This window comes from Dasypus novemcinctus, chromosome 1 (genome assembly GCF_030445035.2).
Source record: "Dasypus novemcinctus isolate mDasNov1 chromosome 1, mDasNov1.1.hap2, whole genome shotgun sequence".
NCBI classification, from domain to species: Eukaryota; Metazoa; Chordata; class Mammalia; order Cingulata; family Dasypodidae; genus Dasypus; species Dasypus novemcinctus.
The window spans coordinates 9,469,193-9,613,371 of NC_080673.1; positions in this window are offsets into that span (position 1 = coordinate 9,469,193).

Below are 144,179 nucleotides of genomic sequence, written 5' to 3' on the forward strand. Positions count from 1 at the left end.
CAAAAGTTGTAAACTTCAAATCAATTAAAACTTACATTCAATTATCATTTACTTTGGCATCTAAATATCCAGAGTCTTACTTTTTATTTAAAGGTCAATATAAAAGAATCATGGAATACAATTTTTTTATTATTATTTCTGGCACTATGTTGTGTTAGAATCCCTGTGTTAGAACCTCCTACTGAGAACAACCAAATATGCTGAATAAATTTAAAAAACAAAACAAAATCATTTTTTAAAAAATGTGTTGTATAGATGGAATGACTCCTTGCTAGTGTCCCACCCATGTCCCCTCAGCCTTCACTATTCCAGCCACTGCCTTTGGTCAAGGTAAACTGCAAGTTGTGAACCTCTGCTTTCACTTAAGTAGGCAGACTGGGCATGCCAGAAATAAAACATCCCCGGGAGCAGCCCTGGACCAATGACAGCTGATGGCCGACTGTTGGAGGCTGAATAACTCAGTTTCCTTGTCCCTCAAGAAGCTGGCCAACTTGGAGACATATTTTCACTGCTTCCTAGAATTCATTAGGAAGATTGGGCCTCAGCTGCCCAAAGTGGAAATTTGCTTGTTGTTTCCACAACATCCTTTCTTGTTTTCTTTCTCTTCCTTAACTCACTTTCCTACAGGTGTTTCCTGTAATCCAAGTAAACTCTACGAACTAAACCTTTGCCTCTGTGTCATTTTTTGGGAAAACCAAACAAACATCTGGCCAAATACTAAGCGGTTAGTCCAATCCACTGGGCAACACCCACAGCCGTTCTGTGCCCAGCTTTGAGGTAGGGGAGGGGAGCTGCACTCTTCCTGCCAGGAACAGATATTCCACGGGGGAGGAGGAGATGGATGTCACAAAACATGTTCACTTGCCTTCGGTGAATGACTACATGTACTTGATATGATAGAGAAAGAAATGTACTGGCAGGCCTCCATCTGCTAGATGATGAGTTTAATTTCACCAGGCCGACCCATCTGGTACTGAGCACAGGATTTGTGGATCACAGGGAAATGTAGCTGGCTGCACTGAGGCCATCTCCTACCATACTTAAAATGTAATATAAATGGATATATCCTTTTCATTGAAATGAATGTGAGATGCAGACTTAAATGGGGAATAACTATTTTTCTAACAGTATTCTACTCCCCTCGCACCAAAAACCATGATGTAAACTATATTCAATGGTGAGTCCAACACTTCAATGTGTTCATCAATCATAACAAATGTACCACACTAATGAAAGAGTTGTGTGTGGGGGCGAGAGGGTGGGCATATGGGAATCCCCTATATTTTTGAAATCTAAAGCTTCTTTAAAAATAAAAGTTAAGAAAAAACATTAAAAAAAAAAGAGTACAAGGGATTCAACATTGATTTGCTCATCTGGCTATTTGCCTTCTCTTCCTCATTCACCAACTGCTTTCTCATTCTGTCTCTGCTAAGTGATATTAACTGGACCACGCAGCTTCTTTTCTGGCCATCTTTGAATCCATCCCCTACACTCTACACTTAACCCACAGTGCCCTCTGGAAACAATAACCTGGCTCATAGCCTCCCCTGATTTAAATTCCTTAAGAACTTTGCATGACACAGACACAAATCCGAACCCCACGTGGGAAAGGTAAAGAAACCCCTTGTTCATCACTCAGAACTCATTTTCACCCTCTCTTCTGGTTGGCTGTCATCCACTGACATTCTGTCCTTCTGAAGAGCCAAACCTATTTTTCTTTAGGTCAGTATACTTCCTGATAAATCTGTTTGGAAAAACATTCACCTCATGTTTTGGTATTTGCTCCTTCTGTCCATCCAGTGCTCACCTCAACTACCATTTTATCCAGCTAGTTTACCCACCCATTCCAATGTTACATTACTTATTTTATTTCCTTCATAGGATTTAAAATATTTGAAATTGTCTTATTTAGGTGTATGTTTTCTTCGTCATATCTGTGTCTCTGACCAGGACTATAAGATCTATGAGATCAAATCACCTAGATGGATGCTGGTACAAAGCAGGTGTTCATAACTATCTTTTGCATAAGTGAACTGGGAAGCTCTGGAATTTAAAATCACAGTCTTGAATTTAATTAGCTAAATAGATGAGCTAATTCAGTATCCATCTTAATGATGAAAGTAAAAGTATTTGTTTACGTAGATTTTAAAGTCAAAACTTGTTTACATTAAGAATTTCACAAAAGAGGAGAATGAAAATCAGGCTTTGTACAATTGATGTAAAAACATCACGGATGGAACTTATGCAGGAGGTTTCCTGGCAATAACAAGCAGAAAACAACTGCCATCACAGCAATGAACTCTTCCCATTTCTGGGGTGCATCTTCTACATTAAGCATTTCATGTGTACTTTCTATAATTTCTCACAACCTAAGATGGTAAGAGTTATTCACTTCATTATTACTGCTATTATAGAGTTTCTTAGATTGAAGTCTGGGTGTTTAGAATAGCTTTCAAAGGAACCAGCAAAAATAAGTTAAAACTTACAGAATCTAATTTTCTAGAGAAATCTAGATACTAAAAGCAAGACAGACAATCTCAGGAATTCAGCAACCTGTCACTGGGTCTTACCTTGGAATATATGTCCCCAGTATAACAGAGTTGGACTTATTTATAATAATTTCCCTATACATGGCTCTTCCAACCCTTTTATTTGAACCTATAATTAGCGCTACATTCATTAAACTTATGTCCCAGAGACTTAAATCTTCGGTCTGTTCATAAGCTGGTTAAGCCACAAATCTCAGTGTATTGTAACACCTACTCTCCAGTTCACTAGACTTGCCCAGGACAACTGAAAGAATGATGATGGTGGACAATGCCCATCCCACAAAACAGAGTATCAACAACTACAAGCAAGACAGTTCCATCCATCTACCCAATGAGATCTCAGCTCCCTCTCAATGAGAAACAGAGTGGGCATGATCATTCTAAAATCTTCAAGACTGAGGAATGAACAACACATAAGGGTAGAATGCAACTATGGACTAAAGTAGACATTACTATTCTAGCAATGGAAGAACTTGTAACATTGATATAATGGCAGTGGTCACCAGAGGTTCTGAGAGAGGGAGAGGGAAGAATAGGTGTAACATGGGGCATTTTGGGGACGGTGGAATTGTTCTGAATGACACTGCAATCATGGATACAGGCCATTATACATTTTGTGAAAACCTATAAAATATGTGCAGGGCAAGTATAAACTATAATATAAACTGTTGACCATGGTTAGTAACAATGCTTCAGTATGTGTTCATCAATTGTAGCAAATGTACCACACTAATGAAAGACGCGGTTAATGGGAAAAGTGGGGGATGTGCTCCATGGGAATCCCTCTATATTTTTGACATATCATTTATGTAATCTAAAGTTTCTTTAATAATAATAATAATAAAAAAGAAATGATGGGAAAAAAAGCCTTAATCGCAGAACTGTCTGATTCAGTTAGTTGCCTCTTTCTCCTGCAAGTACCCTATGTCATTTCTGCTATGAAGTCACACCTCTGCTCAGTATCTTCTCCAAACTCAAACTGAGAATAAATTAGCTCTTATTTATTAATAATTAAAAAATAATGGCTGTAAATAATTGTAGCTTTTCTTGAGTCTATTCTTATAATCTTCTTGTCAAAAGAAAGGCAATATGGCAAGGATGGCATATCAGTCACTTCCTTTTCTTTATCATTAACTCTGGCAGGGCAGGGGAGAATGAAGAAGGGATTGTTGCTCCTCTTCAGCTTCTTCTTTAAATTTGGCTTTTAGGAACAACAAATTGTCATTATGTTTTAGGAACATAGCAATTTACATCTGTTCTTGCTGAAATAGTAAGAGAATTTTAAACAGTAACAGGAAAACAAACTTAACCATCCACTGACAGAAACTATTTTACCTCTTTCTGAATCTAAACAAATAAGCACACATTCTCAAAATATCAAATAACATAGCATTGTCCAGATAATTACTGTCCACTCATGAACTAGTTAATGAGTCGCAGTTCATTTATTGGGTTAAATTCTTTGCTTCTTTTAATATGCTTAGTGTTGTCACTATTGGCATTAGTATCAGTTTGGGGACTATGTAATAAATTTTATATTGCTTGTTATGGGATCTCAAAGACTTGATTGTGAAAAATATTGGTTTACTCTGTAGTAGAAGGATGCCAAGGAATGGTTAGTGATAAATATATATTCTCCAGAGATTTTCTTTGGATCCTACTTCCTTTGGTCATTGGTGTTTGGTTTCTTGTCCAACATCTGGGCTGCAGCATTGGAATTTTTTTGAAAACAAGTGGTTTCTCTCAAGCAAAATTGTTGGATTTGAGGCAGCCTCAGTGATCTCTGTTCACATGGAAAGCTACCTCAGGTTTCTTTCTTTCCTTCCTGCTATGATGAAAGTGAGCTGAAATGAAAGAAAAAATGCCTCTCATGATTACTATGTAATTTTTCTCCAAGAAGCTATCAAGAACCTGTTTTAGCATTTTTATTTGTAATTGTCACAATTGTATGTATCCATTTCCTTTCCTGGAAGCAGAACTCAAGGGAACAAATGATATATAAGAATAAATATATAACAGATGGCTATTGCCATCAGCATTCCACCTGTGGACACATCCTTGAGGGCTGCACCTGTTGGACTCGCTCACTGCCCACAGGAGTTCCCAGTTTGCCTGTGGCTTTTTCTTTATGATTTTATTACTACTTTAATGTTTCTCTCAAGTCATGAGAATTCTTCATTCCTCTAACCTGAAATTATTCCCCTCTATATGATTTATGTCACCAGAGTGATTTTTTATGACTTTTGAACAATTGATGTCATTAATCTTACTATGAGACATAGAGGTACTTAAATTAATAATCAATTTCTTGATTTAGTAACTATTTTTAGCAAAAGTGAAAAAAATTCCTTCAAAATCCAGAAGTTATTGTGTAGGGTGACATAAAACAGTATTTAGCATTAATTTTTATGATTATAGATATTTTTTAAAATCTAAAAGGCCTATTTCTAATGTGTTTAGTGGAAACAATTTCAGTGTGAATTGAAAATGGGTTGATGCATGTCTCTCACCATAGCATCACAGATAATTGGGGTATCATAAAATTATGAGAAAAATTAGGAAAACACACTAGGATGGAAGTAGCTGGAGTAAAGAGAATAAAACTACACCATGATCCTTCAATAGATCCTTGATGTTTAGAAATAAGCTAGTATATATTAATAAACATGAGTATGTATGTGTGTGTGTATATGTCTATGTGTATGTAGGTCATTTCAATAAACAGTTAAGTTTTAGAAAAAAAGCATATTAGTTGATTGAATTTTTATTTATTTTTCACTTATCACTGATTGTAATGAAGATAGAATCCAAATGACTACTCTATCAACAATTTGAAGCAATATGATCTATCTGATGATAGCTACTGGTGTTTCAGGGATAAGATTTGCAGGAGGCTAACGCCATTATATTCTAGCCATATGTTGATTCTGGCATATAGTGAAGAAGTTTATAATAATCATAACTGATATATCCAAATGCAAAATAACACCTCTACAAACATAATGTTTCTGGTGCATGCTAGCACAACTTTTCTGTATTTAATAATAAATCTACAAAGGCTAAAAACATGTTAAGCTATATATGAGTTTGAGCATTCACTGCTGTTTTTCTCTTAGTAAATATGTATTTTTAAATTAATAGCTCTAATTATTTCTCATTTTCAACAACCTAAACATTTTTACAACTCTCCCATTCACACTTTTTCACCTTTTCCAAAATATACACACTAGATATTTTTGCCACTTACATGTATACAATATACACTCACAATTCAAAATACTGGAAGTAAACTATGTCTTTTTCTATTTTCTAGGTCTTCTATAAATTTTCTTCTTGTTAATTTAGTATTTAAAATGTAACCTTAATACCAATATAAATACTATTTATGAGTCAATATTTATCTAGGATGCTTAGAAATATATGACTTTTTTCTTTCCTTATTGGAAGGAGAAAACTTGACTCATACCATATCCATACTTGACAAAATTTATTTGATCTCTAGTAAAATTATTTTCATTTAACTATGGTTAAGCAAGATGTAGCATTAGGACTTTGGGATGAATTAAAGCATGCTATAATAGATGACTTCTAAATTCTGTCTTAAAATGGTGATATGCTAGGCATGCATATTATGCCTCTTCCAAATATTCGGCTAAATATGCATAAAAATGCACAACATTACCTAACCAGAAGCTACTAATAATAGCAAACATTAGTTGTCAATACTCTGCTAAGTACTTAGATGCATTTTCTAGTGTATTGACTTAGAACAATCTTATGAGAGAAAAAGAGTAAATTGAAGATGAGAATGGTTAGGTATTGACTAAAAGTCATATAGAAAATATGCTCAGAGTCCAGTCTAGAACCCAAGTGTGTTCAGTTCTAAATCTTGTTCTCTTTCCTACAACAAAGTGCTTTCCTGAAGAGGAGAGCAAACCCTCCAGATGATATTTCATTTTAATTCATGGGGATTGATTTAGTAGCACATTCTTGAATTCTATATCCATGTCGTTAGTTTTTCTACTTTACCAAGGAAAGAAGGAAGTATATATTTATTGATTCTCATCTTCCAAACCTAATTCTAAGAAAAAATCCATTATGGACAAGAAAACTCAGTAGCTATGATCCAAACATAATGCTGTTTGAATGCAATCTTTAGTAAGAAACATAGAAAAACATTGTATTTTATTTATCACCTTCCTAATCCCCAACCTTAAAGAAGAAAGCAAAGACAGGATGCACGGTGAACAACATGCCTTTCTTTCTTTCTTTTCTTTTTTTTTTTTTTTTGGTGTGTGTGGACAGTGGTTCACACTTAAAACTAGCCTATTTAAAGAAAAACAGCATTTGGTTAAATCAGAGAAACTGGAAAAGGAGGAAAACATACAAAATTCCCCAGAAAACTTGTATTGCATAAAAACGTGTTAGATGCCAAATTTAAAGTAATTGTAGTCCTGTCCAGCTGACTTTGTGGTTTTGTTCTGAGTAGGACAGGATCAATGAGAACAGTGAGCAACATTAAGTGCTTTAGGCCACCATAAAAATGCAGAGAGAGAGAGGGAACTGAAAAATAGAGAACAAAGTTGCACTAAATTAAAATTGTTCACAAAATTTTAGGCAGAATTAATGAAAAGTACCCATATTTTGAAATTGCAGGATGTGTATAAATTCGAAGATCAAGGAAAAGATAGAAGTCTGTCATTACTCTGACATTACTAAAGTAAGTTAGGTCTCCATTATACTTTCTAGAGTGGAAAAAAAGGTTAAAGTTACAGTTAGTCTCTCTGGAAATTGTCATTTTCTGCAGAAAATCTTTTCCCAGTGGAACAAACATTACTCTAGTTAAGAGACTAATCAAAATTCATAACTCAAAAGGAAGTTTCAAAGTAGTAAAGAAGTATAATACCTGCTATGATTATGATTTTAAAATGAATTACGGAAGACAAGAAAGATTTTTGGAAAAAAGTGCATTTTTAAATTTTATAATATTAAACTAATTCCATAAAACCAGGCTACAGTTTTAAAGTACAAGATGGGGCAGGTTGAAGATTATCAATGAACTAAGATTTGACATTTTTCTTCCTGCTGCAAAGTTCAAAAATTTATAAAACGATCAGAATTTATTTAATTCTTGGCAATGGTAAACAATTTAGATTTCATTAATAATTTGATCAACCTAAAGCAACCACTCAAGAAGAATGCATAATTGCATTAGAGAAAAAGAAATAAAAAAAGAAATATTGGAAAATAATAGCATTGAAGTAAAAAAATACCAATTATTCCTATGAATTTAGATAGGCTAATTTCCCCAACTAGATGACACAATTCTAAAAGTTAGTTAAGAAAGTCAAGCCATCATGGGAGACAGAAATCAACAAACAAATGACATTAAAATACGAGCATGGTGACATAGCAAAGAAAGAATAGAGAAAAAGGATTATTTTTTTGTTCATGTAGGGAAACATCTCTGATAAAGATCATAAAATAAGATCTTTTTATGTTTATATACATATATATAATTTACAATATTCTGGTATGCATTCAAACAAAATTTAAAGAAATAAATCTAACCAGGAATTTTATGTGTATTCTTGTTATTTTTATAACATGCATTATCATTTCCAATATTGAAAAATTTTAAAGCAGATATACAATACCCCAAAATCCTCAGAACATATGTGGCATGAAAATGTTTAGATTCATCTTCATAGCATTCTGAGAATTAAAAAGTGTAAATTACAAAGTAAGACCTCATTTCTTCACCTACCATTCCTAGCAAAAAATAACCACTAAATATGTTGAATATGCAGCTTATTATATTAAGATATGAAGATTTTGACATTTATTTATGTAAGCATGCATTTATTTACTTTAATACTTTTTACGGGGGGTCACTGTTGTGACTACACTTTTGAGCCTATGCACCTGCAATAAGAACAAGGCCTAGAGTAGCATTGTGCCTGGGGGTTTCCTCCTGACAGCCTTCATGTTACTCAAATGTGGCCACTCTCACAGCCAAACTCAGCATGTAGATGTGATGCATTCCCCCCAGCGTGGGACACGACACCCGGGGATGAGCCTCCCTGGCACCGAGGGATCACTACCACATACCAGCTGAAGAAGCAACTAGAAAATGACCTTGAATTAAAGATTCAATGCGGAACAGCAGAATATACCTGTCTACATATAATAACATGACTTCGGGAAGCGGTTTGACCTAATGTAAGGGGGAAATGGAAAGGAGAAATGAGATTATAAGGCTGTGAGTCTCTAAAAAAGAGTCTGGAGGTTGTCAGAAGGAATCCCCTTGTGCACAACTGAGCAGAGTCCAAGAGACAGATAAGGTAGATACAACCCCAGGTATTGGTTCTTTTGAGGGATAAAGAGACCCACGGGTTCTATGGTCATGGCAGAAGGGGTTCACTGCCATGACAGATGGCCCTTCTTTGGAGCTGGTTTTTCTGCGTGATGGAAATGGACTCAGAGGGGATCTCTTTTCACAAGACTTGCATGCTACTTTATTGGAATTGTAGTTGGTGCTGGGTTTAAGATATATTTAGGGGATTTGAATCTCTGGACTGATAATATGACACCCAGGCTCAGAGCCTCAACAGACTTCAGCTCCTACACTTTGACTTATTGGACTTACTCCACTCAGCTAACATGGAGTTGAAGAAGGTCAACCACCACAACATGGAGCCTAGAGTGTCTACAACTTGAAGCGGGAAGAGTGCATCCAGTACCCATGTGGAATCTAAGCCCTCACTTGACATAGGTGTGCAATGGACACAACCAATCTAATGTCCACAGAGAAAATGTGGAATGGGTGTGGGAACGGTAGCCATGGGGGCTGCTGGGTGTGGGGAACGGGAGGAAGAGATGAGATGTGGAGGCATTTTCGGGACGTAGAGTTGTCCTGGATAGTGCTTCACGGACAATTACGGGACACTGTAGATCCCCCCAGGGCCCACTGGATGGAACGTGAGAGAGTCTGGGCTATGATGTGGACCATTGACTATGGGGTGCAGTGATGCTCAGAGATGAACTTACCAGGTGCAATGGATGTATCACGATGATGGGAGAGAGTGTTGCTGTGGGGGGAGTGGGGGGGGGCGGTGGGGTTGAATGGGACCTCATATATATTTTTTAATGTAATTTAAAAAAAATAATAATAAATAAATATTTAAAAATTAAAAAAAAGTCCAAAGAGAATAACAAAAAAAAAAAAAAAACTTTTTAAATGTGTATCCCACAGAATAGGCTTTCAATCTGACTATTTTGTCTTTCAATTACTAGTAATTAAAATTCTTTCTAATTCATTAACTTTGTCCTTTGAAATAATTAGATTATGATTTTTTAGTTTGATGATCGGGAATTGCCCCCTTCCCTCGCCCTCCCCCTGAATATTCACTCTGAGTTCTCTCTCTTTACTTATTTATAATTTTCACTAAGTAGTCAAACTTTCTTTTACAGTTTCACTAAGGGACATGAACGTTTCTTCTTGGAGACACTATTCATATTCTACAATAATGAGTCCTGTGTATGTCTGATTGTAGAGAAGACTTTACCCAATTCTGTATTCCTTTGTTTTAACTAATAAGTTTTTTTTGAGTGTGTCTTCCAAACTCTTCATTTCCCGAGGGAGGTAAAAATTTCAATTCGGGAACTGTTATAGCATATGTCATTGTGTCAGTCTGAGATTACTTTGTAAACCAGCAAACCGACTAACAAAAGGATGTAGACTCAGTAAGGTATTGAAATGTTCCTTCACACAGTACAGCAGCCAGTGATACAAACTGAGCTTCACCCATGGAACTGAAAAGTAGCTACTCTCAAAAAGTTGGATTTTAGCATTAGAAGATGGTGGTTGTCATAGTAGTTACAATATGGAGACCCTCTTAGCACTTTGCTTTTGCATCATTAAGCTTTAAGAGTCTTCATCTGGATTCTCTCTCAAACACTTTAAGAAGTCACAGAATTATATGCAGCCAAAGATATCTTTGAGATTTACTGAAAGTACAAGAAGAGATGAAAGCTCTCTAAGAAGCATTAGACTCTCAGAGTAAATCTTTGTAATTAAAAATAGATCTGTTAATATGATGTTTTTCTAAAAAAATACTTGATAGGGTATATCATCTAGTTTGTGTGCTCTTTAACAGAGCTGGTTTGGATTATTTCTCTAGAGATTAAGGCTGAATAAGAAAATATATCCTTTAATAAATATTTTATCTCTAATGAATAGCTATTAATTCCAACCAAAGCATCTGGATAAATGCATGGCAAGAAAATGGGGGGTGGGGGGGCGGGGAGGGAAATGCAAACAAAAAGTAAAAAGAGATTAGCCTAAGGGAATATTGAAAGCTGTTGAGGGAGGACTTTTAATAAATACCATGCACAAGCAAAATGTTTGAAAGTGATTTCTGATTCCTTCCCTTTGTTGACAGAAAATATACATATAATTTGCAGAGAGAATGAATTAATTTCGTTTTCTTTTTCTCTAATGATACAAATTTGCTTGGGAAATAGAGCATGGTAATTGATGTACGTTAAAATTCTTATTTTGTTCAAATGAATTCTCAATGTCCACATGGTAGACTCTTGTTTACCGATCTGCAAGCAATCACTAATACTTTTCCATTATAGCTAAAATACCAAGTTAACTTGGTATTTTGTTAACTTTGGAAGTTTGTTAACTTCAAGGAAATACCTAAAACAGAGGTTCCCAAACAGGCTAGTTCCATGGTATCCTGATGGTCTTTGTAATATTTAAAAGCATACCTAAACCAAAAATAAATGCCTAACTGTTCTATTTATTCACTACAAAGTCTTAAGAGTAGTAGTTTGTAGGATGTCCAACAAATGTTGATGTGTTTTCCTCAAAAATTAAAAATATCCCATATTGTTCCTTTAAAGTATTGTCCCATAATGTTCTTTTAATTCATTGCATCACTCCGGCATTCCAGTTTGAGATCAAAAGTATTTTTTGCTTGTAAATTTTTATATAGAATTTGTTTGAAAAAATATTAGGTTTTGAAATTTGTTACATCAACTTGTATTATTATTATTTTTGGAATAGTTCTTAAAGGCCACTTCTATGTACCAGAAGAAGGGCAAAGAATTAGAGTACATTTCCACTTCCCTTTAATTCTTACAGAATATCATATATCCAAATATACATTATCAAATTATTTACACATAGCTCTTACCATAATTATATCCCTACCCAACAGGGTATTTTTCCATATCTATCTTGTTTGGCCATGTAGAGTACAAATATACATTCCCTAGTTTAACTTTTATTGAAGAATAGAAACACTTGAGAAATCCGAAGAATTAAACAAAAGTTTGTTTGATTTTTTGTTTTTGGCAAAGAATCATTTCCGTGTTTAAGATACAGGAAATGGGAAATAAACAGCATATAGCATGCTTGGAATTGCAAAGCACTTGGGCTAACAATATTATATTTAATCTTCAAACTGTGTAAAAACCTCATCACCAATATTTAATTCATTTTAAAAATTCAGACCTACCTAAGCTCTATTCCATTGTCAAGATCATAGAATCCAACATATGAAGGTAGGTTGTGCAATATTCTAATGCCATCATTGCTTATGTAGTACCAATGTTTGTATCTGTACCTACTGCACATATTTCCTGTTATTGATCAAATGTGAAAATCCCAAATGGGAAAATGGATGAGTAAAGACATGTTCATATCCCAGTGAGACTATTGTTGAGAATGACTGAATTTCAAGGATTTCAAATCATAAATGAGTAAAATATTGGTAGAGATTTAGAGATACATAGAAAAGTAGAAAAATGGAAAAATTGTGATAGAGTATATTATATTTTGTATGACAAAATGAATGAAACAACTGTTTGAGAACAGGTTTTTTGTTTTTTGTTTTTCTTAAATGTTTGGTGGAATTCACCTCTGAAGCCATCTAGAAGGGATTTTTCTTTATGGGAAGATTTTTAGCTACAAATTCAATGCTTTAATAGATATCAGACTATTGATTTCTTCTTGGATAAAATTTGATAATTTTTACCTTTCAAGAACTTTGCCTATTTCAGCTAAGATATCAAATTTATAGGTCTAAAGTTGTTCATAATGTTCTCTTATTATCCTTCTTATAGTATCTATATTTATGCTCTCTGTCTCTCATTCCTGATATTTATGACTTGTGTTTATTCTAATTTTTCCCTATCAAGAGAGATAGAGGTTTATCCATTTTATTGATCCTTGCACAGAAAAAAATTGTAGGTTTCATTGATTCTATCACTTGATACTATTTTCTCTTTTACTGATTTCCACTTTGGATTATTTCCTTTCTTATATTTATTTTGTGTATAATTTACTCATTACGTATACTTATTTTGTGTGTAATTTACACAGTTACTTATTTCAATAAGGAATAAATTGAGATCCTTGATTTTAAACATTTCATTCTTTTCTATTACAGGTGTTCAAGATTTTAAATTTTCTTTTTAGTACTGTTTCAGCTATCACTGCACAGATTCTGGTATGTTGTTTTTCATTTTCATTAAATTCAGTATGTTTACTAATTCCAATTTTTATTTCTTCTTTTATCTACCCTTTATTTAGTTTCCATGTATTTTTGGGGTTTCCAGATATCATTCTATTATTAATTTCTAATTTAACTCCTTGTATTTAGAAAATAGATTTTGCATGTTGTGGACTCATTTTAAATTTATTGAGACTTGTTTTATGGCCCTCAGTATGATTTATTTTGGTCATTGCTCTAAGTGCAACTGAAAAGAATGTGCAATCTATAGTTGTTGGTTAGAGCATTCTACAACTGTCAACTAGATCAAATTAGGTAGTGCTGTTCAAGTCTATTATTACCTTGATGAGCTTCTGTTGTTCCATCAATTTAATTGAAAGTGAAATTGAAATATGCCACTATAACTCTGGATTTGTCTATTTCCCCTTGCGGTTCTAGCAGATTTTACTCAATGTATTTTGAAGCTCTGTTATTAGGTATATAAACATTTAGCATAGTAATGTTCTCTTGATGAATTAGCCAGTTTATTATTACGAAATGAGATTCTCCGGTCCTATAATCTTCTTTGCTCTAAAATGTGTATGTCTGTGTTGATAAATCAGTATTATTACAATGAAGAGACACAAGGGAGTTTTCCCTTGCTACTGCAGCAAACTTTCTTTCTCACCGAGAAAGTCTGGAAGTTTTGTGAAGCTGGGAAACAAAGTTACCTACACCCAGCACAGGCAACCTAAGAAACTATATGAGACTGTCAGACCGTGTCAGGGCTGCAGGGCTAAAAGTTACTGCAATATTGGGATTAGTTATAATCCTTAAATATGACTGCAGCATAAAGTATTACACATGAAAAAAATTTCTCTTTCATTATTAAATATTTTATTCGTTTATAAAAGAAGTTAAATGCTTTTTTCACTCTATTTGAAAGTTTGACCAGTCTGAAATTATACATGTAAGTGTTTTAGATGCAAAAATGAAAGAACTAAAAAACTTACCATTATTGTTTTCCCTCCCGTGGGCCTCTTACTTAATGTTCTCCTTTTAAAAAGCTTATTTGATATTAAATATATATGTGTGTGTCTATATATCTGTCAGTTTTACTCACATATTCCATATTTTGTTGTATCTATGTCTTTACTTGAAAATTAACCATATGCTTTCAAAAGTTCCTAAAATTTTCTTTCATTTTAATGTGATAGAGCCAATACAATTAAGAATGTCTAGTTTTAATTATTTCCTTGAAATCTGAAAGCTGTTGAGTCCTGTCTTGGATGCTAATACCTGCCCAAGCTTCCTTAAAATAAGGAGATTGGTGTAGGGATGAAGATATTTTCATTATAATTTTGTCTTATCTGATAACTAGACCATTACAATGTATTGTGGACAATCCACTCAACTTATCCAAGCAAGATCCTTCTAGTAGAAAAATAAGTATTGACCTAGGGGATTTTTAGGTTCTCCTTTCACTACACTTTCTATAGTTCCTGTTATTTTGACCCAAAATATTTTCTTAGATTATGGTGTACCTATAAAAGTTCAAACACATTAAATATGAGATAGGATTATAAATTGATTATTTAATTGTGACTCCTTAGAAAAACTACTTTGAAAAATATATTCTCCTCTTTTAAAAAACTAAGTTTAAGGTTCATCTTTTTTGTCAGTTTCATTGTGTTTTTAAGAGGTGAATAGTATTCCATTGTATGTATATACCATATTTTCTTTATTCATTCATCAGTTGATGGACACTTGGGCTTCTTTCATATTTAGCAACTGTGAATACTGCTGCTATGAACATCAATGTGCATATGTCAGTTTGCATCTTTGCTTTCAGTTCTTCTAAATATATTCCCAGCAATGGGATTGGTGGATCATACAGCAATTCTATATTCAGATTCTTGAGAAACCACCAAACTGCTTTCTACAAAGTCTGCACCATTCTATATTCCCACCAACAGTGAGGAAGTGTTCCTATTTCTCCACATTCTTGTAGTATTCTGTTTTTGTACTAATAGCCATTCTATAAGGTGTGAAATGATATCTCAGTGTAGTTTTGACCTACATTTCCATAATAGCTAATGATGTTGAACATTTTTTTCCTGTGTTTTTGGCCAGTTGTAGTTCCTCTCTGAAGAAATGTCTGTGTAGTCTTTGACCCATTTTTAAAATAGGTTGCTTGTCTTTTTTTATTGTTAGGTTGTCTGATCTCTTTATATAACATGGATATCAAACCTTTATGAAATATCTGGTTTCCAAATTTTTTCTCTCATTGAGTAGGATGCCTTTTGACCTTCTTGACAAAGTCCTTTGATGAACAAAGTTGTTTAGATTTGAGGAGGTCCCATTTATCTATTTTTTTCCTTCATTGCTCATGCTTTGGGTGTAAGATATTTTCCTACATTTTCTTCTAGAAGTTTTATGGAAGTAGCTTTTATATTTAAGGCTTTTGATCCATTTTGAACTAATTTTTGTATAGGTATGAGATAGGGTACTCCTTCTTTCTTTTTGATATAGATATCCAGTTCTCCCAGCACCATTTCTAAATAGACTGCTCTGGCCCAGCTGGGTGGGCTTGACTTTGCCATGAATTTTAGGATCTATTTCTAAACACTCAATTCTATTCCATTTTTCAACATATCTATCTTTATGCCAGTACCATGCTGTTTTTACTACTGCAGCTAAATAATATGCTTTAAAGTCAGGAAGTGAATACTAACACTGCTGATTTATAAATGTGATTGTGGCTTAAAGGAGTAGTCTGTGAATGTAATATTTCAATTGAAAGGAAGCTAGAGAACAATGTTGAGACTGTTTAACTTAGTGATTTCAGTATTGAATGAATATTATGGTTAATGGTGTAAGTATAAAATGTTCTTCTTTTACAAAGTGTTAAGAATATGATGTTACATAGGAAAATTACAATGAATGTAACTTATGGATTATAGTTAACAGTAATATTGTATTATTTTTACAGCAATGGCAAAAATAAAATATTATATTAATTCTAAGGGATAATAACAGGGATTATAAGGGGTATGGGATTTTTCCTTTTGGAACAATGAAAACATTCTTAAATAGTTTGAGGTGATAACAGCATAACCCTGTGATGAATATGAGAGTCAACTGAATGTACACTTTGACTGGATGGTAAAAATCATGGCACTTTATAACACAATGAATCCTGTGGTGGAAGATGGACCATGGTTAACAGAACAAATATGAGAACATCCTCTTATATTTGAACTATAACAAGTATATAATATTAATACAGGGTGCAAATAACCAGGTGGGTTGGGGGGGGGGGAATAATACACTAAATGTAAGATACTGACTATAATTAGTAGTAATGTTTTGATAATGTTATTTTATAGTTTGTAACAATTCTTTTACAACAATGTAAGATGTTGGTGGTAGGGAGATGTGTGGAAGCCTTGTATGATGATATGCATATTTGTTTTGTATGCTTACAATGTTTATTATACGCTTATTGTTTACTGATGTTTATGTATGATGATAAACTTCAATAACACAATTAAAAATGAAAAAAACATGAAAAAAAAGAACTAAGTTTAAGGAATACTTGACAAAGTACATCAGGACTTGTAACTAGATTTTGAGCTAAACGGACGTAACACTCTGTTCAATCTATAGCCCGTGAAAATGAGCTGTAAATGGATGTGCAATGTTGATGGGTATTGAGATTGCTATTGGCAATGAGTGAAGTCTTATCCAGTCAGTTGAAGGCCTTAAAAGGGGAAGTAATTTCAGCATTCAGAGAGAGAATTCCCAGCTCCACTTCAGACAGTCAATGTCTCCTGGGAAGTTGTCAAGGACATTCACTGGAGCCCATATTTTGCAGCCTGCCCTGAGGAATTTGCAGTTGTGCATCTCCATACTGGTATGAGATCAGGCTGTAGGGCGGGCTGGAAGTTGGGAACTCCAATGAAGACACTCAATGAATTCTCCAAGAGAAGTTGCCTGTCTGATGTAGGAGATGGTAGCTCTCTCTTCTGTTGAAATCATCACTTCTCCTTTTAAGGCCTTCAGCTGAGTAGATGAAATGTCTTTCATTGCTGATGACAATCTCCTCAGTTAATCCTATGAGCCATAGATATAACTAACTCATGATTGAAGCCCACAAAATGTCTTCACAGTAATAATTACTTCATGTAAAAATGGCCAATTGCTTCCTCGACCAAACAACTGGGCACCATTACCTGGCCAAGCTGGATACATGAGCCTAACCATCACAGTTACAGTCAAGTTTTTTTCAAAGTTGTACCTTATAGACAAACCACTAATATAGATGAAAATGCGCATATACATATTTCTTATGTGAAATGTTGATCTATATTTGAACACATAAATACATTTTAAAATCATGTTGCAGAAGTTAGCTTATCCTTGTATAATTTTTTAAAATCATGTATACAGCTTCATTTCATTTGTTTCAGGAATTTAGAGAACATATTATTGGGACATGATGTGGAGTTGCAATGTTTTGAATGTGCTCAAGTAGTCAGAGGTCACTACAAAGTATGTGAAGGAGCAGGTCTTCATCAGCAACTCAGTAGGTAGAAACGGTTGGACAAGAATTCTTTAGAAATGTAGTAAATGGGGGGAGAAATATTTTCTTTTTCTTCATGTTGATTAAAGATTTTATTTCTGGTAGGTTAAGCTGATTCAATCATTCCTACTGTCAAATGAAACATTCTGATCTTAGGAAGCATCCTCTATTTCTTATTTCCAAGTTGGTATCCAAAAGTGATCTTGAAATATTTACTTAGTTATAATTTGTTTCAGTTTTTCAGTGGAAAAAAATGTTAGTAATTCCTGTACAGGGATTTGTAGTTAGAGTAAATGAATTGAAGCATAAGGCTTGATAGTAATAGACACCTAGTCTCCTCTGGCTTCATGCCTTCTTAACCTGTTCTTTTCAGCATTCAATATCTACCTAGTATCCATAAATTTAGACTTATGTGAGTACCTTGCTGGGAACATGAGCTTGCTATTTCTTAATTTTTTAATTTTTTAAAAACTATTTTAATATACTTCTTTATTTTTACTTTTTTAAAAGAAATGTAGATTACATAAATGTTACACAAAAAATAGAGGGGATTCCCATATGCCCAGCTCCCTAGCCCTCCCACATTTTCCTACATCAACGACATTCTTCATTAGTGTGGTACATTTGCCCCAATTGATGAACACATCTTGGAGCATTGCCAGTAAGTGTGATTATAGTTTACATTACAGGTTATACTTTGTCACGCATATTTTTGCAAGTTATTACAAGATATACAGTGGCCTGTATCTATCATTGCAATGTATTCAGGATAATTCCCAAGTCCTGAAAATGCCCCCAAATCACACCTATTTTTCCTTCTTCCTCCCCTCAGAAACTCCAGTGGCCTCTGTCTCCCTATGTATGATAAAAGTTCATCCGTTGCTAGGATCACAACCAGTCTACAGAAGAACAACTGTAAGTCTACTCTAGTCCATCGTCCATTCCCCAATCCTGAGGCTCCTGTGAGGATGATGAAATCAGGAGGAAGGAAAATCCAAAGCACATGGGAGGTAACCTATCCCTTTTTGGAAGGATAGTCATCTTCCACCTTTGGGGTAGACTAGAAATTGACAACACTGGGATACTATGTTTCCTTTCAAATGATAGACAAACCTAATACTAGTAAAAGAAATATTTCAAAACCTTATGAAATTTTAGATTCATTGTCTTCGTGATTATTTAAATTTCTCTGCTATTTATAAAAATTTAGGAATGCATTTTTAAAAACATTTCAGAGATAACAAATAAGCATTATACAGTCTTTCAAGGTATTCCTGAGTAGAAAAATTAATTTGCCCTAAGGACACAAAACTAGATTTTTCATATTGGCTTAACAATTTTCTACATTTTTTACAGTTTTCAACATCACATTATTTTTGCATGGAAAGTGGATAAAAAAGGTTAAGTGTATTTTTATCTCTTGCTAACAAAATATAATCATGTTTATAATGTGCTAAATAAAAAAATGCATATTGAGCATTTTCTCACCAACTGTCAGAACAGTAATTGGTGAGTAAAATTCATTATTTTTACTACTCTCCTTTGAATTAACCTGTTAAAAAGAATTTTGCCTTATTTTGCATAACTTTAAAGAAATGATTAGATACCTATAGATGTAATTGTTTTATATTAATATCCAGTATACATGTATGTGCATTTAATTGCCCAATAATACATAAGCTATCTCTTTCAAATAACTCATGTCAACCCATATTACCAATGATATAGAAATTCTTATTTAACAATTTAAAATCTGTATAAATTTTAGTTTAATGCCAGAGAGTTTTCTTTTCTGTCTCCAGCTGAGGAATTTATAAAACATTAATTTATGCCATGCTAATAAAATGAGCTCACAATAAAATGTTTTATCATAATATACTACTGATTTAGAGTGACATAGGGTCAGTAAAATACTACATCTCAGTGACCAACTAAATTACTTTATTTCATTATTTTAAATGCTAACGGTATTAAAATATGGAAGTATTTTCTTTTAAATGTTGCATCATATTTCTAGTATTCATATTTATTTACTTCTGTGCAGTAATTATGAAGATACTTGCAGACCTTCTGTTTTCAGAGTTCAAAAGGCATCAAAATGCAGTGAGTTGCAACCTCAAATTAATCATTGCTATTTTTATAATCCAAAGGGACCTGTGTCAAATTCTATAACCTTGACCTTACAATCAGTGTTATATATCATCTTGCATAAAGTACCAGATGTTGTCAATTTGCAGTTTACATATTTAAATAATATACAAATCCAAAATACTACCTCATAAGAAAATGTGTTTCCTTAGCTTATCATGGTGAAATGATAAAAAGGAACTAACAAGTTATTGTAAAGATTATGAAAACATTTTTACTGAAATTGGCCATTATTGAAATAGTCCTAGACTTTATAGTTAAAATATGAAGGCCAGCATTTATATTTTGTACTAATTGCACAAACTTGAACTAAAGTAAGGCCCTGTAAGGTTGCTCTCCAAATTCCAAAATGACAAAGATGAAGCCTGCTGTAAGAAAAATAAAATATTTTCTAGGTTGCCAAACTGACGCTAAGATGACAGCACCCTTGTACACTTGTTAACATTGTTCCATTATTTTATTGTCTGTCCATATGGTTTCCTTTTGATGATGGATCTGTCAGCCTTCATTAATACCTCAATGAGCAGCAAGCTAGTAAGCAAGTTTGTTTGATTTTTTTGCAAACTAGGAGTAGAAGAAAGGTGTAATTGGGGAAATGAATGGGTACATTGATATAAGAGATGCTATCTTCAGCTAGGATGTGCCACTTTTTAACAATGACATGGATTTCTCTTTTGTAGTATAAATAATCATTACTTCCATGTTAACTTCAGATTGAACTACTGCTGAAAAGTAAAATAGAGAAAGTCAACAAATATTTTTCTTGTACTCTTTCCTACCCATGTATACATATATACACAAAAAATCATGGCCTTCCTCCAGCACACAAACACACACTCATGCATACATATATATGTGCATATACATTTACATGTCCACACAGAGACCGCTGTTAGGCTCTGCAGATCCCCCCAAAAGTGAAGGTCAATAGCTATGTTTCCTTAACCTGTTTTTTTTTTTTTTTTTTTTTTAAGCTTCTCAAAGCTACAGAATAGAATGGAATGTGTTATACATATCCCAGCCTTAGAACTGGCTTTCCTGAGAAGGGCTGGCCAGGTCGTTGACATAATCTCCTTGGACTGGGCCATCTAATCAGATCGGGTCTCCTTGAGTTCAGCCTCTTGGATGGCTGTGCTGAGAACTGTGTTACCTTGCCAGCCATTGCTCTGAAGATTGCTGGAGCAATTTAGAAAGGCTTGACGGGCACTTATGTCCATCCCTGAATGCATGGTAAGTAGGAAATCTGGAGTACCTGCATGTCACCACTAACGAAGAGTCAACTTTCCAGGGATAGCAAAATGATTTTCCCTGCCCTTTGTAACACTCTTTCCAGTTTTGCTTTCTAGACACTTCACCTTATAAAGCACTGTTAGGACATGATAGTCTGAAAGTGTTCCATTTCCCCAAGAATTCAGATTCATAAAATTTGAGCGGTGACAGACTCTGGTGGGGTGGAGATATGGACCTCAGAAAAACATGTTTTCAAGCTTAACCCATTCCTGTGGGTGTGAAACCTTGTAAAAAGGTTGCGTTGATGAGGTTGCCTCAGTGAAGGTGTGGCGCACAGGAATCAGGACTGGCCTTCAAATTATTCCTGGAGTTCTTCATAAGCAGAGTAAAATTCAGAGAGAAAGAGAAAGCCAGAGGGACCAGCCTTCAGAAGCTGGATGTGAGCAGAACCCAGAAGAGAAGGGAGGAGCCAGGACAGGCTGCCATGGGCACTGCGGTGTGACAGAGAAGCTGGGGGCCGGGGATCGCCACCGTTCAGCCTCAGGTGGCCACAGTTTTCTGGAAGAGAGCATCATCTGCAGGGCGCCTTGATGACACACTTCCCTTAGCTTCAAAATCATGAGCCAGGAAGCTTTAGCAAAGAGGAAACCAAAACACAGACCAGCTCAGTTTTGATAAGAAGTAACCTCACAAGATAACCCCCAGGCCTTTCTCTTTGAAGAGATCCAGGTTTCAAGTACTACTCTTTTATTTCTTAGTATCAAAATTGGTGTGGGGTTTGAGATTCTGAAGTATCACCCTCTCTTTGACTGCTGGGCTTGCTAATTTGTTGAAGCAAGTACCTAATGTCCTGCTTAGTTTTCTACAGTTTCTTCCTCTATATTTGAAACATTAAGTAATTGCCTTGTGGGGGATTCAGACAATTACCATAGACTGGCTATGCTGCTAAAGAGTTGTATTGTTGGAAAGCCAGAGTCATAGGAATATCTGTGTGTCTATAATCATTGGAAAAGAAGTCCACCAGTCTGAGGAAAATAATTTTACAGCCTATGGGGTAAAGAGAGAGATTTTCTATTTTAATGAAATTTTGAGTTCATAATAATAATTATATTAATGTAGCAAAATTTCAAACTTTTCTTTAGTAACTCTAAAATATTCTAGTTCTGCCGTCATATCACTACACTTACTTTTACCTTTTTTTGAGCTATGGTGTACTTATTAGCAGGTAAAAAAAATCTATTGCTCTGAGCTAAATGGGGATACCTTTATTTTAGAGATATGGAATAATTCATCCACAGCTATTGAAGAGTAAATTTAAAAGTAGTACTGTGCATGAAGAGCTATTTTCCTAAAAGAAGAAAAATGGAGGTAAGGAACTGAATCCAAAGAGAAAAAATACAAAATGCTGAATATTTTCCTTGAACATTGTCCCAAAATAGTGCTCTTAAAATGAATAGAGCAATGTGCATACAAATTAAATACATGGCAAACCTCAAACTAAGATTACTAGTGAAACTAGATCTGGGTTCATAAAAATATTTTTTAAAGTTGGGATCAAAAATAGAGATATTAAAGAGAATAAATACTTGAAAATTACTGAACTGGCCTTAAAGAGGAAGTTATGATTTATAGTTATTTTCTTTGTTCATTTGATAATTATTGCTCTATCCCTATGCTTCCTGCCTCTTGTACATTATTAGGATGGAGATTCATTTCTATTGAATTTATATCTACTACTATATTTCTAGCCAACTGTTAAGGCTCAGTGCTTTTGAGATTTTATATTTTTCTTGATGCTTAATTAATCCACATCTATAAGCCCCAGCACAGTTTTGCAATGCAGTTGTTTCATTGCTTGTTTGATTAAAAGAAAGAGAGGATTTAGAGTATATAAGCCTTTCTTCTAGCCTAGATTACTGGTAAAATATATTTGTATCCCTTGAGTATAATAATCTGATGTATTAAACTCTTTTTTTTTTTACTTTTTATTAACAATCAATGTTTGTTATGACTATATTATGCACAAGTATTTTTCCTTGGCACAGATTGGCAGATTTTAAATGATGTAAATTCCTTTCCCCATTTGAAAAACTGCAGGGAACAGCACCGTTTTGGTGAGGAGGCAGGAAAATGAAGCTCTAGGGAGTTGCTTTTTGCTAACTATTAATGCTGGCATCACAGATGACTGATCTGGGTCATGACTTGGCATAATTATTTAAAAATAAAAGCGATGATTGTATTGGTCAACATATATGTTTTTCCATGTATAAAACAATAAATGAGGTCTATGTAGCCTCTCCTCACACACCAAAATACACAAAAACCTACACCACAAAAACTCATGCATAATTTTAACTTTGCCCTAAGTATATCAGTAATCCATAGGATTTGCAGGCTTCATTTAACTTCTTTTAGCACTTTAAAAAAGTTGATGAACTCTTTTAGATGATAAAATAAAGTTGCATAAATGAAATAATAAACAAGTAACCAGTAACAAAAGAAAAGCAAACTTGTAATATGCTTACTAACCCCTTCTCTGCTTTGTTTTGCCCCAGTGCCTCTACCACCTCCTAAAAAACTATGCACTTTACTTCATATTTTATTACCTCTCCTTTTGAATTGGAAATTTTACTCCATGAAGTCAAAGAGGGTTTTGTCTGTTTTGTTCACTACTGTATCTTCAGTGCCTAAAACAGTGCTTGGGACACTGTAGAAATTTTGTACAAATTTAATGATTGTATGAATAAACAGATGATTTTGATCCTTTTTTTCCCCTCCAGCTAGATATTTGAGTAAGTGCTGTGACAACAGTCAATTAATGATATGGTAAATGAATCAATCAGTATTTAATTATTCAGTACTATCAGATGTTGTATGTGATTAAAAGTTGTGTAAAGAGGATTCCCTTTTCAAGGAAATTTAACATATTTAGTCAAGAAACCTCAGAATCACATGACAGGAAATGACATGTGCCAAATGTGGATTGTGGAAAATAATTTCAGAAAAGGAATTGAGAAGCTACAAAAAACTCCTTTGCAACAGAATGCAAATCCTTTCTAATATCTTTTTCTTCAAATAGATATTGTTCTTTTATAGGACTTTACATTGCCCAAGTGGAAAAATTCAAATTCTACATTTTTCCTATGTTGAATCATTCGTGCAAGAAATTATGCTGTGAGTCTCACTTATTCTCTTGCTCTGTGAAACACAGCTTTTTGTCCCAATCCCCTGTTACTTTCTCACTGACAAGTAAAGGTGGACGTGTATGTAATTCCTACATTGTTCTGTAGAAACACAGTCTGCATGTGCAAATTGCTGGAAACGCTCCTTCTTTTTGGGGTTCTTTTAATGAGTTTGAATCCTTTCATCCTATGGTGCTTGCTCATGGGTACAGCAGTGAAATTATATGGAGAATCATAGCGTTACCAAAACATAATTGAAAATAGAACACGTGAGACTCTAGTTTGGGGCCAGCTCGTGAGTATTTGTTGTATGCTGAGAACACTAAAAAGGAAATAATCTAATAGAATTAAAGTTACACTGGTGGGAGTAGGGCTTGATCAAGGGGGCCACTTCTCACTTTTCTTTCCTAATCTTCCCTATGCCTTGAGCTGGGTGGATTTTCTCTTCTTGACAAATAGGAGTATTTGGGCAGGGAAGGCAGGTTAAAACAAAACAAGACGCTGACCCCCTGCCCCCTCATTCCCTGCCCTCCCTTCAGTCTGGTAACAGGAAGAAACCATACCATCGACACTAACAAGTTTCCATACTCCTTTTATAACGAAAGGAACTGACTTTTTATATAACCAAATGTGGTGTTTTAGTGACTTTTGATAATGTACAGTTTTTTGTGAATTTAAATTTCTTTCTTTCTATATTTTTAGGACCAATCTCATTTTTAATAAGGTTTTTTTAAAAAAGGGAAAAAAAGTCTAGAGAAAAAAACTGTTTTTTTTGCCATGCGATGTCCCACAAGTGCAGCTATAGAAAAGTTCCTGTCAGTTGAATAAAAACCACATTTGACAGAGATTCAAAAAAAAAAAAAAGTTACACTGAGTACCAGATCACAGCAAATTGATATTCAATCCTATCTTGCCAGCATTATTCCTTTTTCTATTCATTTGTTAATATCTTAGAAGTGTTATATGCAACTGGGTAATACTATGCCTTTTCTTTGATCTTATAAATGTTTAAAATTTTATAAAATCTTTTAAAATACCAAGTTAAAGTTTCAGATTAAATGTTACCCTCTTTTTGTTCAGTTTGCCAACTAAATTAGCTCATTCAGCCAATTTACTGAGCAACAACATGCCAGGCACTGATTAGGTGCTGTATTCTGCCTGGATGGCATGAGACAGAAAAGATAAACCTAAAATAGTAACATGTGCCAATGTGAAAATAACAAACTGATGTGAGTTGGAACGACTGGAGAACTAGTCGAGATTTGGCTATCAGGTCAGAAAATGCCGTTTGTGTATTTGGGGGACTTATTTATGATGAGACCTGAAAGCAAGGACCAGTCAGCTTTCTAAGGACCTGGGAGAGGCTTTCCGGGCAGAGGGCACTAAGGCAGGAAAAGTGCTGAGAGCAGGGTGGTGCTGAGTGGGAGGGGTAGGAGCTGGTTTGGAGAGAGAATTGAGGTCAACATCGTGTAGAGTGTTGTGCTTTCAATATTTTCCCTTAAGTGTGAGGCTAAAGGGTGTTAAGTCTCTTCTTGATTTTGCTCTATGACATTGTGGCAACCGTTGGAGATTTTAGGATTAAGCTAATCTCAATGTCCCCTTCGTTTTGGGAAAGGAGTGGGCTTTGACTAATATATCTAGTATCAACATCCCTTGAGATCTCAACCTGAAAGAAGACTTTTTATTTCTGATCTATCCATGCCCACGCGATCACAAAATGAAACACCTAAAAATAATTAAACCCTCAATAGAGAATTATGTCAAACATCATGAGCTCAGGTAAGCATCACAGGTCTTTCCTGATAATACTCCAAAATTGCTGCCATGAGGCAAGCAGTTTAGAATATATAAATAAATGGCACCTTCATTGAGCTGGCCCCTGAAGCATCCCATGATCGTCTTCTAAGTCTCCTAAGAAGTCTCCTATGATGATGCCTGCTAGAAATCGTGGGCAGCAATTCTTACTACTATTATTCCTAATTCTACTGGGAGGACTGGAGTGGCTTGATCTCAATAAGATGATTTACCTAATCTCTAAAATGCCTAGTAGAATTAAACAAACAAACAAAGAAACAGTGAGAAAAGCCCAACTCTATTACATAGCAGGATGCTGCAATTCTACTCTGACTGGATCAGAGATCAGAGGCTTCAGGCTCTGGAAGGGACTTTGTTTCTGTGAATTTTGTTCAAAATTAAAACATTTAGTTCTCATTTTGTGCATCAGTCTGACCAAAATTGTTTCACTGTGAACTTATAACATATCCATTTTTTCCTAATCATTCTAGAATTCTCAAATATCCTTACGATAGCCTAAGTCCTATTTGCCATTTTGAAGCGAAGATGATAAATATAATAAAACTGACATGTTTTAGGGAGATTTCAGCTTAACAAGATAAAAGAACTAGATAGGTGAATAAAGAAAGTGGGAGAGAATTGCAGTGACCTGACACCAGGTTAAGTGAATGATATATGAAGGCTGACATGTTGGTCCAGATAATTTTGACTCAGAGCACCAAATTTCCAACAGCAGTGGAGTAAAATGATGCCTATAAAAAATATGAGTGTAGCAATTATCACAGAGTAAGATGTCGAAAACTGATGTTTATTAGGCTTTTCAGCATTCAGACCTTTATCATGCTTGAAGTGTAACGTGCTGGCACATTGCAATGTGAACTTCAATTAATAAATTACATAAAGGGAGATTACAAAGCATTTATGCTTAGCCATTTCCACATTGTTCACTGTTATCTATAATACAATGTTATGAGAATCTAAAGTCCTGCTTCAAGTAGTTTGTTTTTTATTTGTAATATGGATCTCTTCTGCATAATCTTGTTCTTGAAGTCCATATCGAAACTTGTGTGTGGTTATTAAATGTATATTACTTTAGGTATAAATTTACATATAAATGGAAACAAAAATAAAACTTCTCTGAAAGAGAAATTTCCAGCCATAATTTAATGTTTATCTTCCTGTATTTTCTTGAAGCCTAGACAAATTGAAACCAACAATTCTTTCTTAATAGTACATTATAAAACCTCTTAAAGGGATTCATGACAAGAGTTTAGCTAATCTAAATTCATTTGTATTTGACCAAATGAAACATACTCAGAATAGTTCTGTTCTGCTTTTTTTAAATTATGAGATCCAAACTTTTTATTCAAACATGAGTGTTTTCAGATATAAAATATATTTAGTAATCTAAATAGGATGATTCTGGTTCTCCTTTAAAGACAACTTGTTGAGTGAAAATTAATAATTTTAGATGCATTTTCTGTCTTTTTATTAGTTAACTCTTTTTTTTCCAAGGTGGGCAATCTAATCATTTTGATTTACATGTGATTTTACTGCAAGACAAGACACAAGTACCTTTCAAACTAAAGTACATACAACCCCTGACTCCTCTTTTGCTTTAGAAAAATGCAGCTGAAAGATTTTATATTTGTATGATTGACAGAAACTGGTAAATGAAAAGAGATTTAGTATAAGAGATATGATTAAGTATTCCTGAGAAATCTCTATATTTTCCACTGAGATTAGTTCTCCTTGGATAAATAATAACAAAGATTCTAGATCTGTAGATTGCATCAGGCTGTCTAGTTGAATGTGTTCCAGGCCTGATGGTTGAATTTCTACCTCCTTTATAGTTGAAAGATAAAACGTTTGTTTGCCATTTTCCTGTTTTTGTGCTTTGTTTTTTAACTTTCTGCTTTGTGATTTAAGCTAAATTAGTACTTCTTTTGAGCCTCAGTTTACTTACAAGTGACATGATAACACAAGATTTCAGCATACATGAAAGACTACAGGCCTTTCTAGCACATTCCCAAGTACAATAAAAGTTATTTTCTTTTTGATTCTTTTCTTTCCTTCTCTTTGTACAATCCCTAAGTCTCTTTTCTAACTCTTAGGGCCCCAATATCAGGATAATAATGGACCTACAATATTAAGTATTTTCCTTCTCGTTCCTGAACGTATTCTATTCTTGACTTTGAAATATAAAGCCACCATCCAACCGGTTGCCTAAGTAAGAACTAAAGGCCCTTTTTGATACCAATTTGGCTCTCTACCTCCACAAAACTTTCTTTTCTCCCTATCTTGAATCCTTCTGGTTAGATTTAAAATGCATATTTTGGAGGTGGGGCAAGATGGCGTCTGAGTGAGTGCACCTCATGGTCTCTCCTGCGAAGAGGCAGCCGAGTGGGGCTGGAGTCTTGCCGGAGCGGGCTGTCTTGGGGGCTTGCAGGGCGGAGGGTGTGTGGACATCGATTTGGAGAGAGAGTGGCGGAGGTGGTGCTTGCTAAAGGTAGAATTGCGGGTTACAAGGACAGAGGTCGGAAGCTGTGGGCTGGAAGGACCCTTCCCCCTGGGACTGGTGGCGTCAGTGTCTCCTGAGATCTGTCGGTTGTGCAGGGGCGTTCCGGCCCCCTGGTCCCTGGATGTGTGGTCCCCAAGTCACTGTCCCCTGAGCCGCCATAGCCTGTGTTCCACGGACCTACGTGCCTTGGGTCTGCAGAGTCCCGGACTTCCCTTTCCCAGGTCCAGCGCTCCTGGAGTTCCGGGATTGCCTTAATCCCCCGGTTTTGGACTGACTCCATGGGTGGGAGGGATTCGGTGGGGGTGCAGCAGGGGGGCCGGGCTAGTGTGGGTTCAATTTTCTGGTGTTTCCCCCACTCCCTCATTTTTTCTTTTCTTTTTTCCTTTTCTTGTGCTTGGAGGAGCATGGCTGGCTTGGGGAGAGTCTGGAAAGAGAGGAGTGGTGAATCTGCTGAGAAAGCCCGATTCACCTAAATACCCTGGGATAGGAAACATGGCCTGGGAGAATGTAGAGTCAGAAAATCAACAAACCCTCTCATAGCACACGGAAAGGAGAGGGAAAGTAGGAGCTGCTTTCCAAGCCTCCTATAGCATACTTGGGGTTTCTGGTGAGGTGTGGGTGCCCTCTCTCTGGAAATTAAGGGTCATTGTTTTCTTGTGGAGCTGGTTCAACAAGGACCCAGTTGAATCTCCTATTGGACCTCTCAGGCAGCTTTCCTGCTGCTTGGGAGAGAGGGAAGTGAGGAAGGGAGAAAAGTGGGAACGTCAGATCCCTAAGTGTTTTATTTAACTACAAACAGGATTCCTAGCTTGAAACTTTCCCTAGTATTTGGTAAGTTTTTCCTTCCTCTTTATCCTGCCAAGTTCCTTTTCTCTTTCTTTTTTCTTTCTTTCCCTTTTCCTTTTTCCTGCTTACTTCCCCACTCCCTTTTGTCCCTTTTTTTCTCTCTCTTTCTTTCTCTGCTTTCTTACTCTTCTTACATTAGGTGCTGCAGGGAGAGCTTCACATTTGCTGTATTTCCTCATCCTCCATTTACTCTTTTCTGTGTGTATTGATTTTGGCCACCAACACTATTCCCTTTCCTCTATATCTTTCTATCCTCCATCATTGATTGTTTCTGTTACATTACACATCTCTTTGTTAGCCCTCCTATTTTTATTTTACTTTTTATTACTAATACCTTTGTTCTGTTTTCTGCCTTATATTCATTCTTTATATAATTGTTCTCTATTTTCTCTTTCCCTCTCTCCTGAACACACAGGCCTTTTAATTCACACTGTATTCCTCCCCATATTCAGATTTTTATGTACTCTATTTTTCTTACTGTTATAATTCTACATACCTTACATGAGTCTAATATCTATTCTCCTATATCTCACATGGTTCCTCTGTTAATATTTAATATAAATACTACTATTATTCATTTTCTTTTCTTATTCTTTTTGCTTTCTCTGGCCCTAATAATTTCCTTCAAGTGAAGTTAACCAACAACAAGAAAACAGAATAAGAAGAACAAAGTGACAAAGAGAAGACTTAACATGCATGCAAAAACAACAACTAATTAAACTCCAAACTAGACGAAGAAGCTAAGCAACTGACTAAACCTGTCAAGATAAAATGATGACCAGACAGTAACAAAAAACTACAAACCAAACCAATAATCAGGAAAATATGCCCCAATCCAATGAACAAATTAAAAACCAGGAAGAGGAGCAGAACATCGAACAAGTAATTAAAGATCTCAATATATTAGGGACCAATTTGATGAGGTGAAGGAAGAGATTAAGAATATGAAGAAAACATTTGGAGAGAATGCAGAAGAAATTGCAATCATACACAAAAATATAACGGATATGACATTCTCAGCAAATAACAGCAGACTCGAAGAGGCAGAGGAGAGATTAAGTGATGTGGAAGACAGTACATCTGAAATCAAACAGATCATAGGACTGGTCAATAAAAAGATAGAAAAAATCCAGCAGGAGCTTAGGGACTGTATGACAATGCAAAACATGCAAACATATGTATTATAGGCATCCCAGAAGGAGAAGAGAAGGGAAAGGGGACAGAAGGGGTGTTGGAGGAAATAATGGCTGAAAACTTCCCAAACCTATTGAGGGAGGTGGATGTACATGTCCAAGAAGCACAATGCACCCCAAACACCATAAATCCCAACAGGCCTACCCCAAGACATATCCGTGTCAAGTTATCCAACTCTCAAGACAAAGTGAAAATATTAAAAGCAGCAAGAGAAAAGAGAATCATCACATACAAAGGAGGCTCCATAAGATTAAGTGCTGATATCTCATCTGAAACCATGGAGGCAAGAAGACAGTGGTATGACATAACCAAAACACTAAAAGAAAAAAATTTCCAACCAAGAATACTCTCTCCAACAAAGTTAGCATTCAAAAATGATGGAGAGTTCAAAATATTCACAGATAAATAGAATCTAAGAGAGTATGCAAACAAGAATCCTGCCCTTCAAGAAATACTGAAAGGAGTTCCGCAGGAAGAAAGAAATAAACAAGAGAGACAGAGTTGGAGGAGAGTGTAAGAGTAACTAAATAGACAAAAACAGAAAAAGAAAATCAAACAATATGACAAACACAAATCCAAAGAAAATATGGCTAATATAAGTAATTCCTTGGAAGTAATAACACTGAATGTCAATGGATTAAACTCTCCTGTCAAGAGACTCAAACTGGAAGATTGGATAAGGAAATATGACCCATCTATATGCTGTCTGCAAGAAACACATCTTAGACCAAGGGATTCAAGGAGGTTGAAAGTGAATGGCTGGAAAACAATCTTACAAACAAACAATAACCAAAAAAGGGCAGGAGTAGCTATATTAATATCAGACAAAATAGACTTTAAATGTAAAACAATTGTGAGAGACAAAGATGGACATTACTTATTAGTGAAAGGAATAATATTTCAAGAAGAAAGTACAACCATAAGCATTTATGCTCCTAACAAGGGTGCCTCCAAATACATGAGGCAAATACTGGAAAAACTAAGTGAGGTAATAGATGCCTCTACAATTATACTGGGGGACTTTAATACACCACTATCAACTTTGGACAGAACATCTCAATAGAGAATCAATAAAGAAACAAAGACTTCAAGCAGTATATTAGAAGGAGCTAGACCTAATAGACATATACAGAACATTATACCCAAATACAGCAGGATATACATTCTTCTCAAGTGCACATGGATGATTCTCCAAGATATGCCACATGCTAGGCCACAGAAAAAGTCTCAGTGAAAACAGAAAGATAAAAATCATACAAAATAATTTCTCTGACCACAGTGGAATGAAGGTGGAAATCTGCAAGGGCCAGAGACACAGATTTGGCACCAAGATTTGGAAGTTAAACAACACACACTTAGAAAAACAGTGGGTCAAGGAGGAAATCTCAAAAGAAATTAATAACTACCTTGAAGCAAATGGAAACGATAACACAACATATCCAAACTTATGGGATGCAGCAAAAGCACTGAGAGGGAAATTTATAGCCATAAATTCATACATCAAAAAAGAAGAAAGAGCTAAAGTTGAAGAACTAAATGCACACTTGGAGGAATTAGTTAAAAAACAACAAACTAACCCCAAAGGAAGAAGAAAGAAAGAAATAACAAAGATCAGAGCAGAACTAAATGAAATAGAAAAAAAGAAAGCACTTGAAAAAATAAACAAAACCAAGAGCAGGTTCTTTGAGAAAGTCAATCAAATTGATGAACTCTTAGCTAGATTAACAAAGAAAAAAAGAAAGAATATGCAAATACACAAAATAAGAAATGTGAAAGGAAATATCATCACTGATCCCACAGAAATAAAGACGATCATAAGAGGATACTTTGAAAAAGTATATTCCAACAAAAACAACAATTTAGAGGAAATAGACAAATTCCTAGAAACACATAAGCAGCCTACTTTGACAAAAGAAGAAGTTGACAATCTCAACAAACCAATCACAAGTATTGGTTTAATGACTGATAGAATCAGTCATAAAAACCTCCCAACTAAAAAGAACCCTGGGCCAGATGGCTTCACAGGTGAATTCTACAAAATATTCTGGAAAGAACTAACACCAATATTGCTTAAACTCTTCCAAAAAATTGAAACAGAAGGAACATTGCCTAACTCATTCTATGTTGCCAGTATTATTCTAGTACCAAAGCCAAACAAAGACACCTCAAGAAAGGAAAATAAGAGACCAATCTCTTCAATGAATCTTGATGCAAAAATCCTCAACAAAATACTTGCTAATCGTATTCAAAAATGCATTAAATAAATAATACACCATGACCAAGTGGGGTTCATTCCTGGTATGCAAGGATGGTTCAACATAAGAAAATCAATTAATGTAATACACTACATAAACAGATTGAAGGGAAAAAATCACATGATCATATCTATAGATGCAGAAAAAGCATTTGACAAAATACAGCATATTTTCTTGATAAAAATGCTGCAAAATATCAGAATAGAAGGAAACTTTCTGAACATGATAAAGAGTATATATGAAAAACCCACAGCTAACATCATTTACAATGGTGGAATCCTAAAATCTTTCCCTCTAAGTTCACAAACAAGACAAGGATGCCCTCTATCACCCCTCCTATTTAACATAGTCTTAGAAGTACTTGCTTGAGCACTGAGGCAAGAACTAGACATAAAAAGCATCCCAATTGGAAAAGAAGAAGTCAAAATTTCACTATTTGCAGATGATATGATTCTATACATAGAAAACCCTGAGAAGTCTACAACAAAGCTTCTAAAACTTAAATGAGTTCAGTAGTCACAGGTTACAAGATAAATGCCCAAAAATCAGTAGCATTTCTGTACACCAATAATGAGCAATCTCAGGAAGTCAGGAATCAAATACCATTCACAATAGTATTTGTGAATGCTAGGAATAAATTTAACTAAACAGGTAAAAGACTTATACACAGAAAACTACACAACACTGTTCAAGGAAATCAAAGAAGACCTAAATAAACGGAAGACTATTCCCTGTACATGGATAGGAAGACTAAATATTATTAAGATGTCTATCCTTCCAAAACTGATCTACAGATTCAATGCAATCCCAATAAAAATCAACACATCATTCTTTAATGAACTAGAGAAACTAACTATAAAATTTATTTGGAAAGGAAAGAGGCCCTGAATAGCCAAAGACATATTGAAAAAGAAAAATGAAATTGGAAGAATCACACTACCTGACTTCAAAACGTACTACAAAGCTACAGTAGTGAAAACAGCATGTTATTGGCACAAGGATAGACACACTGACCAATGGAACTGAATTGAGAGTTCTGATATGGATCCTCATATATACAGCCATACAGTATTTGACAAGGCCACCAAACCCTCTCAACTGGGAGAGAATAGCTTCTTCAACAAATGGTGCCTGGAGAACTGAATATCTATATGTAAAAGAATGAAAGAGGATTACCAACCCACACCTTATACAAAAATCAACTCAAGATGGATCAAAGACCTAAATATAAGACCTTGGAAAGCAAAGTCGGGAAGCATCTACAAGACCTTATAATAGGAAACAGCTTCATGAACTTCACACCAAAAGCACAAGCAGCAAAAGAACAATAGATAAAAGGGACTTCCTCAAAATTAAAGCCTTCTGCACCTCAAAGGAGTTTGTCAGGAAAGTGAAAAGAGCCTACACAATGGGAGAAAATATTTGGTAAACATATATCTGATAGGAGACTTATATCTTGCATATATAAAGAACTCCTATATCTTGAAAATAAAAAGGCAAACAGCCCATTTAACAAATGGGAAAAAGATTTGAGCACACTTCTCCAAAGATGATATACAAATAGCTAAAAAACACATGTAAAAATGCTCAAAATCCCTAGCTATTAGGGAAATGCAAATCAAAACAACAATGAAATACCATCTTACTCCCATAAGACTGGCAGCTATCAAAAAATAAGAAGACTACAATTGTTGGAGAGGATGTCGAGGAATGGGAACACTCATCCACTGCTGGTGGGAATCCCGAAGGATCAGCCATTCTGGAGGACAGTTTGGTGGTTTCTGAAAAAACCACCTATAGATTTTCCATATGACCCAGCAATTCCATTGCTGGGTATATACCCAGAAGATCTGAAAACAAGGACACAAACTGATATATGCACACCGATGTTCATAGCAGCACTATTCACTATTGCCAAAAGTTGGAATCAACGCAAATGCCCATCAACAGAGAAATGGATAAATAAACTGTGGTATATACATAGAATGAAATACTACTCAGCTATAAGAACAAATACAGTACAAACACATCTGATAATATGGATGACTCTTGAGAACCTTATGTTGAGTGAAGCAACCCAGGCATTGAAGGACAAATACTACATGACCTCTCTGATATGAAATAAGTAAACCAAGCTGTCTCAGAGAGCTAGGGACTGGATGATAAACTTTAAGGTAGTTGGAGGGTAGAGGAAGGTTGTGAGCTGACAGCTACTTGGGTGAAATCTATGATAAGCTGGAGGTAAGTATTTGTACAGGGAAGGGATAAAATGGGGGCTTAAAGATAACTTTGGGTGGGGCTGCATGGGCTTTAGGGGTGCTAGGGATGGGAAGACGGGTCAGATTGCCCAAGAAATCGGGGCGAGTGTGAGGGGAACATTTGATCATGGGAGATTGTCAGGTATGTGGTTGAAATTGTGGTGCAGAGAAAACTCTTTAGAGAATGTAATATGGAAGGTTGCATGTTTGGGATGCTCAAGGGGGGGGGGCATCTGACACAGGGCAAGCTTCTGGGGAGTGTGTGAGTGCTCATTTCGTCATAGTGGATTATATCATTGGGTGGAGACCCATACAATGAGAGTGAAGGTATACCCGCATCCTGGGGAGGACTGATGTTCTCAAACAGAGGGAATTGTATCTCTTGAGAGAAATGGTGGCTCCCAGTGGGTTACAGCAGTCAAGTATGTCAAGCCCTCAACATTTTTGCAAGTATCTCTGAATATGGTCCCTCAAGTAATGAAGATTAATTGTCATGGTGGGCCCTGAGGGGAGGGGGAAGAGGTGTTGAATACATGGAATCAGGGGCTAACTGTGGGGCAATGGAAGTTCTCCACAGGATCATGCCACGATGGATATAGGTCATGTTAAATAGCACCAAAAATATATAAAAGTCTGTAGGCTAAAATATGAACCATAATGTAAAGCATAAGATAACTAAAAATTTAGAAAATTGTGTAGTCTAAAATATAAACCATGATGTAAATCCAAATGAAACCATGTTTGAAAGCTATCATTTCAATATCTATACATTAGCTGCAGCAAATATAATGTGAACATGTAAAAAGATCACTGTTGGGGAAGGGACAAAGGGTTTGATGCTGGATATGTGGGAGTACCATATATTGTGACCTAAAACTTATGTCAAGAGAAACTTAATAATCAGGAGAAAAAAAAAGAAAGAAAGGTGGTAGACACTGAGGAAGAAATGGAAGAAATTGCCTTGCCACTGTACATACAGGGCAACACCTGTAGCAGTGATGAAAGGCAAAATGTCAAAAACAAAGTTTTTTCATTTTTTCATTTCTTTGATAGCCCAATTTATTTTTCCTTTATTTAATTTTTCTAAATTTCTATGTATTCTATATCTGACTTTTAAACCCATTACTATATTCCTTTTCTCTATTAATGGAACCTGGCAATATATTGGGTTTCCTTTTTGAAGAAGTTTTGGACTACAGAGAGGTTCAACTATGGTGGGGGTGGGGTGTCATTAGTAGGGGGCACACAGTTGGGAGGGAGTTCTCCAGGACATGTATACAGAGTACATAGAAAGGTTTGGATTTTTTCATAGTGGTTTCATTTGGAAACGACAGATGAGAGAGTGTTGAATTCCTGACCAGGGGAACTCTATCACATTCCCCAATGGAACTACAATCCCCCAAGTGCAATGGCAAAGACCAATAAAGATAGATGGTTCAACCATGAGCACTTGATACTGATAGCTCCAATTTTAAGCCAGTGTGCCTGAAATATGAATTAGACCTATAGCTGTGGGATGCCTAAGAGTTACCTCCTGAGAGCCTCCATGTTGCTCAAATGTGGCCATTCTCTAAGCCAAACTCAGCATGTAGATGCATTGCCTTCCCCCCAGCATGGGACATGACTCCTGGGGATGAGCCTCTCTGGCACCGAGGGATTACTACCAAGCACCAGCTGATGATGTAACTACAAAAAGACCATGAACAAAGAGGTCAACTCTGACCAGCAGAATATCTCAGCCTACATGTAGTATCAGGTGTTAATAACTGCATTTTGATCTTCAATAAAAGGGGGAAATGGAAAGGACAAATGAGTTTATATATCTATGAGTCTCCTAAAAAGAGGTGGGATATCATTAGGGGGTGATGCTTATGCATGCCTCAGCAGGGTACCAGAGACAGCCAAGGCAGATGGAAACCCAGGTGCTGGTTCTCCTGAGGGCTGCAGTGACCCACAGGTTCTATGGTCAAGGCAGATGGCTCTGAAGTTCAGGGCCATGTCAGTTGCCCCTACTTTGGAGTTTGTGTTCCTGAGTGTGATGGAGTTGGACTCAGATATAACCTTTCTACACATGCCTCTTCTGTTCCTTTTACCAGACCTGTAGTTGGCATTTAGGTTGGTGTATACTCAGGAGTCCTGAATCTCTGAACAGTCCATGTGACAGCCAGGCCCTGGGCCTCAGCAGACTTGCAGCTCCTACCCTCTGGTTTCTTGGACTTACCCTGGCCAGCTAACAGGGAGGTGAATAGGGTCAACCACCACACCGAGGAGCCAAGAGTGACTACAGCTGCAAGCAGGAGAATTGCATCCATCATCCATGTGGAATCTAAACCCCCTCCTGATGTAGAAGGTCTCAGGTCCACAAGATGGAGGAATAGAGTATGGATTAGAGTGGACTTACTGGTGTTCTTCTGGAACTATTGTGATTAGTAAGGGAAGAAATTGTAGTAGTGATGTGGAGAGGGTGCTCATGGTGGTTGCTGATGGTCGGGAGAGGGAAAAAGACATATGGTGTGGGGGCATTTTCAAGATTTGGAGTTGTCCTAGGTGGTGCTGCAGGGATGGATGCTGGACGTTGTGTGTCCTGCCGTGGCTCACTGCGTGGACTGGGGGAGAGTGTGGACTACAATGTGGATCACTGTCCATGTGCTGCAGCGGTTCTCCAGAATGTATTTGCTGGGTGCAGTGGATGTGCCTCAATGATGGAAGGGTTTGTTGATGTGGGAGGGGTGGCATGGGTGGGATGGGGGGTATATGGGGACCTCATATTTTTTTTAATGTAACATTTAAAAGAAAATAAAGAAAAAAAAGAATCAACAACAAAAAATAAATAAAATACATATTTTCCTCCCCTCCCTCCCTCCTTCTCTCTCTCCTCTTCATCCTTCCTTCCTTCCCTTTCCCTCCCTCCCGCCCTTCCTTCCTTCCCTTTGTCCTCCATATCCCCAATCTTGTCAATGTCATTTTTAATTTCTCCTCTGTCACAAGGTTTTTGAAAGCACAATATTTATTAACAGATGAAATCAAAATTTCCCTCACCAAACATTATACAGGCTAAGTTATTTAACTTGGAATGAAAAAAATGTTTTGGTTTAAATGCTGCTTATCACTCTAACATGAACTCCTTCAATTTTGCATTTTTAAATAATATGTCTATGATATAAGCAGTTTCCCAGTGTCATAATGCCCTCTCATGGCTCTTTCTTTTTTGAACTGTGATGCTCCTTTAACCAGGAATGCACCTCCTTGACCCTCTCCAACCTTACTCCTAAACCAGATAAACTCTCCCCTTGACTTATTTTTTAACTCTTTCGAGATTAAGTTCAGATACCAATACTCTCAAGAGGTGACTGTGCCTAAAGCTCCCCTTAACCTATCCCAAGCCTGAATTAGATGCCATTGACACAAGTCTATATTGTAAGCGTCAACCTTGTACTTATTTCCTAGTTTAACTTATATGCTTTTTTCATAAGTGTGATGTTGATTTCATTTTGTATTATTAGAATTTATAAGACTATAAAAGAGTACTTCAAAATGGTAGATTGGACTTAGATTATTATCTATCATAATATTTGAGAATTCTGGAAGAATTTGTAAAAAACACTTGATATGTTACAAATTCACAGAGAAAACTTTTTGTCAGACTGATGAACAAAATGAGAAATAAATATTTTCATTATGAACAAAATTCACAGAAGCCAAACCACTTCCAGGCAATAAACCTCTGATTTCTGATTTAGTCATAAGAAAATTGTTGCATTCTGGTATGTAATAGAGGTAGGGATTTATCGTTGTTGTTTGTTTTTCAAAATTCTACCAGGCCTTTCAGAATTTGGTTGAGTGGTCCTATAAGCTCAAGCTTCTTCAATCCCCCAGTAGTTTTAGGTGTAGTGGTAGTAGGAAATGCTGACCAAAATTCTCAAGGTAATATAGTTGAGAGAAACTAACACCGTAATACCATGATGTTGATGGAGGCTGTTTAATATACACATTGCCATTTCTTTGAAACTCTGAAATTGTATTTAAGATGGCAGTCAATTAATGGTGCATGTTTGCTATAGAAACAACATGTAATTGCAATAATCCTACTTTTGATGAATCATAATAGCATTGCCTGTTCTGATTTAACTTGCAAATAGCCTTTGTGCTGTATCTCTCCAGAGAGTGGGCAAAAAATTGGGAGATGGAGCATAACTTATAATACAAGATAGTTAAGAAAAATCTCTAGTCAGTATGATGTGTTAAACATAAGAAAGGTAAAAGGGAAGAGAACATATTTTGAGAGGTGGATAAGATCTTATCGATTATCAATTCCTCTCCCCATGCTTTATGGATCAGAATATTAAAGTTCAAATGACACAAGGTCTCTGTCTAAAGGAACATCAAATTTTAGCCACAGGCTGACGTTTTAGGCCCAGATTTTCAAACCTCCTGTCATTTGTTAAAAAATGCTGCTCTCCTGTCAACAGTTTTCACCATGAAGGATTAAGACAAATCATATTAGAACAAATATATTTTCAAGAAATAATCTCAACTGATGGATATTTTTCAGTATGTAAAACATAAAATGTTAGAACCTTTTCAAAACTCTTTGCTATTGGTAAAATTGTGTTTCCCTGAAAAAGATACGTTGAAGTCCTAACTCCTGTGAATGTGATGTTATTTGGAAGTAGGATCTTTCCAGATGTATTCAATTTAGGATGTGTCACCGTGGATTTGAGTGGGCTGTAACCCAATATGACTGGTGTCTTTATAAGAAGATGAGGTGGCAACACAATATGAGGTTGAGATCGAAGGGCTTTAGTCACAAGTCAAAGAACAGCAAGATTCTGCTAGGAAATCACCAGAACTAGGAAGAGGCAAGGAAGGATTTTTCCCTAGAGTCTTCAAAGGTAGCATGACCCTGCCAACATATTGATTTTGGACTTCAAGCCCCCTTAACTGTGAGACAATAAATTTCAGTTTGTTTAAATAATCAAGTCTGTGCACTTTGTTAAGGCAGTCCTAAATATTTCCTTGGGCACTTCTATTACTCAAGATCATCTCAAGAGGAAGAGTGAGTTAGGTGGATGCTTTGCAAACAGGTTTCTTCTCAGATATGCTATAGTGGTGTCCTTTCCCCTAAGTTATAAGTAAGAACTAATTGTCATTTTGATTACTATTCAACTAGAAGGAAATCTGCAAATGATTTTTAATATCAGCTTTATCATTATCTTAGGATATCATACATCTATTTAGTGCTGTTTTATTATCTATTTAGTTATAAATTAAAACAAAAATATATATAGTTGGTTCATATAACCTAGACAGGATCATTAGGTTTGTATGAAGAAAGACTTCGTTCTTGTTGGTACCTTAATTGAACTATAATGTTTCTTGAAAGTCTCACAATAGCCCCATAAAAAGATAATCACTGAAATTCACACTCTTTAATTGTAGAAAAATAAATCAAGTGAAAGAAAAGCTATGTGTGTTGATATATATTAAATCAATGTCTGAACTTCTAGACATTAACACAATTATAAGAAAATGGCAGTCATTTGTTTAACTCTCTCATTATCTCCTCCTTGGGTTAAATGTAGATGAGAAAAAATGTGCTACTTAATTAATAAAGACCTCATAAATGATATTATTAGTATGTCTTTTAATAATTAAAATTTTAATATGTTATCTAATATTTATTCATCTGCACATAGAATGTTATAAAACTGATAACAAATTTCAAATTTTAAAAAGAAATAATGTAAAATTTGTTTCATCCAACTCATCTTAATCATGATATGTTATTAAAGAATGAAACTTTGGGGAACTTGGACTCAGTTTTGGTCAAAGCGTAACATATGTGCTTGTTCCCAGAAGAATAAAGTATTAAAGATAGAGTAATAGTACATTTATAGTCTTTTTGGGCTGCACTGTGTAGTGGACAGTGAAGAGCCATCAAAATGTTGAGACAAGAAGAGAAAAAATAGCATTCATGGTGCAAGAAGATTCCCCTGGTCTTTCTGATGACTAAGGATTGGCAGAGGTGAATCTGGGTGTGGAAATTCTAATAGTAAAAGATTGCCATATTCCTGTATGAAGGGTCAATTGACTCAGGTTAAGAGTTGTAATAGCTGGATCAAAAATTATGATCATGTGAAAGGGAGATTGGAATAACAGTCATTTACATTTTTTACATATTCTCATTATTAATTTTAGCAACTTATAAGGCTTGTGAGTTTCAGGAGGTTATTTAACCTTCTGTATGTTAGTTTTCCCATCTGTAAAATGATGACAATAATAGCATCTACTTCATAAATTTATTATGAATATTAAATGAACTAAGGCATATAAAGTGATTTTAAATGCTTCTTAATATGTATTAAGTGCAAATATATACTAGAGATGATAAAAATGATGATCATAATAATAATGATGATGATGAAAAAGAATCATAGTCAGGGTTTGCAAACACTAAATAGAAATGGAAAGCATGGGAAAAAAGATTCAGATATGACTTTAAAGTTCAATGTATGTATGTACATATATAAATATGTAAAGAGAGAGGATGGAGAGAGAGAGGGAAAGAGAAGTAATTAAGGGAAATGATTTGTTTTTATGAATCTTTTGATACAGGAGCTGCAAATTCTCCTATGTATTTAAAATTACATGTGGAGATAGGATCAGCAGTAGTAGGTACTGTTTAAAAACGAATGGTACCACACTAATGAAAGAAGGTGATGTGGGAAAAGTGGGGGGTGTGGGGAGTGGGGTATATGGGAACCTCCTATACCTTTCAATCACACATTTTGCGTGATCTTTGTATCCTTTAAAAATAAATTAAAAATACTTTAAAAAATAATCAACACCACTTAATAACAATGAATTGCTAATTTTGGAGTTTGGTTTATGTTACATTCTTTTTTTTAAGTAAATTTTATTAATACATTTATTAATACATTTAATTAATACATTAATTCATCCAAAGTGTAAAAAAAAAAAAAATGAATAGCTGGAGATCAGATCAGTGGTTTGGGGTTGGAGATACAGATTTTAAAATCATGTAACATTTATTTGAGGGAAATAATGAGATTATGAGGAGAAATATAGTCACTGAAGTTTAATATATGGGTGGGGAAAAATGAACAATAACAAAATGTTAGGATATTTATAGTGGAGGGGAAAAGTGAAAGAAGGAAGTCCTCCAAAGGAAATGACAAAAGAACAATTCAAAGACAAGACTAGAGGGTCCTACGTTGGTAAAAATAATATGAAGACCAATGGAGTAAGAGTCTCAAAGCTTTAATCAGCCCTTTTCAGGATGCTAAAGGATGTGCATATTCAATGGAACTGTCCATATATATATATATATATATATATATATATATTTTACATCAAAATGTCTCCAAATGAGTTATTTTCATCTACATCCTTATATTCTATGGAAACTGAAGACACTGTTGGTAGACTAGCATTTGTATTTTCTGCTAGAGAGCTATGGTAGGTTGGATTACATACCCTAGGAGAAAAGGATATGTTCTTAATATTAATTCCATTCCTATGGGAGTGACCGCATGATAAATGAGACCTTTGGAAAATCTTATTTTTACTTAAGGTGCAGTCGGTTGAATCAGGGTGGACTTCATCCAGTTACTGGAGGCCTCATAAAGTCTGACTAATAAAGTCAGAGTCGTGAGAAAGAGCCGGAAGCGGCTGGGAAAGTCATAGACACACACAGTGGCCATCTCCTCGCACTTACTCATCCTGTTGTATACAGATGTCTCAGCATGTTTCCATTCTGCAAACTAAGGAAGGATTTAGGTCTAATTAAAAGCACTGACGATAGCTTAAATCTGAAACCCAGAAACAACAAGCCCAGCGGCTTGTCAGGGTGGGAACACTCAGTGGCAGCACCCCCTCCCCTGGGTTGTATAAATACCCCACCCTCAGGGGCACAGATTTGTCTCTCATCTCCTACGCAATGTGGGACATGTGGACACACCATTCACTGACCCTAACTGGAGTAGTTGGCCTCCTGGAAGACCCACCCCAATGGAATCTCTTTCCCTGCTCTTCTTTTTTTTAAATAAAATTTTATTGAAGTAAATCATTCATACCTGAACGTTCATAAATAATAACAGTATAGTAAAATTTGTGAATCTACAAAACACACATGCATATCATCAGGGCTCCCTTTGGACCGTTTGGGCATCATTTGCTGAACAATTCTGTTGTGCCTGAGCCTGTGTACCCATGATGGCAACTTGCTCCACACAAGCTGAAAGTCAAGAGAAGCCAGAAGAAAAAGGAAAAACCATGTGATAGGAAAGCCAGAGAACTCAAGGATTTCTGACTAGCCGGCACACTACCAAACCCAGTAGGAAGCAAACCTTCTAGTCTCTGAAACTGAGACAGAAAATTCCTGTTACTAAGCCAACCCATTTTATATTATTTCTCTTAGCAACCTGGAAATGAAGACAAAGTCTATTAGTGATTTTGGATTTTAATTGATTATCAGGTCCATGAGCAGAACATATTAACTAAAATTGCTAGTACTAGAAAACAAAATCAAAATAGCTTATTTTGCAATAATAAAACCCCAATTAATTTTATTGAGTCATATCATAGTTAAGTAGAGGGATGCATACCCCTTCAAGGCAGCTAGATTTCTATATGTTCACATAATCTCCATTTAACAACTCCAGCAGTAAAACACCTTCTTCCTTCAAATATCCATATATCAAATGTGATATAACAAATATCACAAAACACTGTGGCCTAAAACAACAGTAATTTATTATAATTACAATTTTGTAAGACATAAATTTGGACAGGGATTGCCTGGGCAACTCTTTTAATCCAGGTGGTTTTAGGGTTTATTTGATAATATTCAGGTGACTAATAGGTTGGTCTGGATGATCCAAGATCAGCTGCTTTTGTGAAAATGGTTAGACAACTCAGTTTAGATGGACATGTAAACTGGAGTGCTTATACATGGCATATTTATATTGTTTGGGCAGCCTTAAAAAGTGATAGCCTCAGGGTATTAGGCCTTACTGTATGCTGGCTCATATGTCCAGGAGGGCAATGGAAAAGCTGTTAGTCCTTTTAAGACTGGGTCTGAACTTTGCAAGGTTTCATCACTCCCATATTCTCTTGGCTAAGGAAGTCACTAAGACTAGCCCGGAATCAAGAGAAGGGAAATGAAGCTCCACTTTTCACCAGGAGAAGTAGCAAATTATTTACAACTATTTAATCTAATATATCTTAAAAAGATTCTGAATGACTCTGGTTCTGCCTCTATCATATCCCTCCAGGAAACACTAATAGATCCAAAAGACAGGGCAAAGAGAAGTGATTTATAGAAAAAAAATAAATAAATAAGCAAAACAGGTACCAACTATAAATAGACTACCTCAAATAATTTTCTAAAAATCAATCGTCTCCCTATATAATTTGGTAAGTATACATCACATTTTTTGTGTACTAATTTGTCAATACATAAATATGGTAACTTTTTTTCTTTTTTCCTTCTGACAATCCATTTAGTAATGTGATCTAAATTTGAAAGAAAATGAAATAAGGTTTACTCTCTACTTTAAATTAAAAGAACAATGTGATTAATTTTAAGTATAAATTTGTCCACTTTTTCACACACACACACAAAACCCCAAAACATTTCTAGCAACTTTTTGTAATAATGCTTTTAAATTAAAGGCAATACTGACATATTTGATTATGAGTTCATTGCTTTACTTGACTGACCAACCAATGAAAACTATTTCATAAGGACTAAGAATTAATGAGAAAGAAATGGAAATACAATAGTTATGAAGAAAATGTCACAGTGGAATTGACATTTATAATGGATTAGCTGTTAATATTTCCTCTTTGATATGTTCCTCTAATAAGAATTGTCAGACTACTGTACAATTCATCTTTCTTCACATTTCTCTTATGGATGATGTATAACTGCATATTACAAACCAAATTTTCAAATAAAATGAAGAAGAGATTTGATCCTGCAACAGATGTATGTGATGTAGTAACATCTGTATGATTATTACTGTGGCACCTCTAGCCTACTTTTCTTTAAAAAAATTTTTTTTTACAATCAGATTTACATTACCGGTTAAATTGCCTTTTTGTTGGTAATTCACATGTAAAACACAAAGTTTCTATTTTTTCTCTTCTTATTTTTTCCTTCTTTTTCTTTATGCCAAAACAGAATAGATCTTAACACAGTATCTTGTAAAGAGATAATAATAGATGTTTATTAAATCAGTGTCCATATAAGAGGCAGGCCAAGAAAGACAGAGTTCAGTGGACCTTCAGTTAAAGCCCAGATGGTCCAAACATATTCTAGAAATTCAGTTTTAAAACTTCAAGATTAACATGCATTTGGTCCTGACTAATGGATTATGATAGGTCCATTATTACCAGTTTATAACCCCACAATGATAATAACAAATATTAAAAACCTAGTGTTTAGCAATGCAACTGGGAAAAGACCTTAAACAAAAGTGGGAAAAGGTAAAGAAAAATGAGCTTATATGATCAAGAGACTTCAAAGTGAGTTGGGACGTCATTCCAGAGATTACACTTATGCATGTCTCAGCACGATTTCACTGGCTGCCAAACTGAATACTACTTCAAATAGTGGGGATCCTGAGGGCTCTGGAAACATCTGGACGCTATAATCGGGGCAGATAGCTCAGGAGTTTGGCACCCTGGTAGTGGGCCCTACTTTGGAACTTATGCTCCCCTATGTGACAGAATTGGACTCAGCTGTGGTTTCCCTATACACGGCTCTTCTGACCCTTCTATTTGAACTTATAATTAGTCTTAGGGTTGATAGGTATATGTCCAAGAGACAAAAATGTTTGGACTGTCCATGTACCAGCATCACCATCCCAGAATCCTCAGAATTGGGGAATGAACTATGGACTAAAGTAGACTTACAGCTATTCTACTATAGACTTATTGTGATTCTAGCAATGGAAGAAATTATATTATTGATGTGGAGGTAGTGGCCACTGGAGGTTCTGAGGGCAGGGAGAGGGAAAAACAGGTGAAATACGGGGGCATTTTCATGATTTGGGAATTGTCTTGAATGACATTACAAAGACAGAAACAGGCCATTACATATGTTACCATAACCTACAAAACTGTGCAGGAGAGAGTGTAAAGTACAACGTAAACTATAATCCATGCTTAGTGGCAATATTCCAAAATAATTTCTTCAATTTTAACAAATAGACCACGCTAATGAAGGATGTTGTTAATGTGAGAAAATGTGGGAGGTGTAGAGAGTGGGCCATATGGGAATCCCTACATTTTTACATAATATTTATGTAATCTAAATATCTTTTTTAAAAAAGATAAAAATATATTTTAAAAAAACCCTAGTGTTATCAACTTTTCATCCAAGATGTTAAAACAGTTTTCTTTAAATGACAAATTTCACTTTTTCACTAAATTTATATATAACTTAAGGGAACATACATTAAATAATAATAAATTTGTATGGGTCTACATAAATTAAAATGAAATAAGAGCTATGCCAATCTTTAAATTCAGTCCTCGTTACATAAAAATTATGTTTCTATGGTAGAAAATAGAAATCAGTTATTGCTCATGATTTATGAAATTTGTTTAGCACAGATAAGCATGGTTACCTATTTAGCAATTCACTTAGCATAATTATTAATTTTAAAATGCTCATAATCACTAGCTGTATAACATTTGGAAAACCTAAGTTTATAATACATTTAACATATTTTTTACCACATCTTCTTGCAGACAAATTTTAAGGATATTACATTCATTAAAATGAGATAAAATAGAATGGACAATATGTAGATGATGAAGTTAGGAAAAAAGACAAATGACTGTAAGAATAGTTAAAGGCTTTCCAAAATATTTGCTATTTATGAGGTTTGCTAAAGAAAAGGGAAGAGAGAGAGTGAGAGAACTAGAGAAAGAGAGTGACTGAGAAGAAATAGGAAGTCTTAGGGTGTCCATAATGGAAAGCAAACCTATCACTTAAAATAACTCATCCATTTTTGGTACTAAGGACAAAAAGTATTGCATTGAGTTGTTTTTAAAAAATACTTAAGTGGTTACAGAAAAGAAAGTAATCATGTTATTTATTACAATATCACCTCTATGTAGACCCAAAATTCACAATTTAGTAAGCACAATTCATACAGGAGATCAAATTCATTCATTTCAAATTTATGTCTCTCTATTTCAAGGCATGGTATAAATGAATTTAGAATATCATCTTTACATTTTGGAATATAAAACTAGATAAATGCTTTTCCCAGGAAAATTCACAGAAAGCAATTATGCAAAATTTTGCAAACACTTTTTCTTAGATTCCTTGAACCCTTGGTTGAATACTCATGATTAAGAGCAGTGGGTTGCCAATGATTATGATTAATTTAAAAATTGGAAGCACTTTTTAAAAAATACAGGGAACAGATGTGGCTCAAGTGGTTGAGCGCCCACCTCCCACATGGGAGGTTCCACATTCGGTTCCTGGTGCCTCCTGAAAAAATCAAAAACAAACAACAAGCAAGACAAACTTAAAAACCAACTCAGGGAAGCTGTATGACTCAGTGGTTGAGTGTCGACTTCTCATATACGAGGTCCCAGTTTCAATCCCTGACCCCGGTATCTCAAAAAACAAAAAACAGATTCTTTATCTGTTGCCCAAGACATATTGGACCAGAATATTGTTGAATAGTGTTTGGAGTGGAAGGGGAAGTGAGGAAGGAGAGAGAGAGGCTGAGAATTCTCAGATTTAAAAGTGCTATGTGAATATCTTTGTCAATCAGAGTTGAAAATTACTGAGAAGGAATGCTATTCTTCAAGCCATCCTCCATATAGAAATAGATTAGATCTAAAACAAAAGATCAAAACTAGAAGAAAAAATATAATATCAGTGAAACATTAATAAAGAAAACAATAGGTCTTTTTATTCAGCTGTTAATGTATGGTACATAGTGTACTATGCCTTAATATAAGCTAGCTCATTCATTTCTTACCTAAACATACACAACCAGTGCTATTATTGCCACCATCCTCCAATATATGAGAAAACTAAAGTTTAAAAATGTCACTTGTGGCGGCGGACTTGGCCCAGTGGTTAGGGCGTCCGTCTACCACATGGGAGGTCCACGGTTCAAACCCCGGGCCTCCTTGACCCGTGTGCAGCTGGCCCATGCGCAGTGCTGATGCGTGCAAGGAGTGCCCTGCCACGCAGGGGTGTCACCCACGTAGAGGAGCCCCACGTGCAAGGAGTGCACCCGTAAGGAGAGCCGCCCAGCGCAAAAGAAAGTGCAGTCTGCCAGGAATGGCACCGCACACACGGAGAGCTGACACAACAAGATGATGCAGCAAAAGGAAACACAGATTCCCCTGCCGCTGACAACAGAAGCGGACAAAGAAGATGACGCAAATAGACACAGAGAACAGACAACTGGGGTGGGGGCAGGGGAGAAGGGGAGAGAAATAAATAAATAAATAAATAAATAAAATATTTTTTAAAAAATGTCACTTGTTCACAATACCAAAGGAAGTAAAGGGGTGATATGAGTTGACCCTGGAGAGTCTAACTGTGGAACTTCTACTCTTTACCACTGAGTTGGGTGATGATATCTGCCAAGGTTGGTGTGATGTGGAAGAGAATTAAATGCTCGTGGTGTATCACATCTCTCTGGAATGGAAATCCCTGTTGGAACAAGGGTGTCCCTTGAAGACTTGGAGGATTGCTTCTCAGTGATAAGTTTACTGTTTAAGACACTTAGCTTTAAAGACAGGTCCCAGACATGTTTCTTGAAAAATACAGGCAGCTATATAAGGATTTATTGGTCTCTGACTCTCAAGAAATTTTCCTGGCAAAGGCTTACAATGTGCCCAGTTCTTTTCAAAAGCTCAAATAGCATGTAAGACTTCTGTTAGAGAATGAAAACTATGATTACATGTCAAAGCCAACTATGTTCTGAGGTTCTTTATCTTGCATCTCTGTTAGATAAAGAGATTTACATATACATTTATAGTGTTCTTAAGGTCACTAGATAGAAGATAAGCAGAACAGGAAATGCCAAAGATATCTTTTTGTAAGATTTTATAAAGGTCACCTGAATCAGAAATTTGTCAATTAATTTTCTGCAGGTATTCTTTGTATTCCTAAAATACTTAATATAGGATTACATCTCCAATCATAGTAGGTAAAATTGTCACAAGGCAGCTTTATATAACTGAGTAGAACTCCCTGATTGTCAGGGCAATGGAGAAGGTCTATATATGAATTATTCAAAGGCTTGTATAATCAGTACAGCATTCAAATTAAGCCTCTGAATGTGCAAATTAGGCAATTATTCATAAAAAATTATTAACATTTTAATTTTTCAGAGCTCAATGTGACATTTTGCATAGCTTTGCTTAAATATAGCATAGAACACTGCAATTAGAGTAGCAGTTCCATACATAAGCACTCTAAGTTTGGATGAGTGATTGTAACTCTATAAGAAATATTGTACAAATTTTAAAATGTAATAAGAAAAATTACTGATGATTCTGCAAATGTGAGCATGTGTCTGATTTGGAAACTTGTCATTCATAGTATCTTGAAACCTGAACTTATCACAAGTGAGGCTCTCAGCACAGGAAATATTTCCTTCTTTGAAGAATACAGAGACCCCAACAAGACACCATCCCATCTCCCATACACATGAGACACGCATACAATCATCCTTGTATATAGCATAAACTGGGCATTCAAACTTTTAGTGAGTGGTTTTATTCACTTTGAAAGCATCTTTATCTACTATTAACAGGAATTTAGTAGAGAAATAATGAGGGGCTAAATTAGCTAAATAGTAAAAATGGTGAGAAGGAGTTGTATTTGGATGCCAAAAATGACTAATTGGGTGTAATGTTCTGGAAGAGAGAATTCAGGCAATGAGTAAATTGGTTGTAGAAGTGTGGTCCTTTCAAGAGAAAATATGTTCAGTTTTGTACAAACAAAGCTCAAGATATCTGGGAATTTCTAGTGGAGGTGATGCCCTGAAGGGTGCTATATCTTAATTGGGCATAAATATCCAAAAGTTGTAGATGATTTGTGTGACTGGATGAAATAGTCCATATAAGAAGTAGGAAACAATTAGAAAACAATCATTAAAAAGTCCTCTCACATAGAGTGAATAAAGAAGAGCCTGTAATATAGAAGGAAAACAGTTTTTGAGGTTAGAAGAGAAAGACAAAAAAAGGTGCTATACTGACATTAAAAAAATGGAAGGATTAATGTTTTGGTCTTATGTGGCTATAACAAATTACTTGAGGCCTAAAAAACTCAAAATGATTATCTTACAGTTCTCTGGGTGCAAAGACCAAAATGAGTCTCACTGGGTGAAATTATGTTGTCGGCAGGTTGGTGTCCCTTTCTGCAGGTTTCTATGGAAAAATGTTGCCTTGCCTTTTCAAGCTTCTAGGATCTATCCACATTCCTTGGCTTCTTCCATCTTCAAATCCAGCAATATTGTATCTTCCTTAGCATCTCCCTCTGTCCACAACTGGGAAAGGTTCTTGATTTTAAGGACTCCTGTGATTAGACTGGGCTCACCTAGATATTCCAGGATAATCTCCCCTGTTCCATGTCCTTAATTTAATCAATCACATATACAAAATCTCTTCCGCCATTTAAGTTAGCTTATTCACTGAATCAGTTATTAGGACATTTTGCCTACCACAACAAGATTCAAGAAGTGTGTTCAGATATTCAAGTTTACAAGAGAGAGATATCATGGGCAGTATTATCAAATGTTGCATGGAAGTCTGATATTGAAATGTCTGTGATATTTTCCCATTTTTCAAAAATGCCATATGTGGCCATTTGAAGCTGCATGTACCCCAGATAAACATGCTCTTAAATCTAATTCATTCCTTTGTAACCTGATAAGGCCACTTCAGGTACTGTGGTCCCAGTTAAATTAGGATGGGTCTTCCTATAAATGGAGTCTTCTATAAGAGAATGAAATTCATTTGGAGAAAGTCACAAGGAGCATGACACTGAAAGGAAACTCAGAAGGGAAGGAAGAGACTAAAAGGTGCTGACGTGTGCCTTGCCATCTCACAGAGGAACAAGGATCACTGGCCGGAAGCCCCAGAATTCCACAGTCTTAGGGAGGAAGCATTGCCTTGTGGACATTTTAATTTGGACATTTTCCCAGCCTCAATACCATGAGCGAATAAATTCCCATTGCTTTATCCAACCCACTTCAGGATATATGCTAAAGCTTCCAAAGAAACTAAAACAGCATATTTTCCAGTTCTCCACCTCTTCCAATCATGAGGGAAATTCAATTAAATATGGAGTTTAGGATGTCTAAGTTGAATCAGGAGCCCTTAGCATAGTAAAGAGATACAAACTAGAAGAGGGTTTTCCAAAAATAGGTCCTGCCATCACGGTTAACGATAACTTTAAAAACCAAAGCTAATCAGTAAGGGGGGAAAAAAACAAAGCAAAACAAAACAAATTAAGTATTAAAAACAAAATTAAAAAGAAATATTTAAAATTATTCTTGAAACCCCAAATTCCACCAGCTGCTGCCACTCTGCCTTTACATTTCAGTGGACAGAGACTTCAAGCTCAGGGCTGCCTCAGTAGCAGAGCTCTGGCTGGGGAAACAGGCACAACTATCATAAAGGAAATGGACTAGACATTCTTGTGAATTGGTGGTCTCAAGCACCTACAAGTCGCTCAAAGTGCAAATGCCAATACTGAACAACATATGTCAATCACTGAACAGAATTTGATGGGAAGAGAATAATTGCTCTTTCAAGAACTAACATGACAAATACGTACAGTTAAACATTGGGAAACCAAACCTTCAAAATTATCTTCTTCAATTATGCTTTAAAAAACTCAATGTATTAACCATTCATTGTTGTCTTAAGGTTCCTTCTTTCTTTCTTTCTCTTTTTTTGTAAATGCTGCTGGAAGAATTTGTACATGAGGCTCCTTAAGCTTAAAGGTAGGGCACATTTCATTCTAGGATCCAGTTCAGCTTACAGAGACCATGAAAGACACCAAGTAGAAAAATGCCAGGAGATGGGGATAATGTTCAATCAGGACAATTTCAAATACTATACTATAGAGGAAAAGGATTACACTTTGATCCAAATAAGCCCAGAAATGAATCACTGATCATACATTATTTTTCCGTGTGATCTTAGCCAAGATAATAGATAAGTTTTAGTCTTTATTGCTCATTAATACGTGGATAGAATAGGAACAGTTTTGAAATAACAATGAGAAATTAGAGAAAATTAATGAACATACACATGACAGTGTCTGTTGCATAGCAGGCATTCCAAGACAGCAGGCAGTGGTAACAGCAGTAGAAGTAGAAACCTCCCAGAGTCTTCCATCGTGCACTCTGCCATTTTCTTCGTTTTTGGTTGAGGAAATATGCTTGTCATGTGTATGTCTATTGTGTATTCATTTAAACAATGAAATTGGATTTATTTAAAATGAGATGAGAAAATGGAATCAGTGTGGTTATAAAATAAAATCACTTTGGTTTATGAATCTTGTATATTAATTCATATTTTCTTTGGGATGTACATATGCCATATATAAGCATATATCATATGGGAAAGCCCTACTTTTAATTCTAATTATGTAGTCTCATAAAAATATTTAAAAGGGCTTTTTATTTAAAATTAAGATACTGCAATGGGTTAAATTATTGAAAGAACTTGCATAATAAAGGTTGATGATATCATTAATTTTCATGTAATATAAAAAGATAATTATATTTCATTTTCTTCAAAAGATTTAACTTGGCAGTGGAAAAGATTTCCCTGCTGAAATGTGAGATTAAAATAATTAAAACAGCCCATAAAATCTAATGATTTTTAAAGGCTTATTTTTAAAAGTATATGACTTAAACTATAATTTTACTTTAAAAGTCATTGTCATCATAACTAATTTGAAATGTCTGACAACATCCAACAGTTGGTAAGACATTTTTTTCAGGAAAGTTAAAAATATGAGTAAAATATAAATACAACTAAAATATACAGTATTCATAAATGACTGCATATTTAAAAATTTGTTGATGTATAAATGAATATGTCCTTTTCCGTAATCCCTGCCTAACCAAAATGTTTATATCCCAATCTAAGAAGAATTTAACACATGTAAGATGATATTCAATATAAAGGCAAGGCTGAATGTTTAATAATTAAAATGAGACTTAAATAAAATAAAATATTTGAGCAGCATACTGAAGAAGAAATGCTTGATTTTGGAATGGCAAGCAATAAGGGGCAATCGTAAGCGGACCCTAATTTACTGAGAGACTTGGAGCAAGGTAAACTTGCCAGTCTCAGTTTTTCTTAGTAGTAAAATAGATACTATAAAACTGCCTGCCATGATTTTTGAACTAAATTTTGTGAAAGTATTTTTTAGATACAATAGTGCAAAAGTACTTCTTATTCTTTTATGTTCAAGAGGTAAGAGGAGACATTGCATGAAAGAAATTATTTTAAACATATGCATTGTATTCAGACAGACCTGATTTAATCTATGATTTGCTACTTATTAGATGAGTGACCTTGGGCAAGTCTCTTAAACTCTTAGAATCTCATTTATCTTATTGTAGAATGAGTATAATCCTTTCTGCTTTACAAGGTTTTACAGGCATTTAATGGAATCTTTGTTTGTGAGACAGGAGTCCTAATGCCTTGTACAGGATAGACAACTCATAGACATTAGTTTTCATTCTCTCATTATATCTAATTTATGAAAGAAATGTGTTCTCTTTTCTGCATATTAACAGTCTTAATTATCAATAGTCATACAAGTTGAATAAGAAAAGTTATTGCTGAAGGAAAAGCAGGGCCAAATCAATGAATGTTTTCTCTCTCAAGGTGTTTTTGAAAATTCTTCCTCACTCTTTTTTTTTCTTCCCTGATTTCTTATTTCCTAAGAGAATGATGGCCAGAAGTGTGGCAATAAGAAGTGGCTAATTTTTTTGTGAGGACTTGTGTCAGAAAACAGGGCAGGGACAAGGGGAAAGATTAATTTCTCTCCCCTCCCACCCCCAGATGTTCTCCAAGGGAAGGAGAAAAGATAATCTACAATGATTTCTAAATGGAGTTTTAAGTTTTTCAACTATTATCTAAGTCCCAAGTTGTACATACATGCAACTGTCAATGTGTAATTTCAAAGTTAAATACAAGTCAGATATGTACACATATACAAGGTATCTATTATAGAATAGTCCTAATAATTCTCAATAACATCATGTCTTCTAATTAGTTCTGCAAAGCCCCTTTTTTTTTTACCAACTTAAAGTCCCTTGAACTTTGTTAAAAAGAGTTTTTATTGAATTTCCTTTCTTTTTGCAATCATGAGTGCTGTAGTGCCAGCCTCTTCTAACTACCACAGTCAAGTCATGCAATGTTCTCTTGTCAATAAACTTGTTTTTAAAAAATCTCAATATAGAACTGTAAATAACACTCCTAAACTTAATTTACAAAATTCTGTATTCATAATGAAACATGACCTAGATATGAGTGTATAAAAAAAGAACCCTAAGAGGCCATTTATGAAATCTCTATGAAACAAACTTGATGAAATAACTCAATATTTCATATTTATCACAAGTTAACCTATGACAGAAATGTCTCTACAAAACCTGCTCAATCAGTGCACCTGGATGCCCTAAGAATAGCTTGTCTTCTTAGGAGATGTGCTAAACTAGGTCAGTTGGGAGGGGTAACTTAGAGACAGTTAAGGCCGTCATTGGGCTAGGTTTGTTATCACGCGGTAACATCTCCGGCTCTCTTTGAAACACTAGGAGAGGCACTGCAATTTTCTCTGAAAAGAGTACAATGAGAAATCACTGTAACTGAGGGCCATGTCTTATTTTATATGGACAAAAGCACTTAGTCCCCTAACATTTAGACTATTTCTGAAGTTTGGGGCATTTCATATTTTCCTAGTAGAAAACACTGTAGTAAGTCTGTGACTGACATAATAATAGATTGAATGGGACACTACTATTCTGACTGTACTAAATAAAAATATGTGGTGAATAAATCAATAAGGTCATTGTAATGTCCTGCTTAGGCACCCATCTTCAGTTAGCATTCACAAAGTATTAGAACTGCTGTTGCAGTATTAGAAATCACAATAATCAAATGTTATTCCTTTGGATTTTTTTGTTTGTTTCTCTGAACAATCTACTATTGGAAGGACCATGCTACAAGTATAAGCAGCTAATATTATAAAGATCTTATCCCCTAATGGAAGGAGACATGATATAGAGAAGTTAAAGGCATTTTGAGGGGAAGGAGTGCCAAAATGAGAAATGACTTCGAAATAATACATGGAAAAGCCATTCATTTTTTAACCTAACAAACATTTATAGTTTGCTAGGTACAGAGGATGCTATATCAAGTTAATTGTGGTCCTTTCTGTGTAATTGAGAAAAAAGACAAATAATAAATCTCAAGAAAGTATGATGACTGCTATGATAATGAAATAGAGGGCATCATGAGAGCAAGGTCTTGAAAACCTGCATTTAGTAACAAAAGGCATTTCAGAAGCAGTGGCAACTAGAGCAACTAAACCAATGAATGAATAGGAGTCAAATAGGGGGAATTTGGATTTAGGGGAACTCTACAAGAACAGTGGTATTAGAAGAAGCACTATTGAAACAACTGAAATCCAAAGACTTTCAGCATGGTGGAGACAGAGAATAGAAGTGGAGAGTGGTGAAAAAAAGCCAGAGAGGAAGGTAGGTACTAGATCTTGAAAGATCCCATAAGCCAGGTCAGAAAAAGTTTATGCATTCATTGACACAGTAATAAGTCACTGTTATAAGCATGGGTATTTTCCAGTTTTAAGCATGAGTATGCCAAGTTAATCACTGTGTCATCAGAGTCCACAAGTACAGTTGTTTGGATCCACTTCTAAGGCATCAACTCCTTCAGGATTCTGGTGAGCCTCTTTTCCTTGGAGAAACTTCAAAATTGAAGCTTAGTGAGAAAAACTACAGCCACTGCTGCATCAGCCGATATTTAGATAACACCTAATATTCATCTTCCTTTTTATTACTCACTCCAGATTCTTCCATCCCTTCACTTCTAGCTTAGTGACATATGATAGTATGACCCAGATCCTCCAACATCTGAGATGCTGATCACCATGCCCTTCCTAGATCAGGGGTTCTGTTCCAAACTATTTACAATGAAAACTGGACAATGGAGTACCAGGAGCTATCCAAATGCATCATACAGTACCAAATATTCTTTCTTCCTTTAATTAGGCATTAGTGGTCCTATTCCCACAAAGATGAATTATTTCCTTGCCTGCTGGTACCTGGTCACAAGTGCCCAAGTGGAAGTCATGGCTTATAGCTTAATAGGATACTTCCTATCTTCCTTGGAGGAAGCATTCACCATTTTGGGACCACGGCATCTAATCCTGCAGAGCCCAACGTTGTATATATGGATGCACAAATTAAATTCCTTGGTGACTGATTGAGTAAGGTGATCTTCTGGTCTGATGCAATGTTATTTGCGATCATGTGCTAGTAGGTCAAATATTGTTGGGAACTGAGGCACAGTGGCCTCACAAGGAGAGACGTGCTGTCTCCATGGCTACACTTGCAACTTAAGGAATGCGGTAATTAAGAGTTTCCGGCAAATGGGATGAAGCTGTTAAAGGCTGAAAGAAAGGATGAGCTCATACCTTTTGTAGTGAATAGAACACTTAGACTTTGTACCTTGAGATAAGATTTTTTTTAAATTCCTTAGACTATGGGTAATGCTGCTTGTTGTCATGTAGGCTACATGTTCCTGCTTGTTGTCACGTACACTGGGGTATATAGAGAGCCCCTTGTAAACAATAAAGTTGTCTGAAGAGTTATTACTTCCAGACCCCTGGTCCCAGCTCTCTCGCTCGTTCTTGCTCTTTGTTTCCTTCCCCCTTTTCTCTTTCTTTCATTCCCGATACCCTTTGGGTCCAAATCTCCAACATCTGGTGCCCAACGTGGGGCCGGAAGAAGTAAATTAGTATCAGGAACCGCGGAAAAGACCTCGTTGAGGGTCGTGTGCCAACAAAATACATGGGGAATCTTCAGAGGGTGGTGTTAGCTAGGACTCCTAGAGAGTAAAGAAACCCCTCCCCAGCATGCGTATCTACTTCTATCAGAAGGAATGGCTGATCCTTCCAGGGTGGACTGAGCATAATATGGTCAAGTCACCACCAAGTGGCTGAATTGTCTGCCAGAGGTATGAAGCCAAATGAATGGCTCAATCTTGGCCTCTGTTTCTGGTGGGTTGGGCATTAAGGTTTTTGAAAGAAAGTCTCACCAAATGTAAAATTCTTGCTTGGCAGTTGTTTCCTCTCAGCACTTTAAGCATTTCAATCCAATGCCTTCTTGCCTCCATGGTTTCTGTTTTGCATATAGACTTTATTTTAAAAGAAATCTTAGGTTGCAGAAAAGTTACATGGAAAGTATAGGGGATTCTCTTGTAACCCCCCCCTTTCCATTTCCCCCTATTAATAATATCTTACATTAGTTATTATGGTACATTTGTTACAATTGATGATCAAATATTGAAGCATTACTACTAACCAAGGTCAATAATTTACATTATGATTTATACTTTGCACAGTACAATTTTATAAGTTTTGACAAAAAGTATAATGGCCTGTATCCATTATTGCAATACCATGCAGAACAATTCAAATGCCTTACAAATGCCCTGTGTTCCACCTATTCTTCCTTCTCCCACCACTCAGGACCTCTGATTTTACCACTCTCTTTAAATGAATGTTATAAGTTCTTCCATTATCACAAAGATAATAAGCCTACTTTTGTCCATGGTTTCAACCCCCCCCTTATGTTTTTTCACCCCTCAGTCTAGAGAATTTGGCAATGGTGATGCCCACTCTGCCTCATAATGATAGGAGGATTACATCTTATGGGGCAGATGGAAGTAACTGTTTGCTTGCAGTTGTAGATACTCTGCTTTTTGGGATGAGGGTTGCCATCATTTCTGATGAGAGAACAGCACTTACTTTTATTGAGACTCCCTGGTATGTAACACATGGCTTTTCTCATGCAGCTTTCAGAATCGTTGCTTTGTCCTTGGCATTTGACAATTTGACTGCTATGTATTTGAGTGTGGTTCTCTTCGTTTACCCTTTGTGGGGTTTGTTGAGCTTCTTGAATGTGAGTATCCATGTCTTTTATTAAATTTGGAAAGTTTGTTACCTTTATATCTATGAATATTCCTTCTTCCTCTTTCTTACCTTTTTCTCCTGGGATACATAATTCATATGCTTGATAGTGTCCCAACAATTCCTTGGGATTTATTTAATTTTTAAAATTCTTTTATTTCTTTCTGCTCCTCAACCTCAGCAATTTCAAGTGTCTTGTCTTTAAGTTCACTCATTCTTTCTTCTGTCAGATACAAACTGCTTTTGAAATCCTCTAGAGAAATTTTCATTTCAGTCATTGTGGTTTTCAACACCAGTATTTCTTTTTGGTTTCTTTATAAATATCCTTTACTGATATTCTCATATTGTTCCTTCATTGTTTTCCTAATATACTTTAGTTCTTTCTCCATGATTTCCCTATCTTCTGGAGCATGCTGAAAATCACTTCTTAACATCTTTCTTTGGTATATCTATGTTGGTTCCTTCATGGATGGTTTCTGGATTTTTATCTTGTTCCTTTATATAGGGCATCATTTCCTGTGTCTTTGCCTCATTTTATTTTGTTGAATATGGTATATTTGAATGTTTTAAAGTGTTGTATCTGATATTTATTCCCTGATCTGTTTGTTCCTTAAGTTTGTATTCAACTACTGATATGACAGAGATTTCTTTGAGTGCCATTGAGTTAACAAAAGCAAAGAAGCCAATGCAACAACACCTTTCACAGTCCTTGTGAGTTGGCTTTTTATTTCCTGGTGCCATTTATAATAGAGTTCATTCATAGAGAATATAGGGGACTCCCATATAGCTAACACCCTCCAGCTTTTCCACTCTCCCTTATTAATAACATTTTGCATGTGTATGGTACATTGTTTACAATTGATAAACAAATAATGAAGCATTGCTGCTAATCATGGTCAAAGGTTTACATTATAGTTTATATATTAGACCATATGCTTTTATAAGTTTTGATGAAATTTAAAATGGCCTGTATCTGCTATTGCAAGTTCATGCAGAACAATTCTAAGGCCCTAAAAATGCCCTATGCTCCATTTATTCTATTCTTTTCTTCCCCTTCCCTCAGAAACTATGGTAACCACTAACTTTCAATTTTTGAAGAGTAAGAGTCATAGTTGCTTGCATAATATTGAGAGCTTGACATATTGGTCTGTTTTCTTTTTATTAGGCAATTCATACATTTTCAAGGGATTCTTATCCCTTTAATTGAGAACACAACAGTACTCCCCAGGATGGAAGTTTAATATTTTCTTGTTTATTGTGTGGGTCTCCACCACTGAGAGAACACACTACGACAAGATAAACACTTATGTATTCCACAGAAGTCTGCCCAGGAGTGCTCTATCCCACATAACTCCCCACATCCAACACCCTGCACAAGTAACCATCCCCACCATATTTGCCAAAAGAACATTCCCAACATTGTAGTTTTAACCACAGATTTGTAGATCCCCAGAGTGACTTTTCTGTAAGCTAAAGCTTCTTTGAAGATAAAATAGAAAAAAAAAAATTACACTGGGGGAATAAATGGAAGAAAATGTCATTGTGCATACAAGACAACAGATTTTACATTGATGAAAGTCAATTTCTAAAAATTATTTTTTTATTATTTCAAAATTATTACTTATTTGTATTTTATTTGTTATTTTAAAAACTTATTATTTCATTACTTATGAATTTTATTTGGTTATTTTGTTGATTTCATTTTTGGAGAAATTTTGGATCACAGAAGGGTCACAACCACAGCAAGGGAAGATCATCACTGGTGCAGGGTGTCAGTGATGTGGAGATGTGTGGGGAGGGGTTCACCTGTGGCATATCTCTAAGGCACATGAATATGTTCAAGTGTTCATGGGGTGCTGTCTCAGTGGGTGGAGAGCGACATAATAACTGAAAAATATTGAATTCCCATTCTGGTGAATTCTGCTACATTCTCTGATAGAATGGCAAGAATCCACAGAGTACAAGGGCAGTACCTAGTGATGGAAGTTAGACCACTATGCCAGGCCCTTGATACTGATGATTATGTTTATGGACCTCTTGAAATTGAAACTTATCTTACTACAACATATTGTCTAAGAGTTATCTTCTGAAAACCCCCTTGTTGCTCCAATGTGGCCTTTCTTTTTTTTTTTTTTTTTTTTTTTTTTAATTTTTTTATTTTTTATTGACTTTGTAATAATATTACATTAAAAATATATATGTGAGGTCCCATTCAACCCCACCCCCCCACCCCCCCTCTCCCCCCCCCCAACAACACTCGTTCCCATCATCCTGACACATCCATTGGATTTGGTAAGTACATCTTTGGGCACCTCTGCACCTCATATACATTGGTTCACATCATGGCCCATACTCTCCTCTATTCCATCATGTAGGCCCTGTGAGGATTTACAATGTCCGGTGATTACCTCTGAAGCACCATCCAGGGCAGCTCCATGTCCCGAAGACGCCTCCACCTCTCATCTCTTCCTGCCTTTCCCCATACCCTTTGTCCATTATGTCCACTTTTCCCAATCCAATGCCACCTCTTCTATGTGGACACTGGATTGGTTGTGTCCATTGCACCTTTATGTCAAGAGGAGGCTCAGATTCCACCTGGATGCTGGATGCAATCCTCCCATTTTCAGTTGTAATCACTCTAGGCTCCATGGTGTGGTGGTTGTCCTTCTTCACCTCCATCTTAGCTGAGTGTGGTAAGTCCAATAAATCAGATTGTAGGTGCTGGAGTCTGTTGAGGCTCAGGATCTGGCTATCACATTGTCAGTCCAGAGATTCAAATCCCCTAAATATATCTTAAACCCCAACATTAACTGCACCTCCAGCACATTAGCATGAAAGTCTTATGAAGGGAGATCCCATCTGAGTCCAGATTCATCACACATAAACACCATTTCCAAAGAGGGGCCATCTGCCCTGGTAGTCCAACTAAGCCTATAAATGCACTACCTTCCTCCTGCATGGGACAAGACTCCCAGGATGAACCTCCCAGGCACCAAAAGATTATTACCAAACCCCAACTAACAATGCATCTGGAAAAAGACCTTGCCCAAAAGGCAGAAGTGGTAAATACAAATGGGTTTTTATGCCTAAGAGATTTCAAAGTGAGTCCAGCAGTCATTCCAGAGGTTACACTTATACACATCTCAGCAGGATCTCATTGACAGCCACAGTAAACAGTGCCTCAAATAGTGGGACTTCTGAAGGCTCTACAGACATCCAGACACTATAAGCAGGGCAGACAAACTCAGGAATTCAGAACCCAGTAAGTGGGCCTTACTTTGGAATTTATGCTCCCCAGGGTAACAGAGTTAGACTCATTTATACTTTCCCTACACATGTTTTTTCTGTCCCTCTTATTTGACCCTATCATTAGCACTATACTTGTTAAATATATGTTACAGAAACTAAAATATTTAGTCTGTCCATGTGCCAGTTGAGCCCTGAAACTCAGCAGAGTTGCAACACTTACTCTCCAGTTCATTAAACTCACCCAGAACAACTAAAAAGGAGATGATGATGGACAATGCCCATCCCAAAGAACAGAGAGTATCTACAACTGTGAGCAAGACAGTTCCATACATCTGCCCTATGAAATCAAAGCCCCCTCTCAACTGGGAACAGAATGAGCATCACCATTCTAAAATTCTCAAGGTTGGGAAAGGAACAATGGACTAAAGTAAAGTTACTATTATTCTACTGAAGACTTATTATTCTAGCAATGGAAGAACTTTTATCTTTGCTAGAAAGGCAGTGGCCACCAGAGGCTCTGAGGGGACGGAGACAGAAGAATATGGGGGCATTTTCAAGACATTGGAATTGTCCTACATGACAGTGCAATGAAGGATACAGGCCATTATATATTTTGTCATAACCTACAAAATTGTGCAGGACAGAGTGTAAACTATAAACTGTAGGCCATGGCTAGATACAATGCTTCAATGTGTGTCCATCAATTGTAACAAATATGCCACACTAATGAAGGATGTTGTTAATGTGGAAAAGTGTGGGAGGAGGAAGGGATGGAGCATATGGGAATCTCCTCTCTTTTTTATGTAACATGTATGAAATCAAAACTTTGTTAAATTTTTTTAAAAATTATAAAAATAGGAAAAAAGAGAAACAATAAAGGAAAAATAAGTCAATTCATCCAATCAAGATTAGCCTGATGGGAAAGTGGAGTTCTGGGTGCTCTCAACCCAATTTTTTCTGAGCCTGTGTTTAGTCCCAGGCTTAAGTTGGAATTACCCATTTTAAAGAAATTTGAATGTCCCTCAACCACATATGAAATAGAATCCAACTTCCCAGATACTACATTGCATATTTTAAAGCCAGTAATCATTTGCCACAGGCTGCTTTGACTGAATTGTTCCTTACACTGTTTTGACACTCCTCAGCCTGTTTCCACCTGCTTTGGAAGTTCTCAGATGGCAAGTCAGAGACAAGTTTCCTAGCTCATTCATTCAAGATGCACCCAGTAGACTGGCGCCAGTATATAGGAATCCCGTTATGCACATAGGATTTACTCGGCTTGCTCTCAGGGTCAAGGATCCACAATAAATGTAGAAGCTGCTCCACACTGTACAAGGCAATGGAAGGGCAGAGCTCAGCATGAATGCCATAAGCTTCTACCTTTTTAAAGCTGTGTTTTCTTGATTTGGCCCTTGCCCAATTACTGCAACCATTTAAATAGTTTCCAGAGTTTAGAGGAAAACGTCCCTGGCAATTTGTAATAGTTATTCAAATATTCTATGGGGAACCAGCCCCCTGGAATATCTTATACTACCAATTTGGTTGCCTAGGAGCCACTTCTCCACACAGCTGGTATTTTAACAGGAAATCCATGTATAGGATAACCATGGTTTTGTAAATGCAGGGCGTTCTCATTCAAGGACTCATTTTCTCTACATAGAAGAGGCAAGATTGTGAGCAAAAAGGAAGGATTCAGAGTTTGAAGAAAAGTGGAGGATGAGCTGAAACAGAATCTGCAGAGATTAAGAAATATAAAGCTAGAGGAAACAGCACCAAGGACTCAGTTGAGGCTAGCACACATGAATTCAATGTGGCTCCAGCTATCTGACTGTGTGATTATATGCGATAAGGCTCAGCATCCTGGAACCACCGCGCAGAGTTTGAATGGGATGACAGTACATTGAAGTAAGGGAGTTGAGGACACCACTAAGAGAATAATTAATTCATTTATTAGTAAATAGGTGTCTGTAAGAATTATTTCAATTGTTGGGATTTGAAGTAGTTACATTCAATTTGTAGGTAGTTAATATAATCTCTGATCATCTAACGTATGAAAATCCCATTTTTCTATAGCTTATTTTGCTTTCATATTGAAGTGAGGCTGATCTGTTTCAATTCACAGGTACTCCCACAGCCTGATGATCCTTGTTTGTCCCAGCATGCTGTAATTTGAATATTGAAAGGAGAATCAATGAACATTAACTGAGTGTCTTCAATATATGAAGCATATATGACTTTTCTTTCATCTTAAATATAAAGAGATATATAGTTAGTATCATATCTATATTGTGGGATATATATATATTTAGTAAAGCTTTAATTCTTCTGTTCACTTTTTACTGTTTATGATGAAACAGAAGTCTACTGATAAAAGATTATAGAATAAATAAAAACTTTCTTGTATAGCCCCCAGGTAGGATATGTACAGGGTGACTTTAGTAGATATTTTTATATTGGTTAGTTTTCTTTTTGGGTATATTCAGATTTACCAATAGAGATAAAACAGCTATTTTAAATACATGATTACTTCCTAAAACTTGAAAATCTCCCTCTTCAAAGAAATTTTCATTCTTTTTTAGATAAAAATTATATATATATACTCATTTGGCAAGACAAAACATATTTTTAAGATGGGTTTTTGAATATGTAGAGAAGGAATCAAATATATATATTGAAAAATTAAATGCAGGAAGTAACTGGCTAAGCACTAAGTATAGATAAATCCACTGATTATTTTATTCATTTAAAAATTATAATCACAAGAATAAGTTTGAAATTTAAAATAAATGTATTATAAATAAATAACTGAACAAAAATGAAAAAAGTATTGCAATTATTTTTATTGATTTCAAACAAGACTATGCAATAAAAATTAAATTTGAAAAGGCAGCGAAGCATGAGCCATAAGAGATCTATTGGTGATGTGCTTAGGCAATGGATTGCATAAAAACCATTTACAAAACACCTAATTACTGGAAAAAATGACTTATTCTAAATTTTAGAAATATTTTAAATACATACAAATATGTGTACTCCATAAGTTCATTTTCAAGTTATAGTTTATATTATTTTCATAAGCTTGCTTTTGTTATTTGTTTCAAAATACTTTTAAATCCTGCCTATTTACTTCTAGTTCTATAATCTCTACAAGAAGAAACATACCAGCTACAAAATTAGAAATTAGCTAATACAAAACTCCCTTATTTTGCAAAGCAATCATTTTATGACTGAAAATTAGAATATTACACACTTTGTGTTAGCTACTTTTTGGCCATTAGAGTATTTTAATAATTCTATATAGGAGAAGATTGCTTCATTTAAAGCAATAGAAATTTTACTACTGAATAAAGAAAGCAGGACAGGTATTCTGAAGGTACTAACATCTTCTAAAAGTTACTATTGATTCTCTGGATAACACTGGAACATATTTTAACTTCTTTCCCTGGTTGGATTATGAATTCTATAATTCATAGCAAGCACTATAAGAATCAGATTATATTTCCTAATGTAGCCCCCATGTCTGTTAGTGCACATGACATATGTAGGTGCAAAATAGAGTTGTTCAATGAAATAATAAGTGAATAGAAGTTATACTACTGGTAGTAATAAAATGAAAAGACATTCAAGCTAAGCTTGCAGCAGAAAACTTTGCAAGGAAGTGGGGTGGTTGGGATGTGTATTGAGATGATAAAGAGACTTTCTTGATAAGAAACTAATGGGTTCTATTAAAGGGAAAATGGGCAATTAACTTCATTCATTCATTTAGCCTAGGAGGACTTTGAGTCTTACAGAAATTAAACATTTTGCCCAAGGCCATGCTGCGATTAAGTGACAAAATAAGAATTGTCAGAGCTGTCAGACACCAGATTCTGAGCTCTGAACAAAATGGGTCACTGGGGAGATCACACGGATGTTATCAGGGAAACTGGTTTCTCTGCCTGATTCTTTCACTAATTACCTATGGCCTCAAGCAAGTTAGCTATTTCCTCCTGTCTCCATTTCTTCTTATCTCCCAAGGGGTTAAAAAGAGATGGGCCTTACCTCCTTCCCAGGATTGAGTGAGACCTAAGAGCCACAAAAGTTTAGAAAGATTGTGTTACACCTGTTGATATCATTGTAATTACTTTCAGTGCTAAAGCCCCTTACTAATAATAGTTTAGTGGCATCTTAAGTTCCTTGAGGATAATGCAACTACCAAGTCCTTGCTCTTCAGGATTGAATCTTGTCCCTCACAAAAGGCATGTTGGCGTTCCAACCCCAGGTCCTGCAGGTGTGAACAGGTTTCGAGGACCTTTGAAGACATTATTATTTAAGGTGTGCCCAAATGGAATGAGGGTGAACCTTAATCCAATGTGCCTGAAGCCTTTATAAGAAAGGGAAATGGGAGGAAAAGAAGCCACAGGGAGCAGTCAGAAGCTGGGAGTCTATAGTATCTGGAGGAGAAAGGAGAAGATGCCACCATGTTCATTGCCATGGGACAGAAAAGCCAAGGACGGGGAGCAGATGCAACTCAAGTGGTATGTAGCTCGCTTCTCATGTACAAGGTCCTGGGTTCAATCCCCAGCACCTCCTAAAAAAAAAGAAAGAAAAATAAACAAATGAAAAAACCAGCTCTCATTGGGGAACATATGTATCTCAGTGGTTGAGGACCTGCTTCCCTTGTTCACGGTCCCAGGTTCAATCTCTGGTACCACCTTAAAAAAAAAGAAAGCCAAGGAAACTGTATTAGTCAGCCAAAGGAGTGCTGATGCAAAATACCAGAAATTAGTTGGTTTTTATAAAGATTATTTATTTGGGGCAGGAGCTTACAGTAAACGGGCCATGAAACATAAGTTACTTCCCTCACCAAAGTCTATTTCCACAAGTTGGAGCAAGATGGCTGCCGACGTCTGTGTGGGTTCACGCTTCCTGGGTTCCTCTGGGCTCACCTATTCTGTTCTCTCCACAAGGTCAGCTGTAGACTATCAGGCGAATGGCTCTGTCTCTCTCTCCCAGGGGCTCCAGCTTAAGACCAGCATCAAACTCCAACATTAAGAGTCCTCTACTCTGTCCTTTGCCATGCCTTTTATCTGTGAGTCTCCACCCACCAAGGGGTGGGGACTCAACACTCTAATGACGTGGCCCAATCAAAACCCTAATCATAACTCAATCATGCCCAGGTACAGACCAGAATACAAACATAATACAATATCTATTTTTGGAATTCATGACCATATCAAACTGCTACAGAAACCTTAGATTACTGGCCAGTCAGAAAATACAATTCCAGGAGGAAGCAAGCCTGCTGGACTCTGAAACCCTGAGCCAATACATATCTATTGATAAACCAACCAATTATATGATATGTGTTTTGTTAGCCAGGAAATCAAAATACCTGCTGTTTTAGTTTCCTAGGCTGCTCAAAACAAATATCATGAAAAGCCTTGGCTTAAACAGTGGATATTCATTAGCTTACAGCTTGAGGCCAAGAAAATATCCAAATCAAATCATCATCAAGCCATTTCTTCCTGAAGACTGGCTGCCTGTGATCCTTGCCTCTTCTGCCCCATGGCAAGGCATGTGGTGGCATCTACTGGTTTCTCTTCTCTTCTGGATTTTGTTCCTTTCTTCTTTTGGCTTCTGTGTTTTCTCTCTCCCTCTTTCCCTCCCCTTCCCCCAGTATTTGTTCCATTTATAAAGGAATAAATGGACAGTGATAGGATTAAAACCCATTCTGCATGAAGTGGGTCACCCCTTAACTGAAGTTGCCTCATCACAAGGTCCTACCTACAATGGGTTCATAGCCATAGGAATGGATTAGATATAAGAACATGCTATTCTAGTGTACATACAGCTTCAAACACCAAATGGAGAACAATGAGAAGCACATAGTTTCAAAAATATCTAAATTAATATTTAAATTAAAAAACTGATCAAGATTTAACTTGCCAGATTGTAGCATATTCCTCTCCAGCCAAAAGCATACTTTTATGCCCCATTTATCACTGAGGCACAAGTTTTGAGCCTGTGGTGCCAGCGCTACCTTCCCACACCTTTATTTTGAATTCCATTTTGGAACAAATTAGAATATTTTCTTTCGAACTATGTTAATTTTAATTGATCTGGACAATTCTAATGCAATTACTAACTACTCTTTCAAATGAAAATGCCAGCATATATTTTCTTTTTTTTCCCCTGTGAGTCTCCTTGTCCTCAATGTGAATTTATCCATCTATTTTCCCAGGAAAAGACTCTATTATACAAAGGAATGTGAAAAGTCATATTTAATTCTAAGCTACAAACTCTCCTGTTGCAACATTTAACCAAACCAACGATAGCTTCCTAGTTATTTATCGTTTTTCTTTTCAGAAGCTCTAGAAGTGATTCAAATTCAGAGAAGGTGCTGATAACTTTAAATGTAAATTTCTTTCACTATTAAGAAATTATGCTACATTTATATACTATCATAATGGAAATATTTTATTTCTTATTGAATCATATTTGTTGCTCAGTAGCCATGTCTCTCTTCTTTTCTAGTTATAGCATCCCTGTCTCCTCTGGGGAAAACATTACTGTATCATTTGGAGTTCTGTGCAGGAAAAGAGAGCCAGGAAGGATATTTCAAGCAGAAGTGTGTTTTATAAAGGAAAATAAGTGCTTTTAAAATCGCTGGAAGGTCCCGAGAATCTGGAGTCAGGAGGACTTGACTACTACCCTCCAGAGTCCAAGAGTGTAAACCACTACGGCTGTGATCTAGGATCAAAACGTCACATCAGCAACAGCTGCCCCTCCAGGTGAGCTAATTGAGTGCTCTATAAAACCCCCACAGTTGCCGCTTGAAGTTCAGGAGTCTGTGGCTTGTTTCAGCAAAAACAAAAGCAGAAGCATGACTCCCATCTCTCTTCCACCCTATAAATCTCACTCAAGTGAATATTAATGGCAGGATTCAATTTGCCTTTGTAAATCTAGCTGGAAGGAGTCTGGGAATGTAGTTTTTACATTTCCTGCCACTTCTGAACACAAAGGATCAATTACAGGTGTAGGATAGATACTAAGTTCTTATCAAATTTATCTACCTCATACTTGGGAAACTCTTTTTTTTTGATCATTTATTGCCTCACACACATCCATTCATCTAAAGTTTTTGAAAAAATGAAAAAAAGAAATAATGAGAACAGCAGCAGAATATGCTTCACCCCTGCTGCAGAATAAAGCCTCAATAACATCCATCACTGCCTACATCTTTGGGTAATATTTATTCTTCTTTTGATTTAGTAACAACCTCACCTCAATTTGTTGTAGTACAAGGAATAAATTACAAAGATAATCACGACTAACATATTTATATAAAATATAAGGAACCAATAAGAACAAAATAAATACATGCATTACATTGCTAGAAACAAAATATGGTTATCTATTCCTTTAATTTTTCTTAATTAGGCAAAAGAATATGGTTAGCACTTAAGATTTCTTTCCCTACCACGTATCCCATTTTCCTTTTACTCTTAATGTCTAAATTGTTTTGGAATACATAACTAATGGGGTAACCATTCCTGTGTTCTGTAAGTCTCTGTTAAACATTCATATATAGAATTTCATATTCATATATTATAGCGGTAACCCCATTTCCCTTTATAACAGAGGTCAATGACTATATAGTAAGTATAAACTTGAGTATACCTTCAGGGGCATGAGGAGAACGTAATAAATTCCAGTGCAATTGAAGCATTATTAGTTATCCTGCTGGTAGCATTCATTTCATGGATACTAAGAACTCCAAACCAGCAACATACAAAACCATACAAGATGGAATAATACCATACAAGATGGAATAACACAATTTTGTTGGGGCATAATTAGCAATAATAGTGAAATGTGGCCCTCACACAACTGAACCTTGATTAGCAGCCGAATGTAGCGAAGAAAGAAACGATGTTATTATCTTCTGTATCTTATGGAAGGAAGCCTAAAGACTGCAAAGTTGCATGTTCCAGAAAGTGCCATAATTGAGTCTTTCAAAGTCCATTCCATTTTTTAGAAAGTCAGTTATGCTAGGATGTTTGGTTACAATGAAATACTTGTTAATATTGGATTTGCACAATGCCACTGCTTCAATTCTTTTATGTAGTCTGAGATCCTTGCTCAGATACAATGTTGTATGGGATATTGTGGAGGTAAATATGTAATTTTATTAGTTTTCAGGTCATGTTTCTGGCAGAAGAATGTAGGCAGGGAAGGAAAATTTGCATTTGAAATAAGTGACTATCTTAATGAGGACAAATTGCTCATTTGACACAATGAAAATGTGTTATTGAAATCAGATCTGTCTTTAGATTATTGATGAATAGCCCTGGTAAAATGGTCTTGTGTTTGGGGTCAGATTCAGTTCTGTTATTGGCATAGTGGGTTAAGGAGAAGGGGAAAGTAGATTAACCTTGGATTGAAAAGCCCAAATTGTCATATCATGTTTCACTTTCATTCCTGTCAGAGCAGCTACTGAGTTTATGAACCTCTTGACGAACACTGGGATTAGAGGAAAAGAAGGATGACTGGCATTAACAGCATGGGTCACTTTATCCTCTTGATTATCAAATCCTCTTTTTACCATGGGCAATTTGTTAAGAATGTACATGTAACATAATTATTCTCAGATTATGGCCCATTATAAAATGTTAGTCCACACAGAGTTTACTGATGTTTCCTTGTCACCATACTTTTAATCTTTTTATTCCAAATTTCTGATCATTTAGTCAAAGTTACATACTGACAATGAATCAAATGCACTTCTATGCCTCTGAGAATTTCTATTCTGATGAAAAGAGAACCATCAGATATTTGGTCCATATTTCTTCTAGAAAAAAATCTTCTCTTATAAGGGATTGTACTTTTAAGCCATCACATTTCCCCTAGCATTTGTATATTTTGGAAACCATTTGTAAGTCAGGTTAAACCTGTATCTTCCTTATTCAACTAGGCATAGGGAGCTTCCCAGGAGCTTACCCATATGGGTTTAAAAAAAAGAGTCAGTGTTACTGGAGAAGATATCTGATAGTGTCAGTCACATGCTTCTGTATCCTACTTGTTCCATCAGAGGTATCTCAAGCTCAATCTCTTCATTTCTGCAGTTATGTTTTGTACTTATTTGACTGGAGTATGTTGAGATCTTACTTTTTCTTGTTGGTAGACTGTGGAAAATTCATCACTTTGTGTTTCAATTTGGAGAAGAAATCATAGAGATCACTTTATCTCAAAATATTTCACCAGTGTTGCAGGACTCTGAAATGTTATAGTACATATTTCCCAGCCTTTAGAATATGTTTACTTAACAACTATCTATCTAACATCCTCTTTCCCCCCCTACCTGAAACATACTATTTATGGTTGATATTCCACCAGTATGCTGGAATGTGAAAAGTAGGCCAATATGAGATCAGGGCTCCTGCAAAAAAAAAAAGTATTTTAAGAGCCAGGAAATTGATTCAAGCCTGACATAACACATTGAACTTGCTCTGCAGTCCCTGCCAGGTGAAAGCTGTTTCTAGGATTCTTTGTTTATGTGGGTGTGTATTTGTAAATGGTAATTTCATGAAATAGATTTTTTAAAAATCTTTTTCCCCGTCCAAATAAATTGTTGCATATCAAATACCAAGATCAATGTTAATTTAATTCAACATCTGAAAATACATTTGCATTTGGAGTTATCATTCAATATATTTTGTCAATGTACCCTATCTTCTGATAGGTTCCAAGTGGCTTTTACACAGATAAGTGAGTTGTGTTTTTATGGATGTGATAATTATTACCACTCCTGTATTTTTCAGATACATTTATAACATTCTCCCCTGTGATTGGGAATAAGGCAGGGATGGTTTCTCTAATCAATCTTAGTCCACTCTCTCCCCTCCCCCCCAAAAGGAAGCAAAAACAAAACATACAAATTGGTAAGGAATATGCAAAAATGATGCCTTTGCTCTCAGATTACCTGCTTGTCTATGTGAAAAGTCCAATGAATCAAGTGTGCAGCAAAAAAAAAAAAAAATTGCTTTTTCTACATATAAGCAATAAAAATTGGAAAATGAAATTTAAAAGACTCCATATAATTTACAAATATCACCAAATATGATAAAGAAATCTAAGGTATATATAAACCAAATGATACACAGAACTTTATGCTGAAAACTACAAAACTCTGATGAACGAAATTAAAGCTCTAAATATAGAGATATTACATGTTCATGGATTGGAAATCTCAGTGTTTTAAGAATAATGGCCCCCTAAGAGCTCAGAATCTAATTCCTGGGATCTATGAATGTTACATTTTATGGATAAAGGGCTTTTGTTGATATGATTCAGTTACGAATCTTGAAATGAGGAGATTAACTTGGAGTATCTGGTAGGGTCTTAATGTAGTCACAAGTATCTTTGTAAGGGGAATATAAAAAGAGATTTGACTAAAGAGGAAAGAGATGAAGGCCATGTGGCAGAGCAGGGGGAAATAGAGTCAGAGAGAGGATGTTAGTCTGCAAGCTTTGAAATTGGAAGAAGGGCTCCTGAGGCTAGAAATGAAAAGAAAAGACAAGGAGAAAAATTATTTCCCAGAATATCCAGAGGGAGCATGACCCTGCCAAACTTTTATTTTAGCCCCATATTACTCTTTGCAGACTTCTTGCCTACAGAACTGTAAGATAATAAATTTCTGTTATTTTCAGCCACTAAATTTGTGGTAATTTGTTAAAGTATCCAAAGGAAACTCATACATTCAATATTGTTCTTAACAGCAATTCTTCCCAAACTGACCTAAATTTAGAAAACTCTCTCATAGATATCAACAAACTGACTCTAAAATTTATATGCAATGGAAAAAGACCTAGTAGAGTCAACACGATGCTGAAGAATTTAGAGGACTTATACTCCAATTTTAAGAATGTAGTATAAAGCTACAGTCATCAAGAAAGTGTGGTATTGGTGAAATAATGGACACAAAGATCAGTAGAAAACATTTAGTAACCCAGAAATAAACCCACATGCATAAAGTCAAATGATCTTTGACAAAGAAGAATAGGCAATTTAATGAAGAAAGGAATCTTTCAACTAATTGTGCTAGAAGAATTGGACTTCCATATTGAAAATAATTAATATTAGCACACACCTTGTACCTTACTCAAAAATTAACACAAAATATAAAACAAAACTATAAAACTCATATAAGAAAACAGAAGAAAATCTAAATGGTCTTAGTTTGGCAGGCAGTTATTGGACAAAACACCAAAAACAGTTCATGAAATAAAAGCAATAATTATAAGTGGATTATTATTAAAATATAAACTTCTACTCAGAAAAAAAATTGCTAAGAGAATGGAAAGAAAATGTATAAAGTGGAAGAAAATATTTATAAAGCACATATAGGATAAAGGATTTTATCCAAAACATAAAAAGTTCTAAAACCCAACCATAAGAAAACAGTGGGCAAATATATATAAACAGAGACCTTACCAAAGAAGATATATAGATGACAAGCACATAAAAAGATAGATGTTTAATATAATTAATTAATGCCATTAAATTAAGTAATAAAAAACCCAAATAATTAAACACCAGTACAAACCTATCAGAATGCCTAAAAACAAAGCAAAACAAAACAAGCTAACAAAAAACAATGGCTTTGCCAGCAAGAATGTGGCACAATAAGAACATTCCTTCATTGTTGGTAGGAATCCAAAAGGGTACCACCACTTTGCACAAAAGTTGGGCAGTTTCTTTCAAAGCTAGATTTAGGTTTATCAAGTCATCCAGCAATCACACTCAAAGAGATTGAAAAACTATGTCCACTGAAAAACCTACACAAAGAAGTCACCAAGATGCCTTTAATAAGTGAATGTTCCATGTGATGGAGCATTTTTCAGCCATAAAAAGAAATGTTTTCAAGGTACAAAGGACATGAGTGAATATCACATGCATATTATTAAAAGGAAATGGGTGAATATCAAATGCATCCAGTTTGAAAAGGATAAATACTGTGTGAGTCCAGTGATAAGATGTTCTGGAAAAAGCAAAATGATGGAGACAGTTAAAGATCAGCCATTATCAAGGATTTGGGTAGGAATGGTGAAAGAGATGAAAGAGGTGAAACACGAATTTTGGGTGCAGTAGAACTATTCTGAATGATACCATAATTCTGGATACTGACATTAAACATTTGTCCAATTCACTGAACTTTACAGCACAAAGGGTGAACCTTGACATACATATAAATTAGAAAAAACATTTAAGAGGTACCAGGAAGGAATGCAGATTGTGACCAAAAAAAAAAAAAAAATCTAAATGTATTTCAAAGATATGAAACAATGTTACTGAAGAGAGTCAGGACCAAAGTAACTATGGAGATGAGCACAATTTGTAAGTCTACAGGCAAAAGAAACTATCCACAAGCACTGTACTCTTGTTGATAAAATTGCATATCATGGGTGTGTGGATGAACAATATCGAGAATATGATAAATGTACACTGGAATGGAACAATTAAGTAAATGGATGGCAGATACTGGAAGCCAAGTTTCTCCCTGTTGGAGTGGAGTATTCAGGTAAGCAAAGGCAAGAGCCACGAATGAGCCACATGAGAGTGGATTAGAGTTGGAGGCATCAGTATGAACTCCTGTTTAGTATAATATACAGAAAGATGATTATTTAGAAATATTTACAGATATGTGTATATTTAGCGTTACTATGCATATATAAATGTTTTTGTGTCAGCTGACGGACTAGAAGCATCAACATCCCAGTAGGAACAGATGTATCTAGTACTCAGATAGTCATTTCTAATCCTGTTTTCCATCAGGGAAATGGAGGCTGCTTGGGGAAATATTGGATTCAAAGACAAATGAAAAGCAAAACGAAACAAAAAACAGAATCTTATGCACACTACCAATCGTCTCTTCAGAAATTCTGAACCAATTTACACTCTCACCAATAAAGCATTAAAGTAGCACTACTGAAAGAGTGGCCTACAGAACAGTGCCCATCTACAGACTGTGCATCGCTGGTCCACAATGAGAAAGACCCAGAAATTGGGAGTAAACATTTAGCAATTTTCATGGTAAGTGGATGATATAACTTAATGTCTTTTGAACATTTAAATAATAATAATAATAAACCTGAGGTTCTATTTTGCATTTTTTCATTATATTTTTCTGGTTACTTATTTTTATTATATTTTACTAGCATGTCAATCAAAAACAGATTGGGAGAGCAGATGAAGCTCAAGTGGTTGAGCACCTGCTTCCCATGTACGAGGTCCTGGGCTCAATCCTCAATACCTCCTAAAAACAACAAACGAAGAAACCAAATCTCACTGGGGAGCAGATGTAGCTCAGCTGTTAAGCTCTTGCTTTTCATTTACAAGGTCCTGGATTCAATCCCCAGTATATCCTAAAAAAAAAAAAAAAATAGATTGGAAAAAATAGTCCTTCACAAATTTGAGAAATATTATATTACAGTACTTGTTTGCACCCACCATCATCAGTACTAGTGATTTCCTGGTTTTTGTTTTGTTTGTCATCATTGATCATTTCATTTTCTAAGAAATAATATCCCACTGTTTGTTTGATTTGTGCTAGAAGGTTTGTACACCTTTTCATATGTTTGACCCCATATTCATTATTTTATGATTTACCTGTTAATATCTTTTCCATACAATTCTATTAAGAAGGCCAATCTATTTATTTGTGAGAGAGCTCTTTGGATGCTCATAAATTTTGAGAGACATCAGCCTTTGGATGATCATGTATTTTGCAAATATTTTTCTAGTTGAATGTCTTTCAAACAACTTTAGATGGTTTTTCACTACATCAAAATAAAGATTTGAAATATGAAAAACCTATAGTAAACAAACAAAAAAGATAAATACAAATGAACTTGAAGCATGTGTAGTGATGGAAATTAAAAAAATATCAAGATATAATAAAAACAAAAATCCATATTGGTGGGGACATGTCCTAGGAGTATAAAAGTTAAAATATTTTGGGCAACAAAATATAAAGTAGGCTTTTATTCAAGCCCAAAGTATAAAATAAATCTATAAGGCCATACTGATGTAAATAAATAATTGATTAAATAAATAAATGGGGAGAAGAGGCAAATTTTCTATGCAAAAGAATTCTAAATAATTTATGTAGCTGCTCAGCCCTCAATGAGATGGAGCAAAATCTCCCAGTTAGTAAATGTGGGCTGTGCATAGTAGGACATCTGTCCAAAGACTACAGTACAGAAAGAGGAAGAAAAAAAGTAACTTTACAGTGGAGAAAACTGACACCCCACTACCTTTTCCAGACTTCCACAACCTTAGAGAGTCTAAGGAGACGTGATGACTAAATGCAATGTCACTTCCTGTATGAAACCTTGAAACAAAAAAAAAAGACATTATGTAAAAACTGAGATCAGAACACAGTATGGACCTTATTAATAATACTGTATCACTATTATGTAATTAGTTGGAACAAATATAGCATAGCAATGTAAGGTGTTAATAGTAGGGGGAATTGACTGGAGTGAAAATGGGTACTTCCTGTACTCTCTGCAATTTTTTTTCTAATCTCAAACTTTTATAAAAAATAAAGTTTATTGAAATAGATATATAAATTGGTTAGAAAGTTTGGACATACTGAAATCAGCACACCAGCATCTGGTGGGAGCAGTGCCTCAGGGATCAGAAAGTCTGCAGCACCTAGCATCCGCCTGCTTCTTGAGGGCTAACAAGTACACATTGAAGCACTCAGTCCAGCCGCCCAGCCTCGACTTGGCACTCAGGTGTCCCTGCTCTTTATTCCTAGCAGGAAAAGCAGCAGAGAGATCACCTCTGTCTGACTTACTTTTAAGTTTCCCTCGAGTGCACATAATTGGCAACATATAATTTGCCTCTGGGAACATAGTAAGAGAGTGTGCGAAATATAGAATTTAATTTAAAAGCCTCCACAGAAGAGGAACATATTGGAAGATGGTGGATAATGAAGCTGTGTACAAACCAACTAAACCCAACACATCTTCCTTATATAGAATGGTTTGGGTTGAGTTTATTAGTCTCCTTATATTACCCAGGGCTTGAGTCCAGGACCTGTCTAATGAGGATATTTTATTTCTCTAAATAAAATAATTGACACTTACTGTGAAAGCCAGTCATGGGATTTTGGAGCATGGAGCCATCTCAAAGAAATCATAGGCACAAGATGAAGACAGATATGACTTTATGGTTCACATCTTCATTCCATTCTGTCTAAAGCTAGCATGGCCTTTACATGTAAGTAAATTACTTCATTCTCTTTTTGTTTAAATCTGTTTGAATCAGGTTTCATTAATTCTTTTACCTTTCACTTAAAAAGTTATTATTAATAGAAAAACTGGTTCCTAAAAAAAGTTGTGTTACCAATGAGAGACACTAAAATATGGAATTGAAACAGATTGGATCTAGCTACCCTTTGATGAGAAGTCTGCAGTCCTTCTTATGCAGTAGCAAAATAATAGGTTAACTTTTATCAGTGTTTGTAATCTTGAAATTAAACTTCACTAGGTTAAGACTTAACTGGGTTGGATCTATAGGATATTTGGTAGAATGATCTCAAGATATTCAAGTATGTTCATTATTCCTAGCAGCCTACCATAATTTATAAGAAAGAATTGTTCTGAGAAGCTTAGTCAATATGAAAGTTGCAAGAAAAAGATACTGTTGATAAAAGAGGCCATTTCTGCACAGGATCAACAGTAAAAGACTGCTAATATTGGATAATCTAAGCAAGTGAAAATCAGAACATAAGTAAGACCTTGGAATTATTTCTAAGGTTTTCATTAAAGAACCACCAAATTGCATTCAATCTAAAATAAGTGACAGTTTAAATCTGCCTTCAGGTCTCAAGCCAATGTTTTGAGTTAACCCTGAGTCAGATTCCAATATGGCCGCCATGGAATTGCAAACTAGGAAAATGATCAAATCACTGACATATTGCTAAATGATCAATAATTGGTTTAGTCTCTCTTGCATTGGTCACGATACTATGGACTTGCACAATTGCCAGTAAAAAGAAAGCCTAAAAGTTTTTTAAGGGAGATTCCTGCTGAAGAAACCTTAAACCTAGCAAACAAATCTTTAATTTCTCATTCACAAATGGAACTCATCAGGTCTGCAAATACACACTAAAATAATGTTATCTATTAAAATAATTCATGCTCAAACAGAAGGATATTCACCAGTGTCCACTGGGACAACACCACAGAGAATAATGGACAAGAACAATCCTCCAATTGAAAGGAACTGAGGAAAATTATACTGACTGTCCAAAGATATAAATCGACCTGCAAGACTCAAAGTTCTTATTTTTCTTTTCTTAAAAATTATTGCTTATGTAATAGAACCAATAATCACTGTATGCTATGTCTACTTAGTATTTCTTAAAACATGATATATTATTGTAATTATCCTTAAGCAGAATGTGGTTGGTGGTAGATAAATTTATCATTTGGCTACAGGTTTCTGATCCTTGAGGAGTTTTCTCTGGACCTGATGAAAATGAATGAATTTAATGTAGAAGTTTTTGACTTTTACAGTAATGGGATAAGACTTTGCATTAGAGACATTCAGTTATTCTGAGAATAGATGTGTGGTGTAAGTCACTGGTATTTTTAAAATGAAATATGGGATGCAGAGTGTATGTGTACATGTTGAACAGCTAAGGGAAAAACTCTAGTGTCAAATCAGTATCTTTGCCTCTGATTTCTTGTACTGACTCTCTAATTTCCTTTAAGGAAACCGACTTCCTTTGCTCTTTGTTCACATAAACTGGGTAAAATTGACTCACTGTCCCAGCTCCAGGCGTAAGCATATGCCCCAGTATTATGGCCACAATGATTGCTTCAAGAATTGACTCTCTGCCCATCTCTAGGCAAAGACTCATGTCCCAGGACTTTTTTTGTCGACTTCATGGCCACAGGGATTGTTTCAAGAATGAGCCTTTTGCTCAAATAAAGTTGGTTTTGATGTTCATCTGGAAATGTTGCTAACGTGGAAAATTCGTTCTGTAAGGGTTAGTAAGATTGGAAAACTCTAAGAGGTTAGTAAGTTAGATCATTTGGAGGCCAGCCTATGGATAAAATCTGTAAGAGACAAGTAGAACCAAAAAATGATGCTGGCCTTGGTTGATCCGCCTAGAGTCAGCCATGGCTTACTTTGACATTTCACAAGGTGTTCTTTAGTATGAAACAATGCAGCCATTATTGTTCTTATACTAGTTTGAATAAGCATTTATTTTCCTTCAATTGAAATAGTCCCAGTTGTCTAAATATATATGTTAGCCATAAGGTATGTTTTTTTAACAAAGGTGTACCACTATCTTAATATCTCAAATATTATGCTTGGTGTCAATAGTAATTGTATCATAAAGTAGTGAGAAATTATTTCATTAATATGTTTCTCATGGTAGTTTGGACCTAGTGGTCTTATTCTGAACAAGGTGCAATTGTCATTTTATACACAATTTATTCTCATATATGATTGTAAGATATATATATATATATAATAGAAATATTTAGGATGTTTAGAATCTTTATATAACTAGAGTAGCTAATTATTTCCTATGGAATAAATCAGTTTCAGGATAATTCAGTTTAAAACCAGTGACCAGTGGTGAAACCCAAGTAGAATACACTTATAGTCTTGTCTATCAAAATTTCAACCCTAATATTAATAGGGCTTCAGTAGATTGCACTAAAAGTTAATGATCGGAAGTGCTTGTATTTAATAACAATGAAAGTGATTGAAGTGTGGAGAAATGATGCCCAATTTTATTTTGGACTGGAACCTACTATGTTCTTCTGAAAGCAAGTAGAATAAAAGAATTTGTGAATAAAATGGCAAACTTCAAGTATCAACGTGCCTTTACTACAGAAACAACTATGTACATAACTACTTTAGAAATTCCAGGAATTTGTTAACCACGGAAAAAATTGGCAAGAGAGCATTGAAACTAATAACTACTATTAATTAATAGTTTAGTGAATGATATATCACCACATTTTTTATAGAATGTATAAACATGAAATAACTATTTGATAGAGAGGAAAAACATTCAAAGAAACACTTACTAATTAAAATGAACTCTTCTGCCATTAGTCTCATCAGATTTCTCACCATCTTATTTAACTAACCTAAAAATGTGTGGGTTCATGACAATCCGTTCTATTGAATGACATAAAACCCTCACTCCAAAAGAGATCACATATTTTAAAAGTATAAGGAAATACAAATAATACCTAATTACTAAAATATAATTTGTTTTCTCTCTGTTCACAAAATTGTTGCATTCAATTTTTAAACTTCATACTGTCTTCCCTTCTAGCTTTGTGCTCATAATAATTCTTCCTCGTATTATACACATACTAAGAGGTTTCCACAGCCTCAGTGTGACACCTATAAGTGCTGATTATGGCTATAAGATTCTACAGAGGAGGAAACAGATGACCTGTCTGAGGTAACCTCTGCAATTAGGAAATCTACAGAGATCAATTAAGGTCTGATTATAAATGATAAAAGAGGTACTCTCATATCTCTCTTTCTCTTTGCTGCCCAGAATTGAACTTGAGAGAGATTACTTTAGATAGGAACCAATGACCTGCAAAAATGTACTTGAGGCTAAAACCGCCTTGACTGGTCATAATAATCTTCTAAGCAATAAGCTCTTTAATTTAGCCTCCTATTGAGAATCTCAGTAACTCACATACCTGAAACACTGCTAGGAAAATGATGCAGTAAATTAAAAATTAATTCCTTTGGAAAAGAAAATAGGAAGAAAGGAAAAGTGACATGTAAAAACGTTGACATAATGGTGTTTTTAACTTTGTAAATGAAAAAGAAATGGGCTAGATAACTCTAAATTGAAATAATGATTTCTCATAGCTGCAGAAAACCATTTTTTTTTGCTTTTTTTCTTTATTTATGGAAATGAAATGCATTAAAGACAGTCTGTTAACAATTTTAGATATACACGTTTGTTATATCCAGGTTAAAACATAGCTCTCTAGTGGCACATGAGCTAATGTTGTATTCAAAAGTGAATTATTTACATCTTCAAAGTATCTTGACTCCTGGGGAGAATTTTATTTTTAATTAGGGAAAGTTTTCCTCTACAATGACTGCTATACTATTTTATTGGTTTTTTTTTTCTTTTAGTCCAATTTATTAAAAACTTGTAGTATTATAATCTGATCACCTTAATCCTGACATTTAAAGAAATTCAACTGATACCATGAATATCTTCCCTCAAAAAGGAATGCCTTGACCAAAAGGGGGAAATGGTAAAGACAAATGAGTTTTTATGGCTAAGAGATTTCAAGGTGAGTCAAGAAGTCATTCCAGATGCTATGTTTATGCATTTCTCAGCAGGATCTCATTGATTGTCACAATAAACAATGCCTCCAACTGTAGGGCTCCTGAGGGCTCTAGAGAGATCCAGAAACTATAAGCAGGGCAGACAGCTCAGGAATTCAGCACCCTGTTAGTGGGCTTTACTTTGGAAATTATGCTCCCCAGGGTAACAGAGTTAGACTCCTTCATAGGTTCTCTATACATGGTTCTTCTTTCCCTATAATTAGTACTGTACTTGATAAATATATACCCCAGAGACTTAAATCTTTGGTCCATTCATGTACCTGTTGAGCCTTAATTTTCAGCAGAGTTGCACACTTACTCTACAGTTCATTGGTTTCACCCAGGACAACTAACAAGGAGATGGTGGTGGATAACACTCTTCCCAAGGAACAGAGTGTGTGCAACTGCAAGCAAGATCGCTCCATCCATCTGCCCCCATGAGATCTAATCTCCCTCTCAATTAGAAGCAGAAAGGGCATCACCATCCCAAAATTCTCAAGATTGGGGAATGAATAATGGACTAAGGTAGACGTATTACTATTCTAGCAATGAAAAAACTCTTATCATTGATATAAAGGCAGTGGCCACAAGAGGTTCTGAGGGATGGGAGAGGGAAGAATAGGTGTGATACAGGGGCATATTCAGGACATTGAATTTGTCCTGCCTGACATTACAATGATGAATACAGGTCATTATATATTTTGTCATAACCTACAAAATTATGCAGAACAGACTGTAAACTATAATGTAAACTATAGTTTCAATATGGGTTCAAAGATTGTAACAAAAACACTATACTAATGAAAGATGTTAATATGGAAAATTGTAGGATGTGAGGGAGTGGGGCATATGGGAATCCCTTATATTTTTTAATGTAATATTTATATAATCTAAAGCTTCTTTAAAAATAAAAAATTAGAAGAAAATTTTAAAAAGGAATATTCAGGTATTTATATGTTCCAGAACTCTAACATTTCTTGAGATATATTTTCTAGGGTCATATAAAACATCCCCAGTTCATAATATTTACAATATTTACTCTAAGAAAGTTTTTTTTTGTTCTTTTTAAGTATTTTTTCTTTATTCGAGAAGTTGTTGATTTTACAGAACAAGATTATTTATGTCCTGCAACTCCAACAATGAAGTTAGTATTTTTTTCTATGAATAGTCAATAATTGACCGATACTTCCATGACTTCAGAAGCATGAAGTTGGAATAATCTCCTCTGGCCCACGAAAAAGAAGGAGGATATTTTTCATCAACTGTGCTTTGCAAATGCACTTCATACTGAATACAAAGGAGAAGACTATTCCACCTCTCAATCACTGTGGTGATAATTTGATGATTAGGTTATCTTGACCTACTATATTGGAATATACATATGGATGATCCATGCAATGGACAGGAAAATACATCAATCCATATTTTAAAACTCACTCACTTTAGACTCTTTCCTTTATTGACTTATATTTTACTCTACTGTCCACATATGTAACTTTCAGTGTGTTTAAATAATCACTTATTTTTTTAAAAAAGAAGCCTGCTGTATTTTTTTTTCCTATAATAACTGTTTATCTTTAGGATTTTAACTTGTCATCTGAAAAAAATCATCTGGTATAAGATTTGAATAGATACAGTCCAGTACACTATATCAACTGAATATGAGCAATTTACCCTTTGGAAATAAACTAAAATAGATGCTGGTTTTCTGGGAATAGAACATTTTTATTCCTTATGATACTGGAATAGTTGGTAATTATGTTGGAATATTTTAAAATGCATATCCTCCCACCTTAATTCTACCATGTATTCATTCCTTATCTCTCTTCTCCTTCCACAGTATTTCCTAGTAAAAATACTATTAGCTGCTTTAATTACCAAAACAAATGGATTGTTTTCCTCATAGAATACATTTTTAAATAAATCTTAGTTTTAAATATATGTGTTTCTACCTCTGTTATTCCCATGTCATGGTTAAAGACATAGGCCAGCCAGTGTCTGACACAGGGAAGAATATGGAAAAAAATTATTAGCTATATTTATTTTATATTTCTCTTCACAAAGGTATGACTTTCTGAAATGAAATGTATTTGTTTTCCCTCATGTTTTGGTAATTACTAACAGTCTATGCAGATAGATATTACTCTTTAACTTACTATCTACTATTAATTGCTTTAATCACAGTGAATAATTTTTTTTAAGTAAAGGATGTCCTAAAGCACAATTCATATATTAAATAACTTGCAAATAAAGTTCTTGCTTTGGATCTCAATCTTTGTATTTTATCTGAATATTTATATAAATACATTCAAACAACTCTTAGGACATTGAAACTTTTCCAAAAATTTAATTGATCAGACCTGATTTTTAAGTATATCATAATCATTATTATAACTATAGGAATAAGGTCAACTCAGATTTTATAATGTAATTTGTATCAGAGATATCAGAAAACATTTACTGAATTGAAAGGGAATTTTAAACCAAATTAAATATAAATTGAATATTATACTAAAATATAATTCAATTAGGTATACTGTCATCTAAATAGTTATTTTTATCAAAACCAATAGTGAGAGCAATATTTAGTGTTTTTTTAACAATCCAATTTTATTGATACATATTAACAAAGCATAAATTGATCCAAAATGTACAATAACAATAACATTTCTGTGCATTCATCACTTAAATCATTTCTAAAGTATTTCCATTATTCCAGTAAAAAAATAATAATAAAACCAACCACCTAAACAAATAAAAGTCATCACCTCTGTCTCTCTATGCCTCCCCTGCCATACATAGCTGTTAATGTTTACCTCTATCTAGTTTATTTGTATTTATATCTTGTAAAAACAGTCCTATATGCAATATACCTATTTTTATATTTTACATGTGGTTTTACTATACAGTACCATGTTACATTTTTAAATTTTCCTTTGTGTAATATGCATGTCCTTAGACTTTCCCTTCCAACCATTGTCATATCCATATAATAGCTCAATGGTGTCATATACTTCACAACTTCATTTCCTCTTACCACTGATAATATTCCATCCTGTGTATACATGACAATTGTTTATCCATTCATCAGTTGATGGACACATAGGTTGTTTCCAACCTTTGGCAACATCAGGGTGCAGATGTCTATTCATGTCACTGCCCTCAGTTCTTCTGGGTATACGTAGTAATGGCATTGCTGGGTCACAGGTCAAGTCTACATTCAACTTCTTTAGGAACTGCTAAACAGTCCTTTACAGTGGCTGTACCATTGTACATTTCCACCAACAATGAATAAGTGTTCCTATATCTCCACATTCTCTTCAACATTTACAGTTTTCAAGCTTTTGAATAGTGGCCAGTATAATAGGTGTGAAATGATATCTTACTGTAGTTTTGATTTGCATTTCCCTAATTGCTAGTGTGTTGAACATTTGTTCATGTTTCTTCACCATTTGTATTTCTTCTTTGGATAATTGTCTTTTCAAGTCTTTTGCCCATTTTTAAATCAGGTAGTTTGTCTTTTCATTGTGGACTTGGATGATCTCTTTATGTAACATTGATGTTAAAACCTTATCAGATATGTGATTGCCAAATATTTTCTCCCATTGAGTCAGGATAAAACTGACTTAATAGTGATGTATAATTCTTTTTTAATGGGCTTTTGAATTCTGTTTACCAGTATTTTCTTAAGGATTTTTGCTTTTATATTCGTTAGAGATATTGGTCTCTAATTTCCATTTTTCATGGTATCTTTTATTTTAGATCATTTTTGAAATCCATTCTGTCCGTCTTTGTCTTTTGATTGGGAAGTTCAAGCTATTAACACACAATATTTTTACTGTGAAGTCTTACATACTTCATCCATTTTGTTCTTTGGCTTTCTGTTCTCATACCTTACTATTGTCTATCTTTTTGCCCTTTACTTTACCCTTGTTAATAATCTTCATTTCTACTCTCTTCTCCAATTCTCTCATTCCTAGTGTTTCCTGTCAGGGTGTAACACTACTTTTAGTATCTCTTGTAATTCTGGGCTTTAGAAGCATATTTTATCCTTTTTTGTTTTTCTGTGAAGACTTTGAATTCGCTTCATTTTTGAGAGTCAGTTTTGCCAGATACAGAATTCCTGCCTGGCAGTTTTTGTCCTCAGTACTTTAAATACATCATACCACTTTCTTCTCACCTCCATGGTTTCTAATGAGAGGTTGGCACTTAATCTTTTCAAGGTTCCCTTGTACATGATGCTTTGCTTTTCCTTCGATGCTTTCAGAATCCTCTTTTTCTCTCTGGTATTTGTCATTCTGAATGAAAGGTGGCTCTGGGTAGGTCTATTAAGATTTATTCTGTTTGTGGTATGTTGTCCTTCTTGGGCACTGATACTGATATTTATGTCTTTCTTAAGGGTTGGGAAGTTTTTGGATCATTGTTGCTTCAAGTATTCTTTCTGCCCCTTTTCCATCCTCTTCTATTTCTGGGACAACAATAATGTGCATGTTCATTTGTTTCACATTTCATTCAATTCCTTGAGACATTGTTCCATTTTTCCCATTCTCTTCTCTTTCTGTTCTCCTGTCTTTTCCAGTTCTGATGCTCTGTCTTTGAAATCACTAATTCTGTCTTTGAGCAATTCAAATCTGCTCTGATGTGCCTTTAATGTATTTTATTCTCATCTATCATGACTTTCATCCCCATATGTTCTGTTACTTTTCCTTGCAGTTTCTTTTTAATATTACTCTTTATTCTTACCCAGTGTCTTCTTGATATCTCTTTAGGTATATTTTCTAAATTCTATGAAATGATTTAGGAAAATTGTGTGATTATCATTGATTAATTTTCTTACATTGCTATCTTTTTAGGATATTTGTTTTGTTTCTTTGTCTAGGCTATCACTTTCTATTTCCTATATGGTTTATAATATTTTTGTTGATATCTAGGTATCTGAATATGTTGATGAGTTTATGCTGATGGCCAATCTCTCCTCTTTGCTCATTTTTTTTTTCACAGCTTTTCTTTGACATTTGTTTCAACTTATTCTAAGTTTTTAAAATTGTCCTGCTTAAGTTATCAAAATCAGATCTGAGACTCTCTAAAGGGACACAGAATTTTTTCCTGGAACTTAAGATACAGAAAGAAACAAAAGCAGTTTTTGTCCATGTAATTTCCAGTCTGGCCAGCAGATGGAGTGTATCAGCATGACTTTCCTCAGATGTGTTTCAGTCTTCACTTTCCTATGTTTTGCTCTGGACAGAGATGCAAAGAGGGCTCTTCTGGCTGAATTCACTGAAGAAAAACTCCATAACTCCCACTCCCTTTTCCCTTGTAACAGTTGAGGGGGAGGAAGATGTCTCTTTCCCTCTCAGTCTGCTGCAGTGACCCAGGGTTTTACACCAACTTAATATCTTGGGAAATGGGGTAGGGGAGACCTTCCCGGCCATTGTGGATGGAGGGGGTTTTGGTAATTCGCATTAATTGTTTGGGTTCTTCAACTCTCTGTCCCTCACTCTCCTGGGAGTTGTGTATCTCTGTCCTGGTCTGCTGACCCCAGAACAGGTCCCTCAGACAGCTTTTGACTTTTTCTCCATTGTTGTTGTAGGAGAGTTGAGCCCTGCCTGCCTACTTTGATGCCATCTTCCCATGATTCCTATGTTTAGGATTTTGTTTTGTTATATGATCAAAATGTGAGTTGTGTTTCATGAGTACTGAAATATTAAAAAGTTTCCCTCTCTTTGCTAGTGAACAAATACATGTCATGATATTTTGTTACCCTTGTCGTCACTCGAAAATTTAAAGTACCCGTAATGGAATAACACTACTCTCCCAGTTAATACATTCCCTAAAAAATTGCAGAAAATATAAGGAAAGGCCAATTAAAATCAAACAAACACACAGCACTAATACTATTATTTCAGCTATAGAAAAGAGCTATGGAAGATCTCAAATCACAGGATTATTTTACATAATGAATCAGTAACATTGTTAGCCAAATGTCCACGTATTTAATATCTGTATCACTATTGATCTATTTGGTTGATCTAACTGGCTATATAAGAAAAAGTGTTAGGCATCCATTAATATATATTTTTCAAGTGCATGGAATGGGAAAGTTAAGGAAACAGTATTATAAAATAGATATTTTCAGATGTTTATATTATATCATATTTTTAGCTTTTAAAAGAGTGAGTAAAACCTGTCAAGATATCTCTTCCAAGAATTTTTAAAATTCAAATAATAAAAGTATATTTAAGCCATCTTAAGAAAATAAAACACTCACTGAATGTGTTTTATATGATCAGTGATCAAGAAGGACACTTTTAACTGAGGTGGAGATGCAAAATGGAGTAAATGTTGATGGCAAAAGACAAATATGCACTTTATAAATATGGTATCAGAATTAAAACCACGCCCTTTACCTTATCATCTATCACTGTCTATCATATATATTTTTAAAATTTATAGAAATGTGTACCTTTGGTACACTTAAATCTTTTTTCAGTTTATTATTTGGAAGAAAAAATTTGAAGAACTAGTACCACCCTAGAGAAGAGAATAGCCATTTATTGAATACTTATTTTGTATCAGCACTGCATTATTTCTTTTATGTATGGTATTTGAGGGGATCTAGTTAAGATGTTTATTAAGACAGGAATGGGGATTGAATCATGTCTCCCACAAAAGGCATGTTCAGGTCTCAATCCCTGGTCTTATGGGTGTGGACCCATTGGTAACTAGGACCTTGGAAGATGTTAATAGGGTTAAGGTATGCCCAAACTGAATAAAAGTGGGTCTCAACCCCATGTGGCTGAAGTTCTCCTAAGCAAGAATTTTGGACAAGGAGGAGCCACAGGGAAGAGCCAAACGCTGGAGGTCAACAAACCCAATCTAGAAGAGAAAGGGAAGGCATTGCTCTGTGACGGAAAAGTCAAGGAGCACCAAAGATTGCCAATCATCCAGAAGATAGGAGGAAGTTAGTCTGTTACACTATGAAAATGTGAGTCAATCAATTCCTGTTGTTAAGCCAGTCTATTGGATGGTCTTTGTTTTAGCAGCTGGAAAGATAAAACAGATGGTGTCAGTATACTATGTTTCAAGAAAGAAAACAGCTACACAAGTTGCAGAAAGAAAACAGCTACACAAGTTGCAGAAATTACTCAAGTTATTTAGTGCAAACTCAAATGTATCTTATGTATATCCTCTTTGATTGCATATAATTTCTGAGACATAGTAATTATATAAAATAATAACATATCAGTATTTCTTCACATCACTTCAGGTGATGAGTCTTGAACTTACAAGTGATCTTGTTTAATTCCTGCAAAATATCCTGTTAAGTCATTAGCATTTTTATAGAGTTAGTTCTAACAAGTGGCATTTATTGAGTGCTTATTGTGGTCAGGTACTGTTCTAATTTCCTCTGCACAAAACTTTTATGAAATCAATAATTGAATCTGGATTTTGACCTAAGCAATATACCATTCTCAGAGCAAAACTCGTGGCCAATGAAATGTGCTACAAAGAGCCTGGCATGAGAGTGTGCATAGCTATTATCTTCCAGCATGTAGAGCTATTGGGGGAGGTGCCCTCGCCTGCCACTTGCCTGCCATATGACAGCTGATATCCCAAACTTGTGTAGAGGCAGGTGGGTAGGCAGTGGCAGTAGAAGCAGATCTCTTCAAGCAAAGAACAAGGCCTGGGGAATCAGTCAGTTAGGGTGCAGGTGCATTATTGGGTTCAATTCAGCAATCATAGGAACTATGGATTTTATAATTAAAAAATAAATGTTGGATACAAAAAGAAAAGTGTTCTGCACACATACATACATAACATTTATCAAGAAATAAATAGCCATATTTTCATGCTGATTGACTCAATTTAATTAGAGTAAGAATTCAATAAAGAAACAGGTTTATTGATATATGTTACTGAAGGGAGAATTAGTGATCTGGAAGATATTATACTAAAATGAAGCTAGAAAACAATAAAATAGTATCATCACAAGACTGAAAGATGAGCAGAGGGTAAATGAAATTTAAATGTTCTAAGACTTCATTGTTTGGAACATCCTCATTTATTTTAGACTTTTAATAAGTCAAGAATTGTGTTATAATCTCTTGAGTAACCAATAAATTATATTTAAGTGTGCATTTAGCCAGCTAGTAAGGGGAAATAATGAGATAATTAATTAATTAATGAAAATATATAGGGAATGGATATTATAACAAGTAAGACATGCAGAAAGTAAATAGTAAAGTAGTAAATTACATGCCAAATATATTAAATAGCTTAATTACATATAGAGGAATAAAATCTTCCATTACAAGGCAAAGATGATCAGACTGAATATTAATCAAGCATCATATGCTACTTATAAGAAAGGTACCTCAAATGCAAGACTATAGAAAAGTTGAAGCAGAATAGACACATTTATCCTATAATTTTGTATGCTATTAGAAATTCAAATTTGTATACAAAAATTTTAACCATCAGTTTAGTGCAAACATTTCATGAATATTATTTTGGCAGCAAAACCTCACCTGAATAGACATTAGGCCATTAATAGTCTTTCTTTATGCCCCTAAAGGTGAGAATTCTCATTGTACTGAGGAGAAATTAATGTATTTTTTATCCAGTGCTGACCCTATCCTGAAAGGAAAGCATACATAATATACAAAATATAGTAAATTGCATTTTCATTTACAATTAATTATTCCACATTCCCCCTCTTAAGATAGTGTATTTCTCTACCTCATTGATGTTTGGACAATGAGATGTGAGAAATAGAGACACGCCTAATCTCATAACAGAAGCTTAAAATGAAAATATTAATTTGGATGCGTCTCTTTCTCTCTTCTTCACACTTCTACTCTAGACAAGAACAAAAGTTGGGCTAGAGTGGCTGTTTTTCCAGCATGGATCCTGAAATGCAAAGACATGGAAACGTCCCCATTGGCATACAAACTTCATGTGAAGTGAGTGAGAAATAAATGTTTGTTGCTGAAACTCTTTGAGTTCTTTGGGTTGTAATACAAATGTAGGCTAATAAAAAGTATATATATATATATATATATATATATATATATATATATATAGTGGTATATTTCTAAAATCCATAATATTCTCAGTATTGTAAAACACTAGCCCAGTTTTAGATAAGACCCTGGATTTATTCATTTCAATCAATTTAATCTTGGTACAAGTGTCTAAATAGAGGGACAAAACTTGGAAAAGGTCTTGGATTTGGATAGATAGATAGATAGATAGATAGATAGATAGATAGATAGATAGATATCTGTACGCACGTTTGAGTGTTTATATAGATGATGTGAAAAAATAAGAGACAGAAATATTGATGATCTATTCAATATAGAGGAGAAATTTCTTACCTACATTTTCATTTCTAGAAAGCGTCCTTGGCTTGTCTTTCTGTCTGTATTTTTCCTAGCTTTCTCTCCCAATACCAGGAAACAAAAGAAATAGCTTATCTAATTTGTCATAATCAGACATCAAATTTGCTGTTGGGTAGTAGGAGGGATCATTGCTTTAAAATGCATAAGCTCATGGTTTATTCTCTCTTCCTTTTCCTCCTCTTCTCTTAAGTTTTTTAATAAATTGACTTACAGTCTGGCATTTTAGAACAGGTCTAATCCAGGTCTCTCCTTTTTTGTTTTTAGAGCATTAATGCCTAAAAACGCTGGTCATTGTATTAGATTCCTATACAGAACAGAAGGTGATAAGATTCCAGCATTGATGTGTGTTGGGAGAAGGGAGTTCATTTAGGTCTTAAGTAGTAAGTTGATTTTTCCACTGGGTATAACATTACTGTTTCAAATGAGATACTTGGCACTCACACAGCTAATAAAACAGTGTTATTTATTTCCCAATTGTAGAATCCTGAAAAGAGAAAGATAATGACCAGGCATCATTCAGGCATTTCTCAATATCTGAGCATAATATTACTCAATATATTAAATCATTTTAACTCCATCCAAGCAAAAGAATCATTAAAATGATGCACCCCACAATATAATACTGAGGGAAATTTGGGCTCTAGTAGATTTGGAAAACAGGAAGGAATTGACAGATCATAATTTAACATGAGGTTTTAAAGAATAACTTACATGCATACATGCTTGAGTAGTCAGAAAGATAGAACATTTTGGTCAGATAGTGGTGTATTTTTTAGACATTTGCAGTGCTAGATCTTGACAGATACATGGTATGGCAAATGTGGTGAATGACTGAAATGACGAAAATATCAAAGGCATTATCCAAGGCACTAGAACTGAGGTCAGGAAAATGTAAAGCACTATTTATATCAAAATCAAAGTTCCTCAGTTTAAAAGCAGAAATTTGGATGGAGTGAAAAAGATTTTAGATTTACAAGAGTTTGGTAAATATGAAAAGAGATAACAAATCTTTTGATATGAGCTGTGGGGATTTAGAGAAAGCAACCACTGGTGGTATGGGAATACGATAGTGTGAGTGTCCTTCCTTTAAAGCTAAAGAAGTAGCAGGATTCTTAAGGAGAACTAAGTTTCAGTGAAGGAAAAGATTTAGATTGCAGGTTTAAAAAAGGGGTTGACAGTGTATATAAAATATAATTTGTTCCTAAGACTTAGGTGCAAGGGCTTAGGAGGTGATTTGACAATGGAAGAATAAGTTGAGGGTGAATTTAACTTGAATGACATTCTGTATATTCAGTTAGCTATTTAAAATATAAAAATCCAAAGATGACATATTAAACATATAGTTAAGCTACATTTCTTATACTGTATTTGAAATCACTACATATTAGCATCTTATCCAGAATCACTAACATGCACCTAGATGTATACTTTACATTAATTGCCTTCTAATTCATTAGAAAGACAAAATTTATTCGTTTTGGTGGAGCCAATTCTGTTTTCCAATATTCTTCAATGTTCTCTGATTGAACTCATCAATAGCATTTGCAAGTTCCCTTATTATCCTGTGATGTTCTTGTTTAATGAGGGAATTTGAACTCATTTAGAACATCTGGGTGTTCTTGAATAATCTCTCTGCTGATCTTGGGCTTCAATTATATCCTACATGTGTTTGTTCTAATTTTTCTTTTTCATTGATTCATCTCATTAAAGATGGAAAGCAAAGTAGGTGACAGTTGTCTCTCTTTTCTGTGTATTAGGCATTATACCCCAAACAGCTTTAAAAATATTTATTTAAAATTATTTTCGTTGAAACATTTAAAAGCTCTGACTTTGCCCTGGCTTCTGTCATTCTTTCTAAATACTATTAAGATTTGCATGCCATACTGTGTTCATCCTTTATTATGATTTGATTCTTTCATCTTTCCTGTATTTTTCTAGAGCCTTTAAAATACTGAGCTCATCAGGTTTTCCTTACTATATATTTTTCTTTTTGATAACACATTTCTCATTAGGATTATTTACACAAAGGATAAGATTCCTTCTCATCTTAAAAAAATTGAAATAGATTAATGCCTCCCAACATTCTAATATCTGACATCATTCTTCCTAATATCCTATGCATTATTGGTGTAATGCTTTATAATAGTATGTATTTTAGTGTGGTATTTCAGAATAAAGACTTTAGAGTCAGACTTTAATCCTTGGTACTGATTCCTGGTGTTTCCATTTAGTGAGAAAGTAGTAATTTTTATTAATTTCCAGAAACTATTTCCTTCTAGATAAAATGAGAATAACAATATATGCTCCATTGGAGTGTTGGGACAATTTTCTGAAATAATGATAAAGAACACTTAACTATAATATGCCTGGCTCATCATAGACACATAATTAAGTTTTGCTGTTATTTTTATTAATAAATGTTTTCTATTTTAGAAAACAAATGTGCAATATTTCTGATTAAATTATAAATTATATTAGTTCAGGTTATTTTATTTCATTTTTAAATATTCTCTCAGCAATTAATATGAATTTTGGAAAAAAAATTTTCCTTTTTTACCACCTATGGGATATAAATAGTTTAAGTTCCATTTTATTTCTGTTTATGTTTCTTAATTTATTCCCAGTTCCTCCCCACCCTTCTATTCTTCTTTCCTTCCTTGCTTCCTCCCTTACTTCCTAATCTTCTTTTTCCCTTTCAGTTGATGCTAATATTCTCATTTTTCTTATCACTCTGGCTTTTCTTTCAACAGGTATTTTCTTTTCTTCTTTTCACAGAATTCCATGGATAATTAAATTCTTGTTGCCCTAATATCATTGTTATTGATTTTGAGAATTTATTACTTATGGGGAAAATCTCCTGCGTAAGTCCATTTTCAAACTTAAAATTTATTCCAATTGCTCTTTTGATTGTTTTCTGTCATTCCTTGAATTAGATATGAATGTCAGAACATTTAAAATAGTGAATATATAACAACAAAATAAAAATTAAACTAATCATTCAAAATCATCTCTAATAATAATTTTTACAATTTCATTTCTAATTTTGTTTCTAAAATAGCTGTATATTGCTAATATTTCTTTTGAAATTTCATATAAAGATAATGGAGACATTTAATATGCTTATTTGCTTTGTGATAGTTTATTATGCAAATGTCAAGCAAATTTGAAAAGTTATTTATGAGGCAAAATGTATCCTAAACTTATTCCTGAATTATATCATAACTCAATTATAACAATTCATTAAAATAATAAAATGTGATATAAACATAATGAAAAATAATTTTTTTAAAAAGTATAATACATAAAACAATTATTTTAAAACATACCCTTCTCATATATAGGATACCTTCTTCTTTCAGTAAGTTAGCCCTTTAGTGTGTGATTATTTATCCTGTGTGTGACTATTTCTTTAACAAATTGCTTGTTACAGAATTATTAAATGAAAAGGTTTGCATTAGAAATGACAGAATAATGACCATTAGTTTTTCACTTTGTGATTCAAATGATTCTTTCATAGAAAAAGTTGAAAAGTCAGTAACTTAACCAGAGCCTTGACCCAGAACAAAATACAAGAGAGGGATACTTGTCTCATTTCAATAGTCTCTACATTTTCTACCTTATCTAAAGTGTTTCAGTGGAGCTTTGTACAGGAAGAAACATTTGTAAAGGTCACAGGTTACAGACGTCGACCACTAAAAAATGATTTAGAATTATTAGAAGATTATAGAATACTCCCTTTTCTACAGACATTACCACCACTCCAACAGGTTTGCAGTATAATAAGTGGAGCTACAAGAAACAGACTTTCTCTAAGGAAGATTACTTGGAAAAGACCAAAGTCAAGAGAGGAGTAAAAACAAGAGGACTGTCAGTATTTGAGCTTCTGGCACCTATAACAACAGAAAACATTAAGCAAATCCCATCTCCTAGTCAGATTATCATAAATTACATAGTAAAGTCCTACAGTTCAGTGCCTATCACAATGTCTCCCTCAAGAAAAAATTACAAGACATAGCAGAAAGCAAAGAAAAACTATTTGAAGACACAAAGCTAACATCAGAAACAATTTCAGATATGAGAGACATTTTGGGATCATCAGACATGATATTTAAATAAAGTATGATTAGTATGTTAAGGGCTCCAAAGGAAGAAGTAGAAAACCTGCAATAACAGATGGGTAATGTAAGTCAGAAAATGGAAATTCTAAGAAAAATCACCAGGAAATAATAGAAATCAAAAACACTGTAAAAGAAATGAAGAATGCCTTGGAAGGGCTCATAGGTAGATGTGACACTGCTGAAGAAAGTATAAGTGAGCTTGAAGCTACAATGACAGAAACTTTCTACACTGAAATGTCAAGAGAAAAAACAATGAAAAACCCAGAGCATTACATCTAAGAACTGTAGGATAATTTCTAAAGGTATAAGACATGTGGATTTAGAATAACAGAAGGAGAGGTGAGAATAGAGCAGAAATGTTTTAGTCAGCTCATCCTACAGGGCAGTTAGTAATCAGCCAGAGCTATCTAAATCACCCATTTGGGGACCAAGAGACCAGAAGAGTAAACTGCAACATCCGTGGAAGAAAGGAAAGAGAAAACTGCCCATCTGCAGTGAAGATTCATGAGTGGAGCACTCAGTGATGTGGAAGCCAGTGCCGATTCCCTACTGGCTGGGCAAGACACCTTGGGAGCTATTCCTTGGCTGGAGTTGGAAGCTCCATTTCCCAAAAATGGGGGAGGAAGAGATGGTCAGGCACCAACTTCAACTACTGATTAGAAAATTTGGCTAGTAAAGTTCAATCCCAAGTACAGCTAAAGATTGAACCCATCTTAGTCAGCAAAAGGCTGGTAGCCTCTTCCATTTTAACTCCACCCACAGCATGAGAAGAAGTGGGGAAGTGGGGCTGGTTGAAAATCACAGTGATAGAGACTTTACACCCAGGAAGAATTGCTGCCTAGCCTGGGCTCCAACCCTGCCTCTTGATGGGAGGAAGTTGGGGGAAAGCAAGCCTCTCTAGGCAGCTCTTGTCACTTTTGGCCTTCATGGACTAGATCGTTGGGTACCCATGTGGGTACATCCCTGCCCCTGATAGGACAGGAGGGACGTGGTGCTTCCTCAGTCTCTCTGCACAATTACAGCTGTTTTCAGCCCTCACAGACTAGATTGTTGGACACCCCCATGTCTCCTACCCCATTCCTGACAGGTAAGGAAGAAGGATCGTGTTTCCTCATTCTCTCTGGGCAAATGCATTCACTTTTGGCCAAGACAGACAAGATTCTCGTGCACACCTGTGGCTCCAGCCATTGTTTTATCAGTCTTTTTGGGCAACTGTGGTCAGCTTTGACCTTCATGACTTAGTTTTCTGTCCACACTTGTGCCTCCATCCCTGCACCAAGCAGTGGAAAAAGGGGTGTGGAGCTTCATTAGTCTCTCCAGGCAGCTACAGGTGATCTTAGCCTATGCTGCTTGGATTACTGCACATGTCAGAGGTTTGTCCCTTCCCCTGGCAAGGGAAAAAGGTTGGAGAAGCTTCATCAGTACCTGGGGCAATGTGAGCAGCTTTAGCTTCCCTGGCTTACAGTAGCAACTGCATACTTGGGTCCTACTCTACCACCGGTAAAGAAGAAGGGACAAGAAACAGTTGAAAAAGACCTGAAAAAACTCAGATTGGTCAAGCATGAGGCACTATAAAGTTCCAAAATAAGTTGAAACAAGTATCAAAGAGGGGCTGTAGCACAAAGTCAAGCAAATAGAAAGCTCTAGACTATGAAAGAAACCAAGCATAGAATAAATACATTAAGTAAATCAACCAGAGAAAACAAAGAAAAATATTTGTAAGTCATACAAAGAAACAGGAAGATATGTCTTAGTCCAAGGAGAAACTAAACCTCCAGATGAAATAAAGGAGTTGAGACAACTATTCACAGATGTTCAAACAAATCTCCTTAATAAATTCAATAAGATATCTAAAGAGATTTAAGATATTAAGAAGACATCAGGTAATCACAAAGAAAAATTTTAAAGCATACTTAGAAAAATAGCAAATCTTATGGGAATGAAAGTCACAATAAAGAAAATTAAAAATACTTTGGAAATATATAACAGCAGATTTGTTATATAACAAAAGAGGGAGAAGAAGGTATAAGTAAGTTCAATGACAGTTTTATAACAGAAGAGGGAGAAGAAGGTATAAGTAAATTCAATGACAGGGCCTCCAAAAGTGAACACACAAAAGAACAGATAAAGAAAAGGAAAAAAAAAACTAAACAGTGTCTCAGGGAACTAAATGATGGTAAGAGATATGCAAATATATGTGTGATGTGTGTCCAGAAAGAGAAGAGAAAGGAAAAGAGACAGGAAGACTATTTGAAGAAATAATGGTAGAAAATTTCCCAACTCTGTTGAAGGGCATCGATATCTGTGTTCAAGAAGCACAATGTACTCCCAACAAAATAAATCTGAATAGAACTTATCTGAGTTACATAAAAATCTGAACGTCAAATGTCAAAGATTTTGAATTCTGAAATCAGCAAGAATTTAGCAATTCATCACACAAAAGGGATGCTGATTTCTCATCAGAAACCATGGAGGTAAGAAGGCAGTGGAATGATATATTAAAGATAGTACAAGAGAAAAACTGGCAGCCAAGAATCTTATATCCAGCAAGATTGTTTTTAAAAAATTGAGCATGAGTTTAGAATATTCACAGAAAAACAGAAACTGAGAGAATTTTAACCAAGAGACTGGTTTTGCATAAATACTAAAGGGAGTAATACAGCCTGAAAAGAAATGATAGGAAAGAGAGACTTGGAAGTGAGTCCAGAAATGAAGATTATATAAGCAAAAGTAACTAAAAGTGTGAAAAGTGTGGTGAAAATAAGTTATAACAGTTAAAGCTCAAAGCTCAAAATGGGTGAATTATGTCCTATGTTTACAATAATAACATTGAATGTTATTGAACGTTAATAGATTAAACCCCCCAATCAAAAGGCAGACTGGTAGAATGGATAAGAAAATGCTAGTCATCTAAATGTTGTCTCTAAGAAACTCATCTCAGACCCAAGGATACAAATAAGTTGAAAATGAGAAGATGGAAAAAGATACTCCACATCAGCAAAAAAAAAAAAAAAAAAAAAAGCTGCAGCATATACATATAAATATATATTTGCATTATTTTGTGATTCAAATGGTCCAAAATGGTTTACTTTGTGATTCAAGTAATAAATATATAAGCACCTAATTAGAATCCCCAAATTTCACGAGGCAAACTTTGGCAAAACTGAATGGAGAAAATGGATGTTTCTACAATAAAAGTTGGAGACTTCAGTACACCACATTCATCATTCAATAAAACATGTGGACAATTGACCAATGAAGAAACAGAGAGCTTGAATAATATGGTAATTAAGTTGAATCGAAGACATATACAGAGCACTGCACCTCAAAACACAGCATATATATTCTTCTCAAGGGTTCATGGATGTTTTTCCAGAATAGACCATAGCTGGGTCAAAAAATAGATCCCAATAAATTAACAACAACCAAAATCATACAAACCACTTTCTCTGATCATAATGGAATGAAGCTAGAAATCAACAACAGTCAGGAAATGGGAATATTCACAAGTATATGGCGATTACTTAACACACTATTAAACAATCAGTGGGCTAAAGAAGAAATTGTGGGAAGTGGACTTGGTCCAATGGATAGGGCATCTGCCTACCACATGGGAGGTCTGCGGTTCAAACCCTGGACCTCCTTGACCCGTGTGGAGCTGGCCCATGTGCAGTGCTGATGCGCGCAAGGAGTGCCGTGCCATGCAGGGGTGCCCCGGGCGTAGGGGAGCCCCATGTGCAAGGAGTGCACCCCATAAGGAGAGCTGACCAGGGCAAAAGAAAGTGTAACCTGCCCAAGAATGGCACCGCACACAGAGAGCTGACACAACAAGATGATGCAAAAACAACAAAAAACACAGATTGCTGGTGCCGCTGATAAGGATAGAAGTGGTCACAGAAGAACACATAGCAAATGGACATAGAGAGCAGACAACTGCGGGGGGGGGGGGGGAATGTATAAATAAAATAAATAAACAATTTTTTTAAAAAAAGAAGAAATTGCAAGAGAAAACAGTAAATATCTAGAGACAAATGAATATTAGAACACAACATATCAAAACCAATGGGATGTAGGGAAAGCAGTACTGAAAGGAAATTTATAGCCCTCAACTCTTACATTGAAAGAGAAGAAAGAGCTAAAACCAATGATCTAACTATACAGCTAGAGGCACTAGAAAAAAATAACACCAGGTGATCACAAAGAAAAATTTGCCCAAGGCAAGAAGAAGGAATGAAATAACAAAGATCAGAGCAGAAATAATGAAATTGAGAACAAAAATACAATAGAGAAATTTAACAAACAGAAAGTTTGCTCTTCTGGAAGATCAGCAAAATTGAAAAACATTTAACTAGACTGACAATGAAAAAGAGATTATGCAAATTTTAAAAATCTGAAATAAAAACAGGGACATTGCTACTGACTCCACAGAAATAAAAAAGATTATAAGGGCATACTATGAACAGTTGATCGTCACCAAACATAGATGAAATGGACATACAAACAATCTACACAGACCCTAGAAGAAATAGAAGACCTCAACAAACCAATCACAATTAAAGAGATTAAAACTGTCATCAAACAGCTCCCCAAAATGAAAAGCCCAAGACAAGATAGCTTCAAAGGTGAATTCTAGCAATCATTCAAAAATGATTAAGTACCAATGTTACTGAAACTCTTCCAAAAAATTGGAATATTTAGCTACAGTGGTGAAATAGCATGTTACTGGCATAAAGATAGATATGTTGAAAATGAATAGAATTGAGTGTTCAAATATAGATATTCAAATCTGTGGCAAAGTCAAGCCCACCCAGCTGGCCCAGAGCAGTCTATTCAACAAATGATGCTGGAAGAACTAGATATCAATAGCTAAAAGAAAAGAGGACCCCTATCTCACAGCTTATTTAAAAATTAACCCAAAAATGGATCCTAATATAAAAGCTAGAATCATAAAACTCCTAGAAGACAATGTAAGGAAACATTTTCAAGACCTGGTGGTAGGTGGTATTTTCTTAAATCTTACACTCCAAGCATGATCATAGAAAGAAAGAACGTGGATAAATGGGATCTCCTCAAACTAAACTCTTTTGCACTTCAAAAGACTTTGTAAAGGAGGTGAAAAGGCAGTCTAAAAAATAGGCGAAAATATTTGGAAGCCACATATCTGATAAGGGTTTGATTTCTATGCTATATAAAAAGAATGAGAACATACAACTCAATAACAAAAGGGCAAGCATCCAATTAAAAATCGGCAAAAGACTTAAATAGACATTTTTCCAAAAAGGGAATACAAATGGCAAAAAAAACCACAACAACAACACATGAAAAAATGCCCAATACCACAGATTACTAGGGAAAAGCAGATGAAAACTATAGTGAGATATCATCTCACACCACATAGAATGGCCATTATTTTAAAAAACAAACAGAAAACTACAAGTGCTGGAGAGGTTGTGGAGAAATAGGAACACTCCTTCACTGTTGGTGTAAATGTAGAATGGTGCAGACTCTGAAGAATACAATTTGGCAGTTCCTCAGGAAGCTAAATATAGAATTACCATATGATCTGTCAACCCTCTACTAGGAATAAATCCAGAAGAACAGAAGACAGGGATGTGAACAGATATTTGCCCACCAAATTTCATGGTGTCATTACTCACAATTGGCAAAAAGATGGAAATAAGACAAGTGACCATCAACTGATGAATAGCTAAACAAAATGTGGTATATACATATGATGGAATTCTATGCTGCTAAAAGGAGAAATGAAATTGAGACATACATGACAACATTAATGAATCTTGAGTATGTTATGCTGAATGAAATAAGCCAAACACAAAAGGACAAATATTGTAAGGTCTTACTAATACGAATTAAATCTAATGAGTAAACCCATGAAATGGAAACCTAAAGTATAGGTTACTAGGCAATAGAATAAGGACTGAGAAGGAATACTGATGCTTAGTGTGTGTGAAAATTTTAATTAGCTTGACTATAAAAGTGTGGAAACTCTTGACTGTAAGAATTGATAATAACGCATCAAGGTTGAGTATAATTAAGATAGCAGGTTTATAGATGGGATTGTGGCTGAAAGGGATAATTTAGGGACATAACTGTCAATTGAAAGAGAGTTAGCGAATAATCTGAGGACTGAATAAAACAGTGAACTCAGCGGTGGATGAGGATTATAGTTCAAATATAAAAACGTTCTTCTCTGAGCTCAAATGACAAAATGGTAAGAATATGGTGGTGAGAAAAAATTCAATAAATGTTATTATGACTATATATAGTTAGCAGTAATTTAGTATTCTTCATCAATATCAAATAAGGTACTATAACAATGCTGAGGGTCAAAAATAGTGCGAAATGGGAATTTTCCTTTTGAACTAAGGTAAACATTTAAAAATTTACTGAGGCAATGACAGGACAACAGTGATGATAGTGAGAACCTCTGAATGTGTGCTTTGGATGGATTGTACAAGGTGTGGGGCTGTATAACACAGTGAACCATGTGGTAGATGATGGACTGTGGTTAACAGTACAAATATGAGAGTGTTCTCTCATGAACCATAAAAAATGTACAATAGTGATATATGGTGTTAACAATAGGGAGGTGAATAGAAAAAATATGCCGAATGTAGGCTATGGACCATAGCTAGTAGTAATATTTTGATGACTTTATTTTCATAATCTGTAACAAATTTTCCATAATAACACAAGGTGTTGTTTGCACTGCCAGCAAAATAGCCCTGAAAGAAATGTTCAAATATTTTTTTTTCAGAAAGAAAGAAAATTTTATGGGCCACAAACTTGGATCTACTTAATGAATGGAGAAATGTTGAAGGAATAAAGAAGGTAAAATAATATCTCTTATTTTTCTTATTTTTAAAATATCTAAATGATAAGTGTTCTTTAAAGAAATAGTGTACCAGGTGATTATAGCAAAAGTGAAATAATAACAGCAATAACACAAGGCACGGGAGAGAGAAATTGGGAATACTATGTTATAAGTAATGGTGATACTGAAAAACAATATAATAGTATTTGAAGACGTACTCATATTAATTTAAAACATATATTGTTATTGTAATTTATAGGAAAATCATTTGAATTTTTTTAAAACAAGTAAATGAATGATACACTAAGAGAATATAAAATATAATCATATAAAATACAAATTAGAGAGGCAGAAAAATAGTCCTCTAGCAATGAAAGAAAAGTAGTTAAAATGGTTTACATAAATCCACATGTATCAAGAATCATTTAAAAGCTAAATGTCTAAATAAATAGAAATGAGTGGCTTAAAAAACAGAAAAACATGTTATTATCAGGGAGCTATTTGGGCAAAAAAAATATAGCCAAAGCCAACTATGGACAGTAGAGTATAGTAATACCTTAATAATCTTCCACCAATGGTAAAAGAAAAGAACAAATTATGTTTTCTACAGAACCCAATTTAATATAAAAAAAAATTGGTAAGAAAGTAAAGGGATGGAGAAGTATATTCTATGATAATACAAATCAAAAGAAAGACAGCATAATTATATTAATTTCATGTAAAGCGGCTTCAGAACGAGAAAAATTTTAAATGATAAGAAGGACACTACGTAACAACCAAGGGGTATATTCTACAGAATGATATGCCAGTACTGAAAGTATGAACCTAACAACAGAGCATCGAAATATGAGGCAAAAATAAATAGACAGTAAACGAGAAAGAGGGAACTCTGCCTTCACGTTTGAAGACTTCAGCAGTCCGTTCTACATATCTGATAGGTCAAACAGGCAGACAATTCTATAGAGATTGAGTTTATTGAATAGCACAGATGATGATCTTATCTACTTAAAATTTATGCAATATGTTGTCCAACTACAGCAGAATATACATTCCTTTCTAACTGACGTGAATAATTTACCAAGGTAGACAACATTCTGGGCCATAAAATACACCTTAACAAATTTAAAAAACAGAAATCATAGAAAGTATTTTCTCAGAGCGCAATGGACTAAAAATAACTAACTTACAGAAAATGGAAAATTCCTAAGTATTTGGAAATTAAAGAATATGCTGATAAAGAACAACTAAGTAAAAGAGGAAGGAATCCTCAAGAGAAATTTGAAAATATTTTGCACTAAATAAATACAAGTTATCAAAATTTGTGTTGTGCAGCAAAAGTAATAATTAGAGGGCAATTTGTAACATGCAGTTTGTAGCATTAAACATATAATTAGAGAAGAGGAAAGACATAAAATCAATAACCTAAGCTTCCACCTTAGGAAACTAAAAATGGAAGAAAAACTTAAGCCCGAAGCAAACAAAAGAAAACAAAAAATAAAAATTAGAGCATAAATCAATGAAATTATAAATAGGAAATAACCAAGAAAATATAAAACTCCAAAAGTAGCTCTTCGAAAAAAAACAATAAATTGATAAACCTCTTACCAGTCTTTCCTGGACAAAGAGAGAAAACATAAATGATAACTACCAGAAATGAAAGTGATATCATCATTACTGACTGCATGGATATTAAAAAAATAATAAAACAATACAAACAATACAAACAACTCTAAGCCCCTTAATTTGATCCTTTACATAAAATAGACCAAGTCATTGGAATATATGAACTACCAGAAGTCACACAAAGAGAAACAGATAATCTGAATTTATAATTTTAAACAAAAGCAAATTGATGACTAACATCCTTTCCCCCAAAAATCACCAGGCCCAGAAGGCTGACCAAATATGTAAGGAAAAAGTGATGCCAATTCTCTTCAATCCTTTCCAGAGAATATAAGCAGAGTGAACACTGTGTAATTTATTCTATGAATAATATACTATCAGAATATGCAAATTAGCTGAACATATTACAGGAAAGGAAAACTATAGATCAATTTCTCTCATAAATATAAATAAAAAATCCTGAAGGAAATATTAGTAAATCAATCCGTCACTACATGAAAGAATTATACACCAATATCTAGTGACATTTATTCCAGGTATTTAGGGTTGGTTTAACATTTTAATCTCAGTCAATGTAATCCAATCCATGAACAGACTCAAGGATTAAAATAACAGGATCATATCAGTTGATACAGAGTAAATAATTTGACAAAATCCAACACCCATTCATGGCAAAAACTGTCAGCACTTTTGGAGTATAGGTGAACTTCCCAAACTTGATAAAGACATCCACCAAAAATCTAAGGCTACAGTAAGAATTAATAGCGAGAAACTAGATATATTTTCTCCTAAGATTAAGAGCAAGGCAATGATTCCAGGTTGTGCCCTAGGATAAGAAAAAGAGATAAAAGGTATATTGAATGGAAAGCATGAAATGAAACTGTATTTATTTGAAGAGGACACGATGTTTTTTACAGACTATCCCCAAGAATTGACATTCATGCACACACATGAAAAAATCACTTCAGGCACTAAGAAACAAGAATAACAAGATTGCAGTTTATAAGGTCAATATACAAAACTAATTGCTTTATTACAGATACTATAAAAGGAAAATTGCAATCTGAAATTAAAAACACAGTACGACTTTACATTTAGATGTGGGGGGACTTGGAGTTGTCCTGAATGATATTGCAGGGACAGATGTCGGACATTATATATCCTGCCATAACCCATTGAATGTACTGGGGGAGAGTGTAAACCACAATGTAAACTATAATCCATGTGGTGCAACAGTGTTCCAAAATGTATTCACCAAATGCAATGAATGCGCCACAATGATGAAAGAGTTTGTTGATGTGGGAGGGCTGGGGTAGGGTGGGGTGTGGGGTATATGGGAACTCTCATATTTTTTAATGTAACATTTTTTGTGATCTATGTATCTTTTCAAAAAAATAGCAATTAAATAAAAAAATTAAGAAAATAAACATAGGTATAAGTCCAGCACACATGTATGGGATCCATGTGCAAAAAAATGCATAACACTGATGGAAAAGTCCAAGAGGACCTAAATGGAGAGAATCCCATGTTCAAGTTTTGGGAGACTCAACAAGACATCAATTCTTCCTAACTTTTCCTAAATTCAATGCAATCTCAATCAAAATCCCAGCAAGGTATTTGGTAATTACTGGAATATTGATTCTGATATTTATAAAGAAAGGCAAAGGACTGAGAAGAGTCAAAATTACTGAAAAGAATAAATTTGGGTAACTCACACTACTCAATTTTAAGACTTGCTATAAGGCAGGGTAGCTTAGAACTAGTGACAGAATAGACACAGTGATCAATAGAATAGAATAGAGAACACAGTTCACAACTAATATAATAAAGTTTTCTTTGGGAAAAGAATCACATAAATCAATGGATAAAGGGTAATCTTTTCAACAAATTGTGTTGGGACAATTGACCATTTATGTGCAATAAAACACAACAAAACAAAAACACCTATACACACACTTTACCCATTACAAATCAAAATGGATCCTGGACCTAAGCGTACATTGAAAAAGTATAAAAAATCTTGAATAAAACATAGGAGGAATCTAAAGGAACCATATACAGCACAATTCCTGAAAGAAACAAAGTGATATTTCCTTTGCTAAAATTAAATATTCTGCTTAGTGAAAGGCAATGTTAAGAAACAGAAAGACAAGCCAATTACCATTGTAAAATGTTTGCAAAACACATAGCTAATAAAGAATGTGTGTTGAAAATGTACAAAGATTTCTTAAACTCAACCATTAGAAGACAAAATAATTAGATTGGGCAATGCATCTGAAGATGTACCTCATCAAAGAAATTATACAGACGGCCAATAGCCATAAGGAAAGACACTCAACAACATTTGTCATTCAGGAATTTTCAATTAAAACAACAATGCTATGCCATCACATACCTATTAGAAGGGCTAAAATCTAGGAACTAATAATACTAACTGTGGAGAAGATATGAAAAAACAGGAACTTTCATTCATTGCTGGCGAAAATGCAAAATATTACTAATACATTAGAAGATAGTTGGGCAGTTTTTTACAAATCCAAACCTAGTCTTCCCATGGGATCCAGTGAGTGGGTTTTTGCCCAGCTGATATGAAAAGTTATGTCTACGCATAGACCCGTGTGTGGAGGTTTATACCAGCTTTATTCATAATCACAACATACTGCAAGAAATCAAGATATACTTCAATAGGTGAATAGGTCAAAAAACAGTGGTACAACTACATAAGGAAATATTGCTCAGTGATAAAAATAAATTAGATACCAAATTATCAGAAAGACATGGATACATTTTAAATACGTCTTGCTAATTGAAAGAAGTGAGTCTGAGAATGCTACATACTGTATGTTTCCAGGGATATGGAAAAGGAAAAGTATAGAAACAGTAAACCGATTATTGGTTGCCAGGGATTGGGGAAGAAGATTGAATAGGTGAAACTCCAGCGACACTGCATGCAGTGAAACTATTCTGTATGATATTGTAATGGTGAATGCAAGATGTAAAATATTTGTCACAAATTTTAGAACTTTAAAGCATAAAAAGTGATCCGTAATGTTTACAAATTTTAAACAAATCATTTAGGAGGTTAGGAGATAACAGGATGGAATGCAGAATGTGACCAAAGAATCTAAATCCATTACAACTCTATGAAACAACTTCGCTGAAGAGGATCAGGAAAAATGGTGCAGGCTCAAGTAACTGAATATCAGTGGCATCTGTTAAGACTAAAGGCAGAAAGCACAGTATGTAAGCACTATACTGTACACAGTAAAGTTGTGCCACATGGTGTCAGTTGTTCACCACCAAACCCACTATACATATATACTGAAATTGAAAACTTTAAGTATGGCTAAAGGTGGGATTCATGTTTCCCATTACGTTGTAGTGGAAGGCTACATAATAGCAAGGAGAGGAGTTTAGAATGAGCCATATGGTGATATATTAGAGTTGGAGATTTCAGTATATACTCAACGCTTTGCTTTTATAGACATAGATGTTTCCATATAGAAATATTAATAGGTATATGTACGTGAAAGTACTAGTATACACAAATGTATTTCCTTATTCCAACAGCTGAGAGAACATAGAAACAATATACCTTCAGTGAAATGACAAGATTATTCACAAAGATCTTCATTTCTAATGTTCCACTCCCAAAAAGGGAATCATACAGAAGAGTTTTGGAAAAATAACTGATTCTCGTTCAGAGACAGTAAATATTCAGGATATGCCTGGATAGTCTGGATATACAAATGAAAGAGTTCCCAATGGCCAGAACCAGATCTATTTTAGCACAAAGAAGAAAAATAAAAATAACTTGTATTTTAAAAGAAAGTATAAAATAAATATCCGTGAATTCAGACTGACATAAGTAAAAGATTAAATAATAAATCGGGGAAACATCTTCCATGCAGGAGAATGGAAATTCTAAGGAGGTGGAGCATAACTCCCCATCCTTTGCTTGTAATCTGTGCACAGCGACTTCCTTCCAGAAAGTACAGTAAGGAAATGGACACAGTGAGGAAAAGTACAGTAAAGAAATAGGAACTTTTCAGTGGAGAAACCTAACTACACTATCTCAAGCCAGGAGATCAAGTTCAACCTAAACAGTGATAAGCATAGTCCTTGCTATGATGTGTTGAGGATAGCTTTTACCTCTGTGGTCTTCATCCCCAAAATACATACCCCAGTCTAATCATAAAAAGCAAAATCACCAGACAATTCCCAGTTGAGGAATATTCTACAAAAGAACTTGACCAGGAAATCTCAAAACTACTATCATGGGCCATAGAAATGGAGGAAAATCTGTGAAACCAAGAAGAACCAAAGGAGTCATGGCTGTCAAAAGCAATACTTTATTCTGGATCAGATCCTGGAGCAGAAAAAGAATATAAGGTAAACTGAGGAGATCTGAATAATGTATGGGCTTCAATTTACAATAATGTTTAATTAACAACAAACATACTGTGCAATGTAAAATGTTAGTAATAGTTGAAACTGGATGTGGGTAAATGGAAACTTTTTTTAATATCTTTGTATTCTGTAAATGAAAAACTGTTCTAAATAAAAGGTAAATTTTAACTTAAAAAGTACTAATATAGGGAAAGACATGGAGGCTTAGGTAGAAATTAATAGACAATAAATACATTTAAACAGTTTTAAAATTTTTATTGTTTCTGTTATAATTGTGACATAAGCTTTACAATGAAAATTTTCAGAAAATAGAAAAAATATTTCATTTATATTTCCATCACATTGTGAATAGTAGGAAAACTACTTTTTGTGATAAATGTATAAAACCTAGATTTTAGCATCTTCATGTTTCTCAATTTCAAATATTTGCTGCACCTACCCTTTCCTGTTAATAGTCATATCCATTTTTCTCAAAACTGCATTGGAATTCTTCTGGGAAATTCAACTTCATTTCCATATTCCCTAAGTATTCATGGAGAGGAAGAGTTATTCTAGCTGCAATTTTTTGTTTTAAACCTATGTCAGGTTTTACCTTGCACATATACTTTTCCCATATGTTGCAGAATTAGGAAGATTATCCTAATTCTGCAATTTCCCAAAATACAACTCACTTACAGCTGCAGATGGACCCATGGATAAAAGTACATCACCTTAAATCATAGCTAACAACTTAAAATTGAATATTGTATATTCCTATTCATAAAAGTTCACTGTTTTCTCATCAACACAATCGGAACCCTCTTAAGTTCTCTTCTCTGGGTCTTCCTGTCTCTCCCTTGTTTCATTTGCTCACACCTCCTTAATTCATGCTACATTCTCATGCAGAACAATATAGCTACTGTTAATCCAAGCACAGTCATTGAGTCCAATACCAACAGGGCTTCATCTTCATAACTGAACATGCTCTGGGTGATGTCTAAACCGAAACCGATGTACAAGTGGGGCTGCCAGGAAAAGGAGAAAGAGGGTCTAGGAAGAGAGACAGCCACTGTCTTCATGAGAGACACAAAGTAAAAAAGAATGAGAAAAAAAAGGTGTTTGATTTGGGTGTAGAATGGAAGAAAACAGGATTCGAGTGTTCCGTGAGGACTAGACCTGGATTGGACTGGCTACATTAGCTAAGAAATGTGGACTCTACCTGATATAAGGAAGGAGCCACTGGGGTATTCAGTCAGGAGTGTGATGGGGTGATATTTGTTCTTTAAAAATCCTCTTTGGCTCTGATAAAGAGAAAATTTCAAGAGAGATAAGATGAGAGATCCAGAAAAATAGTTAGATGGTAATTGAAACAGTGCAAACAAGAGATGATGATGGCCTCAATCAAGAGAGTGGTAGTGGGATTGAGAAAAGCAAGCAGTTTCAAGAACTTTTTAGGAGATAGACTGAATACAGCATCATGGTTGGTGACTATGGGCAGTAAAGTCGTGCAGAATTGTTCCTTTTTTGTTCTTGGCCAGAAAGAACAGGTTTTTTTTTTTTTTTTTTTTGCTCAGAGACAATACATTTTGATTTTGCAGGCAATTTTCTGCCTAATTAAATGGATCTCAATAAAATTACGAGCAAAGGTAGAGGATCAGTTAGGGGATGGATAAGATAAGCTGGTTAGGACATGTTGAATTAGAGTTTACAAAGTCATTTTTACTGAAGTCCTGTAGTTTATGAGACATGTCTAGATTAGAGATGCAGAGTTAGAACACAAACAAACACACACCATGAGTTCATCTATGAATACAGACAAAAGGGATTGTAAAACTACACACTAAGGTACAGAGACAGGTGGAGAAAGAAGTCAAAATAAGCTTTTGTCCTGAAAATACGACCATTGCATTTTCTTTCATCAAAAATGCCAGCACCTTTGGTAGGTAAGAAATATGTGTGGGAATGGGGGCCAGAGGGTAATTATGAATAAGTGAATTGGATGTCAACAAATGGATTTAATTTAAACATTTATTAGCTGCTCATGAGACAAAAGTGATAGAGATAATGGCAATTAAGAAAAACATTTTATTGTGGTAGTATTTGTGGTAGTGGTTTTCTCTAACATTTTTTTCTTTCTATTTTATTTAATTGTATAGAGACAGTAGGTGAGAGTACATTCAGTGTTGAACTGATGGAGCCAGTGGAGAGGAAGAAAGCAGAACAAAGGAAGTGCAGGTCACATGGGGAGTATTAGCCTTAGATAAGTAACAAAAGAGGGAAGAAATATATGGCAGATTCAGGTATCTTTATATTTTTTCAAAGGATGTCACTATTTGTTAGTTTCTAATTTTGATAGAAGGAAAGAATATCTACTGAGAATGGAAATACAGTTTGGAGGTAGGCAGTTTGAGAAGAAACGTAGTTTGAAATTGTGTCTATAGAGAAAATGAGAATTGAATAGTAAACGGTCATGGAGTTTTTATTCTGGAATTTGTGCCTGAATGTAAGAGCTAAGTGCCCTGAGCCTGATATCATCAAAACAATATTAGAGTTAAATATTCTAAGGAAGAAGGTTGAATGGTATTAGGCAACAAATGTCATTTTCCACAGTCCTCGTTTCATATATTAAATTATTTTTTAAATTTTCTATAGCTAAGCTTTTATATTTATCAAATTATATGTGTTTTAGTTCCACACTTCTTATGCCTTACAGCTGTTAGAATAAATTAACTGATAATTTACCTTGGTACCAAAATAATAATAGCAGCTTACTTAAATATAATGAGGCTAAGATCAAATATAGTTAACATCAAGGGACTGCGGAAAGCAGAATTTAAAAAATGAGAATAGAAAAGATAAAATGCAACCATAAATGCATTTCGTAACTAGTTTGTGTTAATTTCTTTTATGCCAAAATTGTGTGGTACCTTATCTCCTGGGCAAGCAGAAAGCAGAGCTCCCTTCAGGCCCGAGGGCCAGGAAGACAGTAAAAGGGTACATCCTCAATGTTACCTTAAGACGGCCTGCAGGCCTTGTCCTCTCCAAAACACAGGAAGGGCAAAGATTTCACTCAACATTCTGTTCTTCTCAAATACTGGATGGCTGTTACCAATATTTCCTTGTGGTCCAGACAACACTTTGCTCCAAGTTCTCGGGAATTGTGGCTATCAGGCCATCTTTTATTAAGTCACCCCTGAGGTGCAGAGAGATGAATTGAGTTACCTGTAAGGACACAGATGATTGGAGCTAGGGTGTGAAAACAGGGTGCCTGACTGCAAATTCATTCTCCAATCTAGTGTTCTATGCTGCATCTCAGATGAATGTATAGATTTAATAAAATTCCAATCATGAGCCCAAAGAAAATTATTGTGGGAGTGGAAATGACAGATTATTCTCAAGTTCATCAGAACAAATAAGTAATCATGTCAATTGAAATTCTGGAGAAATTGGAAAAAATAGGTGGCGATAAGGCAGGAATAATCCCTATGAGATAGTAGGAGATCATATACAACAACCCAAAAATTTTGAGGGGGAGACAGACATGTTAATAAGCGGCCTACCACAGTGGGCTCCTGAACCGTTTCATGCGGAGATGCTCGTGGAGATGTAAAACACATGTCTCAGAATTATTCTGGCTGCTGAGGAAGGATCTATGCTACCTGTGCCCTCATACGTGATGGACTTTTAGAGCTGCGCCTAGTGGAATTATATTCCTGAAAGCATCTTGCCCATTTTCTTGGTGGGCAAAGTGGATTCCAACAGTCTGAGGGAAGTCACTGACCAAAATTCAAGTGCTGGCTTTCATGGAAAATGTATGTGAGTTGGGGGAGATCTAGGGGAACATCAGCAGCTTCTGATAAACTCGGCAGTAAAACAGATATTACATACATGTGTTGCCTTCTTAGTAGAATTGTTGGGAGGATAAAATGATGTATGAAAATCATCTAAGTCATTGTCTACACATAGAAAGTTCTTGATATAATCTCATAATAGTTATTTTGACATTATTAAGTCTTCTTATCCTAAAATTATAATAACAAAACTATTGGGTTTCAAAATGTTCTCTGTTTACAACTCTCATTATTTAATTACATTTTTAAACTCTTAATATACACCCTAAATATTTCTCTTTAAAATTGTTTGCTTGTGTGTGTGAACTGATTGTTTAAGGAAGTCATGCCTGAAGTTGCTTTTTATTTTTTTTTAAAGATTTTATTTATTTCCCCCCCCCCCCCCCCGCCACCCCCGTTGTCTACTCTGTGTCTATTTGCTGTGTGTTCTTCTGCATCCACTTGTATTATCAGGTGGCACTGGGAAACTGCATCTCTTTCTGTTGCCTCATCTTGCTACATCAGCTCTCTGTGTGTATGGTGCCACTCTTGGTACAGTATCTCGAATTTAACACGTATGATAAGGAAATCCTTCCGGATCCCTAAATAAGTTCTTCTTCTCTTTAATTTCCATTTTCATAAATTCCACCATTTTATGCTATATTAACAAGAACCCTGATTGTTTTCATAGATTCCAGGTTTCATTCTACTTTATATACTTCTTCACTATCCAGGTAATGACCATTCTTGTTGATTCTATTGATTAATAAAAATATAGAAAGTTCCCCTTAACTTCAATCTCTACATTTACAACTGAAGTTCAAACATTCTTTCCTTTCCTGTCTTGCAGGGACTCCTTCTGCCTGGTCTTTTTTTCCTATGCTGACCAATGTAAAGGAAACCTTACTAGTCCAAGAAAGTTGACAAAAAAATATTGCCATCAACAACTAGAGAAACTGAAAATAAATAGAATTGCAACCAGAGTCCATCCAATGAAACATCACTCTTAATATACACACAGTAACATTGATTATTTTTAAATTAATACAACTCTCATCCCAAATACCTATATAGCAATTATACAAACAGATTTTGCACATTTCTAGGTAGTAGGTGAGCTGAGAATAAATGCTAGTTGAATAATATCGTGTATTTGGCCACCCAATATGGCATCCTCCATGGGGACCTGGGGGTCTGTGGTCCAGAAGGTGCCTGCCTCCCGCTTTCTAGTGTAGGGACACAGCTGGCTCCTCTAGGAGCCTTTCCTCAGCTCCAACTCCACCTTCATCTCCTTGAGTCTGTCAGGAAGAGCCAAGGGGAGGTTCTGGAAGCACATGGCTCCCCAGAAAGGGCTAGAAGGTCCTGGCTGAGAGACAGACACAAGGCACACGAGACACTGTGTGTGATGATTAGGCTCATGTGTCAACTCGGCCAGGTGATTGTGCCCAGTTGTTTGGTCAAGCAAGCACTGGGCTAACTGTAATACAAGGGCATTTATGGGCTTTATCAACATTGACTTTCCTGCAGTGTTGAATCATAGATAGCTGATTGCAATTAATCAATCAGGGAGATTGCCATTAGCAATGAGAGACACTTTATTCAATCAGTTGAATTCCTTAAAAGGGAAGTGATTCAGCATTGAGAATTTCCCAGTTTGTCGTTGGACCAGAACTCAGGGATCTTCACTGGACTGTCATTGGAGCCCCCGGTTGCAGCCTGCCTGCGGAACCTGGACTTGTGCATGCCCACGGTCACATGAGCGATTCTGATAAAATCTCTTACTGCTGACAGATACATCTTGTTGATTCTGTTTCCCTAGAAAACCCTGACTAATACAACGTGTCTTTTTCTTTTCAAGGCTTGAAACGTGGCTGCTGTGCTGGGACTTGTAAGAAGGGGAAAAAACAACCTGACTTGTTTTTTGTTTTTGGTCATCGTGATGGTGATTATTTTTACCTTACTGCTTGTAATGTGTTAAAATAAAAAGAAAATTTTCTGTGGATGTTCGTATTTGTTGTTTCACAGTGACCTGTAACCCAGGTGCCCAGAGCCGGGACAGCAGGCGAGCCTGGTGCTGTCCCTCCCAATCTGCTCATTGCTTTTGTTGCCGCTGCGTCTGGAGCTGCTCGGGGACTCTTGGCCTGGAGAATACTGCTGGGGGTGTATACGGGCAGGTGTCCTCCATAAGCTCGTGTGCAGCCCACGGTCTACCTACACAAGAATTTTGTGAGATTTCATCCTCTTGTGTTTTGAATTGTGCAACACCAACTTAAAGAAATAAAGCTTTGGAATGGTTTTTATAAAAAAATGTTTTAAAAAGCATTCTCCTTGCTAATTATTATCACATTCTTTTCGTCCACTTAATTAAAATACTAAGTATAATAAAACTTTAGTGGGCATCCAATATATCAATATTACCCTTCTTTAAATAGCAAGGACTAAGAGTGGTGAAAATCTTCTTCATGATGTATACTGTAAAGACCTGCTGACTTCTAGTCAAGAGTTATTATTCTGTTAAAGTATTTTCTTTTGTCCTATCTGTATAATGCTCTTTTATTTTTCTGTGTATTTTTGCTCAGTTCCTCTTTATTTAGTGCTTAAATTGAAAGGAAAAATATATTCAATCCTCTTCATGATAAAATAAGAAGTAATGTAAAAATCATTTACATATAATAAGAAACCTGAAAAAAATTATGGTACTTAGGTTTCTACTTACACTGGTTTAGAATGTATAATTTTGTATATTATTAATTGTGGCAGTTTGAGATTACTTATGAACCCATAAAAATGTAAGGAATATGTCTGTGAATTGGTTTGTTCCTTTGGGCATGATACTTTCGATTCTTTGATTGTGTTAGAGTCAGCTGAGATGTTTTTGATTAAATTATGCTCAGATTTAGGCTTTGACTGGATCATGTCAGTAGGGCGTAACTCAGATTAAGTTCCCACCCTGTTGGTGGGCTGATATAAATGGGCACTCACTCCAGAAGACACAGAAGACAGTGGAGAAGAGAGACAACTTTGTCAGTTTTGATCATGCAGCCCCAGGGAGAGATGAGCCATTTGCCTGATAGTTTGCAGCTGAGCAGCTAAGAAAGCCTGGGAAAAACTGCATCTGTGCCAGACTGACATAGGAAGCCCTGAGAGAAGAGCCCTATGCCAGACTACAGCCAAGATTGGAAGAAGCTGGGGCCACAGAGGCTTAAGAAGAAGAAAGAAGGAGAGACCAGGCAGAGATTGCCTGCCATCTTGCTCCAACACATGGCAACAGAATTCGTTTCCTGAGAGCCTCCATGTTTCTCAAATGTGGCCACTCTCTAAGCCAAACTCAGCATGTAAATGCATTACTTTCCCCCCAGCATGGGACATGATTCCTGGGGATGAGCCTCCTTGGCACCGAGGGATTACTACCAAGCACAAGCTGACAATGTAACTAGAAAAAGAACTTAAATGAAAGAGTCAACTCAAACCAGCAGAATATCTCAACCTTCATGTAATACCAGGTGATAAAACTGCTTTTTGACCTTTAATAAATGGAAAGGACAAATGAGTTTATATGGCTGAGTCTCCAAAAAAGTGTCAGGAGGTCATCAGAGGAGTCACGCTTATGCATGCCTTAGCAGGGTCCCAGAGACACCAAAGTAGATACCACCCCAGGTACTGGTTCTCCTGAGGGCTACAGAGACTCACAGGTTCTATGGTCATGGCAGATGGAGTTCAGTGCCATGTCAGTTGGCTCTCTTTGGAGTTTGTGTTCTGGAGTGTGATGGAGGTAGATTCAGATGTGACCTTTCTACACATGCCTCTTCTATCACTTTTACTGGATATGTGGTTGGCACTGGGGTTGGTGTATACTCAGGAGACCTGAATATCAGGATGGTCCATGTGACAGCCAGGCCCTGAGCCTCAGCAAACTTGCAACTCCTACCATCTGGTTTATTGGATTTATCCCAGCCATCTAACAGGGAGGTGAAGAAGGACAACCACCACACCAGGGAACCAAGAGTGCCTACAACTGCAAGCAGGAGAATTGCATCCATCATCCATGAGGAATCTAAGCCCCCTCTTGATATAGAGGTGTAGTGGACATAACTATCCCAGGGTCTACAGGATGGAGGAATAGAGTATGGATTAGAGTGGACTTAACTGATATTCTACTATGGAACTATTGTGATTAGTAATAGAAGAAATTGTAGCATTGATGTGGATAAAGTAGCATGATAGCTGCTGAGGGTAGGAAGAGGGTAGAAGAGAAACGATGTGGGGGCATTTTCAGGTCTAGGAGTTGTCCTGGGTGGTACTACAGGGACAGATGCTGGACAATGTATGCCCTGCCATGGCCCACTGAGTGGACTGGGGGAGAGTGTAAACTATAATGTAAACCATTATCCATGTGGTGCAGCAGTGCTCCAGAATGCATTCACCAAATGTAATGAATGTCCCATGATGATGAAAGAGATTGTTGATGTGGGAGGAGTGGGGTGAAATGGGTGGGGTGTATGTGGGGACCTCTTATATTTTTTGAATGTAACATTAAAAAAAAATAAAGAGAGAGAAAGAAAAAAAATAACCAAAAAAAAAAAAAAAAGATTATTGTAAGCTACAAAGCATCATAAAATGTCCATTAAAAAAAAAAAGAAAAGAAAAAAAGCAGCCTTGAGTTGGACTTTAGGGCCTTTAAGTCAGTTTTTACTCCAAATAAATACCACTTATAAAAGGCAACAGATTTCTGGTACTTTGCATCAGCATCCCCTTTGGCTGACCAATACAGTAAAGTTTTTGCAATCTTCCTTTATGCCAGTAGATATAAAATTTAATAATTATGGTAAATATCTTTATTCACATTAAATTTTAATATAATTTAAATAAATTTGAATTGAAATGGTATCTTTCTGGCTATCAGTTCCTAAAATTAACTTTTAAAATTACTAACTAAATATCATATTAATTGGTTGTAGTGTATTCAGATTTTCTTAAAAAAAACTGAGTCTAAATTTGTAAATTGTATAAATTGTAATTTCCTTACAATAATTGTATTTTTCTACTTAATCAAATAATTAATGTAGTGTTCTACGTATACTTGATTAAACAATCTTCTATATGTCTGGGCTAATTAGTTACATCCTTATAATTACAAAGCTTCTTTCAAAATTTCTCTTTTCTGTAACCTCTTCTTTTTGGTGATTTGAAATTAATTGGCAATTTTACTTAGGTATAATTAAAAAAAGAAAAAAATTAACCATTAGTTTATTAATTATAAATTAGTATCTTGTCTGTTACAAAATATAGTAAAGAACTATTTCTTTCTAAATTTTGAGAAAAAAGTTTATTTTAATTATTTTGGTAAAACAAGGTTAAGAGGAGTTCAATAAGTCAATGAATGCATCATGTTCTTTATTTTTGTCATTATTTTCTCTATAGCATAGAGTTTTAACTATGATTTTTAATCCCATAAATGTATTTGAAAGAAACCTTTTAAGACTGTGTGTGGCTGAGCATATTTCACCAAACTATTTAAAATAATTACTATTGTTTTTATATTTTAAATCCTATATAAGCATACTCTCATCTGTATGAAAATGAGTGTTTATTTTATCTAATAATTTGCATGGAATTGATAAGCATAATATGCTTAATATTGTGGTTTTTCAGATTCTTTTATTCAGAATATAAAGATTTGTGGTAGCTATAGTTTCCTATTAACTGTATGTTTTACCATGATATAGTCATCTCCATACTTTTTTACTTTGTTACAGATTTTGCCTTTGTAAATAAGAAGAAAAAGTGTGGAAACATAAGGAAAACTCTTAAGACAAAAAGTGTGCTTAAACATGAGATCCTGTTGTTCGATATGTATTTGTGTTTAAGATACACATACATCATGTACACAGGCAGGTGATTATCCTAATCAGATAGATTTTGGTAATCAAGAGGAAGCAGGAGGCAAGCTCATTGTTGTGGAAGAGCTGGAATATGTCAATGTTACATCAAGTCTCTTCAATGAAATCTGAGTCTTTCTTTCACTTTTTGGCTTCTCTGAATATTATTGGTGAATAGATAGCTTTCTTATACCTCCCAAACTTTGGACAGGTATCTCCAATGAGAACTTTTACTTCTTTATATGTTCCCAGGAATAGCTGAATTTTGCAGAGAAGGGGAAAAATAATAAAACACAACAGCTGGGTGTTCAACTGCTGCAACAAATGCCTAAAGGGGAAAAAAAGTAAATAAATAAAAGAGGTAATCTTATCAAACCTACAAAGTAAATTTCTGCTGTTATTGAGTCAAAGAACTTCAAGCTCAGTTGACATTCTGCTTATTTGAGATTGGTCAACCTGTTTAATCTTTATTTTGTTTTCTTCAAAAAGTATGTGTAAGTATAAGGTGATTTCAGATCTCATGTTTCTTGTTATGTATTTCATCATCACTTAAACTAATTGCCAGGTACTCATTTTATGCCTTTTATGTAAACAATTATATGTTAACTCATTTAAAATACACATTGATGCATCATTATTATTAGAAATTGCTTTAAAGTAATTGCTGTTATTTTGCATAGTCCCTCACACTTTGATATTATTAATGTAACCATTCCTTCCTTTAGTGTATATTTACTGATGTGTATATGGTTGTTCCTTTATAATTGTGTGCAAATGTTTTTTAGTGATTTGACAAAACCTGAGATATTTTATTTTTAAGATGTATACCCCATTCACAATAGTTTCTTTAGCATATGTGTAGAATTGTTTATTCATCTTTAAATGCTATTATTGTATTATTATTATTCTTATTTAATTTCTTTCTTGATTTGTCCTTTTCTGTATTGCCATTACTATTTCTTTCTATCCTTTGCAATATTTTGTGTTACAAATTTGCTCTTCTGTAGGCTATTATCTTTCAGATTATTCCACATTTCTCTAATTTTTTAGAGTTGCAGAAAATGCTATTACAACCCCCACCAATAATTAGAGAAAAGGGAGTAAGTAAATTTCTATTTCTCTATCCATTTTCTTTATTTAATTCTCAGTCTCCATCAATAAATTATTATTAAACAATTCAGGTCATTATTCCATTATTATTTTATATGGCGTCATTTTTTTTTCTATAGTACTTTCCATATTTTCAGTTTTATATACAATGTTAAAATAACCAATTGGTTTTAATATTTGTGGAGGTTTTTTGGTAATAATAAACTATTTTTAGAGAAGCTTTAAATTTACAGAAAAATTACACGGAAAGCATAGGGAATTCCTATATAACCCCCCACACCCACACAAATGCATAATTTCCCTTATAATTACCATCTTACAATAATATGATACATTTGTTACAATTGATGAACCAGTGTTGAAGGATTGCTATTAACCAACGTCTATAAAAGTTTACATTGTGGTTTACACTTTATACTGTAGAGTTTGTAGGCTTTGAGAAATGTGTAATGTCTTTTATCTATTGTTGTATTATCATGTGGCAATTTCACTGCTCTAAAAGTGCCCTGTGTTCTACCTATTCACCTCTCCCCTCCATTCTGAAGCCCTGGTAACCACTATCTTTGTGTCAATGCTAAAAGTTCTTCCATCAAACAAGATAATAACAATAACGATACATTTACTTTGGTCCATTGTTACACTCCCCTTTTACGTTTGTTCATGTCTCAGTCTCGGGAAATTTGGGATGATGTCCTTTCTCACTGTTTCAAGTTGAGAGGGACTTAGATATTAAGGGGCAGATAGAAGAAATTGTTTTGGCTGCAGTTAGATACTCCACTTTTGGGGGGATAGGACTTTTCCATCATCATTGTTTTGTCCAGGGCAAGCTCGAAGAACTGGGGAGTGGGAGTTTGCTACTACTATACTGGGATTCAGTGCCAACTGGCAAATGAAACTCCCGAAGATTTAAGTCTCTGAGAGATGTAATAACAGGTATATTGAAAATTATAAATTCAAATAAAAAGAGAAGAATCATGACCTGGGATAATTAAAAGTGAGTATAACTATGTTATCTTGGGGAAATAAATGATCATATATTCCCTCATAGGGTCTGCTCAGGGGATGATGATTTCAAGAGGTTGTGTGCCTTGCCTCATAAAAAATTTAAAACTATATATGAACATTCATTATTATTTATATCAGTAAGATATTGTATTGCATTTAAACATTAAAAACAGTGTAATTTTAAATATGTACATTTATGGTACAAGTAGGTATTGAAAATCTTGTTTTAAATAAGGCTAATTATCCTGGCAAAATACTCAAAAGTTAAGGTTAAATGGAATTAGTGGTTAAAAATTAAAACAAGGAGTTGATATTTACATTAAAGATAAAGGATAGGTAGATGATGAAGAGATAATATATTACGATAATGTGATATTATTCTCTTTATACATTGCAGGATTTTCCATGTTTTCAGTAATAAGTATGGGCTACCATTATTCAAAATTAATGATTAAATTACTACAAAATTTCCTTGTAATAAAGTTTTTTTTCTAATTTTATTTGTAAATTCTATTCCTAGTTTATTCTGACAACATATTGAAGAATACTTGAATTCCAATGTACTCTTATTGTACATGGATAACTATAGAGATTCTTGGTCTTGTCTTATATGGAGGGCTACAATAAAATTTTACCGCAATCAACCACCACCTACCAATTGCTGTATGTGTAACCGTTTGAATGTTTAAAATAAATACATGAATCTAATTTTATTAAATATATTTTTATCTAATTGTGAGTGGGGAATGTAATGGACAATAGAAACATGGCTTTCCAATAGTAGCTTGTATGTGTGTGTGTGTCTGATTACAAATGACTCATTTCTTAGAGTCATCAAGATGTTCCAATATTTGGTGCTTTACTATAACAAATTTTCTCTTCAATAGAGTTGTTGGTTAAGCTTTTAATTGGTGGTTTTAATTTTCAAAATAAACCTTATATTAAATCTACTTTATGAGTTCATGAGAAGATTATATAGTTATAATATTATATATACTTAAAAAAATTATATACTTAAAGTAAGAAGACAAGAATTACAATGTTAGCAACATCAATTCTCTTTTTAAAGTTGTGTATTTCCAATGAAAGCACCATTTTAAATTTTAAAATAAGTCATATTTGAAAATGTACATTATAAAATGAGCACTGAAATATGTATATTAGATCATTTGTAAAAGATAGTTTTGTATTTACAGCTGCTATTACAAATGTGTAAGAAGGTTGTAGATTTATCATATTCTAATATAGATGACATTTAAAGTGAACCACATATGTTGATACTGATCAGATCAGTAAGTGATACAGAAACTTTTTTAGAGCATAGAGATATAATTCAATTGGCTGAATAGTATACCACGATTATGGGCATTTTGTGTGTTTTTACATTATTTTATAATAAATTTATCTAAGGAGAAATAATAAGTTTCAGAAAAGTATCATTTACTGTTAACTGATTTGGTTGTGTATGTCATGTTTATTTTTATTTTGCCATACTCTCAAGGTACTAAGTAGCTCAACTACTATGTAAATATTTTCATTGAAGTGTTTCAGAAATTGAAATCATTTCTTCTTGTGGACACTGTAATATCACCTGCTTTCAGTTAGTTAATTGAACTAGTAATTATTCTTGAACATGTGGGTTGGTTGTTTTCTGCCTGAAATAATTATTCAATGAAGCTTAAACTAGGGCTATCAGCAGGAAGCTAACAATTGGGGTGTTGGTGAAAAGAATGCACATAACATTTCTATGTCTCCTGCCAGATGGAGAAGCAGATGGGTGTGTAATACATGCAAAACTAACTACATGATCTCAAATTTTCTTAGTACCCATTAGCACCAAGGTCAAGTTTTTGAAAGTCAACACTTTCCATTCAACAGATTACTAAAAACAGCTGTGAACAAGTTTCTAAGTCTATATTTTTTACCTGCAAATCATTTTGAACAAAATAGTACATGTGCTTCCTTTTAATAACCTGCATGAAAATGATAACTTTTATAATGTATGTGAATAAATAATCAGTTTGTTATGGACAGGGAAGATAAGTCTTGGTGTTTCATCTTAGTATCTTTCCCAGAAGTAAAAAATTAAACAATTTAATTTTAGTATAATTTTCCTTTAATGTGTGATTAAAAGGGATTTTAATTTGATGCCAGGTTTACATTTCTTTGTGTGTATGTGTAATATATCTACCTATCTGTCTGAGTATCAACCTATCATCTATCTATATAAATATGTATTTTATTATAATTATTGTGCTATGTTGTCCTACACATAGAGTTGAAATTTCCCAAATTATTTATTGAATATATGCCTGGAGACTTAATCTTAGTATTTTGAAAGAAATGCTTTTTTATGAAAACATTATTTAATACTAGTGTTACCCAAAGCATAGCACACTTATTTTGCATAATCCCTAGTCATCTATCAGATTTCCCATAGCTGTTTTGTAGTTTCAAAGGAAAATAAAAATTTAAATATAACTGTAGAAGAACATGTTCACTAACCTTAAGATGTTAATCATAAGACTCATAAAATATACATTTATATTCACAATACCTGCTAATGTATTGCCTATAATGGTTACATTATGTTTTATTTGTTATATCTTACTGTTGTGTTGCACTTTGTCTCTCAAACATATAAAGGGTTCAATTGTTCAAAGTTTGATTTAATTAATTGTAAAGTGGGTAAGGGAAATTGTAACATAAAGCAATTGAGGCTGATGCCATAAATTCATATAAGGAACACAAATAAATAACTCAAATAGTAGGTGAATCTGTACTTGCTAGAAAAAGGTATAAAAAAGCAATTTTACACAATTGTGCATAAGAATATCATATAAGTCAAAAAAGATCATTAAATATTTTAAGATTACTTTTGCTCTGATGCTCCTTTAACTCTAGTCCCAAACAGAAATCTCATTCTTGTAAAGAGATTTGATAAATATCTTCAAAATTATTGAGAATTATGCTCAGATTTACAACTGATTTCTGACAATATTTGTTAAATCCCATCACTGCATAATGACACTAGATGGAAGTGAAGAACATAAGTTTGGCAAGCAAAAAGATATTTGACTTTACATTTGGACAAAATCTTATAGTCAGGAAATTAATTAGCTTCTGGTATATGTTGTATATATAAAAGGGAAATTGCTAAATGACTTTTCATACTTTTTATTACTAAAAATGCAAAGTTTAGAATTTCTGATGAGATATCTAAAGAGGTTGGAAGTCATCACACACATGCTTACAAGAAAAAGAGGACATACTGAAATTCAATGACGTTACTTGGAGTATCAAATAAGTAAGTTTACAGGGCAAGCCACTACCTCAAACTCTTGAGAGACAGGTGGCTATAGAGATTAAGAAGCTGCTTGAGCCGTAAACAGTTAGGAATAATTAAATAGTAATTTTTATTAATTATTGGAGGATGTGTGTGGTTTGGCACAAGTGTGAGAAAATCTTGGGTGCTGCAGTTTGGGGAAGGTCCTTGAACTTCCATGGGATTTACTTCTAGGAACCTTACCATTATCTCACAATTATGTCTGAGAAGCATCCATTCATAGCTCTGGCAATAGGAGGAGAAGAATTGTCTTGTGAAATATGCCCAGGATTTTTGACAAGAAAGGCTGACTCTTGAGGAGAAGATATTTTACCACAGTCTTATTCCAAATGGTAAAGGCTCCCACTGCAGCCTTCTATAACCATCTAGTCTCCCCCCCTGGGGAGGTGGGAAGGGAAGCTACATACGAAGAAACACTTAGGAAGATCATGGTTCATAGAAACAGACCCACTAAGGATGAAGAGTTTACCATATGATTTTAATAGGTTCTTCCCCCATTCCACATCTTTACACCATATGGTGCTGGAAAAATCATATGCCCAGATGCAAGTAAAAATGTGCTGAGAAAAGACTTTACTAAAAATTATTCCAAAATGTGTTATAAACATAAGATAAAGTACAAAAATGCAAAATTTCATAAGGAAAAGAGTAGGAAACTAAAAGGCATTGGGTTTATAACTGAGTTTTAAATGCAATAATAGTATGATACATGAATAAAAAAGGAAATGTTGAACATTATTAAAATTAAAGATCATATATTTTTCACAAGACTCTGGTCAGAGAATGAAAAGATCAGCCATAAATTGGGAGAAAATGTTTGCGAAACACATATCTGATAAAATATTTGTACCCAAATACTAAGAACCCTTAAACACAACAATGAGAAAACAAATATTCAAACCTAAAAAATAAAAATAAACAGCAACAGGAAGAATTTCTAAACAGGCACCACACCAAGAAAGATATACATATGGCAAATAAGGATATGGAAAGATGCTAAATATAATTTGCCATTAGGAAATTTAAAATTAAAACATGATTGGATATGGCTATTGTATTAGTCAGCCAAAGGAGTGCTGGTGCAAAATACCAGAAATCTGTTGGTTTTTATAAAGGGTATTTATTTGGGGTAGGAGCTTACAGTTACCAGGCCATAAAGCATAAGTTACTTCCCTCACCAAAGTCTGTTGACACAGGTTAGAGCAAGATGGCGGCTGACATCTGCAAGGGTTCAGGCTTCCTTTTCCCTCTTAAGGTTCTGTGGGCCCAGCTTCTTGCCATCTCAGTTGTAGACTGGTATAAGGTTCATTTCTCTCCCTGGGGTTCATTTCTATTGGGACTCAGTTGCTCAGGTCTCTTCACAAGGTCAGGTGTAGACTATCAGGCTCATCTCTCTTTCTGGGGCCTCTGCCATGTCTAATGAGCTGTCTCTGTATTCTTCTCTAGGTTTATTCCCAGGGCTCCAGAATCAAAACTAAAAGTCTCTCCTCTGCTGTGTCCTTTTCTCTGAGTGTCTGCTCATCAAAGGGGTGGAGACTCAATGTCCTACTGATGTGGCAGAATCAAACCCCTAATCATAATTTAACTGAGTTAAAATGAAACCTCTGAATTTAACACCATCTAATACACCCAGGAAAATAGCCAGTTCACAAACAGAATCCAGTGTCTATTTTTGGAATTCATAAACAATACTAAACTGCCACATCAATATACCTATTTGAATGGTTAAAATCCTCAAATGGACAATAACAACTTCTTAAGAGTTGTGAAGTAACAGAAATGCTCAGTGATTACTAGTGGGATTGAAAAAGTGGTATAGCCGCTGGATCACATTTTGTCATGTTCTTACAAATCTAAACATAGTCCAAACCATGCAAACAGCAAAAGTACCCCTAGATATTTATTCAACTAATTTGAAACTTATGTCTCTAAAAACCAACATACAAATGTTTGTAGCAGCTTTCTTAATAATTTCTGTGACATTTTGAAGCTTATTGTAGATTCCAGGAAAGATTAGCTTGAAGTTAATTCATTCTTTTGGGTGTGAGATGCTTTGATTGGAATAGATACAGTTGGAGGCTTTTGATTGGATTACTTCAGTGAGGTATGACCCATGGTATGTCTTTGTCTTTTTGCCAGAGTCCTTTATAAACAGGAGACACAAACAGAGGCACAGAGAGATAAAGCTGCAAAGACAAAGCTCATAGAGAACGTGGAGAGAGGAAGCCACAGACAGAGCAGCCAAAATCTGAAGCCTCAGGAAAAGTAGATGTCTCCACATGCCTTACCACATGAAAGGAGTCTAGAATTGGTGAGACAATCTCTCCAATGATGCCTTGATTTGGACATTTTCACAGTCTCAGAAATGTAAGCTTTTTAACCTACCTAATAAATTCCCATTATAAAAGCCAACCCATTTCTGGTATATTGCTCCCAACAGCTTTTAGCACAATAAAATAATACCCAAAACTGGAAGCAAACAAGATGTCACTCAATATGTGTATGAACAAACTGTGGTAAATCCATTCAATGGAATAATGTTCAGAGATAAAAAGTGTCAAGTCAAGAAAATCCAGGGATGAATTTAAATATGTATTGCTAAGTGAAAGAAACCAGTCTGAAAAAAGCACATACTGAATGTTGCCGACCATATGACATTCTAGCAAAATTACAAATATGGTAAACAGATCAGTGGTGTCCAATATTCAGAAAAGGTGGGTAAGTTGAATAGGTATAGCATAAGACATTTTGCAGGGCCTTGAAACTGTTGTCTATGATATCTTAATGGTGCATACAAGACATTAAGCATCTGTCAAGATCTGTGGAATTCTGTTTCACATATAATGAACTTAAGATAACCAGGGGCCAGGGTGCAGGTAGGGAAGGTGGTTTAATGCTTAAATTACAGAGGATTTCTATTTGGGGTGATGGAAAAGTTAATTTGTAGTAGATAGTGGTGATGATAGCACAACATTCTCAGCACTGAATATATTTTTGAATATATTCAAAAAATATATTTTTGAATATGGTTAAAAGGGCAAATTTTAGTTTGTCTATATGTTGCAAGAATAAATATTGAAAAAATACATAGGACTATATATCACAACAGTGAACCCTAATGTAAACCATGGACTACAGTTAACATTACAATTATAAAATTTTATCATTTGAAATAAATGTACTGTCCTAATGCAAGATATTAATATTGCGAGAGCATATGGCAACCATGTATTTTTGGATAATATTTTGGGAAGCCTACAACTTCTATAATAAAAAATATGAAAAAGTAAATATATATTTAAATAACCAGATAAATCACACACACATAAAAAAAATTAAAAAAAGAAAACAATAATGATAAGGTAGTGTCAAATGGACACAGAGTTTCCCAACATAGAGCTTTCCAATGGGCAGGCTGAATGTATGGTGAGCTAAAAAACAATTAATTGGCATTGCATTCTTAAGCAAAATATTAAATAAATACTCATTGATGCATACTGACCTACATAAATATTTGAATAACTGAATAGGGAAATTAGACACATCTCCTGTGGTGGCTTGAGTTATGTACCCCAAATTCTTGTTTTTAAATTTCATTCCTGTGTGTGTGAACTCATTGTGAATACAATCGCTTGGAAATGTTCTTTTTATTAAGGAAGTGACCCAACTGAAAGAGCTTGGGTCCTAATCTGAATTATTGTAGGCCTTTATAAGCAGAAGGCGGTCAGACACAGTTGGGATAGGACCCAGGGATAACTGGGTAGTCAGTGGAAAGAGAGAAGTGGAAGGATAAGACTTTGCCATATGATGGGAAAGTGGAGGAACCCGAGGATTGCTGATGATCCAGCAAATTCCTGTTGTTAAGTATACCCAACGCCTGGCATTTGTCATAGCATCTGGGAAACTGGGACTTCTTTGTAGATGAGAAACTTTTATAACCAAGAAAAACATAATGAAATAAGATGACTAAATGTAATGATACATCCTCAATGACATCCTGGAACAGAAAAGAGACATCAGGGAAAAACTAAGGAAATTTGATTATTTATGAGTTCCAATTAATATTAATTTATCAATATTGAATCTGTTATTTCAATAATTTCGGATTTTTAGTAATCACCAGAAAACAAATTATTTTTATTCCTGGACTTAGAGGCAGGGATATATATGTTAGTACTACAATAAGATGTTTGGCACCTCCACAAAAGAGTTGGTCTGAAAATGCAACCAAATATTTATTCAGCAGTATAGCAGTTTAGCATTGTTTATGAATTCCAAAAATAGATATTGGATTATGCTTGTGAACTGCTCTGTTCCTCTGGGCATGATTAAATTATGATTAGTATTAAATTATGATTAGTTCTTTGTGGTTAAATTATGAACTGCATCAGTAGGATGTTGAGTTCCCACCCCTTGGTGGGTGACAGAGAAGAGAGCTGGGGTTCTGAGCTGAAGCCTGGGAAGTAAGCACACAGAGGAGCACAGCAGCTGAGCCCAGAGAGAATCAAGCCCTGGGGAGAAAAACAGAGCCTATGGCCTGATAGTCTACAGCTGGCCTTGTGAAGAGAGCAGGGCAGCAGAGCCAGGTGAGAAACAAGCCCCAGAAAGAAAGGGACCCAGGAAGACTGAACTCTTGGCAGATGTTGGCAGCCATCTTGTTCCAAAGTGCAGCAGTAGACTTTGGAGAGGGGAGTAACTTATGCTTCCTGGACTGGTAACCTTAAGCTTCTACCCCTTAAATACCCTTTATAAAGCCAACAGATTTCTGGTATTTTTTATCAGCACCCTTTGGCTGACTAATACAGGAAGTGAATCCCCATTCTTACTCATTATGAAATGTTGAAAGGTATAGGATTTTGGTACCATACTGACATTTTCAGCAGTGAATAGACTCAAAACTCTGAGTTTTAATTTCTCTATTTTAGAAGAAATGAAGTGTAAGAGTTAACCTCTTTTATAAATGAAGATATCAAACATGAAACAGAAATAGGCTGCTGAAAGTCTTTTTATTCATTTATTCTTTCAATCATCATATATTTATTGAATACCAATTATATGTCAACCTGACTTCTCAATAACATAGATCCAAGAATGAATAAGATGAAACCCTTGGCATTATTGAATTTCTTTATTATGGGGGACCCAGAAAATGAAAACACAAATAAATATGTTAGACTTTTAGGTGGCAAATGCTATAAAGAATAAATAGAGTAAGGATGTAGAGAATGAAGGATGGTGCTGATTAGTATAGAATTGGTAGGGATATTTTCTCTGAGAAAGTAACACTAGAGCAGCAATTTGAAGGAATAAGGAAGAAGCCATATAAATAGCTTAGGGAAGAGCATCATAGGCAGAGAAAAGAACAGATTTTAAAAAGTAATTCTAAATACTACTGTCCATCACACTGATATGAATAAATATATCAGTTGGAATGTTGTTTAATACTTTAAAAAATATTTTTGTTTCAATCGTAATGAAGATTTTAATGTACCTAAAACAATGGATCATATGTGTGACATAAAAACATTAACTAATGCAGAAAGTAAATGAAACAATTTTTGACCCAATGGTACCATCTGCACCATTGGATTAATCTGTACTTCTAGAAGTGTGGGGAGTTTGGTTGGGATTGAGTGAGTAAGATTACTACCTGTGAATTAATTTACGTTTTCCCATTATTCTCCCAATTTATACATTTGATTTAAAATATGAAGTATATGTTATCAGTTATCAAACAATTACAGAGTACATTTCATACTATTAGATTGCATACAGTTATGTTAGCATACAAGTTTTATATTTTTTCCAAATTAAAATATAGCTGTACATTCCAATGACATATTATAATTTGCTAAAAACTGCTATTTATTAAATCTTGACTAATATAAAAAAGTCATGGAATTAAAGCTTTGTAACAATTCTAACCCCAAGGTTCAATCTTACTCTTTTCTTTAGACATAAGCACTGTACTGCTGTTGAAAGTGAGTACATTTAAAGAGTGCTTTTCATATGTTTTAAATTTTGCATTAATTTTTACTTAAAATAACCTTGATATCTTTCCATATCAATATATTTGTATTCATCATCCATTTAAACATTGCATGTTTTTGGTACTTTAAATCGTTTTGCCAAATTATGATAAAAAACCACTTATTGCATACCTTTGCATTCTTTCTTTAACAGAGATAGTATCTGTATTTATTTTCTTTGCAGCCTAAGTGATTCTTTAGTATTTAATAAGACCTTGTACTCATCTGCTTAAAATATTAGATGGCTTCTTACCTCACTCAGAGTAAAATCCAATACATTGAATATAGTTTCCAGTATATATATATATTATATATATATACACACACACACATATATGTATATATATAATATACTGCCTCTTTCCATTCTATCTTCCTTCTCTACCACTCTCCATCATTGACCCATTCCTGTTTCATGCTCTCTCAACTTCACATGTTCTGGTCTTCTAGAAATTTCATCATTACACAAAACACATCCTTTTATCTGGGAATGTTCTGGTTATTCTTCTGTCAGGAAGTCTCTTCCTTTTTACAAATATTCTTCTCCTAGATATCATATAACACTTTCTTTTATTTTTTTCAGGTATTTGCTCATTTGAGACCTCATCAGGTAGACCTTCCCCAACCATCCTGTATGTCATACTTCTGTAGCCATTTTCTTTCATCATTTTTAATCTTGTTCATTCTTCTATGTGGAACTTGACTTCACCTGGCATGTTACATATTTACTTGCCAGTTAATTTTATTTTCTTCTCTTGTCACTTACCAGACTGTAAACCCCTTGAGGGTGGGCTGTTCGTGTGTTTTATTCTTTACTCTATCTTTCGTAGCAATAATATGTTTAGGAACTTAAGGCGTTTTTCTTGAATAAGGAGCATTATAAGATCATTTTACTTGTTAATTTACCTTTGTGTGGTTTTATTGTGATATTTAACATTTTCTAATTGATATAGAGTAGTATAGTATAGCTCTATTTTTCAAAATATTCTGAGGAAATCCAAGTTTTCACTACTTACCTCATTTATTTACTCAAAGGAAAAAATAATCATTAAACTTGGAAATCATTAAACTTGGAAATACTAATGCCATTTACAATGGATCTAGATTTTTGTATATTTCTAAGTTGTTGCTAGATATTATACACTGAAAGCAACTATTTTATAAGAGAAAATAGAGGAAATTCTTGGGACAAATGGGAGAGGAATGATATACTTAAATTATGATTCCTATGTCTAAATATCCTTAAATTTTCATTTCCAGTGTGTGAAGAAAAGGAAGTTCTAAGCTGTAAAGTCAGAACTGAATTGGAAAAGCTGAGGAGACATTTAATAGCTCTTTATATATTTGGCCCAATAGTTATTGGTTTAGAGGTCCCATGAGGGCATATTTGATATAAAATGAAATACTGCTTAACTTAATTTATGATAGTGACTTTCTGTAACATTATCACTATTGAAAAATTTTCTAAATTAAAGAATGGAAGCCTACAAATTTATAAAGTATCATGTCCTTTGGAATCTTTGAATACTCTCATATCTCAAATGTTAAATTTAAGAAGATATATGTTTGCTTTTCTTCTAAGGTTTTAAAATGTATTTTATCAACTGGGATACTTTAATTTTCTAAGCAACTCATGAAAGTGGTCTCAGGACTGCCAGTAATCACTAACTGTTAGACAGTACAACATTTTAACAATTTTAAGATGCTATTTTTTTTTTTTTTTTTTTGCTTTTTAACGTGAAATTGGGATGAGACTTTTTGTTTTTAGGAGGTATAGAGAGATTGAAGCTGGATCTCATACATAGAAATAGGTACTCAACCACTTGAAATACAGTCACTGCTCAGGAGATGAGTTTTAAAATGGATGGCATGTAATAATTTAATTGGCAATGTTTTTTCTTTCTCAGGATATGTAAAATGATACATATTAAATACTCCAGGAAATGCATTCTAATACATTCTGTGGTTTATATTGCTGCATATTTGTATATTAAATTCTGCTCATTTTCCCAGTGGAATTAAAGGAAACAATAGAAGAGCATATAAAAATTTAAATGCTGTAATTAATATAACTTGAGATATAAAATTTTAAATATATTTAAACAGATTGTTCATTTTTTAGGAGACATTTTACGATAATCCTAGGGAAGAAAACTTGGAACAATTCTTGAAATTAGATGCAAATTATATATATACATGTTTAATAATAGGAAAACGTATCAAAGAAAGTCATGCAAATATCATATACATTGTAATACTGAAATGGCCTTAATTGGCATGAGGGAAATGTTCCCACTCTTGTCATGAGATTCCCCAGGTTCTGCTTGCACCAATCATAGTGTTGGGTTGGATCTATAAGGCATATATATGCAGTAAATAATGTAGGGTAAAACCAGCTAACACTTTGTTGTTTTTACTGTGGCTTGAGCATACATTTCAGGAAACAATCATAATAAGGGAGCTACATTTCTTAACTAGTTAGGACCAAAGAACTTCAAACAAACAGTCTAGGAGACTTTTGTAATACATGAAATTTGTGAAAGTCCAAATGAGAGTGTCAGAATGTATCACTCTTCAATAGATGTGCCATGCAGTAAGCACCATCCTGAAGCACCACATTACTAGTATGAGATCTGGAAGGATGAGACACATTTGCCCAGAAATGAGAGTATGTAGCAACACATAAGAATGCTTCCAGAATCTAAAAGAAATGAATCATTCAAGTACTTAATTTTAAAAAATCACGCCTGGGTTATGGTTGTTTTTCTCTCAAAGTTCCTTCTTGAATACATTGCCTTACTGAATGAATTTAACTGTAAGTCCAGGTAGTAGACTGTTTTTGAAATCTAGCAAATCGATCATCTATAGGTCAACACAAGGAAAAGTTTCTATTCCAGTTTTAAGTTTATATTTTCCTTCAAAAATTAATGTACATACAGTGTAGAGAATTTTAGAATACAGATAAAAAGTAAAATATAATTATCTTTAAATTAATCAGCCACAAAACAGCTTTTTTTAAGATTTTAAAATTTGCTTAACCCATGTAATACTACATTAAATTGGAAGCTTTCACTGGGGCACTGGAATAAAATAGATAAGAAATTCCAAAAGCCCAGACCAAAATGCATATGTTTAAAGGACATTTCTGAAAACCAGTTATACAACACTTAAAAACCTTTTATTCACCCTGAGAATAAGAAAAAGATTCTCTACATGGTATATGTAAACAACATAGAAGGAAAAAGCCAATACATTGCCAAAGTAAAATCATTCTTGCTTCAAATAATTTGCTGTTCTTTCTTCTTAAAATGAATAAGGACAAGGACAGGACGGAAAAATACAAAACAAAGCAAAACGAAACAAAACACCCAGAAGAAAGATCGTTTTGTTTCCCTTTCCCACTGAAAGTTCTTGCCTGCAGGAGTCTCCATATGGGGAAAGAAAAGTGCTTGTAATTTGTAAGGAAATTGGAATTTGAAAGTTTAACTATTAAACAGTACTGGAAACCCAAATTCTGAATTAAAAATATTTAATCTTAGAATTTTTCTAGTTTTATCTTATATCCTCCACAAAATATTTTTAAAAGTAATATTTATTACTCTTGAGGATTTTTCAATTTTCTTTTGTTTCAAATATAACTCATATATTTAGAAAAGTAAGTTTTATATATTTAAATATATTTTCTTAAATTAGTAAATAAACATTAATTTCCTGTGGTTTTGACAAATATTCTTTTGATATGGAATTTATTCTGAGATGAGAACTAACTGGGCACTGACTTTGCTTTTTCCACAGTGATCTTCCTAAAATTGAGTTTAGTTTCAACTACCAGAGTAGTTCTATTTCTCTAAACAATCCCTTAAGTAGAAGGAAACAATATGTTGGTATGTATTGCAGAGTGCCTGTGCAAATACCAACTATTTCTTAACTCTTTAGGAATCTACTTATGTAGAAAGGGATGACGATTGCTTGTCCTATAGGGCTGTTTTCAGGAATTGTCTTAGTTTGCCGGGCCTTCTGTAACACAGCACCACAAACTATTTGACTTGAAACAACAGGATTTATTCTCCCTTAGTTTTGGATGCCAGAAGCCTAAAATTAAGGCGTAGGAAAGCTGGCCTCCTCCTCTGAAGTCTCTTGGAGGCTTCCTGGCAATCGGTCTCCATCTGCTCACATGCTGTATCTCTCCCTCTCTGTCTCTGCATCAGTCGTGTCTCTTAACGGCTCCAGTCAGATTCGATGAGAACCAGCCCTAACCCAGGTTGCTTTATCTTAACTTGTAACATGGTCAAAGGTCTGACTTACAAATGAGCGCACATTGACAGGACCGGTAATAATCATTTGAACTTGTGTTTTGGGGGACATAATTCAATCCCTAACAGGGAACATATAAACTATGAAAAGAGTTAACACAATCACAAGCTGTCAAGATTCAATGCACTGCTTTAAGCACTTAAAAATACTATTTGTTTGAACTAAAGCAGACTTCTGGGTGACCAAGAAGATGCGTAAGATGCCCCATGGTTCCATTCCCCCACAGAAACGTTAAAAGCAACTAACGAAAACTGGCAGAGCTATCTCCCTAAGAGGTCTTGGAAACAGTTAAAGGGTGGCAGTATATGAGCAGGTACCAAATCAAGAAATGCAGCTTGAAAATGGAAAAATAAGTTCATGCCACCCTTGCCGGCGCATCATACACCCCTGGCATGCGTGAGACAGCCTGTGTACTCATTGCAGACATCTGGCCCTGTTCCAAAGGGAGCAGGCTACCCCTATTTTTGTAGTTTTCCAAAGAGCTGCCAATACTAAGTATTAGAAATGGGTTGGCTTTTATAAGGGGGATTTATTTGGGGTAAAATCTTACAGTTCCATGGTTGTGGAAAGTCCAAATTGAGGCACCATAAAAGGTGCTTTCTCACCAAAGTCAGTAGCTGTGTTGAAGCAAGATGACTGCCAATGTCTGGTGAGGTATGAGCTCAGCTGAGGGCAATCAAGCACAGGGCTTATCTTCTCCTGAGCTACTCTGTGGGCCCAGCCTCTTTAAGCATCTCAGGGGCTTCTGTTTTCCTGCGGTCCTCTCTCTCATGTTCCAGAATCAAATATGCCAGCTTCCTTTTCCTATGTCTATCTGTCTGTGTATCTGTTTATATCAGATACTGCAAGGGCGTGGAGACTCAACCTGAGGTAGTCCAATCCAAAGTCCCATAGTGAATTTATCAAGCAATCTAATCAAAGAACGCTCAACTGAATTGAATGCAATCCAAAGATGTCACACCCAGAGGAATAGATTAGTTTACAACATACTATTTTGCTTTTTTGGGTTCACAAAATTCAAACTGTCATACCTATGTACATATTAGGGTGACTGTATGTCAGTGCCAAATTTTATATGGCAGACTGAGGGACTGAATCAGTATAATCCTCTTGGATTGCCCACAGAGAACTTGCCTTGCTGGCAGAAGTTTCCCGACAATTAAAGCAGTGTAAGAAACAATTAAATCAAAGTGGCCTGGGGCAGAAATTACTGGCTTTAAGGCATATAATAGAGTACCAGGAAGAGAAGAAATGTCTATTTATTAGAGAAAGGAGGGGATATTCAGATTCCAGTTAACTAGACACCTTGAGTTGAACTCTTTAGGGCCTGCAACTGTAAGCTTTTACCACAAATAAATACACTTTATAAAAGCAAACAGCTTTTTGATAAATTACATCAGAACTCCTTTGGCAAACTAATACAACTATTAAAAGTGTTTTTGCATTGGTTTGTTTGTTTTTATTAGAGCTTGGCATTAAGGAAATCTCTTTCATATCACTAGCTGGATACAGACTTAAAGAATAGATATCTCAGGAACAAAATCCCAAGTAACATATTATAATACTAAATAGTACAGTGTGCAACAAAAGATTACAAGCCAAGGAAATAAACAGAAATGAAGGGCCATTCAAAGGATGGGAGGACATCAAGAACCAATGAATGTACAAAATGAGAATCTCAGTAAAGAGATAGAAATTAAAAAAGAACTAGCAGAGATACTGGAGATGAAGGTCACAATAACTTAAAAAATTCCTTAGAGGATTTCAACAGTAGATTATAGCCAGCAGAAGAGAGAATCAGTAAACTAAAATTGAAATAATTCAGGCAGAGAAGCAGGAAGTAAAAAGAATGAAAATTTAGCAGAGCCTGTGGACACTGTCAAGCAGACCAAGTTTCTCATTATAAGAGTCCCAGAAGGAAAAGAAAGAGAAAAAGTGGTAGAAGGAATAGTCAAAGAAGTAATGCTAAAGGGAGTTTCTCAAACTGAAAAGAAAAAAAAACAAAAAACACTGGACAGTGGATTGAAACAACATAAAGAAATAAAGGTCTCCAGCAGAGTTAAACATATTAATAACTAAAAATTCCAGTATAATTATATTTTATTCTTTGGTATGCAACTTCACTTCTAACTTCTAAAAGTTTCCAAAATGCAAATTCATAAAAAGTAATGATAAATCTATGGTTTTAGGCATACAATGTGTGAAGATATAATTTGTAACGAGTACAACAAATAAGGTAGAGAGACAAGGGATACTGATTCTGTGCTTATGTATGTTTTTGAAGTTAAGTTGGTATCAAATGAAATACGACTATTATGAACCTAGGGTATTAAATTTAAATGCAATGGTAGCCACACACACACAAAAAAACACTAAAACATAAATAGAAGGAAATGCAAAGTGACTTAAAATAATAAACTACAAAATAAATAAGTAAAAATAAGTCAGTATGTTATTATGCACAAAAGAATTGAAGAACAGAAATTTTAAGAAGACTTACAAAGTCCAAATATAAAATTGGCAGAAGAAAGTCTTGCAGTATCAGTAATTACTTTAAATATAAATAGGTTAAACTTCCTGGTCAAAAGGCAGAGAATAGCAGACTGGATTAAAAAGTAAGGCCAATCTATCTGAAAGGTAAAGGGTAGGGAAATATTCTATCAAAATAGTAATCAAATGAGAGTTTGGATAATTATACTAATATCAGGTAAAACATGCCTTAAGTCAAAAACTGTTACCAAAAAATTGCCAAAGAATGACACTATATACTGATAAAGGGGACAAAGAATTATAAACTTTTTTGTACCTAATCACAGAGCCCAAAATATATAAAGCAAATTTTGACAGAGGTAAAGGGATAAATGGATAAATCTGTATTAATAGTAAGAGACTTCAATCCACCACTTTCAATAAAGGGTAGAACATCTAGACATAATATCATTAAGGAAATACAAGACTTGAAGGATACTATAAACTAACTAGCCTACTAGACATATATTGAATACTTCACCAAACAACAATAGAACACAAATTCTCTAGTGTATGTGAGTCATTCCCCAAGATAGACCATATTCTATGTCAAAAAAAATTATCAATACATTTAAATGATATTGAAATTCCACAATGTACTTTCTGTAACCACAATGATATAAATATAGAAACAAATAATGGAGAGAGAATAGGAAAATTCACAATTACTCACTCTTAAATAACCAAGGAGACCAATATGATATCACAAGGGAAATTAGGTAATATCTAAAGGCAAATGAAAACAAATGCACAGCGTACCACAATATCTAACACAGCAAAAGTAGTACTGAGAGGGAAATTTATTGTACTCAATACTTACATTAAAAAAGGAAGAAAGATCTAATAAGAGATTCAACCTCACACATGGAAACATTAGAAAAAAGAAGATAAAACTAAACCCAGTGAGAGCAGAAGAAGGAAATAACAAAGATTAGAACAGAGATAATTGAAATTAGAGAATAAAAACAGCAGAAAGATTCAATGAAACCAAAAGTAGTTTCTTAAAAGATTTTAATACATTAACAAACATTTAGCTAGACTGATAAAGAAGAAAAGACCACACAAAGAACTAAAATCAGAAATGAAAGGAGGGACATTACTACAACCACTCAGAAATAAAAGGGACTATAAGGGGATTACAATGAGCAATTATATGCCAATAAAATTAGATAATTATGAGACAGTGGCTACAACAGTGCGTCATGGGAACACTGGGTCATGGACACAACAGAAATATTCAGCGAATGATCTCTTTGTTACTTGCACAGTGTGAAGAATCCTGAAGGGCAAATAACCTCCCTGTAATTTATACAGCACAAAGAGTCTAAAAGAACAGGGGAAAAAATACCATCATGGCTATTTTCCTGTGTGGTCAAAAATTTGCTTTGGGTGAGGATGATGGGTGGCAGCTCTGCTGCCCCACTTCATGCTGGAGTGGAGACACAGATCTCTCGACTCTTGGAGTGTGTTTTTATCAGCCTTGGGGAGAGGTGTCCTGCCACTGAGAATTCCTGCATTGATAAGCATTGGGGTTGCTTTTTCCAGTTTCTGGGTTTAAAAGCTGGTTAGACCTTTTGTTTAGCTTTCCCATGCCACCCATGTAGTAGAATGGAAACAGCACAACAGCGGGCATAGGTAAGCACTTGGAGATGGCTGCTTAGCATGTTTCCATGACTTCTCCAGTAATAACCTAGATAAAATGGCCACACTGTTAGAAACACACAAAACATTTACACTGACTTAAGAAGAAACAAAAGATTTTGACAGACCAATAACAATTAAGAGATTGAATCGGTAAACAAATGCCTCCTAACAATGAAAAGCCCAAGACCAGATGGCTTCATTGATTAATTTTACCACACATTCTGTAAAGAATTAACACCAATCCTGCTCAAACACTTCCATAAAATTGAAGAGGAGGAATATATTCTAACTTATTCTATAAGACCAGAATCACCCTAGTAGCAAAGTTTAATAAAGGTGTCAAAAGACAGAAAATCATTATCTAATATCTGTTATGAATATGGTTGCAAAAATCCTCAACAAAGTACTACCAAACCAAATCCAATAGCACATTAAAAATTATACACCATGATCAAGTGTAATTTATCCCAGGTGTTCAAGGCTGCCTCAACATAAGAAAATCAATTAATGTAATACTCTCCATTAATGAATGAAGGAAAAAAGACAAAGTGATCTCAACTGACACAAAAATTAGAGAAGTTGTGGGTTTACAGAAGAACTACACATAAAATAATATAGGATTCCCATATAACAAACTATTATCATCATCTTGCATTGGTGTAGAACATTTGTTACAACTGATGAAAGCATATTTTTTATAATTGTGCTAATAACTATGGTACATGGTTTAACTTAGGCGTCACTAAGTAATGCAGTTCCTTGGATTTTTCTCAGATATTTTGGCATTTGACTAATACAGAACCCTTTCTTAATAAATACATTCAGAATACTCAGAGGAGAAGGAAACTTCCATGTTATAAAGGTCATGTGTAAAAAACTCACAGTTAACATCATACTCAATGGTGAAAAACTGAAAGCTTTCCCGAACAATAACCAGTGTATTTGAGGTTCTAGTTTGAACAATTATGGAAAAAAAATAAACCAAGGGCATCCAAATTGGCAAAGAAGAAGTATAATTTTCCTTTTTATGGATGACATAATCCTATACAAACAAAACCCTGAAAAATCCATTGCAAAGCTACTAGAGCTAATAAACAAATTCAGCAATGTGGATTAACATGCAAAAACCAGTGGTATTCTATACACCAGTAATGAACAATCAGAAGAGGAAATAAAGAGAAATATTACATTTGCAATAGCAACTAAAAGAATCAAATATCTAGGAATAAATTAATCAGGCTATGAAGGAAATGTGTTTTTATAGACTTTACAGCAAAAGCACAAGTAACAATAGACAAAATAGATAAATGGTACGTCTTCAAAATTTAAAACTTTTGGTCACTAAAGGACTTTATCATGAAAGTACAAAGACAACCTATAGAATGGGAGCATATATTTGGAAACCATGTAACAGATAAAGTTTTAATATCCAGAGTACATAAAGAAATTCTAAAATTCAACAACAAAAAGATTCACGACACAATTAAAAAATGAGAAAATACCTTGAATAGACATTTCTTCAAAGAACATATGCAAATGGCCAATAAACCTATGAAGAGATTCTAAACACCATAGATTAGGAAAATACAATTCAAAACACAAAGAAATATCATTTATGCCCACTAGAATGGCAATTAAGAAAATGGAAAATGACAAATTTTGGATAGGATATGGGTAAATAGGAACAGTCATTCATTGTTGGTGAGAATGTTAAATGGTCCAATCACTTTGAAAAACAGTTTGGTGATTCTTCAGAAAATTAAGTATAGAATTACCTTTTAACATGGCACCTCACTTCTAGCATATATCCAAAAGAACTGAAAGCATGGACTGAAACAGTTTTATGCACATCAATGTTCATAGCAGCGTCATTCATAATTGCCAAAATATGGAAGCAATCCAAGCGTCCATAAACAAAGTGCAGTATGTACCTACAATGGAATATTATTTAGCCTTAAAAAATAGTGATGTTGGGGAGTGACTGTGACGCAAGCAGCTGAGGGTCCCACTCACACATGGGAGGTCCTGGGTTTAGTTCCTGGCGACTCCTGAAAAAACAAAAACAAACAATAAGCAAAATAAACAAACAAACAAATAAACCAACTCAGGGAAGCCAGTGTGTCTCAGTGGTTGGGCGCTGGCTTCCCACACATGAGGTCCCAAGTTTAATCTCCAGCCTTGGTATCCAAAAAAAAAAAAGAAGAAGAAAAATAGTAATTATGTTGAATACATGCTACAACATGGATAAACCCTGAAGATAGCCTGTTGAATGAAATAAACCAGACACACGGACAAATACTGTATTATCTCACTCATGTGAAATGATTAGATAAGCAAAGTCATAGCCAGAAACTAGAATACAGATTATCAGGGGCTGGAGTAGGGGTAGGAAATGAGGAGTTAAAGCTTAATTGGTGCAGAGTTTTTGTTTGGGATGATGGAAACATTTTGATAAAGGACAGTGGTGATGGGAGCACAAAATTGCAAATGTAAATTAACTACATTGAATTGTTTGTTTGAAAGTGGTTAAAATGGGAAATTTTAGATTATATATATGTTACCAGAATAAAAATGAAAAAAACAAAGAAGTATTATTAAAAAACACACACAAATGGTAAGCCCTACTGTAAACTATGGACTACAGTTAATTGTATAATTATAATAATATTGTTTTATCCATTATAACAAAGTTACTATGCATTTTTCTATAGCATCCACTATTATGTCTATTGCCCTGTCCTATAGCAGAGTCCCTTTGAAAGCCAGAAGCATGGAATATGTCTTGATCATTTTATGAAGCCCAGTGGGCAGCTTTATTTTTAAAAGATTTACTTTATTTATTCTTCCCCCCTTCATTGTTTGAGGTCACTGCCTATTCTCTGTGTCCAGTTGCTGTGTGCTCTCTGTGTCTGCTCATCTTCTCTTTAGGAGGCACCAGGAACCTAATGCAGGAGCCACCTAACTTCCCTGGTTCATTGTGTCTCTCATTGTCTTTCTTCTGTATCTCTTTTGTTGTGTCATCTTGTTGCATCAGCTCGCCTTCTCCAGGAGGCACCGGAAACAGAACCCAGGACCTCCCATGCAGTAGGCGGAAGCCTGATCACTTGAGCGGCATCTGCTTCTGAGTGGGCAGCTTTTGAAGTCTTGGTAGGAAGGTTTGTGCCAACAGAAATGAGCGCTAACGTGTAAGCGTGAAGAAACAAAGAGCTCAGTGAAGATAACGGCTCTGCAATCAAGAGAAAGTGGTGGAGATGAAAGGTCATGAGGGAAAGAATTTAGAGGGAGGAGATTCTGGGCGATAGGTTTATGATGATTTTTAATTTCTGACTTTCAAAAAAATTCACTTTATCTCCTCTTCACATCTAATGGACTATATACTATAGATGGAACAGATTAGGGAATTTGTATGTTCACCAATATATGCCAGTATATCAGCTCAGAACTATTAGGTAAAGGCAGCTCCAAAGCTAGAATTTGGGAAGAAAGAAGTAAGAATACTACAAATGTGTCACAAAGCCTATACCTAAACAGATACTTTACTGCAAAAGACATCTATTTATAATCTAGGATCTGTGAACTTCCTCTGTGAATGGGCACAAAGAATCTGAGCCTCTTGAAAATGAAGGCAAAATTGTCCCTATCTTCGCTTCCACATACTTCTCTAGACAGAGGGTCCACAGTGTGTGTTAGTTTTAGAGGGAGTTGTGACATAATAAAGGTTATAAACCACAGAACTAGCACTGGGGAACGCACGGACGAGCTGAGCAGCGCCCTCTCAGCCCTTCCCTACCCTCTTGCTGACCCCTCTTGCTTGTTTGTATGCAAGTGTTTCAATATGTTTCTATTTCACAGCCAGAGGGATTTTAGGTTTAAGGGAAAGGACTAACTGTATCCAGAACCCAAAACCTGGAACAAACATGCCCAGCTGCTTGCCAAGGCAGGAAGTCTGCACAAAGTTTGCTTGACACATGCCTTTTGCTCCGTGGCAGGGACCCTCCCCTTGAGTTGTATAAATACTCCACACTGGGGCAGCATACATGCCCCTCCTTTCTCATGGCAAGTGGGGTGTGTGCAGCTACCATCCCTCAACCCTGACCCAACTGAGACCAGGGCAGTTTGGTTCTTCAGTAAACGAGGCATGATGGGATTTCTCCCCTTGCTCTTTGGACCCTTTATGCTATGTAGGTAATAAAGAGGTTATTTGCTTGAAGTCTTTGTGGTGCCTGAGCCTGTGTTCCCACAATGACCCACTGCATAGCAACTCGCTCCACCTAGACCCTCAATATACAAACCACGGCATAGCGGTCAGGACTGCAGACTCTACAGAGGCACCTCCATGGCTGGAAGCACGACTCTGCCAGCTGTCTTTCTTTCATCCTTGAGCAAGTTCTTTATCTCCCTGTGTCTCTGTTCCCCCATGTGAAAAAAGTGGAGAGTCTATATAATTGTTTTGCAGGTTAGTTTATTTAATATGGATAAAGTTAGCAGGATATTGCTGGCACCTACAATATGCTCTGGGAGCGATAAATATATGATAACTCTTCCTCTGAACCGGCAGTTCCCCTCTCCATGCAGTAGCGTATTTTGCAATCATTCTTGCATTGAATGATCTTGAGAAATTTCGCTAACATTACATTTTATAATATCATTAATTTAGTAACTCATAAACATCCATGGAATAGAGAGAGGCAATACCCATCACCAAACCCTACACAAAGGTAAAGTCGCAAGAATCCCCAAGAACCCATGTTGATAGGCCCCATCCTAGAAGCATTCTGAGTCTTTCTATCTATGTTTAGGCTGAGAAATTGTACTTCTTATGATGTTCTGGGCATGGATGATGGAGGTCGTCCATGCCATTAATTGCTCTACCTTTTGCCTTTCTTGTATATGCAGGCTTCCTAGTTGTGATTTTCATGTGTGATGGGGTTTCTGAAATCAACAGATCATACACATAATACCTATAGGCTCAACAGTGGAGAAATAGATAAAATAATTCCTTTCTTTCAAGAGAACTAGCTTCTCTTCTCTCTCCTGGGGGGGAAAAAAAAGTCATTTACCAACTCTCTACTCCAGAACTAGCCTACTTGAATAACAATTCTAATTAAAATCACTTCTGCTATAATTTGGGGATCCTTATTTTCCTACATGGTCATATTACTACCCATACCATAGCATGCTTGCTCTACTGAAATAGAGAGATGAGTAGGTCATGTAAAGTCATGTGGTACAACATTTCCTGCTTCCCAAGGACATGCCTTAGGAGGTAATTGAAGCTATAATGAAAAATAAAGAAAAAATAAAAAGCACTGTTAAAGTTAAGTAAAATAATACAAAAAGTAGTGAAAAAATAAATCTCATAGTTTATAACTTGATTTTAAATGAGAAGTCTGAACAAGTACAATAACGGTCAAGAAACAACTTTGCAGATACTTGATCACCCCAAAACAGTAAATTTTATTTATTATCCTACAGCAATAGTATCAGAGCACTGTATAAACACTTCAGAAAAACATTATAAAAATATTTTGTGTGTTTGGTGTATACTTTATTGATTTATAACATCAATTCATGATGAAAACTTCCCATATGTTGCTGGTTATAATAGTATTACTTTGTTAAAATTCATTAGAAGTTATATTGTTACCTCATAAGAAAGAGTGAAATTACATTATTACTTTAAATATTTCAGTGTCTTCATAAACAAATTTACATATTTAATGGGTTATGAGTGAAAAAAGATATCAAAAATGTTCTGATTTTTCAGTATAATATGGATTCTTTAAAAATTAAATTTCCATCTTCTTTGTAGCTAAATATTATGAAGCTGTGTAATTTTTCCATAACAAAGAAAGAAACTCAGAAACATATTGCTTGGCATATCATTCCAATGGGAAATTCATGCAAAAGTAATATTTTAACAGCAGGCTGGAAGGAAGACTCATTGCCTTGTCAAGTGCCAGTTACAAAATTAGACACAGCCTTAGAGGGAATAGATGGAGGATTAAAATGTTTTTGAAGCTGCTCATTTGTCTAAACTTTATTAAAATTTCTACAAAAGGGTAATGATGTTGATCGATATATTGTCATATACATAGAACAAAAACAAAGTGAACTGAAAAATGATAAATTATTTCTACTTAAAAATTAACATTACTGATAACCAGTGCTATCTGAACATTATGTAGGTGAATTCAGCAGATAATATACCTCTATTTTTAAAGAAAAGCATTTACTTCAAACCAAAATATAGAGTGGTAAATTTTACAAAAATAACTGAAAATTTAAAACCCACCAACTCTACCAATGTGAAGTGTCATAAGCAAATTATTATTTCATCTGAAATCAAATGCATACCACTGAATACTTACAATATGTATGCTTATGCATATTTACCTCAGTGATTAAATTATTCATCATTGTGCTTCTATTTATTTTGATGTCAGAGTGCACATTTCTTTCAAAATGATACATTCCTAGAATCCTATACAATCCTTGGCCTATTGCCTTTCTACAGACAATAGCTTTATTCTTGCTTTATTCTACTTTGTAAATAGATTAACACTTATTTTTAATTTCTCTTTATAATTCATGTTTTATAGTCTGAATGAGTTTCTTTTTTCCCTACAAATATATCAACATACTCAAAAGCAAATGACCACAGAGTGCATACCACAGATTTGCAAAAAACTTTATTTGAAAATCTCTTGGAGAGTAGAGTGGTACGTGGATGTACAGGTTTCCAGTTCCCCATTGCATTTGTAGCCTACAGAGACTTTTCTGTGGGAACTTTAAGCATCGTGAATAAGGAAGCACAACTTTCTCCTCTTATATGATCAGAAGCTGGGACCATTGCAACATCAAATGGTAGAGCTTTGGCTCAAGCATTAATTTACAAACCCAAGGTTCATTGCTGAAGGAATGCCATATCTTATCCTGCTATGGTCTGGGGCAGAAGACCCCGTCTAGCAATTGCATCTGAATAATATGATGAGTGGGTTGCATGGTTTACTACTTCAACATTCACAGTAGAGGGGGAAATAGCCCTACCTTTGATATGACCAATCCTGTGCCTGAGGTTGAAGCAGTATGATTAATCTCTTGGAATCGGTCAGCTTTCGGGGAGCTTTGTGTTAGACCAAATCCATTTTGAGGTGTTCAAGCTATGGGGATC